This window comes from Oreochromis niloticus, unplaced genomic scaffold (genome assembly GCF_001858045.2).
Source record: "Oreochromis niloticus isolate F11D_XX unplaced genomic scaffold, O_niloticus_UMD_NMBU tig00008834_pilon, whole genome shotgun sequence".
NCBI lineage: Eukaryota > Metazoa > Chordata > Actinopteri > Cichliformes > Cichlidae > Oreochromis > Oreochromis niloticus.
The window spans coordinates 120,160-227,426 of NW_020329461.1; the positions used below are offsets into that span (position 1 = coordinate 120,160).

The following is a 107,267-nucleotide window of genomic DNA, read 5'->3' on the forward strand; positions in this document are numbered from 1 at the left end:
TCATGTTTTCCTGTTTATTTTGAAAGTCCAGTTTTCATGTCGTTGTGTTCTAGTTTACATTTCCTTTGCATCATTATATTCATCCTAGTCAGCTGTTTCCTCATGTGTCTTGTGTGTATTTGAGTCCTTTGTCTCTTACTATTCATTGTCAGGACGTCTGCCAATTTCCCTCATGTCATCTAGTCACAGCCACAGTGCCTGTCACAGTCATAGTTTTACCCTCTGTTATCATGGTCAGTCATAGGTTCGTCATAGTTTATCATAGTTATGCTTAGTGTTTCTTAGTTTTATGTTTTCAGCCGAAACAAAGGCTCGCCTTCTATTTGCAAACCAGCTCCTTGCCTCCGGTGTCTGCTTTTGGGTCCGCTCTTACCAACACACCGGCGCACCCCACAGTGACACTCGGTCTTTCTCACTCAGCAGTTACACTGGTCACCCAGACTAACACCACTCCACAAGTACACCAGTAGGAGGCACTAAACGACGACATACAGTGAGATTATCACTAACCATAACCTGAAAAGGATAAGCGGAAGCGAATGGATGGATGAAATACTCAATTCGTTGATAGAACTCTGGAGTGGACCATCACCTCACTACCTGGATATTGGACTACCTCACTGACCAACCTCAGTATGTGAGAACTCAGAACTGTGTGTCGAACAGGGTCATCTGCAGTACGGGGCCCCCACAGGAAATGGTTCTGGCTCTGTTCCTCTTCACCATCTACACTGCAGACTTCTCCCACAACTCCACCCAGTGCTTTCTGCAGAAGTTCTCTGATGACTCTGCAATAGTTAGCCGCATCACTGATGGGGACGACAAGGAGTACAGAGACCTGACCCATGACTTTGTGGACTGGTGCTAGTAGAACTACCTCCAGATCAACACTAGTAAAACCAAGGAGCTGGTGGTAAACTTCCGCAGGCACAAACATCCTCCACTGCAACGACTGAACATCCAAGGTATGGACATTGAGACTGTGGACTGCTACAGGTACCTTGGTGTTCATCTGAACAATAAGCTGGACTGGCCTCATAATTCAGACACCCTCTACAGAAGAGGGCAGAGCAGGCTGTACCTGCTGTGGAGACTCAGATCTGATCCACAGGGCCAGCGCTGTTCTAGGATGCTCTCTGGACCTAGTGGAGGCGGTGAGTGACAGAAAAAATGGTGGCTAAGCTGTCATTCCTGTTGGACAACATCTCCCACCCCATGCAGGAGACTGAGACAGCACTGAGCAGTTCCTTCAGTGGCAGACTGCGGCACACATGGTGTGGGATGAATAGATTTCACAGGTCTTTCCTCCCTACTGCTGTCAGACTCTTTCCTGACAACGTTGTATTTTACTCAATTGTATATAGTATTTGTATTGTATTTTATTCTATTGTATATAGTATTTTATTTTATTCTATTCTATTGTGTACAGTATGTTATTCTTATCCTATCCCAGTGTTTTTCTAATTTTTGCTATGTAACTTTGCACTGTCCACTTTCTGCTGTAACAAAACTAATTTCCCACATGTGGGGCTAATAAAGGTGATCTTATTTTTTATGAAAGTATGAAAAATATTAAGACATTATTTCTAAATCAACTCTCAATTATAGATATATAGCTATATATAGAAAACCTTCTACAGCTGAAACAAATGTAGACAATGTCAGGGGAGGAAGTAAAACTAAGACTATGACACAAGAGATTATAACTACCAAAAGAAAACAGGAAATGAATAACAACCATGAATGGAACCAAGGTGACTGGAATCCAAGATGGTGCCAGTGTTTGCGGCTTGCCAGCAGTTGTTACCTGTTTGTTTTTGCTAGCTTTGTTTACATCAGTTTTCTTCAAAAATGTCTCTATCCTTCTGGTTTATGATTTCCAATCACTACTAAATATCCAAGCGACTGTTGAGGAGCATTCCTGACTGGCCCCAGGATGTGTTAGAGACTGTACTACTGTTCCTCCGCCGCGATACACTCTGCCATCCCTCCAGGAAGATATGCCACAGAAGGTGAGGGAAATGGGGGAGTGTATTGGTAAAATTAAAACAAATGCATGGTCGCACCACCGACGGCTAATCCTCACGCTCTTCTGAACAAACTTGCCCTTGACATTAAGTTGTTCATCTCCTGGCGATTCCTGGAATCGGTTTACAAATGGATCATACCTGTGGCCCCGCATATCAGTGTCTAGCTTTCATGGCATCCTTCACCACATCTTCACAGAGGTGGAGTGGATGTGTTAGCTGTGTTAGCTAAATTGGGTCTGGTTAATGCTAGGTCACTAGCAAATAAGACCCTTATTTTGAAATAATATGACTATCCAAAGTTGGGACCAGGAAGCAGAGTTGCAGTCTTACACGCCTCTCTGCAGCTTCTCTCCTCCTCTTACCCCCCCAAAAAAACATCTCCATTGAGACCATGTCAGCTCCCAAACAGACAAAAAACAAACTAAAAACCAGCAATAAACAATTTAAACATAAAAAATCAAAAAGAAAGAACAATACAATATCCACAGCTGAACCAAAGAGTAAAACAGTGAAATGTGGATTCTCTCCTCCAAGTCTCTGTTAGTGCATGACTTAATAATTGATCAACAAATCGATTTACTCTGCCTTACAGAAACCTGGTTGCAGCAGGATGATTATGTTAGTTTAAATGAATCAACATCTCTGAGTCATTCTAACCACCAGAAATCTCAAAACACAGGCCGAGGGGGCGGCGTGGCAGCAATTTTTCACACCAGCCTATTAATTAACGAAAGACCAAGACAGACTTTTAATTCATTTGAAAGCCTGATGCTTAGCCTTGTCCACCCCAGCTGTAAAACTCAGAAACCAGTCTTACTTGTTATCATCTATCGTCCACCTGGGCCTTAGAGTTTCTTTCTGATTTCTCAGACTTTTTTTTTTTTAATATATATATTTATTGAGATTTTTTGATATAAGAAAAAAACAAACAAACAAAACAAACGAAAAAACAACAGACAACACAACAGCAAGGGCTAAAACACACAAATAAGACAAAAGTTTACACTGCAACAACGAAAATATTGCTTCAACACTGGCAATAAACAAAAATAAAACGCTAAGGTGGAAGGCTAAGTTATTGGTGATCGATCAAATAGGACTTTGTTTTAATACATGATCTAAAAATGGTTGCCACACATCAAAGAAATTACTAAGTTTGTCTGCTAATATATACCTAATTCTCTCCATATGTAGTAGAGCAGTCAGTTCTGTGAGCCACATTTTGAATTGAGGTACAATATCCGTCTTCCAAAGAGTCAAAATAATTTTTTTAGCAATTACCATTCCGAACAAAACTGTGGTTTGTGCAGCAGAGCTAAGGTGTAAAAGGGAAGAGGAAGATCCAAACAATGCAATTATTGGGTCCGGCTCTAATGTGCAATTATAGATATCAGAAAAACAGTTAAAAATATTCAACCAATAGTGATACAATTTGGGACAAGTCCAAAACAAATGAGTAAGAGAGCCTTCTCCAAGTTTACAACGATCGCATATCGAACTGATTGAATTAACTGATGCCTTGCATTTATAGAGCAAGAATGGATCATACACAGACTCCTCTCCCACACCTCATCTCCAATCAGCAAACCAAGCTCTTCCTCCCATGCCATCTTCAAAAAGTCAGATTTAGAATTTAAATACTCAGAAAAGGCTTTCACAAAACCAGAAACCAACTTTTTAGAATCCGGGGAACTCAGAAGAAGTGTAAAAATTGACCCCTCTTCCGGAAGAGATGGAAAATTAGCAATACTCTGACGGACATAGTTTCTTATCTGTAAATAATGAAAAAAATGTGACGCAGGGAGAGAGAACTTGTTCTGCAACTGAGTAAATGATGCAAACTGCCTGTCAATATATAAATCTTTGAGAGTAATAATACCTTTCTGTGTCCAGATATCAAAAGAGGCGTCTAAACATGAGGGTGGAAATGCATGATTACCGTATATTGGAGTATGGATTGAAGTGTCTGGTAGACCACAACCTTTTTTGATCTGACTAAAGATTTTAACACAGTTCGAAACTATAAAATTATTGACCTTGGTTCGCGAATTAGAGGATGAAAAAAGAAGAGCAGGGAGGGAACTATTCTCAACCCCACCACTCTCTATGACCACCCAAGGTGGGGTATCGGCAGACTTAATTTTTTTGTACCCTTCCTGCCAATAAGCAAGAGTTCTAGCATTTGCAGCCCAGTAATAAAACTGAAACACTGGCAAAGCAAATCCACCCTTAAGTTTAGACTTACATAGATGAACTTTTGATATCCTGTGAGTTTTAAAGCCCCAGACAAATGGTAATACTACTGAGTCGATCACTTTAAAAAATTGCTTATTCAGAAAAATAGGTAAGTTTAAAAAGAAGTATAAAAATTTAGGAAGGGAAACCATTTTAATTACGTTAATGCGACCTACCATGGAGATAGGGAGAGCCCTCCATTTCTCAACATCTATTTTCAATTTTTCTACTTGTTCAAGATAATTCAACTTAAAGATCAAATTAGGATCCTTAGGCAAAGTGACACCCAAGTATTTCAATCTGTCTGTGATTTTAAAAGGCAAAACTTTTAAAAAATCAACATCCAAATTTGTAGTTAAAGCCACAAACTCACTCTTCTGCCAATTAATTGTATAACCTGAAATTTCCCCAAATGACCTCACCACATCTAAGAGTACAGGAACAGATCGCTCAGGATTTGACAAAAACAAAACAACATCATCCGCATATAAGGAAATGTAGTGCTTGATATTCCCCAATCTGACAGGGTCAATAGAGGGCTCATTCCTAATGGCTATTGCAAGAGGTTCAATAGAAATTGCAAAGAGCAAAGGGCTCAAAGGACAGCCTTGTCGTGTCCCGCGGTGTAAAAAAAAAGGCGCAGATCTATCTTGGTTAGTAAGAATGGAAGAAGAGGGATGCCTATATATCATATCAACCCATGATATAAACTGTTCGCCTAAACCGAACTTCTCCAGTACCCGGAGCATATAGGCCCACTCGACCTGGTCAAACGCCTTTTCGGCATCTAAGCTCAGTACTGCGATCTTGGAAGGTCCCCAATGCCTATGATACATAATATTCATCAATCTTCGAACATTAAAGAAGGAAAACCTCTGAGGAATAAACCCAGTTTGATCCGGATGGATAATTGATCCAACATGTCCATTTAATCGGTTTGCCAAAATTTTAGTGAAAATTTTCATATCCAAATTCAACAAAGCAATAGGTCGATAAGAGGAACATTCTGTTTCATCCTTTCCTTCTTTCAATAACAAAGAAATATTAGCTTCATATAGCGTACGAGGAAATGCTTGAGTATGGAAAGAATGCTTAAACATTCTCAATAAAAGCGGGGCCACCTTTTCAGAGTATTTTTTATACAATTCAATGCCAAACCCATCTGGGCCTGGAGACTTTCCATTGGGGAATAACTTAATAGCTTTCGAAACTTCTTCAATAGTAATATCTGAGTTTAAAGCCTCTCGTGCAGCATCATTCATTTTCGGGAGATCCAACTTCCCTAACCAATCAGAAATATTGCCCCAAGATTTTGACATATAGAGCTCTTCATAATATTCTCTAAATCGCTCATTAATAGCTTTAGGGCTAATTAAAATTTCACCTGATCTTGATTTAATTTTATGTATAGCCCTACTGGCCTGTAGGCCTCTCAGCTGCCGAGAAAGAAGCTTATGGGGCTTATCTCCAAACTCAAAATGCTTCTGTCTGATCCTAAATAGCTGATCTGTTACTTGACTAGATAAAATTGTGTTGTACTCAAACTTCCTTTTAATGATATCTTGAAACAAAGAGGGACAAGAAGAAACCTTATGGTCCTGTTCTAACTGTGTTAATTCAGTTTCTATTTCGAACAGGCGTTTCCGTCGTTCTTTTTTTAACGAAGATTCAAATGAAATAATTTCTCCTCGCATTACCACTTTAAATGTTTCCCATAGAATCGAATCAGAAACGTCTTGTTTATCATTAGTTTCCAAGAATTCTGATATTTTAGTTGTCATAAATTGGCAAAAGGATGTCTCAGACAGGAGTGACGGGTGAAAACGCCAATTACCCTGTTGTTTCGTACCACAGAAGTCCAGGACTAAAGAGGTTGGAGAGTGATCCGAGATCAAAATATTATGATAAAATGAGCATACAACTTTAGACATCAATTTAGAGTCAAGCAAAAAATAATCTATTCTGGAGTACGATTTGTGCACTTGTGAAAAATAAGAGTAATCTCTACCAGTAGGGTTACACAGTCTCCAAACATCAACTAGGTTAGTAGAGCTCAACATATTATTCAGAACAGTCGAAGCGTTAAACAACTGGGAGCTTTGAGTGGATCTATCCAAGTGTTTATCAAGTACACAATTAAAATCGCCTCCTAAAATTACATGAGTATCAGCGAGACTAGATAATAAATTAAATATTTGTCGAAAGAAAGTTGGGCTATCAAAATTAGGACCATATAAATTCAATAAAGTAACGTGGGTTGCATGAATATGGCCCGTCACCAGGATAAATCGACCATTCGGATCACTAACCGTGGACTCATGTCTAAATGGAACTGTTCTACGGATCAATATAGCCACTCCACGAGCTTTACTAGAGAATGTCGACTGAAAAATCTGATTAGCCCAGGAGCACCTGAGCAACCTCTCTTTAGTCGGTTTCATATGGGTTTCCTGAAGATACACAACATCAGCAGCTAGCGATTTTAAGTGAGAAAAAACCTTAGCTCGTTTGTGCACATGTCCAAGTCCTCGCACATTCCAACTCACAAATCTAATGCCACCACTTAGCGATGATGAGTTAGGATTCACTCCAGAAATAATAAATAGCAGTGTACACATAAATTGCCCTTGTATAACATTAAGAAGTACAACATACCGACAACACAAAAAACATAACCCTCTTCCCCCTCAACCCACTTTCCCAAACAAAAAAGAAACCCCGCATACTCACAGAGGGTCCGCATGACCATCACGAAATAAACGGTCCAAGGTGACGAGCTTTCCAACCTCCCCTCACAAAAGGGAGAAAAAAAAAATATATATATATACCCTCAATGCCACCATAGTTGAGAGAAAAATGAAATAGTCACTTACATCCCAATGCAATGAGTTTCAAGTAAAATGTCAAAGATTGTAAATTAGTCACTGCCTTCCTGTATAGTTCCCAGAAAATCCTCAGCCTCGTGTAGCGTTGAAAACACTTTGACCATGGAACCATGCATTACTCGTAAACGCGCTGGATAGTAAAAGCTACACCGAGCTCCAGCATCCATTAGGCGTTTACGCACATCCTGGAAGACCTGCCGTTGTTTCACCACCTCCGTCGGGAAGTCAGGGAAGATGTGAATCGCTTTACCATTATAGTTCAAGGGAAACTGCTCCCGAGCAAGCTGTAGTATCTTCTCTCTCACTTGAACGTGATGAATCCGCGCTATAGTTACCCGGGGACGATCTCTTTCCCCGGGAGTACGGCCGCCCAAACGATGTGCTCGGTCAATGTCCAAAGGCTTGTCAAAATTGTCCGCGCCCAAAAGCTTCGGGAGAAATTTAGACAAAAATTCCACCATACGACCATTTTCAATTTTTTCGGGCAGACCAACAATTTTAATATTCTGCCGTCTGGACCGACCCTCCAGATCTAATACTTTTAGACGAAGCGCCTCGTTATCCGCTTGCAATTTTAAACATGTTTTCTCAACCAGAGAAAGACGATGGTCGTGATCAGAACTAGCGTTTTCAACCTCCTGTAGCCGACCGCAGATATTCGTCAAAGAAGCCTGTGCTGTAGCCAGAGACGCTTCAAGACCGTGAAACCTTTCAGTCATCGTGATGTTTATTTTCTGAATTTCAGAAAGGACCTTGGAAAAACTTTTTTCACCATTCTCCGCATCTTTAGCAGGCTCCGAGGTTAGCTCGGCTTCGTCGACTGGTTCAAAGGGAGGAGTGTCGGTCCCGTTCGGAGGCTTCTCCTGCTTTTTAGCTTTTTCAGCTTTTGATTTGGGCATCCTGTTTAAGTTAGGAAACAAGTGTTCTTCAGTGAGAACCAAAAATTGTGAGGGATAAGACAATAAAGTCCAAAATGTGAAGAGAGTGTGAGGAGCTCCACAGAAACACGTCTACTCCATTCGGTGCTCACTAGCGCCCCCCATTCCACTGTGTTCCATTTCTCAGACTTTTTATCTGATTTAGTGTTCAGCTCAGATAAAATAATTATTGTGGGTGATTTTAACATCCATGTAGATGCTAAAAATGACAGCCTCAACATCGCATTTAATGTGTTATTAGACTCAATTGGTTTCTCTCAAAATGTAAAAGAACCCACCCACCACTTTAATCACACTCTAGATCTTCTTTTAACATATGGCATAGAAACTGAACATTTAACAGTGTTTCCTGAAAACCCTCTCCTGTCTGATCATTTCCTGATGACATTTACAATAATTGATTACACAGCAGTGGAGAGTAGACTTTATCAAAGTAGATGTCTTTCTGAAAGCGCTGTAACTAAGTTTAAGAATATAATCCACCCACTGTTATCATCTTCAATGCCCTGTACCAACATAGAGCAGAGCAGCTATCTGAACGCTACTCCAACAGAGGTCGATTATCTTGTTAATAATTTTACCTCCTCACTACGTACGACTCTGGATACTGTAGCTCCTGTGAAAACTAAGGTCTCAAATCAGAAGTACCTGACTCCGTGGTATAATTTTCAAACACATAGCCTAAAGCAGATTACTCGTAAGCTGGAGAGGAAATGGCGTGTCACAAATTTAGAGGATCATCATTTAGCCTGGAGAAATAGTTTGCTGCTTTATAAGAAAGCCCTCCGCAAAGCCAGAACATCTTACTATTTGTCACTGACTGAAGAAAATAAGAACAACACTAGGTTTCTCTTCAGCACTGTAGCCAGGCTGACAAAAAGTCAGAGCTCTATTGAGCCAACCATCCCTTTAATGGACTAAGGAGCTTGGAAAGAAAAGCGTCTGGACTTCTTTGAGTTGCTTGAAGACGTTTCACCTCTCATCCGAGAAGCTTCTTCAGTTCTAAGGGTCAATTGGTGGGGAGTCCCAGATTTAAACCTAGTGGGAGTTTTCCCCTGAAGTGGGACAAAGGACCCCCTGATGATCACATGAGCCAAGGTGTGAAAGAGGGTGTGGGTCCTAATCAGCCGGGGTTTCGGGTGAGCTCATTGTGAAACCTGGCCCCACCCTATCATGTGATTTCCTGAGGTCAGATGGCCCAGGATGTGAATGGGCATTAAGGCATCTGGGAAGGGATCTCAAAAATGAGATCAATGAGCTCACCCGAAACCCTGGCTGATTAGGACCCACACCCGCTTTCACACCTTGGCTCATGTGATTAGGTTGAGGATCATCAGGGGGTCCTTTGTCCCCCTTCAAGGGGAAACTCCCACTAGGTTTAAATCTGGGACTCCCCACCAATAGTTGGGTTGCGGTCACGTGGTTCTGATGACGTGCGGAGGCAGCGCGATTTTTGAGTGGAGGGCGGAAGTAAACATGGAGGACACTGTGGAGAGTCAGGAGAGCAGCTATTGTGCAACTTTAGACCCCGTTTCTCGGGAGAGATATAAACAGATAGTTAAAAAATATATCGGACGTGATCCGTATTCTTTGAAAATGTCCGAATACACCACAGAAGTAAAGGATTTGCCTACTATCGAGGCTGTGGATATCACCAACTACTTGGTCCTCCAGACTTCTTACTACACTAGGCAGCAAATGAAAGCTTTCAAGAGTCTGGAGGCGTACAATTTTTTTGTCAGCGGGTGGGTCCACAACCTTGGAACAAAACGTCTCCGTGATGGATACAGTTTGGTGTTTGCAAGGGTGAGTGTTTGTTCTTATATTGCTTTATCTTAAACACGCTAACAGTTAGCGGTAGCGGCTTTAACGTCAACAAACATGCCACATCCTTAGGACTTCGTTAGAGTGACAGTTGTTTGTTTCAAGGTAAACCATTCCCAGAGGTCTAACGAGACACCTCTGAAGACTTGGGTAATTGCAAAGGAGGATGGAGAAGTGATTGCAGCTCATTGCAATTGTATGGCAGGGTTAGTAGCCTAATTAAGTAGGATGTTATTGCAATGAGAACACACACATACACACACACACACACACACACATATACGCATAGGGCACTGCTAGCATTTTGCAGGTGTACTTCAGTAGTAGTGGGGAGAGAGTGTTTTCTTTTAGCTAAGAATTCATCAGCTAAGAATTTGTGTGATTGCCTTAGATCCCTCATGACACTCAGATGCATTTTTCAGATAGAGGGTAGAACTATTCAGTCATGTCATCACCTAGATAATGATTTCTCTATAGGCTGTTGAGAAAGAGTTAATGAATAAACATGTTACTTCAAATAAAGTGCCATTGCACATTAGTATTAGTAAGCTATGCATCATCAAAATGTACTGTAAATATTGCATTTCATGTTAAAAAGATTATGTGCTCTATTTCCAGACTATCAGAATCATGCTCGCACGTTGGAGCTGTTCTTTTTGCAGTTGAAGCTGGGGTGAAAATGAGAGCGACATGCACATCAGAGCAGTGCAAGTGGCTGATGCCATCTCATGTTAAAAAGGTAAGCCAAAAAGCAAAATGAAGGATAAAGAATGTTATATTGGGACTTCATGTGACAGTAGGATAAAATATCTTCCCCTATACTGCTACCTTGTCGTGGTGGGGAAGCTTGAGTGCCTCAATGACCCTGTAGGCTATACCGGCGGGGGCTTCAAGCTCCTGGTAGATCTAATCAAGCCGGGCAGGTTGCAGGTGAGGGGTCAGACAAAAGGCAGTACTTTAATAAATGAAGAGTTCTATTCCAAAACGCTATAACAGCATTTAAAAGCCATTTCCTTTTTCATGACTAACATAACCATGACTGCAGAACCGTATACTGTATATCACACCCTTCTCATGCATGCCTCAACACCCTAGCACTTGTTTTCTGCGCACACACACACCTGACTGCAGCACTTTATATATTCACATTTCTCATGCATTCCTCAATACTCACAACTCCTCACACCACATTTTCATCAACATGGAACTGCTTACTTTCCACTCCTTTTATACCCAGCACATGGCACCTCCATCCCCACCCAACATACACACACACACACTTCACTGCCAACCAACCACTATACCCAGCCTAAAACACACATACTCACTCCACTGCCATCACTGTTCAATTTCGAATATTTTTGGAAACGAATATATAGCGATTTGGAAAAGAGCTTTTTAAATTTTAATGATCTTCTTTGGCTTAATTTTTCCAGATTCCTGCTTGCCCAGTAACTCTGATTGACTTCTCTTCAGCAAAGTCAAAAAAACGAAAGCTTGAGTGTTCCATTGATGGCTGCACAAGTACACAAAAGGTTGGGAAATCACTTCCATGCCCAAGAGTGCAGAGAGATTCAGAGACATACTGTAGGTTTTTTGAGAGTTTAAGCAAAAACTGTCCAAGGAGTGCAGCACTGATGTCTAGGGAACCTTACCACAAAGAATTTGTCCCCCAGTCTAGCATGCTTCCTAAAACTGTGCCTGAGTACAGAACACCAGAGACACTGCAGCTCCCCCCCAAAGACCTTGAAGAGCTATGCCTGGACTTCCAGCTTGAAGAGCTCACCCTGTCCCAAGTCCAGGCTGTAGAGAGGGCGACTCGAAGTCAGAGTGCAAGCAGTATTTGGTTTAGGCAAAGAGCTGGACGCGTAACTGCCTCTAAGCTGAAACAAGTTCTTAAGACCAACCCCCAGCAACCATCAAAGAGCTTGATCAAGGCCATATGCTATCCAGAGGCATATAGGTTCACCACAGCTGCTACAAGGTATTTAGGGTTTGATGTAGGGTAAGGCAGAGTTAAGATTTGGGGTATGAAACTGTCCATAACTGTAACTAAAAAAGTGTTATGAAGATGGAGGTTAGTTATAGGCTTATACGGCTAGGGTTATACAGGGTAAGAACTAAGTATAGTTTAGGGTAATGGCATATTGTATAATACATCACTTTACTGTTTTACACATCCAATACTAAGTAATAATTTCCTTTTCATGTTTGGCATGTGTACTGTTTATAGTTATGGATGCAAACATGAAGCACAAGCCAGAGGAGCATATGAGAAGCTTATGAGCCAGGAGCATGCAGGCTTCTCATGTATGGACAGCGGTCTCTGGCTGAACCCCAAGTGGCCATACATGGGGTCCTCCCCTGATGGGATAGTCACTTGTGACTGTCATGGAACTGGCATCTGCGAGATTAAGGTATTGACTCTGTTGTAGTCAAGGCCATAGGTGTGACATCTTTCCATAAGAATCAGTGAACTGAGTAAAAATGCAGGAAATACCTTTTCTAATTTCTAATCTATTGTTCAATTAAGATAAGATGAGGCTTTATTGTCTGTCTCAAATAGACATTTGTTTTGGGCAATGAGAGATTATGATAACACAGACCACACCCATCATCTTTGCTTCTTCACTGTTTCATCAGATAAATCTTGATTGTTGTTCTCATCACTGTGATTTTAGTGCCCACACTCTCAGAAAGATGCGGTCAACCTGCGCATGCGTGCTGGGGAGAAGGGCTTCTGCCTCATCAGTGACGGGGATAATGTCACACTGGACCCAACTCATGACTACTATTACCAAATTCAGGCACAGCTTCACATTGCAAATGCAGAGTACTGTGACTTTGTTGTGTGGAACCGCAATGACATATTTGTTGAAAGGATTTTGCCTGACCTTGAGTTTTGGGATGATGCGATTCCTAAAGTTGAGTGTTTTTTTAGAAACAGTATACTCCCAGAAATACTGGGACAGCAAGTTACAAACATACATGTGTAATGTGATAAAAGGACGACAACATAATGACATTTTGAATATTGTTATGACCTGATGGTAGTCATTATGAGTTCTGGCTATTGTATTTGCTCTGACGTAGCATTAGAGCACAAATTGTCATTTAATTTTATTGTACATTTAATTGTGTCATTTAAGTGTTGTGTAACACTACACAATGATTAAATGCTATTGAGGCAGCATAATAATACATTGGTGGTTTATTTACAAGATTAGACTTTTAAACAAATAAACAAAATAGACTGCAATCCATCTCACAGTATAATACTGTACAAACTGCCAGCACAATATGACAGTTGGAGAAAAATATTTCATTTGAAAACATTTACAGACTAATCAGGAGTCAGGACTTAGGTACTACTATTACTCTACCCTGTTCTACTTATCACCAGAGCCAAGCAGCAGATACTGGACACTACTCTTCCTCTCCACCCCCTTCTGTGAGCCGTGACAGTGACAAGACATTTAATTTTTTTTAACTGATTGATTACCACCCACCCCCCTTACTCCAGTGGGACAACAGACTCGGAGAGATTTGATAAGGCACAACAAATTACCCCAATCTTGTCGATCAATGCATGTGTCTCACCTGGCTTTGTGGACATGTTCTCTATTGGCATAGCCCTGCTCTGCAGAATGTGATATTTCCTCCTGACTAAACCTATGACTCGCTCAACATGGATACGCAAATTGGCTATTTTCCTTGTCTCTGCCACTTCATAGGCTGACAGCTGTTTTCTCCCTTTAGTGAATGCCGGTGTCTGTAGTGAAGCACAGTAAAACCCCACATTATCGCCAATATTGAACCCACGATCTGCAAGGACAATATCTCCAGGTAACAAGTTCTTTAGGAGGCCACTCTCTATTGTGATCTGCTTATCGCTAACTCTCCCTCCCCAGGCAGAAGATATGTAAGTGACGTAGCCTTGGGGGGCAACACCAATCAAAAATTTTACAGTGTGATGGTGCTTGTAGTTGGACCAAGTTTGAGCTTGTGCAAGAAGATTAGATGGTCTCTCAATAAAGACTTCAAAGCAATCAACAATCACAGCCACTTTACATCCAAATGCCTGTCTGAAACTCAGTGGCATCGTAGCTTGAAGAACATGTCGCTCTGGCCACTCAATTAGGAACTCTAACCTTTTATGAAGTATGTCAATTACTTTATGCCAAACTCTAGAAGCAGTGGACAGAGAAATATTGAACCTGAAAGCTAAATCTTTCAGGGGCAGATTTAGTCTCAGCCTCAGCAAAACTAGTATGAATTGTTCAAATTTGGACAACAAAGACATAGGTCCCGAGGTGATATAGGGCTCGCACAGTTCAAAAATCTGAATTAAAACTAAGAAGTTGGGGAGCCCTGTGTAGAACTTTGTCTTGTCTTCATTTTTTTCAAAAGCCTCCTGGCTGAACTGTGTGTCCAGAGCCTTGCTCCGAAGAGCAACCAGCTCTACTGTGTTCTGTCTCAAAACATCCTCCATCTTCTCGATGTCATCCATCGTCAGCTCTGTCTGGCATCCAGCAGCCGCACAGCCTGCAATATAACAGTGGGGGAGCATAATCAGCATAATAGAGGCAACCTCAATTTTTACTCATTTTCACTGTAGGAGTTTTTTAGTGGGCTATTAGAATCTGGTGTAATGTGTTTAATTCACTATGTTAATTTAATGTAATTATTTTTTTTAATCAACAAAAAAACATGTTGCGTCTAAACAAAAAATATATTTATATGTTTCTCACCACAGAAACCTTACATTACGGATATCTTTACTTATCTGTGAAAGGAGACTGTCTGGAATCTGGCAATATAAGAACCATAGCAGTGTACAAAAACCTGTGGTGTGTGCCTGACGGTAATAAGTGCCACTTTTTCTTTTTTTCTGAATAAAATGGTATGGATTTACTCTGTGATTAAAAAATCACAAACATGTAATATGTAACTTGGACCATAATCATTACAGATAATGGCATCTTTTTCTCTTTGACATGATTCTTGTTTGTTTTACATCTCAGCACAATATCTTACCTGGATAAGTGAATGTCTCATTCACACTGAAGTCTTCTGGTTGTGGATTCTCAGCTGGAAGCTGCAGTTCGGGGTTCTCCACTGTCACTAGGCTCAAATCCGGGCTCTCAGCCGTCTGTTGCATATCCAAAATCGCCTCTGCACATCGATGTTGTTCTGCCTTAAGCTTCATTCTTTTCTCTCGTTTGAGAACTGATTCCGATCTGGGTTTTCGTTCGTAGCCGAGATTGACCGTCGGAGCCCAGTCCTCCGACTCTTCGTCATCCAAAGCACTTGGGCAGCCTATAGTCCCAATCAAGTCAATATTAGACTACTAACTTAAAAGCACTAAGTAAACGAGAATTTAACGACAACCTAATGCTAATAAGTTCGTTTGCAAACATAACATTACCTCTGACGAAGTGGTCGCTGCAGACACGGGCATTGGCAGACTCTGCTCCTCCCGACTGTAAACGTAAATTTAAAATCCATTTTTTCCTACGTTTTTCGGTTAGAATTTTCCATTTTTCTCCTCTTCGTTGGGCTATTTTTGGTACCCTAAAATACCGTTTATCGGTTTCTCTGGTCGACCTACTGGAGCATCCGTAAACACAACAGGACATAGGCATTTTGCGTACTGTCTGTCTGTGATTTTGCGCTTATCTTTTTCACTTCCGACCGCCAGTCAAATTTCGCGCTTTACGTCGACGTCACGTCTACGTCAAATGAAACCTAGCTATTGACCCTTAGAACTGAAGAAGCTTCTCGGATGAGAGGTGAAACGTCTTCAAGCAACTCAAAGAAGTCCAGACGCTTTTCTTTCCAAGCTCCTTAGACCACAATGACCTGGATGACTAAGAACCTTCACAGACACATCCCTTTAATGTTAACTAGTAATGACTTCATGAACTTCTTCACAAATAAAATTTTTATCATTAGAGAAAAAATTACCAATAATCATCCCACAGATGTAATATTATCTACAGCTACTTTTAGTACCATTGATGTTAAGTTAGACTCTTTTTCTCCAATTGATCTTTCTGAGTTAACTTCAATAATTACTTCCTCCAAACCATCAACGTGTCTTTTAGACCCCATTCCTACAAAACTGCTCAAAGAAGTCCTGCCATTAATTAATTCTTCAATCTTAAATATGATCAACCTATCTCTAATAATCGGCTATGTACCACAGGCCTTCAAGGTGGCTGTAGTTAAACCTTTACTCAAAAAGCATCTCTAGACCCAGCTGTCTTAGCTAATTATAGGCCAATCTCCAACCTTCCTTTCATATCAAACATCCTTGAAAGAGTAGTTGTCAAACAGCTAACAGATCATCTGCAGAGGAATGGCTTATTTGAAGAGTTTCAGTCAGGTTTCAGAGCTCATCACAGCACAGAAACAGCTTTAGTGAAGGTTACAAATGATCTTCTTATGGCATCTGACAGTAGACTCATCTCTGTGCTTGTCCTGCTAGACCTTAGTGCTGCGTTCGATACTGTCGACCATAATATCCTATTAGAGCGATTCGAACATGCTGTAGATATTGCAGGTACTGCGTTGCAGTGGTTTGTATCATATCTATCTAATAGACTCCAATTTGTTCATGTAAATGGAGAGTCCTCTTCACACACTAATGTCAATTATGGAGTTCCACAGGGTTCGGTCCTAGGACCAATTCTGTTTACATTATACATGCTTCCCCTAGGCAGTATCATTAGATGATATAGCATACATTTTCACTGCTATGCAGATGACACCCAGCTCTACCTTTCCATGAAGCCAGGTAACACACACCAATTAGTTAAACTGCAGGAAGGTCTTAAAGACATAAAGACCTGGATGGCCGCTAACTTTCTGCTTCTTAATTCAGATAAAACTGAGGTTATTGTACTCGGCCCTGAAAATCTTAGAAATATGGTATCTAAGCAGATTCTTACTCTGGATGGCATTACCTTGGCCTCCAGTAACCTTGAGGAACCTTGGAGTCATTTTTGATCAGGATATGTCCTTCAGCGCACATATTAAACAAATATGTACGACTGCTTTCTTCCATATGCGCAACATCTCTAAAGTTAGAAATTTTCTGTCTTAGAGTGATGCTTAAAAATTAGTTCATGCATTTTTTACTTCCAATCTGGACTACTGTAATTCATTATTATCAGGATGTCCTAAAACTTGCTGAAAAGCATTCAGTTAATCCAAAATGCTGCTGCAAGAGTCCTGACAGGGACTAGAAAGAGAGAGCATATTTCTCCTGTTTTGGCTTCCTTTCTTTGGCTTCCTGTTAAATCCAGCATTGAATTCAAAATCCTGCTCCTTACATACAAGGTCTTAAATAATCAGGCCCCATCTTATCTTAATGCCCTTGTAGTACCATATCACCCTATTAGAGCACTTCGCTCTCGCTCTGCAGGCCTACTTGCTGTTCCTAGAGTATTTAAAAGTAGAATGGGAGGCAGAGCCTTCAGTTTTCAGGCCCCTCTTCTGTGGAACCAACTTCCAGTTTGGATTTGGGAGACAGACACTATCTCTACTTTCAAGATTAGGCTTAAAACTTTCCTTTTTGCTAAAGCATATAGTTAGGGCTGGACCAGGTGACCCTGAATCCTCCCTTAGTTATGCTGCAATAGACGTAGGCTGCCAGGGATTCGCATGATCCATTGAGTTTTTCCTTTCCAGTCAACTTTCTCACTCACTATGTGTTAATAGACCTCTCTGCATTGAATCATACCTGTTATTAATCTCTGTCTCTCTTCCACAGCATGTCTTTATCCTGTCTTCCTTCTCTCACCCCAACCGGTCGCCGCAGATGGCCGCCCCTCCCTGAGCCTGGTTCTGCCGGAGGTTTCTTCCTGTTAAAAGGGAGTTTTTCCTTCCCACTGTCGCCAAAGTGCTTGCTCATAGGGGGTCATATGATTGTTGGGGTTTTCTCTCTATCTACTGTACAATATAAAGCGCCTTGAGGCGACTTTTGTTGTGATTTGGCGCTATATAAATAAAATTGAATTGAATTGAATTGAATGCCTTCTTCAACACTTGTAGCTTGGATTTTCTTCTAGTGACAGAAATTTGGCTAAATTTGGGTGAGTTGAGCCCGCTTTTTGAACTTGTCCCTGTAACTATCTCAACTCACCTCGGACTACCGCCCAGGGTGGAGGGTTAGCCACTGTATATAAAAACTCTTTCAACTGTCAGCAGCTAACAGCTGATGTTTACGCCAGCTTTGAACTGCAGTTGTTTGAAATCCACCTGTCCACTCCGGTGCTGTGTGCGCTGGTGTACTGACCACCAAAATACAATACAGAATTTTATCCAACACTTTCTGAATTCTTGGCAGGAATTCTGCCAAGGTTTGACAGTGTTTTAATTGTAAGGTGTTGAGGTTTAAATTTATAATCTTAAATGCTTTTTGGATTTGGATTTAATAAAGGGATTTTAAGATCCATGTTTGCTGCTTAAATACTTTGCTGACCAATGACTTCTTAAATCTTATAGACTCTTGTTCAGTCAGTTAAAGGCCCGACACACAAATGTGGACATACCTTGGATCTTCTATTCTCTAGTGGCCTGACTCTCTGTGACACTGAAATCTGCAACATCAATTTCTGATCTGCAAAACCTGGATCCAGCAGTTTTATCCAAACACAGATCAATTTCTAAATTGCCTTTTCTTTCTAAAGTCCTGGAGAAAGTTGTCCTTCTTCAGCTCCAGACCTTTCTAGATAAAAATGACACTGGTGAAGTATTTCAGTCTGGTTTTAAAGCACACCACAGCACTGAAATTGCTCTTTTAAACGTTTTTAATGACCTTTTATCTTTTACTGACCTGGGAGATTCTGCCATTTTAATACTATTAGACCTCAGTACTGCCTTTGATACCGTAGATCATAGGATTCTTACCTCTCGGATCTGTCAGTCCTCTGAAGGGTTTGTAAGATTGTTTGGAGGATGTTAAGGCATGGATGGCTTAAAACTTCTTAACTTAAATGAACAGAAAAAAAAGAGGTCATTGTGTTTGGTCCCTGTGACCACTGTGACTGTGGGCCCTTGCAGCTCTATAAAAGAATTAATTGCGAGGAACCTAGGAGTGATTTTTGATAGTAATCTAACATTTGATAAACAGATTAATGCTGTAATCAAGACCAGCAAAAGTAAAGCCATTCATCTGTTTTAGAAACTTTGAGAGAGCTATGCATGCCTTCATTTTATCTCGCCTTGACTTTTGTAATAGTATTTACTCAGGTGACTGCCATCAGTCAGCTGACTGCAGCTGGTCCAAAATGCTGCAGCACGGGTACTAACTGGCACACGCAAGCAAGAACACATATGTCCCATTCTGGCATCCTTACTCTGGCTGATTCTTTTTCTTAACTTTTATCAAACATGAAGTCTAAACTACAAAAACACCAAACCTGGGACAGTGACATATTCAGTCTGTTAAAATGTCCAGCATGGACATATGAAGAATATGACACAGTTAAATGGAGCCCTGCTGATGCAGACGTTCTTCTGGTCTCACTTCGAGCACCTGGTGAAGCTAACATGCTAACACTAGCATCACTGGATATATCCCCACTCTTGTCACAGCAACATACAACTCTCATGGCTAGACTTTTCACTGTTTGGCTCCTGTTAGCTTGTGGAAATATAAAGTACCATATTCTTTTTATAATAAGCTCAATGTGCTTATAATGTGCAAATAAAGCCAGAAGCAGCTAGTACTGTTAGCATCAGCAACAAGCCCTGTCACATTTATACACTGTTAGAGCAATGGCTCCAATTTACAGCCTTTAAAATAATTATTAAAATGCTGTCTGTAAATGCAGTGTCATCAGTCCAGATGTTACCACATTACTCTATGATACTCAAATTAAACAGAACTGATAAGGGGAGATTAAAAGCAATGCTGTCAGTCCAGTCCTTGTATTACTGCCCTCTGCCAAGTTAATAAACACTGAATATGGTCTTATTGATTCTAAGTTCATTTGTTTTACTTACACATGTGCACACATTCATTCTAACCTGGAAATAGAAAACCATCAAGGAGCAATCTCTGGAGTTTTACTTTTACATGATGGTCGTCTTACATCTTATGTAATCTGGAGATTTATATCCAACAGCTGGAATTTATATGATTACATCCACAATTTGTTGAATCTTATCACTGAAGGCCCAGCATATTGCAGTGAATATAATTTAAGCATGTTAAATATCTACATAATCTAATTTCTTAGTGTTGAGAAAAGATGCATATTATCAGTGCTAAACCCCATAGCAAGCAGGTCTGGCCCGAATCTGGTATCAAGCCGGCACTGCTGGCTGACTTCTGGCGAGATAAGACGTATGTCATCCAGATATGGGCCAGGCCTGGCATAGATGGCACTGTATGTGATGGCATGCCACATCTGGCTCGATTGTGGTTTGGTTGATGTGGCCCAGGCTCATAGAAAACAGGCCTGGCCTGGATCTGGCATCAAGCTGGCACTTCTGACTGACTGGTGTCATGGCAGAGTGTATGTGAACCAGATATGCGCCATGTCTGGCAATAACGCCACTGTTTATGCGATGGCATGCCATATCTGGCCCGATTATGGTTTGGTTTATGTTGCCCAGGCCCATAGAAAACAGTCCTGGCCGGGATCCGGCATCAAGCCGTGACTTCTGACTGACTGGTGTCATGGCAGAGTGTATGTCAACCAGATGCGGGCCAGGTCTGGCAATGAGGCACTATTTATGTTCCTATTTTCCTATTTGAGTTAGAAGACCCAAATGCCATGTTGCAATACTATACTGCTATGGTACCCAACGTTTGAAATGCAGGTTCAGCAGGGTTGTGAGTCTACACTTTATCCAAAACCTAGTGAGGGTTTACTCATCTTTGCCAGCGGGTGTCTGTAGCTCAGGTGGTAGAGCAGGTCACCTATTGATTGGAAGGTTAGTGGTTTGATCCATGGCTTCTCCAGTCTGCATGTCGTGAGTGTGAATGTGTATGAATGTAGTTAGGAATCACTCAGTTAAGACAAAGTATGTGGTTGGGTGAATGTGGCATGTTGTATAGAGCACTTTGAGTACTCTGGGAGAGTTGAAAAATGCTATATAAGAATCAGACCATTCACTGTCCGAACAGGGTTTTGTCATGTTACTTTTGCACCATGATGCACATGTTGTTATTGCATGGTTTAATCAAGGTACACATTAGGCTGAGATCTGGGGGCAGAGCTGAAACTGTTCTGGGCCAGCACAGGGCCAGCAGTGTGTCTGCAACTGGCCCGTGGCGGCATACCACTTACAGATGGCCCACATACCACAAAGAATGACGGCCCTTTGGTGGCCCAGACCAGGTTTGCCAGAGGTAATCCACACATGGGCCAGCAAAGGACCACCAGTGTGTCTGCAACTGGCCTTGTGATGGCCCATGTGTGGGCCACCTTTGGCAAACCAGATCTGGGCCACCAAAGGGCCGTCATTCTTTGTGGTATGTGGGCCATCTGTAAGCACATTGTGTGGGCCAGGTCCGGACCATACCAATTTTGCTATGTGGGACACTTCACCACAGTATTGGAAATTTTCTATTTGATAGTTAACATTTTGATAAAGATGAACTCTTTAATACATTTGGTGCAGATTTTTGAATCAGGGGATCAGATTGGACATTTCATTGCAAATGTAAAAGAAAAAGTGAAGAAATATCACTACCAATAATTTACATTAAAACATTTCCATCAAGTTATTGTTTATGCAGGGACATAAATCAGGTTTTAAATGATCAATCAGTCATCAATCAATCCTGACCTGAGAGTTTCCATTTTACAGTGTGGACTCTTTACTCCAACAGACAGATGCTTCACTCCTGAATCCTGCAGGTCAGAGTTACTCAGGTCCAGCACCCTCAGACTAGAGACCTGGCAGCTGAGGACTGAGAACAGAGCTTCATAGCCTCTCTCTGACAACTTACAGTGACTGAATCTGAAAAATGAAAGATAGACATTAAATAAACACTGTTTGTTATGTGAGGATGAGGCAAGCAGGCAGGAGGTGGACCCAAATGCAGAACTCAAACACAAAAGATGAACTTAAGGCGGCAGCTTTATTGCTGGGAAAAATAGTCCGAAAATAACATAATCTCACAAAAACAAACTAAACTTAGAAAAAGGGAATCTAGAAACAAAAAACACTGGGAAATGAAAATTCAGCAAAGGAAACTAGAAACTAGGGGCAAACTGATGTAAGACCATCAAAGTAAAACAGGAAATAACACGAACATCAACCCAGGAACACAAGACACAACACAAGGATAACAAGGGAGGTACAGAGAAAAAAAAACGTAAAGGCTAGAAAACTCACAAAGCTGAAAAAGAATAACTAAGAAACATGAAATTCAGAAGCGAAAACTATGATAAAGAATCAAAACAAAGAACAAAACCTACTACGGAGTCACCTGACTCCAGATAGATTTAGTGATATGTAATTGATATGTAATCATGTTTTTTCAGGAATCCTTCATTCCGTTATATATATATATATATGTATATATATATATATATATATGTATATGTATAGATAGATAGATAGACATTTTTATTGGAAAATTCTGCCAATTGACAAAAAACACAGCATCGCTTAATCTCACCTCAGAGTATTCAGTTTACAGTGTGGAATCGTCAGTCCGGCAGAAAGAAGCTTAATTTCTGAATCCTGCAGGTTGTTGATACTCAGACCCAACTCTCTCAGACGAGCGGACTGGGAGCTGATAACTGAGGACAGAGCTTCACAGCCTCTCTCTGAAAGATAGGGCACACTCAGCCTAAGGCAAAAGAAACAAAAAAGATATTATTTAAGGTTGACTGATTAACCTGAAATTTGAAAACAATTACACTGCTAAGCAGAAACAAGTGAGGAGCTGGTGGATTTGCTGACACTGGTTTAGTACCTGCTGTCGCATACAGTGGCTTGCAAAAGTATTTGCTGTTCACAAATGCTGTCCATCTAATCTGACTGAGCTGGAGCTGTTTTGCAAAGAAGAATGGGCAAGGATTTCAGTCTCTAGATGTGCAAAGCTGGTAGAGACATGCCCTAAAAGACTGGCAGCTGTAATTGCAGCAAAAGGTGGTTCTACAAAGTATTGACTGAATAATTACGCACACCCCACTTTTCAGTTATTTATTTGTAAAAAATGTTTGGAATCATGTATGATTTTCGTTCCACTTCTCACGTGTACACTACTTTGTATTGGTCTTTCACATGGAATTCCAATAAAATTGATTCATGTTTGTGGCTGTAATGTGACAACCCACACAGCAAAATTGGTATGGCCCAGATCTGGCCCACACAATGTGCTTACACATGGCCCACATACCGCAAAGAATGACTGCCCTTTGGGGGCCCAGATCTGGTTTGCCAGAGGTGGCCCACACAAGGCCAGTTGCAGACACACTGGTGGTCCTGTGCATTCTTAGATAACATTTTTCAATTCTCCGAGATTACTCAAAGTGCTCTATACAACAAGCGACATTCACCCAACTACACACTTTCGTTTAACCGAGTGCTTCCTAACTACATTCATACACATTCACACTCATGGCATGCAGACTAGAGGAGCCAGGGATCGAACCACTAACCTTCCGACCAATAGGTGACCTGATCTACCACCTGAGCTACAGCCACCCACTGGCAAAGATGAGCAAACCCTCACTAGGTTTTGGATAAAGTGTAAACTCACAAACCTGTCAAACCTGCATTTGAAACGTTGGCTACCATAGCAGTATAGTATTGCAACATGGCATTTGGGTCTTCTAACTCAAATAGGAAAATAGGAACATAAATAGTGCATCATTGCCAGACCTGGCCCACATCTAGTTGACATACACTCTGCCATGACACCAGTCAGTCAGAAGTGCCAGCTTGACACCAGATCTGGACCAGGCCTGTTTCTATGAGACTAGGCCACATAAACCAAACCACAATTGAGACAGATGTGGCATGCCATCACATATACAGTGCCATCTATGCCAGGCCTGGCCCATATCTGGATGACATACGTCTTATCATGCCAGAAGTCAGCCAGCAGTGCCGGCTTGATACCAGATTCGGGCCAGACCAGCTTGCTATGTGGGAAAATGTGGAAAAGTTCAAGGGGGCCGAATACTTTTGCAAGCCACTGTACATACACGGCTGTTCATCAGTTTCCAGAAATAAATATCTGTGATTATTTTAATTAATTCTTACTGATCACAAGCTGAACCTTACAAATATTAATAATAATAAAAAAGAGAGACTCTAAATGGTTAAGATTACATTGATTAGAGGTTCTCAAAGTTGTTTTTTATTAATTTTTAAATAACTGCCCATCCCTGGTCTCTATTAACTCCAGTGGGTCTGAGCAGTACCAAAGGCAAAGAGCTGGACTTCTGCAACAGTGATGATGCAGGTGAGCTGAGCTGCAGTGATGAGTGAGGGTCTGACAGACTGCACTGCTGAGGTGAAGCAGAATAACAGATATACTTCCTTTAAAGGTGGACAGTGGAAGGTTAGGGGATGATGACTCCCCATTCTGTGACCAGGTGAAAAGCAAGTCTGTTTGCATTCAGCAATGAGAGGGAAGGCTGACTCAGATCCCGGGAGTGAGGGCTAGTTAGACTCCAGGACTGCAAAAGTCCTTTGATCTCAATAACCTCAAGATATGATCTAAAGATTGTGGGAGACTAAACCAGTACAGTTTCCATGGAAATTATTTCTGAAAAAGGAGATACAGAAATTAGCCAAGTCCTTACATCAGAATGCAAAGCAGTGAGATAAAATCTCAAGTGTCATGTCTCATTATCCAGGGTGTAATTGTTAGTGTTCTCTGGGTCCTTAATGGTCATTGCAAACTGTGTCAGTCTCTACTGTTTGTTTAAATGTACAAAGCAAAACAAGCAAATAAATCTGGAATCAGGAAACCAGAAGAAACCAGTGAAGAGCAGGTAGATTTAGCGACACTAGTTTAGTGCCTTCTGATACAGGCCTGTGAATAGTACAGTACTACAGTTACTACAGTACTGTTGGCCACTTTCTTAATTCTAATACATGTGATTACTGCAAATGTAGTTATAAATTATTTATCACATGCTGGACTTGGTGCAGACTCTTGTTTCATTTTCTGTATAAAACATGCTTTAAAGCGCCGCCCTCACTGAAGCGCAACTTTCTTTTGATTGGATAATTTTATAAAACATGCTGAAGGGCAGCAGCCAATCATCATGAGTTCCATCTCCTCTACCTTCTGGTTTAGAAATTCTAAAACTGTAAACTTCATAAAAACATGATTGGAAGTAAAATCTTCTCAGATGCATTTTTACTATTTAGATCCACAGCAGGACGTCTCTCCGTGCTGTGAGGAACACTGGATTTCAAACACTAGCTGTATAAACCTCTTCCTGTTTAAGGTGTGTATAAAGGGGATGAGCAGAAATGCAGACTTCATGGAGAATTTTTGCTTTTAGGAAATATCAAAGGTAAAGTAGAGATCCATCCAGTCCCTTCCACTTGGCCCACAGAGAGACAGACAACCACTTTCACTCACATCTGCATGCAGTTTAGATCACCAGTTACCCTAACTGCATGTCTTTGGAAGGTGGGAGTAAACTGTACAGTACCCAGAGAGAACCCACTGTAATTCTGTGAGAACATGAGTTATGGCAGCCTTACAGTTAGATATGGTTTCTGACAAGAAACAGGACCTGAGTGGCAATTTCAGTTATAAAGCCCAAGTTTTTCCCTCCATACTTGATGCAAACAGGACAGCCATGGCAGAGGTTTATATTTAAAAAAGGGAGAGTGTGCACTGAAAATGAGATACAAACCAGACCTTAAATTACAAACATCAGAAAAAGATGTTGGTGAATTATATGCTTTAGAAAAAAGGAACCAAACTCCTGGAGTTGGAGACAAGTGAACAACCTGAAGATAATAAACCTGTCAGAGGGGCTGAAAGATCAGAGCTCATGTTCTTATTGGCTGGGCTGGATTGTCCTTTGATAAAAGTTACAGACAAAAATGTCTCAGAAATGCTGACATGTCGTGCTGGAGTGAAACATCAAAAGTATCATATATTTAAGTGACTGATGATCATTTAAGTCACAATTTTTACTTTTTTAAAGGCTAGGTTCTTTGAACTGAGCATGCCTGATTTTGTTAAGTAGAATCATGATTTTAAGAATGAAGTGATGATCACATATTTCCTCACAGAGCTTTGTTGGAGGCTTTGACCACTGGCAGCATTCTCAGAAGAGCCTCCTCTGAAGCAGAGTATTTCTTAAGGTCAAACTCATCCAGATCTTCTTCTGATGACAGTAAGATGAAGACCAGAGCTGACCACTGAGCAGGAGACAGTTTATCTGTGGAGAGACTTCCTGATCTCAGGGACTGTTGGATCTGCTCCACTAGAGAACGATCATTCAGTTCATTCAGACAGTGGAACAGATTGATGCTTTTCTCTGCAGACAGATCCTCACTGAGCTTCTCTTTGATGTACTGGACCGTTTTCTTATTGGTCTGTGAGCTACTTCCTGTCTGTGTCAGCAGACCTCGTAGGAGAGTCTGATTGGTCTGCAGTGAAAGACCCAGGAGGAAGCGGAGTAACAAGTCCAGGTGTCCATCTGGACTCTGTAAGGTCTTGTTCAGAGCAGTCTCATAAAAGTCTGCCTCTGTAGGCTCTTTTGTTTCAGAGTTCTGTGAGTTTGTTTGTTGTTCTTCCAGCAGATTGAGTCCAGAGTTGATGAAGGTCAGATGGACATGAAGAGCAGCCAGAAACTCCTGAACACTGAGATGGATGAAGCAGAACACCTTGTCTTGGTACAGTCCTCTCTCCTCTTTAAAGATCTGTGTGAACACTCCTGAGTACACTGAGGCTGCTCTGATATCGATGCCACACTCTGTCAGGTCTGATTCATAGAAGATCAGGTTTCCTTTCTGCAGCTGATCAAAAGCCAGTTTTCCGAGAGACTCAATCATCTTCCTGCTGTCTGGACTCCAGTGTGGATCTGTCTCAGCTCCTCCATCATACTTGATCTTCTTCACTTTGGCCTGAACCACCAGGAAGTGGATGTACATCTCAGTCAGGGTCTTGGGCAGCTGTCCTCCCTCTCTGGTTCCCAGCACATCTTCCAGAACTGTAGCAGTGATCCAGCAGAAGACTGGGATGTGGCACATGATGTGGAGGCTTCGTGATGTCTTGATGTGGGAGATGATCCTGCTGGCCTGCTCCTCGTCTCTGAATCTCTTCCTGAAGTACTCCTCCTTCTGTGGGTCAGTGAACCCTCTGACCTCTGTCACCCTGACAACACAGTCAGGAGGGATCTGATTGGCTGCTGCAGGTCGTGTGGTTATCCAGAGGCGAGCAGAGGGAAGCAGTTTCCCCCTGATGAGGTTTATCAGCAGCACATCCACTGAGGTGGACTTTCTAGGGTCAGTTAGGATTGTAGTTTTGTGGAAGTCCAGAGGAAGTCGACACTCATCCAGACCATCAAAGATGAACACAACCTGGAAGTCTTCAAAGCTGCAGATTCCTGCTTTTTTGGTTTCAGTAAAGAAGTGATGAACAAGTTCCACCAAGCTGAACTTTTCCTCTTTCAGCACATTCAGCTCTCTGAAAGTGAATGGAAATATGAACTGGATGTCCTGGTTGGCTTTGTCTTCAGCCCAGTCCAGGGTGTATTTCTGTGTTAAGACTGTTTTCCCAATGCCAGCCACTCCCTTTGTCAGCACTGTTCTGATTGGTTCATCTCTTCCAGGTGAGGCTTTAAAGATGTCTTCTTGTCTGATGGTTGTTTCTGGTCTGTCTGGTTTCCTGGATGCTGTTTCAATCTGTCTGACCTCATGTTCATCATTGACCTCTGCAGTCCCTCCCTCTGTGATGTAGAGCTCTGTGTAGATCTGATTCAGAAGGGTTGGGTTTCCTGCTTTAGCAATCCCCTCAAACACACACTGGAACTTCTTCTTCAGTGCAGATTTAAGCCCAGGCTGACAATTTTTAAGAGTATCTGAATAAAAAATAGCAAATAGGCTAATTAGGCTGTTGCAGTTTATACAATGTCAACACATGTTTATTGGCATCTTGTTAACTTGTTTAAATGTCACCCAATATTTGGGTACTTTGATGTTGAATCAAACTGAGCCTTCTCCTTAAGCTTCTATGATTTCCATGAAATATTAGAAATATACAGCACAGTACCTGTAATACCTACAGCATGTTCTAATCGTTCTAATAGGATATTATGGTCGACAGTATCGAACGCAGCACTGAGGTCTAGCAGGACAAGCACAGAGATGAGTCCACTGTCAGAGGCCATAAGAAGATCATTTGTAACCTTCACTAAAGCTGTTTCTGTGCTGTGATGAGCTCTGAAACCTGACTGAAACTCTTCAAATAAGCCATTCCTCTGCAGATGATCTGTTAGCTGTTTGACAACTACTCTTTCAAGGATGTTTGATATGAAAGGAAGGTTGGAGATTGGCCTATAATTAGCTAAGACAGCTGGGTCTAGAGATGGCTTTTTAAGCAAAGGTTTAACTACAGCCACCTTGAAGGCCTGTGGTACATAGCCGATTATTAGAGATAGGTTGATCATATTTAAGATTGAAGAATTAATTAATGGCAGGACTTCTTTGTGCAGTTTTGTAGGAATGGGGTCTAAAAGACACGTTGATGGTTTGGATGAAGTAATTATTGAAGTTAACTCAGAAAGATCAATTGGAGAAAAAGAGTCTAAACGAATATCAATGGTACTAAAAGTAGCTGAAGATAAGATTACATCTGTGGGATTATTATTGGTAATTTTTTCTCTAATGATAAAAATTTTATTTGTGAAGAAGTTCATGAAGTCATTAATATTAAAGGGTTGGCTCAATAGAGCTCTGACTTTTTGTCAGCCTGGCTACAGTGTTGAAGATAAACCTAGCGTTGTTCTTATTTTCTTCAGTCAGTGGCAAATAGTAAGATGTTCTGGCTTTGCGGAGGGCTTTCTCATAAAGCAGCAAACTATTTCTCCAGGCTAAATGATGATCCTCTAAATTTGTGACACGCCATTTCCTCTCCAGCTTACGAGTTATCTGCTGTAGGCTACGTGTTTGAGAATTATACCACGGAGTCAGGTACTTCGGATTTGAGGCCATAGTTTTCACCGGAGCTACAGTATCCAGAGTCGTACATAGTGAGGAGGTAAAATTATTAACAAGATAATCGACCTCTGTTGGAGTAGTGTTCAGATAGCTGCTCTGCTCTATGAGCACTGAAGATGATAACAGTCAATTCAATTCAATTCAATTCAATTTTATTTATATAGCGCCAAATCACAACAAAAGCCGCCTCAAGGCGCTTCATAGGTACAGAGAAAAACCCCAAAATCATATGACCCCCTATGAGCAAGCACTTTGGCGAGAGTGGGAAGGAAAAACTCCCTTTTAACAGGAAGAAACCTCCGGCAGAACCAGGCTCAGGGAGGGGCGGGGCCATCTGCTGCGACCGGTTGGGGTGAAAGAAGGAAAACAGGATGAAAGACATGCTGTGGAAGAGAGACAGAGATTAATAACAGATATGATTCGATGCAGAGAGGTCTATTAGCACATAGTGAGTGAGAAAGGTGACTGGAAAGGAAAAACTCAATGGATCATGGGAATCCCCGGCAGCCTACGTCTATTGCAGCATAACTAAGGGAGGATTCAGGGTCACCTGGTCCAGCCCTAACTATATGCTTTAGCAAAAAGGAAAGTTTTAAGCCTAATCTTGAAAGTAGAGATAGTGTCTGTCTCCTGAATCCAAACTGGAAGCTGGTTCCACAGAAGAGGGGCCTGAAAACTGAAGGCTCTGCCTCCCATTCTACGTTTAAATACTCTAGGAACAACAAGTAGGCCTGCAGAGCGAGAGCGAAGTGCTCTAATAGGGTGATATGGTACTACAAGGTCATTAAGATAAGATGGGGCCTGATTATTTAAGACCTTGTATGTGAGGAGCAGGATTTTGAATTCAATTCTGGATTTAACAGGAAGCCAATGAAGGGAAGCCAAAACAGGAGAAATATGCTCTCTCTTTCTAGTCCCTGTCAGTACTCTTGCAGCAGCATTTTGGATTAACTGAAGGCTTTTCAGGGAGTTTTTAGGACATCCTGATAATAATGAATTACAGAGAGTGGATTATATTCTTAAATGTTGAGGCTGTCATTTTTAGCATCTACATGGATGTTAAAATCACCCACAATAATCATTTTATCTGAGCTGAGAACAAAATCAAATAAAAAGTCTGAGAAATCAGAGAGAAACTCAGTGTAAGGCCCAGGTGGACGATATATGATAACAAGTAAGACTGGTTTCTGAGTTTTACAGCTGGGGTGGACAAGGCTAAGCATCAGGCTTTCAAATGAATTAAAAGTCTGTCTTGGTCTTTTGATAATTAACAGGCTGGTGTGAAAAATTGCTGCCACACCGCCCCCTTGTGCTTCGAGGTTTCTGGTAGTTAGAATGACTCGGGGGTGTTGATTTATTTAAACTAACATAATCATCCGGCTGCAACCAGGTTTCTGTAAGGCAGAGTAAATCGATTTGTTGATCAATTATTAAGTCATGTACTAACAGAGACTTGGAGGAGAGAGACCCAATATTTAATAATCCACATTTCACTGTTTTACTCTTTCGTTCAGATGTGGATACTGTATTGTTCTTTCGTTGTGATTTTTCATGTTTAAGTTGCTTGTTGCTGGTTTTTAATTAGTTTTTTGTCTGTTTGGGAGCTGACACAGTCTCAATGGAGATGGGTTTTTGGGGGGGTAGCAGGAGGAGAGAAGCTGCAGAGAGGCATGTAAGACTGCAACTCTGCTTCCTGGTCCCAACTCCGGATAGTCATATTTTTGGGGTGTTTAATCAATTTGTCCATATTTCTAGAAATGAGAGCTGCTCCATCCAAAGTGGGATGGATGCCGTCTCTCCTAACAAGACCAGGTTTCCTCCAGAAGGTTTGCCAATTATCTATGAAGCCCACATCGTTTCTGGGACACCACTCAGACAGCCAGCAATTTAAGGAGAACATGCGGCTAAACATGTCACTCCTGGTCTGATTGGGGAGGGGACCAGAGAAAACTACAGAGTCCCACATTGTTTTGGCAAAAGCTACACACCGATTCAAAATTGATTTTAGTGACCACCAATTGGCGTAACCGGGTGTCATTACTGCCGACGTGAATTATGATTTTACTAAATTTACATTTACCCTTAGCCAGCAGTTTTAAATTTCCCTCAATGTCGCCTGCTCTGGCCCCTGGAAGACAATTGACTATGGTTGCCGGTGTCTCTAGCTTCAAGTGTCTGAGAACAGAATCACCAATTACCAGAGTTCGACCCCCGGTGGGTGTGTCGCCGAGTGGGGAAAAACAGTTAGACACATGAACAGGTTGGTGGTGTACCTGGAGCTTCTGTTTAAGACTATCCTTCCTCCTCACCATCACCCAGCCGCCCTCTTTCCCCAGCTGCTTGGGGTCTGCCAGGGAACAGGTACCGGGGCCTTCGCTATCTTCGGCTGCACCAGCAATTAGCACATCGTCATATACCAGCTAGCCCAACTTCAGTAACCCTATGTCACTACAGTTTAGTGTTCTGTCTTCATTTATGTCGGACGTGATAACAGAGTTGAACATTTGAATTTGTTTCCAAAATCCCTCATTCAGGACATGCTATGTTGTATTTAGATGGACGCTAGCGAGCTAACTTCCTGCTAACTTCTAACTCCATTAAATCTCAGATAATACAGATGAGAGACTTTAGACAGTTTTTCAACTCTCAGTGATGCCACAGTGATCGTTTGATTTATGGACCTGCAGCGGAGTTCGAGCCCAGACACGGCTAGTGACGTCAGACTTAAATACTGGATTGGATGCTGCCGGTCCAAACAATTTGAAGCATTGTTTTTAGTTTGACTCATATTTGTTGGATAACAAATGTTTTGAAGCTATACGAGCTGTATCTAGCAGTTTAACTGTTTAGTTAAACCCTTATTCATTAAATATAATGTTTATTTAGAAATTGTGTACAAAACAGTGATGTGCGGATCGATACTGAAATATTGATTCCTCCGATACCAGTCATTTATGTTCTAGAATCGATTCTCACATTAAAATATCGATATTTTAATCATTTAGGGTAAAATTGTAGTTCATACATTAACAGGAACACAGTGGAAAGAAACTATATCATTCGGATAGTCTACATTGGAAGGAACTACGGTTTATAAACGTGAGTGTGCACGGGGGCGTGCGCACTCACATTTATACAGCCGTATTTCAACAATGGCTGAGGGTAATTGGAGTCATGTGTGGACGTGTTTTACATCCACAAACAGCCGAGTCGTGGTTTGCGATACATGTGGCAAGAAAGTGAGGTGTTGTGGCAACACCACTAACCTTGTCAAACACCTTAAAAGCAAACCATATGAAAGAATATGACAAGCGTATATTGAGGCGAACTGAAGAGGAGAAGAGGGACAGGTGCTGCTAGGGCGAGACAAACGTCTCTCACGGAGTCCTTTAGTGCTGTGGCAGGCAAGGTGTTCAAATAGTGCACAACTTCAGTTTTTTTTTTTTATCTCTATATGATGAATTATGCATTATTAAGTGATAAGAACAAGTAATCTGATGTCCTGTAATTATTACAACGCTATAATTTGAGATATAATAAAAGATTAAAGTTTTTGTACAAAGTATCGGTATCAGATCTGTATCGTCGATACCACCCTGAATTTTACTTGGTATCGAATCGGAAAGGAAATCAGTGGTATCGCACATCACTAGTACACAAGAGTACCTTAATGTATTTAGCCCAACTGACTTTCATTTTGATATTATTCTTGTCATTTCTTATTGACCTTGTTTATTTGATGCAGGCCAGGTGACACCTTTTTGGTTTAAAAAGGATGGCGAGCCAACGAACTCCTAGAAGCAGGAATCGTTCTGCATTAAAGCTTCCACTTCCACTGGTCTGGTAAGAAGTTGTCAAAGACGATGCTCTGTCCCCCTTTCCACATTCATACACACCAATCCCCCGGTTAATGGGCAATAGCGCTTGGACATCTCTCATGAACACTCAGATAGCATTCATGGACTTTTTCCTTTTCAGTGTAGACCAGTGTTTTTGATATTGATGTGTGTTATTCATGGGGAACATTTTTTAAACTTTAAGATACAGGATTATTTGGTTATCTTTGTGCACCTTAATTGGGTTTTTGATTGAACAGTTGTGGCAGGAGTGATTATTTAAGTTTTCCCTTTTCTTCCCTTCTTAATTTTCTTTGGTTTTGCTTAAATACATTAGATTAGATTAGATTAGATTAGATTAGATAAAACTTTATTAATCCCTCGGGTGGGTTCCTCTGGGAAATTCGGTTTCCAATAGCACAGCACTAACAGAAGTTACAGAATGTGAGCAGAATACTATATATACACATATATAAATACAGAGACATATATAAACTAGAAAAAGTTGCATTTCCTGTGAAAATGCTGTGGGAATGCCTTGCAGTGGAATCGGAAAACAGCAGAAGAAGGAGACCAATCTGCTGAAAAGAGCTGAAGAAGCTGAAGTTTGTGGTGGAAACAGCCGAAGAATCTGGAATTTGTGCTGAAAAGAGGTGAAAAACTGAAAATTCTGCTGAGAAGAGGTTAAGAAGCTGAAATATGTGTTGAAAAGAGTTTAGAAAGTTAAAGTCTGTCTATAAATGACAGCCTCAACATCGCATTTAATCTGTTATTAGACTCAATTGGCTTCTCTCAAAATGTAAAAGAACCCACCCACCACTTTAATCACACTCTAGATCTTGTTTTAACATATGGCATAGAAACTGAACATTTAACAGTGTTTCCTGAAAACCCTCTGCTGTCTGATCATTTCCTGATAACATTTACATTTACAATAATTGATTACACAGCAGTGGAGAGTAGACTTTATCAAAGTAGATGTCTTTCTGAAAGTGCTGTAACTAAGTTTAAGAATATAATCCACCCACTGTTATCATCTTCAATGCCCTGTACCAACATAGAGCAGAGCAGCTATCTGAACGCTACTCCAACAGAGGTCGATTATCTTGTTAATAATTTTACCTCCTCACTACGTACGACTCTGGATACTGTACCTCCTGTGAAAACTAAGGCCTCAAATCAGAAGTCCCTGACTCCGTGGTATAATTCTCAAACACGTAGGCTAAAGCAGATAACTCGTAAGCTGGAGAGGAAATGGCGTGTCACAAATTTAGAGGATCATCATTTAGCCTGGAGAAATAGTTTGCTGGTATATAAGAAAGCCCTCCGCAAAGCCAGAACATCTTACTATTCATCATTGATTGAAGAAAATAAGAACAACCCCAGGTTTCTCTTCAGCACTGTAGCCAGGCTGACAAAAAGTCAGAGCTCTACTGAGCCAACAATCCCTTTAACGTTAACTAGTAATGACTTCATGAACTTCTTCACAAATAAAATTTTTATCATTAGAGAAAAAATTACCAATAATCATCCCACAGATGTAACATTATCTACAGCTACTTTTAGTACCATCAATGTTAAGTTAGACTCTTTTTCTCCAATTGATCTTTCTGAGTTAACTTCAATAATTAATTTCTCCAAACCATCAACGTGTCTTTTAGACCCCATTCCTACAAAACTGCTCAAAGAGGTCCTGCCATTAATTAATGCTTCAATCTTAAATATGATCAACCTATCTCTAATAATCGGCTATGTACCACAGGCCTTCAAGCTGGCTGTAGTTAAACCTTTACTCAAAAAGCCATCTCTAGACCCAGCTGTCTTAGCTAATTATAGGCCAATCTCCAACCTTCCTTTCATATCAAAAATCCTTGAAAGAGTAGTTGTCAAACAGCTAACAGATCATCTGCAGAGGAATGGCTTATTTGAAGAGTTTCAGTCAGGTTTCAGAGCTCATCACAGCACAGAAACAGCTTTAGTGAAGGTTACAAATGATCTTCTTATGGCCTCTGACAGTGGACTCATCTCTGTGCTTGTCCTGCTAGACCTCAGTGCTGCATTCGATACTGTTGACCATAATATCCTATTAGAGCGATTAGAACATGCTGTAGGTATTACAGGTACTGCACTGCAGTGGTTTGTATCATATCTATCTAATAGACTCCAATTTGTACATGTAAATGGAGAGTCCTCTTCAGACACTAAGGTCAATTATGGTGTTCCACAGGGTTCAGTGCTAGGACCAATTCTATTTACATTATACATGCTTCCCTTAGGCAGCATCATTAGAAGACATAGCATAAATTTTCACTGCTATGCAGATGACACGCAGCTCTATCTATCCATGAAGCCAGGTAACACAGACCAATTAGTTAAACTGCAGGAATGTCTTAAAGACATAAAGACCTGGATGGCCGCTAACTTTCTGCTTCTTAATTCAGATAAAACTGAGGTTATTGTACTCGGCCCTGAAAATCTTAGAAATATGGTATCTAAGCAGATTCTTACTCTGGATGGCATTACCTTGGCCTCCAGTAATGCTTTGAGAAACCTTGGAGTCATTTTTGACCAGGACATGTCCTTCAACGCACATATTAAACAAATATGTAAGACTGCTTTCTTCCATTTGCGCAACATCTCTAAAATTAGAAATATCCTGTCTCAGAGTGATGCTGAAAAACTAGTTCATGCATTTATTACTTCCAGGCTGGACTACTGTAATTCTTTATTATCAGGATGTCCTAAAAACTCGCTGAAAAGCCTTCAGCTAATCCAAAATGCTGCAGCAAGAGTACTGACAGGGACTAGAAAGAGAGAGCATATTTCTCCTGTTTTGGCTTCCCTTCATTGGCTTCCTGTTAAATCCAGAATTGAATTCAAAATCCTGCTCCTCACATACAAGGTCTTAAATAATCAGGCCCCATCTTATCTTAATGACCTTGTAGTACCATATCACCCTATTAGAGCACTTCGCTCTTGCACTGCAGGCCAGTTTTCAGGCCCCTCTTCTGTGGAACCAACTTCCAGTTTGGATTCGGGAGACAGACACTATCTCTACTTTCAAGATTAGGCTTAAAACTTTCCTTTTTGCTAAAGCATATAGTTAGGGCTGGACCAGGTGACCCTGAATCCTCCCTTAGTTATGCTGCAATAGACGTAGGCTGCCGGGGATTCCCATGATGCACTGAGTTTTTCCTTTCCAGTCACCTTTCTCACTCACTATGTGCTAATAGACCTCTCTGCATCGAATCATATCTGTTATTAATCTCTGTCTCTCTTCCACAGCATGTCTTTCATCCTGTTTTCCTTCTTTCACCCCAACCGGTCGCAGCAGATGGCCCCGCCCCTCCCTGAGCCTGGTTCTGCCGGAGGTTTCTTCCTGTTAAAAGGGAGTTTTTCCTTCCCACTGTCGCCAAAGTGCTTGCTCATAGGGGGTCATATGATTGTTGGGTTTTTCTCTGTATTTATTATTGTGCTATCTACTGTACAATATAAAGCGCCTTGAGGCGACTTTTGTTGTGATTTGGCGCTATATAAATAAAATTGAATTGAATTGAATTGAATTGAAAGTGTTCACTGAAATTTTTTTTGCCATAAGCGGGATTTGAACCCAGGTCTCCCGCTCTGAGAACAGCTGCTCATCTCACTGAGCTAAAACACAGTTCAGCCCGGAGAGCCAAATCAGCAAAGACACTAGGAATTTGGTCCCAGTCATCACAATGGGCCAAAAAAGGCATAAAAAGCCTAATATTTTAAAAAGTATAACAGTTATGAGCACCAAAGATATAGCAGGCATCAACTGAAGGAGAAAAAAAATTAGCTGACAAGAGCTGACAAAGTTGAACTTTCTGCAGAAAAGAGGTGAATAAACTAAAATTTGTCCTCGAAACAGGTGAAGAAGCAGAACTTTGTGCTGAAAAGAAGTGAAGACACTTAACCTTCTGGGTCAAATACTATGAGCAAAAATTCTACGATTTGGCACGAATAATATTCTTTGGCAGAATTACTATGTTTGAGCACAAATTCTATGATTTGGCTTAAATGCTATGATTTGGTAGGAATGCCATGTTTTAGCACAAATACTGTAATCTCGTTAAAATATTATGATTTGGCAGAAATACTATTAGCACAAATACTGTGGTTTAGCAGAAATACTATGTTTTAGGACAGATACTCAGATTTGGCTCAAACACTATTATTTAGCAGTAATACTCTAACATAGAGGAAATACTAAGATTTGTCACAAATGCTATTAGTACAAATACTATGATTTAGCACACATGTTATGATTTGGCTGAAATACTATGATTTAGCAGAAATACTATGATTTAGCAAAAATAATATGCTTTGGCACAAATTGTATGATTTGGCACAAATACTATGATTTGGTACAAATAGTGTGATTTACCAGAAATATTGTGACTTAGCAGAACCACTGTGATTTTCAAGAAATACTGTAATTTAGTAGAAATATTATGATTTAGCAGAAATACTATGATACCAGAAACCAGAAATGTGTTCTTGTATGTTTCTAGATCAGTCAACTGTATTTCTGCTATCTGTATTTACTATGGTTTACTAGAATTGAGTACAAGTACTATAAGATAGCAGAAATACAGTAATTTCAATCAAATACTATGAAATATTAGTAATACTATGATTTGGCAGAAATACTACGATTTGGTACAAATACTACAATTTAACATAAACAGTATAACATAGCAGAAATACTATGATTTAGCAGAAATAATAAAATTTGGCAAAAATACTATGTTTCAGCACAGATAATATGATTGACTGGTAAAACATCCTCAGGAGCTTCCTGCAGATGTTAAAAGACCTCAGCCTCCTGAGGAACTACAGTCGGCTTTGGGCTTTTTTATGCAGGTGCTCTGTGTTGCATGACCAGTCCAGTTTGTTGTCCACCCACAGCCCGAGGTACTTGTACTTGCTGACCACCTCCACCTCCTCTCCCTCTATCTGAACCGGCAGTGAACCTGCTCTGGACCTCCCAAAGTCCACAACCAGTTCCTTGGTCTTTGAGGTGTTGAGTTGCAGGGGGTTTGTGTGACTCCATGTGACAAAGTTCCTCACCAGACTTCTGTACTCCTCTTCCTGATCATCCCAGATACACCCCATGATGGCTGTGTCGTCTGCAAACTTCTGAATATGGCATAATTCAGAGTTGTAGCAGAAGTCAGAGGTGTACAGGGTGAAGAGAAGAGGGGACAGCACAGTTCCCTGTGGTGCTCCTGTGCTGCTGACCACAGTGTCAGACATGATGTCCTTCAGCCTGACATACTGTGGTCTGTCAGTGAGGTAGTCGGAGATCCAAGCGACCAGGCAGGGATCCACCTGCATCCTGTTCAGTTTTTCCTGAAGCATACAGGGCCGGATGGTATTAAAGGCACTGGAAAAGTCAAGAAACAGGATCCTGACCGTGCCTTTTCCCTTGTCCAGGTGTGAGTGGGCTCTATGTAGGAGGTACAGGATGGCATCCTCCACTATGACATCCGCCTTGAATGCGAACTATAGTGGGTCCTGGGGGGGGGAGATGTTCTGCTGTTGAGAGAGGGGTTGGAGGAGGGGGGTGTCATAGTGTCAGGAAGGGGGGGAGCGAGGGAGGTAGGAGAGTGGGGAGAGGGTCTGTAGTAAAGGTGAGGGTGGGGGGGTTGTGGGCTGGTCAAACCTGTTGAAGAAGTTGTTGAGTTCGTTTGCCTTCTCCACAGTCCCCCCCACTGTGCTGTTCTTGGTGTTGTGACCTGTGATGGTTTTCACAACATTACAGACCTCCCTCATATAGGGCTTTGGAGCGTGATGTCATGGGGGAGGGCGTGGAAAGGATTTTGGCCTGATCCTCCATTTTCGGGGTCAAAACAAAGCGCAAGCGAAAAAGGAGCGAAGGCACACACAACAGCCATGGTTCGTATTTGCTGTGTGGTCGGCTGCAATGTTCGATCGCACGACCAGCAAGAGAATAAGCTTGAAAATGGTTTATCTTTTCGGGGTCAAAGGAGTTTGCAAAGAAAAGCGTCTGGACTTCTTTAAGTTGCTTGAAGACGTTTCACCTCTCATCCGAGAAGCTTCTTCAGTTCTAAGGTCAAATGGCCGAGAGTCCCAGATTTAAACCCAGTGGGAGTATCCCCCCAAGGAGGGACAAAGGACCCCCTGGTGATCCTCTAATCACATGCGCCAAGGTGTGAAAGCGGGTGTGGGACCTAATCAGCCAGGGTTTCGGGTGAGCCCATTGTGAAACCTGGCCCCACCTTGTCATGTGAATTCCTGAGGTCAGATGGCCCAGGATGTGAGTGGGCGTTAAGGCGTCTGGGGAGGGAACTCAAAACTGGATTATAGATGGCAGACAGTTGGTGTCGTAAACCACCAGGGTTTACGACAGGTTTATCTTTTCATTCTTTCCCAACCTGGAAACAACATGAGGCAGCTCGTGAGTCGGATGTTACCAAAAGAAGGAGTCTAGCCTGGATAGCAGCTGTGAGACGAGCTGATATCCAGCTCTCTTCCATCTCCAAATGTCTGTTGGTGCTCCAGACATTTTCATTCCGGTAAGTTCTAAATATGTTCATATCACTCTTTATAGCCTATTAGTTTTATTTTCGATGCACTTTGAGGTCATAGCAAATTAGAACAAATATCCTACTGAGTGATTTTGCAGAACTACCTTCTATTTATAGAGTTGCTAATTATTTGGCATTATTGCAGCAAACCAGCCTATGAAATGGATGAAACACATCGTGACTGGGTTCCAGCGCTACACAAGGGACCTGCTTCAAACATACCACCATGCCAATCAGATTACTTCTTCCATGTGAGAGTGAAGAGGTGACCCTTCTGGATAAGATGGTGAAAGTTTGCTGCGTTTGGTGAACAGTGTGGTAGTAAAACCAGGGAAAATGAAACTTGCTCCTGTTAAATATTCTTAAGTCTTGTGCTGTATAAATAGTGGTATTTTTTCAAAAGACACAGTAAATTAAGTAGTGTTAGTGGTGGGTCATATCATGTAAACACTGTCATGATTTTGTGTAAACATTTTGTCATTTGTAAACTATAAATGACATGGATTCTACATTGTAACTGATGTGATGTTCTATAAAGTGGTTTTAATTAAAAAAAAAGAGAGGCAAAATTTAGTTTGTTTCTTTATTCAACTTTTGAACAGTGGTACTCAGTCAGTACGTATTCAGTAAATGCAAATTATTTACATGGCAGTGCACTACAGGCATAAATCTAGACCCCTACATAAAACATTATGGGTCATTCCCACAACCCACAGCTTTACTGTGTTCCAGCAAAGTATCCAATAGCGGTGAAAACTTCTCCACAGTAGCTGGTGGGATTTTTCATTTTTGAGGACGGCTCCTTTTACATTTCAATACGGATGGTCTGTTTATGTTTTGATCAAGAGCCTTTTCTTGGGCAGCTGAAGAGGAGAAGTCTATCTTATGGCCAACCTCCGGCTGTATCTTGGTCATATTACCCAGCAAAACCCAGTATGCAGGTTCATCTGTAACAGTCCTTGTGCCACGGATCCGCACTTTTGCTTCCACATTAAACAGAAGAGCAGCGACATGGGTGCAGGTCTCCGCGACTCCGGCCATACAGGTGCAGTGGGTGGCTTCAGCGTTCCCTGTGATGCTCACAATGACCTGTGGCTGCAATGCTGGTTCATTCAGTCTTTGAGAGTGCAGTACCTGAAACACACACAAAGTTCATTTAAAGACAAGAATTATGAGCCAAGGCCGTCATAAATGTGTTTTATCTACTTTATCATAAATGTAACAAAGTGTTTAGAAAGTTAGCACATACATGTAATTTTTCATTTTTTTATGTATCCATCTATAGAACGCTGCTCTCTCAGAAACCCGCCTGCAGAAAATGAACCTAAAGTATGTAATGCAAGGATGTAATCACTTTCAAGATGGAGAAAGCATAAAGTGACAATTATGAATCACTTAATATGATAAGGAGATTCTGCAGGTCATTAATCAATGTATAAAACTAAAATAAAATGTATTTTTAGTGACACAGGATACAAATATTGAAGCAAGATGTATAATTAGAATTATTTATAATAAATATGAATAAATTATTGCAATTTCTTTAACCATAAAGAATAACTAAATCCTTCAGGACAATGTCACATCAATGCACTGAACTCACTATGTTATCCCTCTAACAGCTTCCACATGTTCTCACTGTAATTTCCCCTCATGAATGAATTTATGCTGCACTAATTTGAATGTTCGGGGGAAAATCAAACGCATTTCACTCGCAGTACTCGAGCTGACTTACCTTTGTTTGAATGACGACTTGTACGCGCTGACTCCACAGACAAGATGCGAAAATATATCAGGCTACGTCAATAGCGGTTGGTCTTCAGGGTTTCTACTCCACGGCCATATTTCATACGGGTCCACATTTCCAATGCACGCTATTTTCTGCAAGTACCGCTGTTTCGCCTCTGGACACAATCGGTCTCTATACAGTCCATTCTCTTTTGAGCTGCTTTGAAGCATCTTTCTTGTAGTCGTCGTTCCAAGACTGTGTGTTTGTTTTGATTTGTAGACCCCGAAAATAGCGCCGCGCTCACACAATGCATTGCGGCGTGACATTAACTCCAAAGCCCTATTGTTCCTCTCCAACTTCTGCTCCACCTTCCTCCTGTAGGTGTCCTTTGCTTCCCTCAGGCAGCGTTTCACCGCCTGCTTTGCTGCTTTCATCTCCCCCTTCACTTTGCTCCGGAAGGCTGTTAAAGTGAATTGTTGAGTGTTGTCATTTTTATGCTTACCATCTCTACATTGTTTTAACTCTGTGATGGAAGGATTCTTTTGTCCCCCTCCCCAGCCTCTCAGGGTTCTAGGGGGGGGCTGTAGTGTTTTATTGCAGATACATCCCTGTGGAGGTCTGTTTGATATTTAGTAATCTTCCTGCCCTTTGTATGACTTCACTGTGGCTTCACACCCATTGGGTGTGGGGGAGACTACCCTCTTTATGACCAGGATGTTGTAGAAACAGTTGTGATCAGGAAGACACACACACATTCTCACATAACACACACACACACACACACATTCTTACCTGCATACACACACACACACATTCTCACATGCATACAGATGTTCACACATATACATACAATGCCTTGTCTTAGAACCATGTGGGCGTTGCTTTGCTGTGATGTGTTTTGTGTGAACTGTTTTCCCAATAAAAGGCAGCGAGAGGAGGCCGGATTAGGGGTCATTTCGTGGTAGGCACCGACGAGGCCTCCCTTGCAAGTAAATCGATCGATCGCTGACTGTCTTGTTTTCTTCATGATGAATAAGTCTCTAAACCAGCGGGGCTTGTGGAAACACAGACCCAACATTTATCTGGTCCTCCGAGCCAGAGCCTAACACATCGCATCACCGAGGAGAGGGAGATGACGCCGCCGCAGTCTGCTAGCAGCCAGCGTCTGGGACGCTTGACGAAAAGTCCTGGTACTTTACTTTGTCACCAGGCCAGAGAGTTTGCGTCTGAACTCCCCTCGGGATGGAAGGCGATTTGCGGGATCCAGAGATTCTTCCCATGAACGGAAACAACACGAACAGTGAGTACAGAAGGCCTTAGAGAGCGGCTACGTGCCCGTGCGTTAAAGCAGGTACGTGAGTGCGCAAGCTGTGCGTGTAGACGCAAGCTACCTGGCTTCTCCGCCATTTTTAAGGAGGTAGAGTGGTTTCCTCACCAAAATTTTAAAGAGGGTTAAGGACGGTTTCTCCACCGAAAGGAGGATAGAGCTCTAAAAAATAAAAAAGGTTGTTCTCCACAGTTAAGGGCGTTGAGTGTATGGTTTCTCCACCAATGGTAAGGAGGAAAGAGCTCGCCGCGGTAAGGGAGATTATAGGCCTAAAAAGAGTGAGAATGAGCGTATATGTGTGTGAGTGCCAGTAAGTGAGCGCAGCAACACAGAAGGAAACCTAAGCAGTGTTAATGGAATTCTGTGACCTGTTGTGTACATGTAGCCTGGGTTTTGGGGTAAGTCGCGTTGCCTGCCGCAAACTTAAAAGAAGTCTGACGAATGAAGTGAAATTGTGCTCTAAGCAGAAGTGAGTGTGAATGTGTCTGACGTCACGGTGTGTGTGAAAAAGTATCCAGCTGGGGCAGACATGATTCTGCAGGTCACCTGCCCAGTGGACAAAAAGAAATAAAATAGTTGTGTGGATGAAATATGAATGATAACATGAAGAGTGTTTGGTGTTTCTCAGCCTGAAACAACTGTAATGCCAACTTTCTGTTTTGGAGAAAAAGACAGTTAAAAAAAAACAGAGAGAGATGTGTGTGTTGTTTTAAGCAGTGATGAGAATAATGAAAATGTGATGAGAGAGGAACACAAAAACATGCAGAAAATGCATTAACCATACTAACCCTACATGCATATACTCATACAATGATACTCATGAAGACCAGACAGCATCTTAAGCATGAGATTCTGTTTGTCATCTTGTCCAAGTCACTAGTAAGATGAAAGTGATACATAGACTAGTGGACTGAATATTATAGGAGGACAGATGACTGCATCATAGAGGAGAAAACAGAATGCTGATGAGGGGTCTTAAATGAGTGAGCTGATTGTGAGTTTCTGGTGTGTGAAGGAGTTTTACCATGGCACACATTTGGTTACATGAGAAGAAACTTATTATGTGATGAGACAACAGGGTTATGCTGTATGTTGTGTGTGGCTGATTGGATGAATGTTTGAGATTAAACTGGCTGTTGATTTGTCTTTTGTTACTAAGTTGAGCCTGCCAATTAGGTTTGGCATGAAGAACACTTGTCGTGACTTAACAAGGCCTTTCTTTCGTTTGCAGATGTCGTGAGGTGCCATGACGAGAAGGAGTGACTGAGGGGATCATCCACAAGATGGGAGCTAAGGCTTCAGGAGGAGAGAGGCTTCAGGAGGATCAGAGATCACCTTCAGCACAGCAGACATCGCGCAGAGAGCTGTGCTACTGGGCTTCCAGGAGATCGTCATGAGGAGACTTTGCACAGCAAAATCTTAAATAAAATGAAGGAGTTTCGACGTTGACGTTGAGGAAGACAACTAAGGTGTACAACGTGGTCTGCCTTAAATCGTCCGCAGCGTTAGAACATGAGAACCTGAGGGATGAAGGGAGCGTGCCAAGCTCCAAAAGTGACAGCGCAGAGGAGGTCCAGCAATGGACTTGTGGTTCTGTGAACAGCACAAATGCCAGGTGACTGTGAAATAACTAACAGCACTTTTTCCACAAGTGAAGCCAGTAACTTCCTATCCTAAAAGATTAGCTCTAGTTGCTTGTGCTTTACCTCCATGTGTGAGATCAGTATGTGCAGCAACTTAAGCTGTACAATGTTTCAGGAAATAGTTTATTTCACCTTTTGACACTGTTAGTTCCACACGAGGTGGATGTCTACTACTGCAGACTAGAATTACATTTCTGTCACCTACAAGACACTTGTCTTTAATGTTACTCTTACTCTCACAATCACATATTACCATAAAATGGTGCACAATTCTGAATCCATCAACCTTTTGCCAACGAAAGAAGAGGGCACTTCTCATGAGTGTAGAGAGCACGTGGAAACGTAGTGTAAGCCAAGGGATGACTTAATAGATTTGCCACTCGTTGAGGGAAAGGTTTGGTTTGTTAAAGGTTTGAGTTTTAAAACAGCAGAGGGACAGACTAAAACAGGTTTTACTGTAGTAGATAGTGAGAAAGTCATCTGTGCAGGACAACTAGCATGTTTCATATCTGCTTGAGCAGCAGAGATAGTAGCTTTAACGGAAGCGTGTAAAGCTGCAGAGACACAATATACACTGATAGCCAATATGCATTTGCTACATTACATTTCTTTGCAGTGCAGTGGGTGAGACGAGGTGTGACAGCCTCTATAGGGAAACCTGTAGAACATGCCAAACTCCTGCAAAATCTGCTGGAGGCAGTGTTATTACCCAGTAGAATTGCCGTTTGTAAATGTGCAGCACACATGTGAGGGAAAGATCCAGTTGCATAAGGGAATGCTTTTGCAGATAAGATCACAAGAGAGGCAGCTTTAGGAGCACATGGTGTTCATATTTTAGCAGTGCAACATCAGCAGACGTTGCCTATTATGCGAGATGTATTAGCAGACATGCAGGCCCACTCACCTACTGCAGGAAAACAGTTATGGCTTACAGAAGGAGCGAGCTTGCAGGATGGTGTTTATTGTCTGTGCGATAAACCAATATTGCCTTAGAATTTGTATAAGACTGCTGCTATTTTGAGCCATGGGACATGCCATGTCGCAACAGGAGGGAGATGATGGCAGCAGTAGTGCAACATTTTTATACTCTAGGATTTAATACCTTTAAAAAAACTTTTTGCAAGTCATGTATGATATGTTGCAAGCATAATTCTCGGGGTAATTTGAGACCTAAGAGAGGGAAATTCCCCACACCCAATCACCCATTACAAGTTACTCACATGGACTATAGAACTGTTCAACTGTAATAACTATAAGTACTGTTTAGTGATAGTGTGCCCTTTTTCAAAGTGGGTAGAGATCGTCCCAACTAGGGAAGCAGATGCCATTTCGGTTGCCAAAGCAATATGTAAGAATATCATCCGGGAACATGGGATTCCAGAGACCATTTATAGTGATAATGGTCCACACTTTGTAAATGAAGTGATTGGATTAATGGCACAACATCTAAGGATAACACTAAAAACATCATTGTTCATATCACCCACAAAGTGCAGGGTTGGTAGAGAGAACTAGTGGAACAGTAAAGCTAAGACTTAGGAAAACAATGGAGGAGACAGGCAGGACTGTATAGAATTAGCTGAGATGTACATGAGGATTACTCCAACAGAGAATGGTCTGACTCGTTGAGATTATATATGTTAGAGCATTTAGAGTTCTAGTCTTCTGTAGTGATGATAGAAAAGCAGAAGAGAGAGCACATTAGCAGATTGGATGCTTAAAATGTTTAAAAATAAAGAAGTCTGGAGAACAAATGATCTGCCAGATGATTCTGTTTCTCCGCAGGAGAAGAGTCTGAAGTCTGGAGATTGGATGTTGATAAGGCCATGGAGAGGAAGTGCTGGTCCAGTCCACGGTGGGAAGGTCCCTATCGGGTGCTGCTGACGACGACCACAGCAGTGAAGATTGCTGAAAGGATTACTTGGATACATCAAGCGCTCTGCAAGAAGGTGACACACATCCAGGCCAGCTCGGAGTAAGTGGCAGGAAAACCGGGTACAAAGGGGGGGGGGAGCCTCCAGGGCCCCTCGTCTCAATCCGGTGAAGAAACCAACTGAGCCATAGGTACTCATCAGAATGGCTGGGAATGTGCTGTGCACCTTCTTGTGCCTGTGGACCCTGAGTGGGATGACAGGAGCGCACTGGGACAGAGCAAACTACACCCAGTACCCGCATGGGGTTTTCAACCAACTACTGGTGGCAGTTTATGAACACAACCGCTCACATAAAGAACGAGACCAATGGTTATGCTTGTGATGCCACTGGCTACACATTCTTCTGGACTGTGGCCATATAGCATCACTGAGAGTGAGATAGTTTGTTTGGTTGCCTTAGCAACACATCCAGGAGTAAACGTACTTGGAACACTGCCAACTTTTCAACTTCTGAACCTGACGGTTGATTCACCAGTAGCTGGGAAGCTGAACTGCTCTGGTAAGACAGGCCTGCTAGTCTGACTCCAAGTATCTGACTTGCTGCAGGACATTGAACAGCTAAACAAACTGGAAGCAGGCCAGTTACCTATGTATATGAAGGGCAATGGATTAGTCCAAGTTGGAGATTTACCATGGAATTTGTGCGACGTCACCTATTCTTTTGTCCTCTGCAAGAAGAATGTAAACAGAGAAGCCTTTTGTCTACATTTACATCATGAACACTTGAGGTTTTGAGCCAAGAAGATCAAAACAGCTTGATCCAATTTCCTTTACAAATCTTTTTCTGTGGTGACAACAGGACAGGAGAAGAGTTGTAAATGCAGATAATTCACCAGTTGACTCTAACCCCCACAGGATATGTGGGGGTTATATGTGATATATAGTGAGAAGATTTGGGGGGTTGATGGGAGTCATAAAGAGGAGTGTTGACCAGGCTACAGCTTTGAAGTTAGCTGAGAGCCACATGGACAAACAATAAAGTCAACTGATGTGGAAGAATGTCTATGTCTGTATACAGTTGGATTGTAGTGACATATGATTTTTGAAAATGTTGATTCTTCTTGTTTGACTGTTGACATTCAGTTGTTTACTTGCAGAAATGCATGATGAATTGCACGACAGGAGTAGATGCACCACAAGGCTGGAAAGTTTGGTTAATGTCTGGTCCTTGGTGGCATCTTCCTTTGAAAATATTAATTCCTGTTTTTGGACTGTTGACATTGATTTGCTTATGTATAGGATGCATTTTACGGTGTATAAGATCAATGCGAACTAAAATGATTTCTAATACATTTGTTAATTATGTACTTTTACAGCAATATGAAATGACTGAAATGAATGACCTGACAGAAGCCTGTGTATAAATGACGCCTGTGCTGAAAATCACTGACTGTCTTGTTTTCTTCATGATGAATAAGTCTCTAAACCAGCGGGGCTTGTGGAAACACAGACCCAAAAAAGGCCTTCTTCTTCATGTTGAGGACAGCTTTGACTTCCTGTGTTACCCACGGTTTGTTATTAGGATAACACTGTACCGTCACGGGCAACCGTGTCCACACAAAAGTTGAGGTAGTCTGTCAGACAGTGTGTCGCCCCCTCTATGTCCTCACCATGTGGGCTAAGAAGCACATCCTAGTCTGTGGTGTCATAGCAGTCTCTCAGAGCATCCTCCTTTTCTGGGGTCCATCTCCTAATGGAGCATGTTGTGACAGGCTGCCTTTGGATGAGGGGTGTGTATTGTGGCTGTAGGTAAACCAGGTTGTGGTCTGACTTCCCTAGTCGGGGGAGGGGGGTGGCTCTGTATGCATCTCTCACATTGGCATACAGCAGGTCAATTGCCCTGTTTGTCCTTGTGGGACAATTCACAAACTGGTGAAAAGCAGCCAGAGTAGAATCCAGTGTGGCATGATTAAAGTCTCCAGATACAATAGTGAAAGCCTCGGGGTGTTGTGTCTGCAGTCTTGTTGTAACTGTGTTAGCAGCTCCAGGTCCGGACGGCATACCAATACTTTAACGGAGACGTGTCCAGGGTTGCAGTATCTGTTGTTAACGTAGACAATGAGTCCCCCACCTCTGCTTTTTCCACTGGCCTGTGTGTCCCTATCGGCTTTCACGGATGTGAAACCGCATAGGTCTACGTTAGCCTGTGGCGTTAGCTCGGTTAGCCACGTCTCCGTGAAGATAAACAAACTGCACTCACAGTATAGTCGGTGGTTGTTCAGAGCACACAGTTCATCCATTTTATTCTGTAGTGAGTTCACGTTGCCCATTATCACTGTCGGGATTGATGGTTTGAATCGCCTCCGGTGATCCGCTTTCCTCGCTCCAGCCTTGCAGCCTCTGTAGCTCCTCTTAATCTCAGCCGGGATGTTGTGTCACATGCCGGTCTGTGCCTTTGTTCTTAGTGCCAGCAGCTCCGCTCTCGAATAGATGAAGGAGCTGGTTCCAGAAGTTTTAAAAAGTGCATTATACATCTCGTATCGCTATATCTAAGAGGTAGAAGTAGAGTAACTAGAGGAAGCTGAAATAAAGTTTGAAAGCCTAGTATAAAAAAAGTTAAAAGTTAAGAAAAGGTGCGGTGTTGAAAGAGCTACTTGGAAAGGCTGCCGTCACTCCAGGGCCATCTTAGTAGGAAAAAAAAAATACATGGTGCCTGCAAAAGCATTTAGTGTTGTATATGTACTAATTACTGACAACCAGTAATTAGTACATAAACCTTCTGATTAATAATATTTCACTTCATACCTAACGTGTAATAATTCATTAGCACTTCATCAGTGTTACAAGATCATCGCAGGAGTTACTTTCCTATGACTTAGTAGATCCTCTAATGAACATTTCATACATTTATGATGATCTTCAAAATTCCTCCATGGCTTTTTGGAAAATGTTCTTTTTATAAGCAGCACTTTAAGAAAATCAAAATGTATGTCATAGAATGAGATTATTGCCCCTCTTACATTTCAACAAACGTTGCTGATCAGAGGATAAACATATCTCAGACCAGAGACATGGATCTTTGGTACAAAGATGGCTGATCATTATCCTGCTGGCTTTGTTTCCTTTATTGATCACTATGTCGATGGTGCAGCGTGCCCTATCTGCTGTGACTGGGTTCCCCTCTAGTATCCTCCGTTTTTCCAAATCATTGAAGACCTGACTTGTTACAAGGTCCTCAAGGAGCTGTGTGAGGATTTCTGGTGACACCCTTGACACAAACTCTGTGCGCACGGTGGCAAGCTCTTCTGCTGCAGGAAAATGAAAGAGATATAAACATGCATCATACTCAAACCTTGGTCTTTAAATGAAATGTTCCAAAAGGATTAAGACATGCAAAAACACATGAGATGTACTTATGACAGTAAAATTGTCTTTTTAATCACAATAGGAGAACATACAGTTAGGTCCATAAATATTTGGACAGAAAGTTTCTTTTTGTGCGTATATGTGTGGACGTGTGTGTATATATATATGGCACATTAGTGTGTGTGTGTGTGTGTGTGTGTGTGTGTGTGCGTGCGGCACGTTAGCTCATGAGACACTGACTTTGTCTCGGGCATCAAATAGTCCACACATATACATGCTATACATGCTACAGGCGCGCTATTTGAGAGCTTTTACAAAAAGAAGAGACTCTACCTCGTGCTCATACTTCTTATCAGACAAACCACTGATCTCCTACCTGCTGCTGAAGGTTCTTTGATTGGCGGTTCTTCTACAGGTTCTTTCATCATCCTTCTATAGTAACACGAGAAGATGATTTTAATCAGAAGAAACAGAATGAATAAAGTCAGTGTCTCTCACCATATCAGTACATTTATTTCAAGGTTTAACTGTGTCAGCCACAAATAACTGATCTGTATGGAATACATGAATGACCTGAATGTAGTGATAACCTCATAATAATAAGCTGATTTAGGCTGATGTTTTCAACTTCTCAGGTAATATTTAGGCCAAAGGGAAAAACATTTATTCCGTTACAAAAACAAACAAACAAAAATGAAAAGTCATCATCGGTCATCATGCCCGGTATGCCTGATGGCCATTCCAGCTGTGCGGTCAGCTGGTGGGTAACGGGCATCTCCGAAAACGTTAGAGTACTTTTGCGAATATGTGATGTCTTGATAAATTGAGCCAATATTTAAAGATTACACAGCAACAATCTAGCCTGAAAATATGTTTAAACTTCAGCTTGCGACCCAGAAAGAGATATATATTTCGAACTCTACCACTCTGCGTTCCACCGCCACTGCCTCATTTAAGTTGTGGACCAAATGCGTTCTGGGATATTTGCCTGGGCTTAGCTACAGTAGCTAGCAAGCTGATTGGTTATTTTAGAATAGAATAGCCTTTATTGTCATTGTACAGGGTACAACGAAATTGGAGTGCCACTCCCTTGGTGCAAAATGCAATAATAAATATAAATGTAAAATATAAAAGGTACAATAAAACAAACGTAAGTACTCAACAAAAGTAAAGTATGATATTTACAGGATAGCAGCATTAATATAATGACAGTATGACAGTATGAATAGCAGCATAATATAATGACAGTGACAGTATGGTATGACTAAGCAGGTTCAAATGTTTTTGTACTTATTTACAACGGTGATAGCTCTGGGAAAGAAGCTATCCCTGAATCTGTTTGTCCTGGTTTTATGTGACCTGTATCGTCGGCCTGACGGTAATAGTTCAAACAGTTGATTGCTGGGGTGAGAATGGTCCTTGATGATATTGCCAGCTCTGCTGAGGTACCGGGAGTTTGCAATGACCTCCAGGCTGGGCAGAGAGCAGCCAGTGATCTTCTGGGCTGTGTTGATGACCCTCTGCAGTACTTTCCTGTCTGCAGCTGAGCACCCTGCATACCATGTTGTTATGCCGTACGTTAGGATGCTCTCTATGGTGGCTCTGTAGAATGTCACCAGCAGCCTCATAATTATGCAAATTCTCATGACCATTGATCAACAACCACTGACCGAAACCCACTGATCAAAGAACATTGATCAACGGCCATGAGTACCATTCACAGAGAGTTGGGGAATGGCTGCAATCACAGCATTGTAAGATGGCGAAAGATGTACCCTTAGGCCCCCTCCTCGATTCAGAGATGGTCTTTCCCTTTTCACGTAAATGGCCTCCTTGACTCCGCGCTCAAACCAGCGTTCCTCCCTGTCCAGGATGTGTACATCCTCATCGTTGAAAGAGTGTCCACTGGCCTGTAGGTGTAAATAAACTGCAGAGTCCTGGCCTGATGAGGTTGCTCTTCTGTGTTGTGCCATCCGCTTCGCTAGAGGTTGTTTGGTTTCCCCGATGTATAAATCCTGGCAATCCTCCTGGCACTTAACAGCGTACACTATGTTACTCTGTTTGTGTCGGGGGACCCGATCCTTGGGGTGGACCAGTTTTTGGCACAGCGTGTTTTGGGGTTTAAAAGCCACAGAGACCCGGTGTTTAGAAAAAATGCGTCTCAACTGTTCCGATACTCCTGACACATATGGGATTACTACAGGTTTTCGCCTGGGCAGCGGTTGTCCTTCTCTTCTGGATCGGCTGGAGCTTTCTTTAGGTGCCTTCCCAGCTTTGACAAAAGTCCAGCTGGGATAACCACATTTACTCAGGGCCTTCTTGATGTGCTGTTCTTCTGCCTCCCTGGTCGCTGTGTCAGTGGGGATGGTGTTCGCTCTGTGTTGTAGCGTCCTGATGACACCCAGTTTGTGCTCCAGTGGATGATGAGAGTCAAACCTTAGATACTGATCCGTATGCGTAGGTTTACGGTACACGTCAGCTTTTAGATGTCCCCCATTACTGATGGAAATCTCACAGTCTAAGAAGGCTAACCTGCCACTTTTCATATCCTCCCTGGTGAATTTGATGTGTTGGTCCACCGAGTTAATGTGATCCGTGAATTGTAGTACGTCCTGAGATTTGATTTTCACCCAGGTGTCATCCACATATCTGAACCAATGGCTTGGTGGTGTTCCAGGGTAGGATAGCAACGCCCTCTTTTCCACTTCTTCCATGTACAAATTGGCCACGATGGGTGAAACTGGGGAGCCCATGGCACACCCATGTTTCTGCCTGTAGAACTGACCCTTGTATGTGAAGTAGGTGGAATGAAGACACAGTTCCAAAAGCAAACACACTTGGTCGATGCTGAGAGTGGTCCTGTTGCTGAGTCCGACTCATCCCCGCTTGAGATGAGTCCAATTTTGGTCTTCATGGTCAGAATTTTTGCATCCAAGTCTGTGATTGTACACCGTTATAAGTGTGCCACAAAACCAACCAGAGTAGGGCTGGGCGATATGGCCCAAAATTCATATCTCGATATTCTTTAGCTGGATGGCAATATACGATATATATCTCGATATTTTTTTAAAGACATAAAGTAAGAATAAAAAGATAGTTCTTAGTCAAAGCTGTGTCCCATTTTGTTTTTGTGCATAACAAAAAGCTCACAATTGTGTCCACAATTGTGGACAGAGAGGACAGATGGCTTGAAAGAGTAGTAAAAGAAGCCATTTATGTCCACTGTGAGCAACCGTTTTTGAACAGAGGCGGTGGTCTATGACACTGTCTGCCATCTATAATCCAGACAGAGATCTGTCTGTGAACGTTCTCAGTCATCCAGGTCATCGTCGTCTAAGGAGCTTGGAAAGAAAAGCTTATAAGTTTATCTGATTGCTAAAGGGACAATTATTGTTATATCAGTGATCAGTGTCTAAAGTTTCACACAGATTCATTTAAACTGTTTATCACAGTAACAAATGTTTCAGTGCAGAGTTACTGACTGATAATCAGTGTGGATTCAATCAATCAATAATCTACAATCATGTGGATTTGTCTTCAAACACAAGAGTGATAAAAGTTTGTTCTGAAATAAGAGCTGAACATCAGGTCCAAACATCACAGAAACAAACAGTCAAACTGTTAAAGGAGAAAACAAAGCAAAACTTACAATTTCTTCAAACACACCAACAACAAGTTCCACTCCATACCTGGAGACTAAATGTCACAAACGGGGGCTCTAAAGCAGTCGCGCCAGAATGTCATGCTAAAAAGAAAGATTCTTTAAAATACAAGGGGGAGCAAGTGAGTCAGATGCCACGGGCACAGAGATGAAGCAGGTCTGATCAGAAACAGTTTATTACTAGGCCAGGGAGCACAAATAAAAACACCCTTAAAATGTACGTAATAAAATGTTGTCAATCTACTAAAACTAAATAAAACAATTCTAAAACCCGTAAAACTACCATTTTCTACATTCACTAAAAACCCCCTGCTATAATTATGCCACATGTTCATTATGGGTCCATCAGCAGGCCAGGAATTCCTTCTTTAGAGTTCACGCCAGCCTCGTCTTCGGCAGACAAGGAAGAGCCTCCCATCTTCTTGTCCTTCCACGGGCGCATCACATCCCAGCCCAGCTTGCGTTCTGCACCCGACCACCACCACAGCTCCCCTTGCGCCAGTGTCCTGTAAAAAACAAATAGGGGCCAGAACAATGGTCCCAGAAGCAGCCCTGGCTCATGGCCATGGCGACCCTCTCCCAATCCAGCTGCACCCAGTAAACAACAGTAGAGACCCTACTCACAAATGCAGGCCGAGGTAAACCTCTGCTGCCAATCACACGCGTTGTCTCCTACTGTTGCTCTTCCATGAGGTCAGGACTGGGTCGCCGTGTCACGCTGGCCATCTCGCATTCACCTTCCAGTCTGGGGCCTCTCTCCTTCAGTGCTCAGCTAGCCTGCTTTTGAAAGGTCTTTACACTGCTGATAGGCCACCTCTGGACACACCCATGCCTCAGCAGGTGGTCCCTATCAGCTAATTTGTCCCATGTGTAGCCAGTCCACAGTGGATTAAAACAATGTCATGTAAAACACTAAAAACCATGCAATAGAAATATCAATAAACAAACATGCAATATCACTATCACAATAAAATCATGCAAATAAAATCAACACTAAGTACCAACACACAGTCTGATCCAAAACAAAATATAAAAACACAATTTTCCACTGTGTGACATAAACACGGACACACAGGTGAGCTGCTTCCTGGAAGAAGGCGTGACTCCATGTGAAGACTTTAGCTATGTTCACACTGCAGGCGAAATTCGACTTTTTTGACCCTATGCCACCCATGTCCGATCATGGTACGACAATTTGAACAGCACAAATCCGATATTTTCAAATCTGACCTAGGTCACTTTCATATGTGGTACTGAATCTGATACATATCTGATGTGTTAGAAGCGACTGCTGTTTGAATAGTCATGTCGCATTAAATCCATCTTTTACGTCACTGACACAAGACAGATGCCAATTATTAGTGCCGGAGAAGACAAACGAGAAAGCATGGCGGTGGAGACTGGACATTGTTAAAGCACAGGCTCTCTTTTTTTCTCAGTGTCCTTCTTTCTCTAATTAATTTGTCAAAATTCTGTTGGTTACGACTGGACTGAAATTATTAGACTGCTCTGTAGCCGCCATTTTTACTTCCGTAAACAGAGCGCATTGTGTGTGATGTCTTCTGCGGGCCGCTTTAAGGGCCGTGAACCGTTCACACTAGAGTGCATTTTTGTGTGAATTTGATTTTGATGTTGTTTGAACATCTTGTGTGGAGTGTGTTAGAGACTTGTGTGTTACAATATGTTTGTCATTGTGCAAGACGATTAGATCTTTAGCATGAATGCTGAACCTGGGTTTTCTACACAGACACACATGGGCGACCATGGTTCAGGGGATTGGGAAGCTCATCTTGTAACTGGATCCCCAGCTCTGTCTGTCTTGGTCGTTGTGTCTTTGGGCAAGACACTTCACCTACCACCTACTGGTGATGGCCAGATAATAATAATAATAACAATATAAGATAATAATAACAATAATGATAATAATAATAATAATAATGATGGATTGCATTTATATAGCGCTTTTCGGGGCCCTCAAATCGCTTTACAATTCCACTATTCATTCACTCTCACATTCATACGCTGGTGGAGGCAGCTACAGTTGTAGCCACAGCTGCCCTGGGGCAGACTGACAGAAGCGAGGCTGCCATATCGCGCCATCGGCCCCTCTGGCCATCACCAGTTGGCGGTAGGTGAAAGAAGGCTAAGGTTGGAGTTGGCTGGGATTAGGTGAGGAGCTCCGGCTCCAGGACCCTGGTCCAGCTGCTTCCCTTGCAAGTCAAAAACCAATCAATCTCTGTTTGTCTTATTCTGTTCATGGTGATAAGTTTCTGAACCAGCGAGGCCTGCGACTGCAGACCAAACAACAAGCACAGCTTTAATACTGCTGATAAAATGAGTGAGCTGTCTGAGCTATGAAATCCTGGTTTTTCATGGCATAGAAGATTAGAGATGACTGGCCACCACAGTCTGGCTCCGAACTCATCACACAAAGAAACTCTGTGAACTCACTTTGAACACAATGGAAACCAACAGGAAGAGAGGAGACAGAGTTTTGTCTCATTTCTATTTCATCATCACAGTTTGGGTTAAAATAAACATTTCCGCAACATTAACAAGACCTTATAAGGTGAACTGTATCTCCAACAGCTTTTCTTTGGTTGTCCTGGTGACAGTCATGTGTTCAGGGACAGAGACACACAAAGCAGTAAGTGCTTTAGCTCTGCTCTTTGATGATTTATACACTACACCCATTTACTCCCATCAGTACAAACTTTAAGTCCAAACCATTTCTACAGCAGCTGCACCAACATAAAGCTGACAGATAGACCAAGAGTGCCTCATGATATCATCAGCATTATTAGTGTTGACTGTATTAATAGACCATAATTCACTCAAAGCTCTTCACAGAATCAAATTAATCTAAAGGTATCAGATATCATAGAGCTCAAAAGAAATGAGTCCTGAGCATTAAAGTCAGCATCAGCTCTCTGCTCCATCTTATATCTCATATTCATAAGAACCAGATGTGTTTTAATGATGTTTGGTCTTTTCAGCCAAGGAAACGTTCTTCATGGAAGTTTAAACTAAAAAAAACCTGGTAACTGCATGCAGCACAGTTTCAGTTTGCGGCACAGCTGATCTTTGTGACGCACCAACAGTAACAACATGTAATTTAACAGAGCTGTAAAAAGACTAACAGTACGGAAGCGTAGAGCTGTTCTAACAAGATACTTTTCATGTTTGTACAATATACTATCATATTTGTACAATATACTTTTCACGTTTGAACAACATAATATCGCGTTTTTACAATATACATAATTATCACGTTCGTACAATATAAATATTATATTGTACGAACGTGATCATATATTGCACAAACGTTTTAAAAAAAGATACCATTAAAATAACATTTTTTATTGTAAGAACGTAAAACGTGTTGCGTTCAGAAATCCAAATCCATGGTAGGCGTGGAGAGCTCACGCTCTTCAGAACTGGCACTTAACTTTCACTGATAGCCCTGAGATTTCTTCGGAAACGCGGTGTACCTGAGGACTGTCTCTTACGAATGCTACAAGAACGCGTAAGTGCTCTCTTGAGGGGGAAATTTGTAAAACTCGCTTTTTACAAAGTTACAGGGTCTAAAAATGTGACATATTGCTAAGTTAGCAACCACAGCGGTTTTAGCTTCTCTCAATTTGACTGCGTAAGGACGTAACGGTAGGCTGCATTGGTGTGGATCTATATGGAATCGAGAATGTAAAACAAATTAACCCGCTGTATAAAACTGTGTCGTTGTTATGACCACAGTTATTAAATGTTACTAATTAACCCGTTAGCTATATGCAGATTCCAGGTTTCTTAAATATATCACTATATTATTTGATGCACAATGTTTCCTTGTTTATCTAAAAACAAATGAATTACACTGTGTTTAATTAATCTTTGGCTTCAATTTAAAACACCAAAGACTTCAACCCTGTGCATTGTGCAACTGAAAGTTACGTGAATACTAATTTACTTTTTCGAATGTGGGTGTTGTATTTACTGCAACATTTCTATTAACCCTTTAAAGCCGGTCGGAGCGGGCACGCTCCGTTTTGCGTAACTATTTTTAAATCCCTGTAGAACCGGAACCGCGTAAGCTAGTGCAATAATTTTTTTTGCATATGAAACCGGAGGAGTTGTACTTACATCTTATGCCATCAGCTTGTCCTAGGTCACAGTTTCCTTCCACATATAGCTTTGCAAAAATTGCATGAAAAGCGTCAGCTTCAGTCATGACATATTAGACTATCAAGAAGAGGCTCTGTAGTTGATGAAGATGTCACAGTTGGAGAACTCTACTCAGCACTTAAAATGGGAATGTTGAGATTTTACTTGTGCACAAGAAGATTTACTATTCTGGAGGAGATGATCAGCCAGTTCAAAGATCCAGCACTCCTCATACACCCTCTAAAATACACCTACATTGATGAAAAAGGAGCTGATGCAGACGGTGTATCAAGAGATGTGTATGCTGCATTTTGGTCAGAGTTTGTGGACAACACAGCTGAAGGAGAGGAGTTCAAAGAGCCATCACTGTCTCCTAAATGGCAGGAAGAAGAGTGGAAATCCATGGGTAGAATTTTACTGAAGGGATTTCAAGACCATGGATATTTCCCTTGTCGCCTTGCTCCTGTTTTCACAGTGGCACTCCTCTTCGGTGAGAATCGAGTATCAGATAATCTGCTGTTTGAAAGTCTTCTCTTTTACCTAAGTCAATCAGATAGGGATCTGATAACAAGGGCTCTAAATGAAGATCTTTCAGATGAAGACAGGGATGAAGCGCTGGATCTCATGGATCGCCTGGATGTATCAGTGCTTCCAACCAAAGAGAACTTAAAAGGCCTTCTTCTGAAAGTCGCACTCAAACAATTAATCCAAAAACCAGCATATGCCGCAGAGAAAATGCTGTTAGTTGCAAGCCACTTCCTAAAAGAAGCTTTTCAAAGCCCACAAGATGTCCTACTGTCAGGATGTGCTGTGTGGCAGCAGGAATTGGACCCAAAATGCAGGACTCAGAGGCAAAACGTGAACTCAAAAACTCTGCTTTAATGCAGGCTTGGGAGGAATACAGAACAACATCAAACTAAACTGGGAAATCTAAGGATGTGAACTTGCAAGGAAACACACAGCATGCAAGGGGAACTGACGTTAACGACACTACAAGAAGAACTGACAGGGACTAAAATACGCCGTTACAGTTACTAACAAGAAAATGCGGTCCGTTACTATTTTTCAACAAACAGACGGTCAAAGCTGTTTTCAGCTTACCGCATCTTTTATCAGCTGCAGGAAGTAGCTCTAAGTAATCTGGACGCTACAGCTTTAAGCAGCTGCGCGCGCTCCTGCGGACGGTAATCACGATCACTGTCTAGCACAACACCTGGAGCTAAGGGGGCAAAACAATCGCATGAGTGCTGCTGTTTGACTGAGGAAGAATAAAGTAGTCGTGGTAAGCCAATCACATGACCACTTAAAGACAAAGCAACAAGGTGATATATACCAGTTTATAAATTGTGTCGATAGGCCACGTAAAACCAGAGTCATGATAAACGATATATACGCGGCGTTTTTTCCTCAATAGTTTCATGTTTACTGTCTAAGGACAGCACAGCGAGACCTCTCTGCTTATGAGAGAAAAAAAAAAAAAAAAGGGAAGTTTTAGGAGTGACGGCGAGAGAGAGAGGCAGCAGAAAAAGAGAGAGAGCGACTTTTGAGATGTGAGAGATTTGTGACGTTTAGCGTGTTTGGAGTGTGTAGTTAATGTGTTGTCTTGTGTAGTTAGTAGAGATGGACCGATCCGATATTACGTATCGGTCCGATACTGACCTAAATTACTGGATCAGATATCGGCGAGAAATAAAAAATGTAATCCGATCCATTAAATATCAAAAAAGCACCTCACAAATCTTACAACACGGCGTAACTCGGCTCATAACTGTAGCACGTCGGAGCAGTATGCATCACGTGATAGAGCGGCTGTGTGTATTTGTAGCCTCGCTACCAAACCAGCATTTCATCTCCGAGGAAGTTATCCCAGAGAGAAGTAAAGCAAGTGTGTAAGTTCATCTCTAAATGTTTGTAAAGCATTCCCACGTTAAGCTTAACAACCGATATATGGAGCGACTGCCCCTACCTCCCTCCCTTCCTGCTGCTACTTCAATCGTGAAACTGATTAATAATCAGCTGATCAGCTTTTCTGTCGCGAGTCCGTCTCTCTTCTTTGTTTTTGGCCCACTTTGCACCAGAAAGAGGAAACCAGTGGCTGAACAACAGCAGCACGTTTAAGCTTGATAAGCTGTTGTTAGAATTTATTTAATATTACTTTCTACACCAGGATCCTTTTCTACGTAGCTGACGGCTGATAACTGTGCAGGGGCGGAACTAGCAAAGTTTAGCCAGGGGGGCCGATAGGGCATTAACAGGGAAAAGGGAGCACAAAGAAATACTTTTCTTTCTTATTCTCATTTAAAATGTCTAGCTTTTAATAAATAATTACCTGAATCTTACACCCAAAGTTTTAATCTGATGTAAAATGTATAGAAGTCCATTACTGTATATAGTAACTGTTAAGTCTAATATACCCTAGTAAGCTATACTACTCTTTCCTTTGGGAAGATACCATCTGTGCGGTCTGCAATTCTGTTGAAGAAAGATGTTGAATCTATTTAATTATTCTTGAAAAATAATTTATTTCTGTGCATTTTTTTTCACCCTGCATCAAATTAAAGTTGATTACATCGATTAAGCATCATGAGGTGGAGGGTGGTTCCCTATTTTTGTTTGCTGGGAGTTTGCAACCCTATTAGTTAGGTTGCTTAATATTTCTGCTAAGTACTCTTTAAAATACCAGAATAGGAAGGATGGATTAGGTTTAAGTTTATTAGATTGATCAGTGTTGCTGAACTATGAAATATTTTGGGTGCAGTGTTTTTTTTACATACAGGTATAACAGAATAGCTTTAGTGTTGTTGTTTGTTTAAACTTGAGTATGAACTTATACAAAATGCAGCAAGATATTAAAAACAGTTTTATTGATTAAAAAAACACTATATCGGATTCATATCAGTATCGGCAGATATCCAAATTTATGATATCGGTATCGGTATCGGACATAAAAAAGTGGTATCGTGCCATCTCTAGTAGTTAGTGTGTAGTGTTGTGGATAGTTTTGTGGCAACAAAAAAAAAAAAAAAGGAGAGTTTTGTGTTGTGTGACAGAACAATGAGGCGACTGCTGTTTCCAGGTAGAATAAGGAGTGATACACCTGCTGCTGTCAGACCTGCAGGTATCAGGCTGTGATGTTCTCCTTTATAGTGGACAGAAATTATGTTTTTGGAGTGGCACAAATAATTTGTGTGGCATTTTATTGAATGCAGAACAGCTGATTGTGCTGTAAATAGTTTGAAATGGTTATGTAAAAAAATCAAGGTAAAAGGTAAATGGATGGAAATAACTTTGTTATTTGTTTGCAAACTTTGTTTGCAAAACTTGTGCATAGGATTTTAAAATGGACAATTTATATTTGCATTTAAAGTTATGAAATATGATTCATTAACACTAGATTTACTATCCTGCGCAAATTTGCGTAACTTCCCTAAACCCAATACCCCCTAGAATTACTGGCTTTTTTATTTTCTGGTGCATGTCCCGAGGTGTTAAGCACCCCTGCTGAGATTTTCACAGGTCGTCAGCTTGTTTCTCCTACAGCTTTTGTTGTGCAAACCACCCATTGTCCTTGAGGCCTGGCACATTTGCATTTGCTCACTCAGAGTTGCTCAGATCCAAGGCAGGCCAAACCTCTGTGTTACAACTTTCAGAAATGCCTGATAGAAATGCTTCAACTTACTCATGAGATTTTGACCACATTTTTTGCGGAAGTCACAACTATATTGAATGCACGACCGTTGTTGCCAGCTGCAAGAAATGCTGTTCCCTACCAAGGTTCGTTTCAAAGTTTGAAAGACTTTGAAATAAAACAGACTTGTGTACCCATATATTGTGAATGTCTGTCTTTTGTATGTAGGTTGTAACACAGAGGTTTGGCCTGCCTTGGATCTAAGTAAACAAATGCCAATGTTGCACAAACACACACACACACACACACACACACACACACACACACACAGCAAATCTGCATTTATTTGTCCCACAAGTGGAAAATCTGCATTGTCATTGCAAAAAAGTGGACAGAGCTCAGTATAGAAAGTGCACTATACAAACAATCTGGAAACATAAATATGGACACGTGTATTCAAAAATATTGGTGTATGTATACACACACACACACACACACACATATCTATCTATCTACGTGTGTGTGTGTGTATGTATATATATATATATACATACACACACATACACATATATATATATATATATATATATATATGATATAGATGTGTCTGTGTGTATAACTAGACTTTATGGTTTAAGTTCATGAACTTATGGCATTCATTTCAATCCTGTTTGTAAGAGCAATCATGTGTCCTGTTGGTGCCATTGTGGATTGCTGGTCAGAAAGTTTTCTGGTGCCACTAATCAAAGAGACAATGCCCCGAGATAGATTCATTTCAATTATGCAACATCTTCGATTTGATGACAGGGACACGCGGGCAGAACGGGTGAAAACAGACAAATTTGCAGCGATCTCCGACATCTGGACACGCTTCAACGAGAACTGTGCTAAGAGTTTCACTCCAGGGGAACACATGACCATAGATGAACAGCTGTTCCCTACCAAGGTTCGTTGTCCATTCACCCAGTATATTGCAACCAAGCCAGACAAATTTGGGATCAAGTTCTGGATGGCCACGGATTTGGACACCAAATATGTCTGCAGTGCATCTCCTTACTTGGGAAAGGACCCCAGTCGTCAGAAGGGAGAGAGGCTGGCAGAGAACATGGTCATGAAACTGATGGAGCCGTTTTTGGATGATGGGAGAAATGTCACAACGGACAATTTCTTTACTTCACTGTCACTGTCGCACAGACTGCTGCAGCGCAAAACAACATTACTGGGCACGGTGAATAAAGTCCGGCGTGAACTTCCTCAACTTGCAAAAGATACTGCAAAGCGAGAGGTATTCTCCACTTCAGTGCTTTTACAGTGTGGTGTAGACGTGTTGGACCAAATGGCACGGATGTATTCTGTAAGATCAGCAACACGCAGGTGGCCAGTAGCGGTTTTCTACAATATGCTGGACCTGGCGCCAGTGAATGCCTACATTTTGTACAAGGCATGTACAGGGTGGACAGGCAAAAGAAGATTGTTTCTGCGTCTTCTAGCTCAGCAACTTCGTTGCCGATTCATGCAGCACAAGGAAATCTTAGCACAGAGGCAGGCTGCTGCAGCTGCTGTGCCAGGGACTGTAAAGACAACACAGTGCCAGGTGCAAGAGAGCTGCAACAGGAATCGCAGCAGATTTACCTGTGCAACATGTAATGAAATTCACCTGTGCCAAATGCAGGGATGATGGACACTGGGTCTGCAAACCCTGTAAAGTTTGAAACGCTTTGAAATAAAACAGACTTGTGTACCCATATATTGTGAATGTCTGTCTTTTGTATGTAGGTTGTAACACAGAGGTTTGGCCTGCCTTGGATCTGCGTAAACAAATGCCAATGTTGCGCACACACACACACACACACACACACACAGCAAATCTGCATGTATTTGTCCCACAAGTGGAAAATCTGCATTGTCATTGCAAAAAAGTGGACAGAGCAAGGTATAGAAAGTGCACTATACAAACATTTTATATATATACATATATACATATTATATATATATATATATATATATATATATATACATACATAGTTATACACACACATACATAGTTATACACACAGACACATCTATATCATATATACACACACACACACATATATATATATATGTATGTATATATATATATATATGTGTGTGTGTGTGTATATATGATATAGATGTGTCTGTGTGTATAACTAGACTTTATGCATATTATATAAGGTGTGGCTATATAAATATATAAATATATGTACAACTCTGTGTATATATGTTTATGGACAGGCATGCAGGCAGGTAAGGAAGGAAAGCAGCCTTGCAGGGAAGGAAAAACTTGAATCTCTCATGGTTAGGGGTTGGGGGAGGGTGTGTTTGCACAACAAAAGCAGGAGAACAATGGAGCTGACGACCTGTGAAAATCTCAGCGGGGTGCCAAGAGGTGTTAAGGTCGGGGGGAATTTACGCAAATCTGCGCAGGCCAGTAAATCTAGTAGTAGGGACTTGCACCAGGGAAAAAAGGCTCAGTAATTCTAGTGTTAAACATGTTTGTGGTTATTACAGTAAAAAATATCACTTTTTCTAATCAGATTTTATGTTTTTTGTCTGATTTTAGATCAATTGTGTTAATACAGTATGTCAAAATGAAAACATAACTGTAAATTCAGACACATGAGGTTGTGCTGAAAAGGATGATACCAAACAAGGCAAAGTAAATATTTTTAAAGGTGAAATGTGGAGGGAGGGGTTAAACATTTTTTAAAGTAACGCAATAGTTACTTTTCAAGTAATTAATTATATTTTAGAATATTGTAATTCAGTTACTAACTCAGTTACGTTTTTGAAGAAGTAACTAGTAACTATAATTAATTACTTTTTCTAAGTAACTTGCCCAACACTGTTCAGTACAGACATGAAGCCCAACTGTCATGTTTTACAGTCATGTGGTCTCAGCCTCAGATACTCCAGTAATCAAAGTGCTGTGATAAAAAAATTAATGACCAAAAAAACATTTTTTCTCCTTCATTTCTGTCAAACAATGCTGTATGAAACGTTTCTCGCGGTTAGTATCATTGTTGCTAGGCAACCTGAGCAGCGCGATGAAGGCTAGACCGTCCTATTTCACAAGCCTCTCACTTCCTCACTTCTCGTACTTATAGTACGCACCGTGTACTGCGAGTACTGCGCGTACTCCAAGCGTGCGGTCTCTTAATTGGGACACAGCCTATAAATACACAAACACGAACGTAGTTCAGAGTGGCGGACACACTCGGCCTCGTTGGTCCAGCTGTGAGTCCGTTACCGTGAACTATGGAGCGGCAGATTTGTGCTGGAACTAAGCTGCACACAGCTGATGTTAGCCAGGAAAACATTACACACTGACTTTAATACAAACACACAGTTTGTTGTGTGAAGAAATCAAACATGAGCTGAACAAACAGTAAAGTTCTTAAAGACAAACTGTTAAAGGAGGAAACAAAGCAAACTTACAGTTTCTTCACACACACCAACAACAAGCTCCACTCCACGAAGTTCAGCAAAGAGGAACTTTGAGCAGAAAGGAAATAGTGATCTGTCGAAACGAAATGGCTCTTAGAGCCGGATCTTTGACGTGAACGACACGAGCCGGCTCCTTATCGCGAGCCGTGGGGTTTGTTTTTTTTTTTGTTTGTTTTTCTCCTTTCTCTCACCCTCTCTCTCGCAATTTTTTTCCCCGCTTCACTCCGCATGCAAGCCTTGTGCTTTACCCTGGGCAGAGGGGGGAGGGGCGGTAGTTACACTCGCAGTAGCACAGGAACAGAGCGGGAGGGAGAGAGAAAGAGAGCCAGGGACAACAACGTCACATTAGAAAGGTATAGTAATCATCCACAATGATTTTCAGTTGCGGATGATAAAGGATTCAGAAACTTTATTCATGCAGCCCCATATGACAAAGAATATGCATCTTCTTTTTGTTTTCATATTTTAATTTATATTTAATTGTGTTGTGGTTTGCAGTGTTTTGTGTTGTTTCACTTTAAATTTGTTTAAAAGGAAAAAGCTGAAAATTTAAATAGTTAAAAGCTGAACTGTGAATAGTTGGTTTTTGTATTATATGACTTTATTTATTGCATTTTATGTGGAGTGAATAAATAAAAGTATATTTATGGTGGCCCCTAGACACAAAGCAAGTACAAACTCTAAAACATGTAAAAACTCCAAAACACTTAAAAACCCCGAAGCACATACAAACCCCGAAGCACGTACAACAAACGGGGACACTAAAGCAGTTGTGACAGAATGTCATGCTAAAAAGAAAGATTCTTTAAAATACAAGGGGGAGCAAGCGAGTCAGATGCCACGGGCACAGAGATGAAGCAGGTCTGATCAGAAACAGTTTATTACTAGGCCAGGGAGCACAAATAAAAACACCCTTAAAATGTACGTAATAAAATGTTGTCAATCTACTAAAACTAAATAAAACAATTCTAAAACCCGTAAAACTACCATTTTCTACATTCACTAAAAACCCCCTGCTATATTGAAAGGTCTTTACACTGCTGATAGGCCACCTCTGGACACACCCATGCCTCAGCAGGTGGTCCCTATCAGCTAATTTGTCCCATGTGTAGCCAGTCCACAGTGGATTAAAACACTAAAAACCATGCAATAGAAACAGAATAAAACCATGCAAATAAAACGACACTCATAAATAAACACTAAAAATCAGAATGAAAACAATATACAAGATAAGTACAAATTTCCACTGTGTGACACACGTACAAACTCCAAAACACGTAAAAACTCAGAAGCACGTAAAAACTCCAAAACACGTACAAAACACAACAGAAGTGCTCCAGGATGCTAGGGGCAGTGTTGAGCTTTTGTTTTGTTAGTGGCTACACAAGCCAGGAAGTACCAACGACCGGATTTGGTGTGTGGTAGTAGCAGGTAAATGAACATTTTTATTCATTTACCTGCAATTATCTTCATTACCTTCAATTATTTGAATATATATGAGTGCTTGTGTATAAATACACAAATAATACACATATGCTTTCAATTGTGTAATTTAAGTGATCTAGGTAGCTCTGTTTAGGAAGTTCAGTTCATGCTAGAAATGTGCTTCGGAGTTTGTAGGTGTTCTGTCTCTAGGGGCCACCGCATATATTTATATATAAATAAAACCACTTTTTTTAACATTAGTAATTCCTTTTGTGCATAATTTTATATTATTGTTAATAATAAATTAATTAAAGCAACAAAACAACCTGAAGAGCCGGTTCGGAGCCGAAAGAGCCGGCTCTTTTTAGTGAGGCGAGCCGAAAGAGCCGGTTCTCTAAAAAGAGCCGGAAATCCCATCACTAATGCTCACATCAATGCACATACATTTTAATGTTCTGTTTTTAGAGTTTAACTAGAGTGTTTAATGTGGGTTCATAGATCAAAACATTTTAAGCTCCTTAAGTGTTTAAAGGTTGTATCAAAAGTTCATTCAAGTTACAATATTGTGGTCAAAAGTTCTCTTTTGTCTTTTATACTATACAACTACATAGGCTCATGGTTTTAGGACATGGATCTGTCATGGAAGAAATCTATGACCACTTTTAATCAACATTTTAAAAATAAACATGATCACATATTTACTTACAGAGCTTTGTTGGAGGCTTTGACCACTGGCAGCAGTCTCAGAAGAGCCTCCTCTGAAGCAGAGTATTTCTTCAGGTCAAACACATCCAGATCTTTTTCTGATGACAGTAAGATGAAGACCAGAGCTGACCACTGAGCAGGAGACAGTTTATCTGTGGAGAGACGTCCTGATCTCAGGGACTGTTGGATCTCTTCCACTAGAGAACGATCATTCAGTTCATTCAGACAGTGGAACAGATTGATGCTTTTCTCTGCAGACAGATTCTCACTGAGCTTCTTCTTGATGTACTGGACTGTTTCCTGATTGGTCTGTGAGCTACTTCCTGTCTGTGTCAGCAGACCTCGTAGGAGAGTCTGATTGGTCTGCAGTGAAAGACCCAGGAGGAAGCGAAGTAACAAGTCCAGGTGTCCATTTGGACTCTGTAAGGCCTTGTTCACAGCACTCTAGTGGAGAAACTGTAGGTTTGGTTTGCTAATTAATTTAGACCACCAGGAGGTAGTTTGTTGTTGTTCCATCAGATTGAGTCCAGAGTTGATGAAGGTCAGATGGACATGAAGAGCAGCCAGAAACTCCTGAACACTCAGATGGATGAAGCAGAACACCTTATCCTGGTACAGTCCTCTCTCCTCTTTAAAGATCTGTGTGAACACTCCTGAGTACACTACTCTGTTCTCTAACACAGAAAACACACTTTAACATCAGCAGCACATTTTGGATTCTTGTGTGTGTGATGCTGATGTCTGTGTGAACAAACTGTGAACAGTTATTTCAGTTAAATCTGATTGTAGCTCTCAGATCCTGATAAAATCTAACAGTAATGATCTGGTTCTAGATCTCAGAGCTGAGCCGAACATGTTTCTGGTCCTGGGATTTAACACAGCAAAGCTAAACAGTCACAACCTGCAGAGTTCACACACTCGTGTGTGAAGATGAGGAATCACATGCAGAAGGACTGAGAACATAAAGGGATCAAATAGAGCTTATTGGGGTAAACCCAAGAAGGTCAAACACGAGCAGCTCTCTCCTCTGTGTCACATCATATTCATGAGACAAAAAAGCTTTTTATGATGCTTAAGTGAAGGAAAGCTCTAAAGTTTTTTTTAACATCACAGCTCGATGTCTGATTTATAATATAAAAATTTTGACTGAATCATCTTTAAATGTTCTGATTTATTAACGGACTGTTTTAAATTTAATACAGTAATTTTTGTTCAGTCTGACAAATGTAAAACCATCTTTGTTTCAGTGTGAACGGTCTGCTGGAGCAGAGCCAACAGGTTGTGATATTTTTAACAGACCTGCTGAACTGAAGCTAAACATCCACAGACAGGAGAGTTGTTATACATTTATTTTTTCTAATTAGCTTTTATTTGTGTTTCTTTTTCACTTTGTGTTTTTAATTCATTTTGTTTCCAGAGTGAGTTTGCTTCCTTCAGTTTAGATTTTTTTAATTATTATTATGTATTTATGATCTATGTATGAGGCTGCACTCTTTTAGATTAATGCAGATTTTATAATAAAAACTCAACTCTTTGTAGTTTTTTGTGTGCAATTTTTATCTATCCATAAGCTTCCGCTTATCCTTTTCAGGGTCGCGGGGGACACTGGAGCTCAGCTGTCATAGGGCGAGAGATGTGGTACACCCTGGACAGGTCGCCAGGTGACAGGTAACGTACGGTTACGGTGTAACCTTGGTTCTCTTAGTGAGAGACTATCTCTCCACACCGTTACATATTCCATATGTACGGGGAACGACCCTTCTTGGTCGTGGTGTGTGGATATTTCTTTAAGACACTCCAGCACACCCAGTTACGCCCCACAGCTTACGTATAAAACAGCTGTGCGGATGTGATACCAAGTAGCATCCTGCTGGTCGCATAGGCCCACAACATGTGGGCAATGCCAGACAGAGAGTCGGCGCTACAGGCTGGAGAACTCTCACTCGCCACAGCAAGGTCCGACTGGTGTGTAAGCCGGCGAAGTGGGCAACACACCAGGGGATCACAGCCAGCAGCCTCAGGTCAAGCCAGGGATGTGACCTGCCGAAGCTGCCCCGAACCGTTGACAGACAGGGAAGGGGGGGGCTGGCAGCCTAGGCTGCGTAAGTGGAGGGCTGAGCAAGGTGACGACCCGAAGGTCCACCCCCAGCACCGTCACCACGCGCTTGTCCGCAGACAGAGGAGCCTCAAGAGTGAACTCGCAACGAGACACTCGAGGTCAGACACAAAGTCCCAGCTACTGGGCGTCCCCGTGCTGGCCGTGTAAGTCCATGACACACAGGCAAGCACCAACAGGAAGCCAACATTGCAGGCATCACTCAATGGCCGAAATGTCAGACACAGCAAGGTCTGACAACCGCAGCCCGCGGCATGCGGTTGGAGCGACGGAATGCCACGAGCCCGTGCGTATGCTTCCCAAGGATCTCCAGCTGGAGCCTTTGGCGCCCAGGGCCCGAACCTGGAATCCCAGGAGCAGAGAGAGGAGAGGGAGCGGGGGGGGGGGGTCTGCGGAGACTTAACTCGAAGGTCTGCCACAGGCCGAAGAACTGTCAACCACTGGCTGAGCCATTAGATGTAGCGAGGTCTGATTGGCGTAAGAACTGGCTAGGCGCGGGCAATAGTCCAGGAGACACAGCCTGCAGCAGTGCTGGCCACTAGGCCCAACTCAAAGGACGTCAGGAGGGAGGAGGGCGGCTGGAGGACAGCTGAGCCTAGACTCCGAGTCCTCCCCGCCTCAACTGAACGCCAAGCGTCATACACATCAACCTCCTCACAATCAAACCTCCACCAGCCCAGGCCTCAAGGAGGCGGGGCCATGGGAGGTAATGCCGTGGGAGGGCCCCAGAACCAGGCAACCCAGACAGCACTTGTCCCAAAATTTCATCTTGAAAATTGATGAAACTGTCATAAATTGCAGGGAAAAGGTAAAAAACTTGGGCGTGTGGTTCGACATGGTGCTCTCCTTCGAGTCTCATGTAAAAGAGATAACAAAGACCGCCTTTTATCATTTGAGGAACATAGCCAGAATCAGACAAGTTTTGTCAAGTGACACTGCAGAGGTTCTTGTCCATGCATTTGTGTCTTCCCGTATTGATTACTGCAATGATCTTCTTTCTGGCATACCAAAGAAAAGTTTTAGAGGCCTACAGATGGTGCAAAATGCAGCTGCTCACATTTTAACAAGAACTGGGAAATTTGAGCACATTACCCCTGTTCTGAGATCTCTGCATTGGCTACCTTGTCAGGGCCGAGCAGATTTTAAGGTCCTGCTGCTCACCTACAAGGCTTTAAACGGATTGGCACCTACATACCTCTCCGACCTTTTACACCTTTATGTTCCATCTCGTGCTCTCTGATCTCAGGACTCTGGCCTTCTAAAGGTTCCTAGAGCCAGAAAAAAGACAATTGGAGAGCGTGCTTTTTCTTTTCGTGCCCCGTTTCTGTGGAACAACCTCCCTCAAGATATTCGGCAGGCATGCTCTGTGGAGGTTTTTAAAACTAAAGAGAAAAAAAACAAAACAATAAAAAACACTCTCTAACTGGCGATATTGTCAGGAGAAAGATGCGAAAAAACAGATGCCTCGCTAGACGAGGATAAAATGAGAGAAGAAACGAGAGGGGAGTCAAAAGAGCCGTTATCTGCTCAGACCCTACTGTGACAGTTCTACCAATCGCGAGGAACAGTCCGTGAATATTATGTCAGCATTCCGTCCAAACAACGCCGTCGATCAGAGCGCCAGGGCCAGCTCGCCAGAAGTTTCTTTCTTTACGATTTTAAATTATATATCAACAGAGATGTCAATAATTTGATTACGTTCTTTTAGATTTCTACATCAATGATTTCATGCAAGTGGACTACGGTGCGTTTAAATAAGTATATATCATTTTTTAAATAAGTTTAGATAGAGTTTCATTAAAAAACAATTCTGTTACTTACAGACGCTATCGATAGCACGGTGAGGAGGACCATAAATCCGGCCGTTTTCCGAGGCAATTTAGAGGCCATCCTCCCCGCAGAACCTCCGCTGCCGATCAGCGAAAGACCGCGGCGACAAGACGACGTTATTTTCGTCTCCGCACACCGAGAGAATTGCGGAGAAAAACGTTTTAAAACCGAAGGTAAACAATATGTTGTATTATCCGCCATTTTGTTGAATAACAGGATGTGACGGAGTAATCTGAGCACGCTATACCGCCCCTCCCTCCCCGGAGCGGATTTTTAAAACTTTTTGCTTTATTTCATGACAGCGGTAATTGAGAATATACAGACCCCGCCGCAGCGAAAAGAAGAACAAGAAGACGACGTTATCTTCGTCACCTTCATACCAGGAGAACTGCAGGAAAATACCTTTTAAATCCGAAGGTAAACAATATTTCTACAAAATAACGTATTCGAAAAGCCGAGCATGCTATACCCGTCAAAAATCGAGGTGAACCCGGCCAAAAGACAGGTATCAAAATTGTGTCTCAACAGTTTCTGGGGAAAGTTTGCTCAGAGAACCAACCTGACTTAGACCACTCTGGTCAGAAAACCCAGTCAGTTTTTTAACTACGTCTTTTCTGGCCAGTACGAATTTAAACACGTCTCTTTTTTAAAGGCCAAAAAACAGGACGTGGCGCTAATTCAGTGGAGCTATAACGAGCGTTGCGTGATACCTCCCGGCGCGACCAATAACGTTTTCATCGCGGCTTTCACCACAGCTTACGTCCGCCTAAAACTCTACGAGTATTTAGAAAAATTGCAGCGCAACGTTCTGTACACCGACACCGACTCTCTGATCTACGTAGTGAAAGAGGGGGAGGAACCTTTAGAGGTGGGCAATTATCTCGGGGATCTCACTGACGAATTAGACGGGGACACCATCCAGGAATTTGTCTCCGCAGGTCCAAAGAGCTACGCCTACCGGACCAGAAACAAGAAGAAACTTGTGGTAAAAATGAAACGTATAATGCAGACGAGAGAATGTTGCGAGCGGGTCAATTTTGACAGTATGAGCGAGCTGGTGGAAAGTTACCTTTCTGGTATGAAGGAGGCGGAGATCGAGACCCCTCAGCACGGCATTCAGAGGGATAAGAGAGGGTTTGTGCTGAAAAACAGAACATTTCAGAAAAAGTTTTGCGTGGTCTACGACAAGAGGCGCCTCTTTCCAGATGGCACAACTCTGCCTTTTGGGTACTAGTGTGTTTTTTTTGTTTGTTTGTTTTTTTAGTTTGTTTGTTTTTTAATTATCTTCGTTTTCTTCTAAAATGGAGGAAATTGATTTTGATCACAGACTGAAAGTGCCTTTTTCCTGTCTCGTTGTGGGGCCTAGCGGGTGTGGGAAAACTCATTTTGTAAAGTGTGTTTTGGAAAACTGTGAACGCTCCATGAATACTGTGCCCGCGAATATTGGCCAGAGGAGCCGATGGCGCGATATGGCAGCCTCGCTTCTGTCAGTCTGCCCCAGGGCAGCTGTGGCTACAACCGTAGCTTGCCTCCACCAGTGTGTGAATGTGAGCATGAATGAATAATGTCATTGTAAAGCGCTTTGGGTGCCTTGAAAAGCGCTATATAAATCCAATGCATTATTATTATTATTATTATTATTATTATTATTATATTGTGTGGATTTATACTTCTTTTCAACCCATGTACGAGGAACTGTCAAAGACCAATAAAAACATTAAATTTGTCGAGGGTTTGCCTGATTCTTTCGAAGATTTCCAAGACGCTCTGGTGGTGCTGGATGACGTCATCTTTCAGGCCTCGGATCACCCGGAAGTGGTTAAAATTTTCACTCAATACCGCCACCATAAAAACATCTCCGTCATGATGCTGACCCAGAACGTTTTCCATCAGGGCAAATACAGCCGCACCATCAGCTTAAACTCCAATTATATGGTGCTGTTTAAAAACCCCAGAGACAAGCTACAGATTGAGATTTTGGCCCGTCAAATTTTCCCTTCGCAAAAAACATTTTTCTCAGACAGTTTCAAAGACGCCACGGAGGATCCCCACGGGTATTTAATCCTCGATCTCACTCCCTCCTGCCCAGAACGTTATAGAGTGCGCGCCGGTCTGCTTCCGGGACAGCACCCCGTCATCTACCTGCCCAAATCCAAGTAGCAGCTCGCCATGTCTCAGCGTATAAAAAGGAACGCCATCTTACTACAGGCTCTGTACCACGCGTCGCCGCAGAAACGCAAAGACATTCTCGCTCACAGCTCCCCGGATTTCCTCCAGGCGCTGTGCAAGATAGCTTTAAATCTTTTAAAGGGGAATATACCTCTTTCCGCTTCTCAATACCAAAAACTGAAACGCCAGAAAAAGATCATCAGACTGCTGGCCGACAAAAAAACGAGCTTAAACCGTAAACATCAAGTTTTAAAGAAACAGACGGGAGGGTTTCTATTCCCTCTCCTGTCCGCCGCCGTGCCTATTCTGGGAAACCTGCTGGGAGGAATATTTCAGAAACGCTGTGATGTTTAAAAAAATGATTCTCGTTCCCTCTCACGAGATGAAACAACTGACCCGACCCGCCGAGCCCACGGTCAGAGAAGCCACCAAAGACGATTTGGAAGAAAGGATGAAAGCTATACTGGAGGATCCGCGGCTAAATTTGTACGAAAAAGTCAAAAGATACGAGTCTCTGCTGCGGAGATATCTCACGCTCTATAAACAGGGTCCGGACGAGGAGAGTCGGGTGACTTTCCACCTACTGCCCGAGGAGCCGCAGCAGCAGCAGCAGCAGGTGCATCAGCAGCAGGTGCATCTGCAGCAGCAGGTGCATCCGCACCAACAGAAGCAGCCCGGGGAAGAGGATGAAATTGTGGAAGAAGTATTAAAATCCCTACCCCCTCGAGACCGCAAAAACGCCCGCTACATCATGCAGAAATTAGCGGAGGGGGGAGGAGGATGGACAAAGAGGGGGGAATTTGTTTACAAGGGGAATGCGGTGCGGGGTTCTCACATGATCGATCTATTTAAAAACCTCTCCCTCTCTTTTAAAAGTAAAAACCAAACACGTCCGAAAGGATGGACGGCGTTTTTAACTACTCTGGTCGAATCAAACATCCCCTCATCCTCCATACATAACCGTAGAGCTCGCGACCAGTACGCGCGTCTTAAATCTGAGGAGGAGGAGGAGGGAGGACTGACACCTGCGCAAAGGGGGAGAAAACCCGCTCGGTTCAAAAAGATGCTTTCCCCGACCTGGACCTCTATATTAAACCGTGTTTTGTTGTTGTTGTTGTTATGTTTTTTCACAAATGAAATAAAAAACGCTGCAAACAAATTGATCATTGTTTACGATTCTTTATTTGATACACGCATTTTTAAACTTTTGTAAGGAGCACGCCCCGTGATGACCTCTGCGAGATCGAGCGGGACAGCGCCCTTTCAAAAAGTCAGACACCATGCCATCATTTTTAAACACATCGTTATAGTACAGAGAAAGTATTTTGTCGGCAGATAACCCCTGAGCCTTGTGACATAGATAAAAAATGCAATGTTGCCCGCAAACGACAGACAGAGGGTGCTGAAGCTGACGATCATGATAGAGTATTTTGTCAGAGCGGTCTTCCAGAAACTCTGAGATGACCGAGGGATAGTGAAGAAAGTCGGGAGGGAATCCGTAAGAGTCAAAAAAAGTGGAGGAGCCGTCCTTTTCCAGAGTCAGAGCCAGCCAGTGTTCTCCCCTCAAGTGAGATGGGTGAGTGTTTACTATAAAGTAGGCGGGTGCTTTAAAGTCGCATCTCAAAAAGGCCAGCTGGTCCGAGGCCCAAACCCCGCAGAAAACGTCTCCCAAAGCGTGATGCAGAATGTGCTCCAGTTGAAGATTATCCATGTATTTTTTTTAATAATAATCCACCAGCACCTGCCTTTTAGAGTCAATCTCCAAAATGGAGTCGTAGCAGGCGTACACGATGAGCGTGGTGGTCTGAGGCAGAGGAACTCTGAATCTCATTTCCAGCCTCAAATTTCCGTTGGAGACTGGAGACAGGGCGTCCGCGTCCTCGCTGGGCTCCAGATTAAAGGCAAACAGGGCATACCCCTCGTTAAATTCCCGGCGGTCGATGCTCAGAGGCAAATCTTTGAGGTGTCTCCCAGTGGCGGAAAACATGTGGTAAAACTCTCTGACCGAATTTCCGCGGTGAAACTGGGGCTGGAAAGCTTTGGCGGGCACCTGCCTGCCATCCTAACACAGCGCCAGATACTCCACGTCGTTGTGTCTAAAGTTGAAAGGCGACAGGTCCCTTCTCCCGGTGAAGGCGTCATGATGAACCATCCCCAGGACCACGTATTTTGGCATGGCTCCCAGAAAGAGATTCTCTTGGTTGCAGATCCTGGAATTTTCAGGGATGGAGTAGGTTTTCACAGAAACGCGCGAAAGAGGATAGAGGGTGTTTCCTTTCATCAGGGCCGCGGCGTGGCCCAGCCTGATGGCCGGGGAAACCGTGACCTTTTTGACGAATAGAGAGGCCGCGGTTATTTTCAGGGTAAACTGTGAATCCCGAGTCCCCATCAGGGAAAAGGCGTCGCTGTTGCGTATCAATTTAATTCTCAAATCCACAGAGTTCAGCAGGAGCCTCTCACAGAAGAAAATGTCGGCGTGAAGAGGACCCAGCAGGTCCACTTCTCGCGACTCTGCCGTGAAAGCGGCTCTCTGCTGTATCCCTTTGTTCGGCCCGTTGTTTATAACTATAGAGTCCATGGCTCCCGCCGTGTCTTTGTAAAACAGGCCGGCGCTGAATTGACTCTTTAGAGTGTCTTCTGAAAAGTTGAGCAGCGTCTCGATCATGGCCCTGTAAGGGTGGGTGGCGCTGGACTGTGAAATCAGACGATCCCCCAGAATAACGTCGCACTGACCGAAAATTGTATTGAGGGGGTAATTGATGAGCGCTACGCCGGCATCGGGTGGGATGTCGGTCCCGTCTCTCTCCGTAATCTTTACCCTCAGATGGAGCATGGTGTCACCATGCCTTTTCCCCGTCTCCTGGGATGAAAAATTCAATGGGTGAGTTGTCATTCAGCGCAGAGAGGGGCTGGCATTCTTGATATTTTTTATCCTCTATGGATAGCTGGGTCATGGGAGCCGAAAATAGATCCAGTTCGGCCAGGGTGCATTCGGCAGATTTCTTGTGTAAGAGAGACATTTTTTTAATTTATTTTTTTTTCTTTCTCAAAAATATGCGTTATTAAAATATGTCCGAGCTCCGTTGAGGGATCCTTCTCTTCCCGCCGACGGTCTTGACTGATTTGGTTTTTACTCCGAGGCTTTTATTTTTAACCGGCTCGCCCGGAGGGCGTTTCCTCTTCCTGCGGGACAGCACCATCATGCCTCCCGCCCCCTCCTGGCGGGGCTCGGTCAGCTTCCCCATCACTCTTTTCACCGCGTCTGTAGCGATGTTGGTGGCGGCTGTTTTCAGATGAGGTTTGGCTACGGCGAACCCCGTTTTGAAGAGAGGAGATACGAAACGAAACAGCCTGGAGAAGATGGACCCTATCCCTCTGCCGTACATCACGGGGGCTCCGTAAAACCCCGGAAGGGATCCGCCCACCTGCCCTTCATAATAGGGCTTTGGAGTTGACGTCACGCCGCGGAGCGCGGCGCCATTTTCGGGGTCTACGAATCAAAAGAGACACAGTGTTGGAACGACAACGACAAGAATCACGCTTAAAAGCAGCTCCAAAGAAAACGGACGGTATAGAGACCGATTGCGTCCAGAGGCGAAGCAGCGGTACTTGCAGAAAATTGCGTGCATTGGAAATGTGGACCCGTATGAAACACTGCCGTGGAGTAGAAACCCTGAAGAGCAACCGCTATAGCCTGACATATTTTCGTACTTTATCTGTGGAGTCAGCGCGTACAAGTTGTCATTCAAACAAAGGTAAGTCAGCTCAAGTACTGCGTGTGAAATGCGTTTGATTTCCCTGCAAACATTCAGATTAGTGCAGCATAAATTCATTCATGAGGGGGAAATTACAGTGAGAACATGTGGAGGCTGTTAGAGGGATAACATAGTGAGTTCAGTGCACTGATGTGACATTCTCCTGAAGGACTTAGTTATTCTTTATGGTTAAAGAAATTGCACTGATTTATTCATATTTATTATAAATAATTCTAATTATAGATCTTGCTTCAATATTTGTGTCTTGTGTCACTAAAAATACATTTTATTTTAATTTTATACATTGATTAATGACCTGCAGAATCTCCTTATCATATTAAGTGATTCATAATTGTCACTTTATGCTTTCTCCATCTCTAAAGTGATTACATCCTTGCATTACATACTTTAGGTTCATTTTCTGCAGGCAGGTTTCTGACAGAGAACAGGCAGATTTATAACATGCAGCGTTCTATAGATGGACACATAAGGAAATGAAAAATTACATGTATGTGCTAACTTTCTAAAGACTTTGTTACATTTATGATAAAGTAGATAAAACACATTTATGTCGGCCTTGGCTCATAGTTCTTGTCTTTAATTGAACTTTGTCTGTGTGTGTTTCAGGTGCTGCACTCTCAAAGACTGAATGAACAGCATTGCAGCCATGGGTCACTGTGAGCATCACAGGGAAGGTTGAAGCCGCCCACTGCACCTGTATGGCCGGAGTCGTGGAGACCTGCACCCATGTCGCTGCTCTTCTGTTTAATCTAGAAGCAACAGTGTTGATCCGTGGCACAAGGACTGTTACAGATGAACCTCCATACTGGGTTTTGCTGGGTAATGTGACCAACATACAGCCAGAGGTTGGCCATAAGATAGACTTCTCCTCTTCAGCTGCCCCAAAAAAGGCTCTTGATCAAAACATAAACAGACCATCCGTATTGAAAGGTAAAAGGAGCCGTGCTCAAAAAAGAAAAATCCCACCTGCTACTGTGGAGGAGTTGTCACTGCTATAATGCCATAATGTTTTGTCTAGGGGTCTAGATTTATGCCTGAAGTGCACTGCCATGTAAATAATTTGCATTTACTGAATATGTACTGACTGAGTACCACTGTTCAAAAATTTAATAAAGAAACAAACTAATTTTTGCCTCTTTTTTATTATTAAAACCACTTTATAGAACATCACATCAGTTACAGTGTAGAATCCATGTCATTTATAGTTTATAAAAGACAAAATGTTTACATAAAATCATGAGTGTTTACATGATATCACACACTACTAACATTATTTACTGTATCTTTTGAAAAAAAAAACCCACTATTTATACAGCAAAAGACTTAAGAATATTTAACAGGAGCAAGTTTCATTTTCCCTGGTTTTACTACAACACTGTTCAACAAACGCAGCAAACCTTCACCATCTTATCCAGAAGGGTCACCTCTTCACCCTCACATGGAAGAAGTAATCTGATTGGCATGGTGGTATGTTTGAAGCAGGTCCGTTATGTAGCGTTGGAACCCAGTCAGGATTTGTTTCATCCATTTCATAGGCTGGTTTGCTGCAATAATGCCAAATAATTAGCAACTCTATAAATAGAAGGTAGTTCTGCAAAATCACTCAGTAGGATGTTTGTACTAATTTGCTATGACCTCAAAGCGCATCGAAAATAAAACTAATAGGCTATAAAGAGTGATATGAACATATTTAGAACTTACCGGAATGAAAATGTCTGGAGCACCAACAGATATCTGGAGATGGAAGAGAACTGGATATCAGCTCGTCTCACAGCTGCTATCCAGGCTAGACGCCTTCGTTTGGTAACATCGATACACGAGCTGCCTCATGTTGCTTCCAGGTTGGGAAAGAATGAAAAGATAAACCCTTTTCAAGCTTATTCTCTTGCCGGTCGTGCGATCGAACATTGCAGCCGACCACACAGCAAATACGAACCATGGCTGTTGTGTGTGCCTTCGCTCCCTTTTCACTTGCTAGACCCCGAAAATGGCGGATCGGGCCAAAATCCTTTCCACGCCCACCCCTGTGACATCACGCTCCAAAGCCCTATAGCGCACAAAACGGTGGGGGTCCTGAGGGAGGCGCACCGCCATTCTCAAGCGGGTTTAAAGTGCAGCTTGACTATCGTTTTCCCGTAAACAAAATCCACGAACCTGTTGCGGTCCGTTTTAATTTCGATGCGAATGGTTTTAATGTATTTTTTAGATACGCGCAGGTAATGCACCGTGTTGTACCTGATGCTCACCACGTCTCCGTAATCGCCTTTCACGTTCACTACGCTCAGCAGCGGGGAGTAGCTGTTGCCGACCGGTTGATACTGAACGATGTCGGTGTAGAGAAACAGGTTATATACTCCCGCGTTCATATCGCACGGATAGGGGGTAGAGCGCTTCGACACAGTCCACCACTCGTTCGCTCTCAATCCCAACATGTAAGCCAGAGGAGGGAAGGCCTTGATTTTATGGCTCCCGTTGCCTTTCACATCCAGACGTTTGGTGATGTTGTTGAAAGAGACCTCGAACGAGGGGTCGTACTTTTGGATCGCCGGCACCAGGTGCTCCAATAGATCTTTAATGCGGCCGTAATGACCTCCCCTGCCAAATTTTAAAATCACCAGGGGCTGATCTTCCTCCTCCTCTCCCGTCGTTCGCATCAGCTCCAAGTAGGAGGCGTCCAGGGGTAGGTTGTACCAAGTGCGCGGGTAAATAAATTCGCAAAGACCCACGGTCCATTCTCTGGTCAGCTCTATGGGTTTGGCCAGGTCCACAGTGTAGCATCCGCTTGTATTATCTTTAAATAATTCCTTGCTGGCGTTGGAGGGCAGGGTCACGTAAAACCCTTCGGACTCCATGAGGAGCGTGAAAATTAAAAAATGAGCCGAATGATCCGGGGGGGCTCTTTTTTATACGCCGACCACTTCCGAGGCTTTCACCCAGCTGTTGAATTTCTCCGGCCAGTTTTTCCACTTGACAAAAACCTGCTTTTCGCCTCTGACTGTGCGCCGCTTTAAAATCTTCTCCACATGAAACGCTTTGTCCTCGGTCATTTTCACTTTCTGCAGCTCGGCCTCATAAAACGACCCTTCGATGGGCTCCCCGTCATAATCTTCCAGCTTGTACACGGGGGGTGAGCGCCGAATGGCCCGGGTCACAGTAAAGGTTTTGTCCGTGAAACTCTGCTCGTATTTTTTATCAAATACTCCTCTCACTTTGGATATTCTCACCAGATCCCCCCTCTTAAATTTCATGTTTATTTTCGGACGGGTGGGGGTCGTTCCGTACAAGTTGCGAAACACTTGATCCACGTTCTCGGGGCACACCTCGGCAGGCGTCATTTTAATGCCGGTGTGATAACTGCGGTTACACCCTTCTAACAGATCGGGTAACACCTCCAGATAGCGTCTGGTATTGTGGGCAGTGAAATACCTCCACATTCGCGTTTTTAGCGTGCGGTTAAACCTCTCCACCACCGAGGCCTTTAGGTCGCTGGCGGTGGCAAAATGGGTGATGCCGTGATTTTTCATCAGAGCCTGAAAACTCTTGTTGAAAAACTCTTTTCCCGCATCGGTTTGTACATTTTCGGGTATTTGACTCTTTCTCAACACAGACTCGAAAGCTTCAGTCACTTCTAACCCCGTCTTCTTTTTAAGGGCGCGCGCATAAGCCTTTTTTGAAAATACGTCTATGACGGTCAATAAATAATTAAATCCGTCGTTGTATTCAGACAGGTGTCTCATGTCGCACAGGTCGGCCTGAAGCTGCTTCAGCGGTTTGGTCACAAACACTGTTTCTCTTAAATCTTACTCGCGCCGGTTTGTGCAGAGTATAAGCGTCCTGCTCGGATAAAAAATCTTGCACCTTGCGAACATCCACTTTTTTACCCGTCTCCTCTTCCACACCCCGCCTGAGCCTATCTACTCCTCCGAAACTACCGGGGTGAAGGGGGTCGTAATACACTTTTTTCATCGCTCTTTTCTCAGCCATCCCGTCTTGTGATATAAAGCCGTCTGCATTATCGCGTCGCAGGAGTCGGCTTTTATTATTTTTTATTTTATTCAATAACCGGGAATCTGTTTAAACATACTTTTATATTCAAAAACCAGAGATGAAGGCTTTTTAAAAATATTTTTATTTTTATTCAAAACCAGAGGGTTTAACATGCAAAACAGAAATACATTTTTATTTTTCAAAACCCTGAGATAAAACACGCTTAAAGAATCAAACGGGATACATTTTATTCAAAACCAGAGATAAATGCTTTAACATGCAAAACAGGAATACATTTTTTAATTCAAAAAAACCTGAGATCAAACATGCTTTTGAAAAAGGTTACAAGAAAGAAAAACAGGATACATGTTTTTAAAAGTGTGCTAAATGCAGGATGATCAGCGTTTTTTTCAAAACCCTGATACATGTTTTTAAAAAAGCAGCGTACATGTTTAAAAAATACATGATTAAAAAAACGAGGTAGGATTTTAAGAAACACAATACATGTTTTTTTTGTTTTTTTTAAAAAAAAAAGCAACACACATGATTAAAAACGAGGTAGGTTTTTTAAGAAAGACGATACGTGTTTAAAAAACGAGGTTAAATATAGGATACATGCTTTAAGAAACCAAAAAAAGTAATCAGTCCCCTCTGTAGCACTCTGTGACCAATCTTAACTTGATGCGCGAATCATGAACGAATCGTTCAATACTCGAGAATCACTTTACTGACTCGTGAATCATGATTCACAAGCACAACTGACTCACTGACTCGCTGTTAGCAAACTAATTTCATTAGTAGAAATATATCTAGCTTATAATTCAAATTGTGAAGAAAAACACAACATCCAGTATCTTAACAAAAACATTTCTGCTCTGAACTGGAAGAAAAAACCCTGAGTAGAAGCTCACATCAAGACAATAGCTCCTCGGTTCACAGTAGCATCGCTCTGCTAACATGCTAACAGCACATTTGAGCTACTCACCCCCTCCCTTCCTGCGCTGAATCGTAGGGGAAGCAAATCACTCATGACTCACTAACCCCCTCCCTCCTGTGCTGAATCATAGAGCGAGCGAATCACTCATGACTCACTAACCCCCTCCCTCCTGTGCTGAATCATAGAGCGAGCGAATCACTCATGACTCGCTCACCCCCTCCCTCCTGTGCTGAATCATAGAGCGAGCGAATCACTCATGACTCGCTAACCCCCTCCCTCCTGTGCTGAATCACAGAGCGAGCGAATCACTCATGACTCGCTCACCCCCTCCCTCCTGGCTCGCAGCTACTTATTCTTCTTCTTGGTTGGCAACCAATGTTAAGGCGCACTACCGCCCCCTGGCTCACAGCTCAGTGGACATTTAGATGAGAAAATATATATTTGACACGTAAGGATAATACTAATAAAATAAAAATAAACAAAAGAAATGTTCCCTTTAGAAATTCTTTTGCTCTTTTTTGCTATATAAAATAGTTGTTTTCTTTAAGAATCACTCATCTTAGTAGTAGGATTTACATTAAAAGAGAAACAAATTAAGTTTGAGTGAAAATGTACATTTTTTTGCACTCTCTGGTCAACTGACTCAGTGACTCAAATGACTCAAAAAACCCGATTCACTTTGGTGAGTGACTCATTAAAACTCGATTCAGTAAAAAGAATCAAATTTACCATCACTAATCTTAACTGCCCGATTCTGACCACATCCTGTCCCACCAGATTGTCGTAAGCCTCGGTGATTGCGTCAAAAACTCTCCTCACCGACTTCAGTTCATGGAGCAGAGTCTCCGCCACCGTGCTGACTTTGACGTCATCCGTCTTGATGTTGCGGGCAATCAGCAGACGTTGAATGGAAGGGATGAAACGAGGGGAGAGGAGTTTCTTTCTGATGGTGTAATAATTGTCTGAGTAAAAATCATCCTCCAAGATTTGCAGACACTCGTGTTGTCTCTGGCTGGGATGATCGATCTTACAGCCGTTGCATTCTTCGGTGCGGAAAAAAAAAGTCAAATATACTAATGCGCACGGCGCCGTGACACTTAATGATCTGTTATTGTACATTTGTCACATGTGTGTATTTGTTGTTGTATTGTTGCTGCCATGATGCATCACATGGGACCATCACACTACCACCACCATATGTGACTGTTGCTATGAGGCTCCTTTTCATTGATGCTGTGTTAGTTTCAGATGTAACAGGACTCAAAGCTGTCAGAAAGCTTTTGTCTCATCAGTCCACAGAGTCTTTCCCAAACGGGATCATCAACATGTTGTTGGACAGTGTGAGACCATCCTTTGTGTTCTTCTTGGTCTGCAGTGGTTTTCTCCTTGGACTCCTCCATGGATTCTCTTTCTTATTGTTCAATGATGACCTTAAATAAGGCCTGCAGGTCTTTCATGTTGTTCTGGGCTCTTTGTGAGCTCCTGGATGTCGATGTGCTCTTGGAGTCATGTTGGTGGCCACTGGCTCCTGGGAAGGTTCCCACTGTTCCCCACTTTCAGCATTTGTGTCTAATGGCTCTCACCGTGGTTCAACAGAGTCCCAAAGCCTTAGAAATGGCTTTGAACCCTGTCCAGACTGACAGCTGTGACTCTGTCAGCTGATTGTGTAGATGGTGGCATTATGTGTTGCTGTTTGACATCTTTCAGCCTGCTCACTTTCTCACACGGGTTCTGTCGAAGTTGATGAGTCTGTTGATCCAACAGGTCTTCTAGTAATCAGGCTGAGTGTGTTTGTCAAACTGAACTCAGCTTTAGAAACAAATGTGCTTCATCACAGTTCATTCATGATTGAAGCAGAGGGGCAGTTATTTTTGCACACAGCTCAGGTAGGTTGGGATCACCTTTGTGCCTTAATCAATGACATCATCATTTATTTACTTGTGTTATCTTTGTCTAACATGAACATTTGTGTGATAAGAACAGTAAGAAATGACTGAGTGAAAAGACTTTTTCACACCACTGTGTGTTGCCCCTGGGAGAGTTCACTTATCTGCAATGAGAGGTGTGATCAACACGAGTGCACGAGTGTCACATGACTCACAGCTGTGCATGCAGTGGCAAAAGGCTGAGTGTGTGCCATCAGTCTGTACTCAGTCCTCACTCTGAGCCTCACATCTTCCTGCTGCTTCATGAGAGCAGAACTGAACTTCCTGGCTGTGGGAGAGACGAGGAGGATCCTGGTGCAAGAAGCACAAATGGATGCAGATTTGTCGAAATTGTATAGGTGTTAAAAGGCCTAAAATCTGTGCAGTTGTAATTATAAGACGTCTGTGTACTATAAAATAAGAGATTTTTGTGTGAAAGGAGTTTCTGAGTCAACAGTGCACTGCCTGTTGACTTCTATTTTTAGACGGTGACGTTTCACCTCTCATCCGAGAAGCTTCTGAACTGAAGAAGCTTCTCGGATGAGAGGTGAAACATCTTCAAGCAACTTAAAGAAGTCCAGGCGCTTTTCTTTGCAAACGCCTTTGACTGTAATAGTGTGAATTTCATGAGTTGTTAGTAAGACTGTGGTTGCTATAGCTGCTGCTTTTTCAGCTTTGTCAGCAAAATTGTTTCCCTTTGTAACTTCAGAGTCATCCTTCTGATGTGCTGCACGTTTGCAAATTGCTAAATGTTGCGGCAGTTGTACTGTTTTTAACAGTTGCTTCAGTAAATCTGCATGCTGAACTGGGTTTCCAGAGGAGGTAACCATTCCTCTGGTATCCCATATTTTTGCAAAGTGGTGAACTGCTGCAAATACATACTGGCTGTCTGTGTGGATGTTAATGTCCTGTCCTTCATGTATTTCACATGCTCTGATTACTGCAATCAGTTCTGCACTCTGAGCTGAATGTGTGTGTGGCAAGGCTCTTGCTTCCACTATAGTGTCTGTTGTGGTTACTGCATAACCTACACAGTTACGCCCTAGTGCATCTTTTGATGCTGAACCGTCAACAAAGATATCAGTGAAACCTTCTTGTGGTGTACTGTAAATGTCAGCACGTGGTTTAGTTTCCTCTTCTAATTTTTCTACGCAGCAATGTGCTTTTCCCTCTGTGGGTGTTGGCAACAATGTGCTATGATTTAAAGGTCCACTTCTTACTATGTTAATGTGGGATTGTGAAAGCAGTATGCCAACATAGGAGAGTTGCCTAGCATGTGTTAAGAAAGGCAAATGTGCTTGTAGCAGTATAGAAGTTACTAGATGTGGTACTCTAACAGTCAGAGTGTGTCCTAAAACTATGTCAGCAGATTTTTGCACCGCCTCTGCAGCTGCTGCATATGCTTGTACACAGGTGGGCATTCCTGAGGCCACTGAATCGAGTTTGCTCGAATAGAAAGCTAGTGGCCTTTGTTTTTCTCCAAATGATTGTGTCAATACTGCTTTCATGTGTCCCTGTGTTCCGTCTACGTTTAAGTAGAATGGTTTGTCATAATCTGGTAATGCAAGCACAACATTAGTTTGGAGCATGATTTTTAGTTTAGTAAATGCTCTTTCTGCCTCTGGTGTCCACTGTATTTTATCTTTTATGTTACTTCAGGTCTCCATAATTGGAGTTTATTCAGAGATACTTTGTGGCCTTGCTCAGCCAAGTGACGTAACACAGCCATAGTATTTTGTTTACACCCTTCCTCTGTGTGGCCAGTCACTAAAATGTCATCTATGTAAAGTAGAAACTGTCCTCCTCCTGACAGGAGGCAGGACATCATTGATTTCTTTACAGCTTCAGCATAGAGAGTGGGGCTGTTTTGAAATCCCTGAAGTAACCTAGTATAGGTGTATCTCTGTCCCTCAAATGTGAAGCCAAACAGGTATTGTGAGTTAGGATGTAAAGGCACTGAGAATAAGGCGTTTGATAAATCTATCACTGAGAACCATTGTTCTTTTGGGGTGACTTGATTCAGTATAGTGTGAGGATTTGCTACTACTGGTGGTATCATTTCAGTGATTTCATTTATTGCTCGCAGATCATGTAACAAGCGATACTGTCCAGTATTAGCTTTCTTTACTGGGAAGATTGGAGTATTGCATGTAGCAGAATTAGTTTTTATTAAAATTCCTGCTTTTTCCATATCTTTTATCACTGGCTTAATCCCTTCCATCGCTTCCTTAGATAAAGGATATTGTGGTTTAATGGGCCTGTGGGATGAAACAGTCTGTACTGTTACTGAGTCTGCGTTTTTTATTAATCCCACATCAGTTGGTCCATTCGACCACAATGTTGATGGTAGGTTTTTAAGTGCTGGTTCCTCCTCCAGCGAGAAAATTTCTCATTCTTGTGTGCTGTCGTGCAGATGAGTGTTGAGTGTAGTTCTTATCACCCAGCCAAGTGTGTATCTCATGCACCCTGTTCTTTTACCCTGTGCCCAACCCTCTTCCTCTGTAGGTGTATATTTATCATTTTCTACCTTTTGCAGGATGTTACCTAATTGGTACCACTGAGTACCTGCTGTTTTTGCAACAGACACATAGGGTTTTGTGATCCTGTTTAGTTTTTTTACTGGGTCTGGTTGGATCACTGAGCATACTGCATTTCCGCTTTTTGTGACATATAAATGTTGCAAAGTCAGATATGGGTTTTTTAGGCTGTGCACTATCGAGAGGAGAAATATTTTGCTGCTATTATTTGCTGCTACTTTTATAATCATCATTACCATTTCATGATTGAGGGTGATGTTGCTTTCGCAGATGCATTCAGATGTTCAAATATATTGGTATTATATTAGCCTTTATTACAGGTCCAAGAAGAATCACTTTAAACGGTTGAGTTGAATCTATAATTGTAAATGTTTTTAATGCTTCTATGATCTCAGTGTTTCTGTGTAGAGGGCAGAGACAGGAAAATACACTCTGTGCCAAAATGAGACAGGAAACGTGTCTGCAGAGCATGCAGAAGTGAAACTGAAAGCAAAGAGAGCATTTAAGGGTGACATACTCATACAGACACAAATAGTGAGAGGTCAGGACACGTACGCAGTACACAGCATGCACGCGCCCCCGCACGTGTACGCACACACACATACACACCATAGTAGATCTATTTTGGTAAGGCAGAAGTGAAGATGTATTTTTGCTGCAAATGCAGAATTGTGCCGACGTACTTAGAGGAAGTGCAACAGATGTCCTAGGAGATAAGCGACAGCGAAGACGAGCTGAGGGGAAGCACCGACCCGAAGACAATGTTCTTTAAAACTATGTTAAAGGTTGTTGACAGAACATTTGTGGTTTTGAGTTGACGTATGCTTTGTTTAAATCTGCCTAGCAACAGAAAAGGGGGCTGTACTATCTTAACCCCATAAAACTGTTGTCTGAATATGGTAAAGACAGTTCAACACTGATTGGGTTGTTGAACTCACACGTGTTCATTAAAATGCCGTCTAAATTGCACCCGCCTGGATCTGTGGTTATTTATGGATTCCTTCTCTCAACATTGAACCCTAACATTTGGGGGCTCGTCCGGTGAGAGAGATGGAGGAACTTTGAGAGATCCGGGGTCCGTGGTAATTGGACGGGCAGACGGTAATCAGTGGTGAAAGTGAGCAGGCATTCCCCGGGGCATTTAAAGGTAAGACACTGCCTGTTGAAATATATTTCCAAAAGGTGTCACATTGGGCATGTCAAATTAAAAGCCTGGTCACTGTAATTACTGGTGAATGTCTGTTTTTTAATTTTGGTGAAGTTTTCATGAAGTTTACCGGTTGAAGTAATGATAATGAAGTATAAGTGACAGTACTGAGTAATGAGAATAAGTAAGTAATAAGTGAACTTAGAGTGATAGGGAATTTGGTCAATCTGTGGGTTAGAGTCCCATTGGTCATACAATCCTGAAGAAGTTTCTCGGAGGTGACGCTCCCTGCTGGACAGAGAAATTTATCCTTCACCTAGCGATGACTAGGGATAGTTACGGGCAACATCCGAAGAGGACTGGGGAATCTCTAAAACTGTTGAGGGTTGTCCTTAATCTTAATCCTGGTTTGGATGTAGATTGTTGGTTCAAATTACTCTAAATTTTTCAAGAACGGCAGCTGGGCTGCTAAGAAGCGCATAGCCCGGACGTTGCGATCCCTCCTCGATGTGGACGCGCATTGTTGACCTATCGGCGAATAGGATTAGCTCGGTTTGGCTTGACCGTGGGGTACAGGGCATCCTGAGATAAGCTAGTGGTTGGACCACTTTACCGTTTGGAACGGTATCTGCGCTTTTTTGGCCAGTAGAAACCCGGTTTCGGGCGTGAAACCTTAACTTAAAATTTCGAGAAAGCCTTGGCTGTGAGATGCCAAAAATAGAGCTTCAGGCAAAGTTTGGGTTGGTTAACGCTTTTAAATTCAGTTAGGGCACTAGCAATCGGGCCACCGTCGGGGACGGGATAATGGCTAAATTGGTCGCAAAAAACTCAGGGAGTTTTCCGCTGGGCGGTTATTATTAAATTTGTCGAAATTTGTAGGAGTTGAAAAGGCCAAAAAAAAAAAAAAAAAAAAAAATCTGTGCAGTTGTAATTAATAAGACGTCTGTGTATATAAAATATGAGCTCTATGAGTAAGATCAGTCTCTGTGTCAGCAATGCACTACCGGATGTGCACTGATGGTGTGTGTAAATGCAAATGAGCAGCGGTGATGCGCAGAGAGGGTGGTTTCAGTTTCGAGAGTATTGAGCTTTTTGCTAAATGCCTGTATATAAGAGGTTGGTTTTGCTTATTATGAGAGTATGAATACAGTTTGAATATATTAGTGTGGATGTATAGAAAATGACTAGAAAATGACTGAATTTTGATAGATGTATATTTCGTGAGCCATAAATGTTGGTGTGTTTTATTTTTCAGTTATGTGTGTGTGGGGAGAAGCTGTGAGGACGATGAGAGGTTTCAGTTTTCTTTTTCTTTTTTCTTTTGACTTGCTCTTTCTGATCATGGAAGGCATGTCCAAAATACTCGTATGAAAGCGTATTTCGAGTGATTTTAACCGTGTGAATGCTGTCAGTATTTGATTTGAGTGACTCTGCATGATTTGTCTGAGTGAGTGGAAAATGGAAGTTTGAGAGAGAAAAGGCAGTGTGTGTGAGACGACTCATGGCGTCTGAAAGAGGTTAGAACCTTTAAAAGTGTGTATGAAATAAAGGAGTGGGAAATATATTTCTTTTGTGATGTAAAATAGGATGTTTAAAGTTTGCAAGTGCTTTTAATTCAAGAAACGCATGAGTGAGGTTATGAGAAATTGAGTTTATTTTTTCTGATGGAAAACATATAAGTGTATACGCTACAAACTGATCTAAAGAAGGGTGAAGGGTGATGTGTGTGGAGAAGTGTTAGTTGTTCTGATGTGTGAAAGAGCTCTATTTAAATGTGTGTGAGTGAAATGAAGGTGTATTGTTTTTTAGATCAAGATTTAGTAGAATTAAAGAGGGTTTTTAGACTATAAATACAAAGAGAGACAGACTCTGCAGAGAACAGGAAATAGTGAACAGGAACTCTGCATGCCCATAAAAGGAACTGAGTGTGTACAGAAAGAACACAGAGAGACAGATGAGTTAACTCTAGGCACATGAAGCAAATGAAGCCTTTAAGAAAAAATGAATATAATACTAATTGTATGCTTTAGTGTGTCAATACAGGTGGACGTCTCTCAACTTTGGAACCTTGAGTGCAGCACCAGAACAATAGATTAACAGAATTGGGAGAATAAGCCAGTCTTTGGCTCGAAATTGTGCGGCTTGATCTCTCACTTTGTCCCTGAAACTGAGAAGAAACTCAAAGGACAGTCAAGGACAGTCAATCTCCTGATGAAGACCGACAGAACATCGTGGACTTGAAGAATTAACTGAAGCTAAAAGCAGTGCAAGCGAAAGCAGTAACACTGACGACCACTGATGAGTCCAGCAGTGTGAAAGATGCAACATGCATGCTGGTGAAGAACAGGGTGATGTGTCTGCTTGAAGGCACTGACTCTCATATTTGCCATGAATGGAGAAGAAAACAGAGCAAATGAAAATAAGACTGAAGGCACTGAATGTGATATTTTGCCATGCTGGGACTTAACCTAAAAGAAAGACTGTAAAGAAACAGAGAAGAAGACAACAGCTGAGTTGAGACTGTGTTTGCTGAAACTTTGAAGCCCGAACAGGACACTGTGAATGAAAAGGGACCAGTGAGAGATGAAGCTGGACGAGTTTGACTGCGAGAATATAGGATATAATTGGATTGGAAATTGAAGCCTGAACTCATGAATTGTATAGGGATGTCCACCACAGCATAACAAAGAGGTAAACATTAGAAAAGGTAAGAATAATGAAAGAAAATAATTGTCATTACCTTAATGAATAGAAAACACATACAAATTGTTACATGTGAGATTATTTTTGAAATGAATCAGAAGTGAGATAGTTTGAATCTAAACCTCAGTGAAAAATGCCTGAAGTAAAACTGATTATAATTTAAGATGCAATGAAGAAACAGCTTACACGTAGAGTACATCAACATGAATACATAGAAATGCAACGAAGAACTCAATGAATTAATTAAATGAAGAAGCAGCTAACACTCAATTAACATAAAATGCAAGGAAGAACACGCTTACATGCATGGCATAATTGGTGTTTCTGATCAGAGATAGAGAAATGGGTTATTTAAGCACTTGTGATAATAATGAAAATGTCTTAGTTTTGTTATTTTCAGGAGTAAAGCAGATTTGGACCAGTTCTCCAGACGCACCAGTCGGAAGAAAGTTAGAGGTTAACATCTATGGATAAGTTAAGGCAAGTTTCTGGTTGAATTGTTCACAGAATGATGTGTCCAGGAACCTGAAAAGCAAGCCCTAGCTCCTGGCTGAAGACCAGGAGGGTGGTAATTTACGGTGGGAAATCAAAAATGTGGGTTAGTAACTCGGGGAAAAAGAAAACTGACTGTTTAACTGGAGAATTGGGAAGTGTCTGGGAGACTGTGAAGCCATAGATGCAAAATAACACATACCCATACACACACAAACAGAAAATGCATTAACCTTATAAAGACAAGCTCCTGAAGCTTAATGCATAGAGACATTGATTAAAACCTGGCTAAGAACATGAGCATATGCAATGAAGATCTGCTTGCTGCTTGTATGAGTGAGAGAATGGTGTGAATGTTTAATAAAATAGATGGAAAAAACAAAAGAAAAGTGTTTATAAGAGTGACTCAGGAGTGCTCTTGCACTGATTGATCAAAGTAAGTGATTAGTATAGAAAGAAAATGAAAATAATTCAATAATGTGATAAGGTTTAAACATGTATTTCTTTTGTCAAGTTGGCTGTTGAGCTGTGAGTCTATGCAAATTAGCTGGAGCAGAGACACTTCCTGTGTGCGTGTGTGTCGGAGGCTTTCAGTTTAAGAGAGAGCGGTGGCTGTTGAAGATTATTTGGCGAAATATATACTGGTAAAGTATCAGGATATTTGATTACGGTGGTCAGGTCTGTTCAGAGGTGCAGATTTGGACAGGAAATTTATAATTTAGTGAGGGTAAGTTGTTGAAATCGGTTTAGATCATATGCTGAATGAACACATGGAAAAGTGAGGAAGGGTGACATTGTGCAAACGGTTTTTGATCTTTTGATAAGGTTTTCAGTGCGTTGAATGGGTGAAATTTAAGATGGTTTAAGATTTTTTGGGGCTGTTGTTTTTCATTTTAATAGAGGGAGTTTTGATAAACATGGACATGTCTAAAAGGGCCCATAGTTTTTGGAACAGTGCACTTAAGAAAAAACCTGTCAGGTGATTTTGTTTTGTACTTTGATGAGCTAACAATCAGCTCTTTTTTCTCATTTTTGCTCTAAGCAGGCCTGGAAGAGAGTGAACTGACGGCGCGGACAAATTACCAAGTAAGGATTGCAGCGAGTCAATCCAGTCAAAAGTATAGAGAACTATTTTCCTAAAAAGGAAAACGAAATAAAACAAATGATTGAGCTCATTTTGCTGATGTGGAGCATCTGATGACGTGCGCGGAAGGCTGCAGATCAGCAAAAAATATCATGTGTGAATGCATGAGTGAATGTGAGTGACTGGACTAAGGTGGGAATGAATAAATGTGGACAGATTTATCATGTGAGGAAAAGAAAGGGGATGCTTTGTTTTGCTTTTGCCATAAGCAGGACAAGTGGGAGACTTAAATCTGGGGATGCTGATTTTGGGTTGCTGATGTATGTTTGGAGAAAATTATTTACTGGGGTTAGATTATGGTATTACATTATATTGTTGGGAGAATGCAAAATGCTAAAAGGGAAACATTGTTTGATGAGATTCAAGTTACCATTAACCGAGGTAACTCATGATTAATAACTGTTCGGTTTAAGTTTATTTTGTCATGACACAGACTGGATCATAGAGGGAGAGTATGAAATGTAAAGTACAGGTTTTGTTTCTAGGAAGTTCCAAGGATCCAGAGTTCGATGGAGCAACGAGTTTGAGAAGATTTGACATGATGATTAAATTGATTTTGTTCCTGAAACACAGGTTTTCAGGGCTGGAGCAAAATACCGGAGAGGAGGATGGCTGAAGTGTTCTGAGAAATGATATGATATGACTAACCTTTTTTCCTTTTAATTGGTTAAGCTTGGGTGGAGCATTTTGAGTTTTTTGCCACATGAGATGTGTCAAAAAAGAGAGGGGTTTAAGATTTAATTTGTCTAATTTGAAATGGGTTTTAGTATGATTTTATAATGATATGGTAAAACTGAGGCAGAGATTGTTAATTCTAAAGAAAGGAGTAAAATGAACTGAATTCTGTTTAGAAGATAAATTGCTGGTGTTAATAAGAAGTTGTACACCAAACTTAGAGGGAAATTGTGGGAATAAAGGATATGCTTTGGGGAAAATAGTGAACATTTTATGAGAAGAAAATGTGGGATCTCTTTTTGATTTTTAAAATAAGTTGTTATAATGTAGGCTTTAGAAACAGATAGTAAATAGATTTATTTCTAGGGTAGAGGAGAGCTTTTTATGAGGATGTTAAAAGTCTCGCTGACTCAAATGAATAATATTGGAGATTATATATGTAGAAATGATTTTTTCATACACATTGCATTTTTGTGCCTTTAACGGAGTTGTGGCTCAGAGAGTCGTCTCTTGAGGGTCACAAACTTTTGGTTAACGTTATGATTAGCCAATCTACTGTGAGAATGACCTGAGTTATTGAAGGATTGCACACGCTTACAGACATATAGAGCTCATTAAGACACATGACAGTATTGATTCCAGGCAAAAGGCCTGAAATCCATTTAGCATTTAACTGAATAGGAGTTTCGCTTGTAACTAAATTGGGTGACATGTAAAATATGGAGATAACACATGCAGCTCCAAATGGGTCCTCTTATATAAAATGCAGGTACAGAATAACAAATGCTTGTTGAAGTAACCAAGTTGTTGTTTAAAACAGAAGCAAAGGGAGAAAGCTTATATAGTTTGGTTAAGCCTGATAAAGTATAAATTAGAATGTATCATTACATTAAGAGCAGCAAAAATGAAATAAAATGGTATACCAAAACAGGTTAAACACAGGAAATGTGAGTTTTTAAAATACAGTTAGAGTTCAGCTTTTAATAGGGGACTTTAGATGAGAGGTAGGCCCTTGCAGCAGTGACAGTTTTGTGCATAGGATGTTGGTGATCAGATAAGGAACCAACAGGAAGCCTGCAGAGACGTGCAAGCAGTGCTTTGAGAGTTTTACAAAGGCTGAGTAATGTTACGAATACGAAGACGAAATTAGGTTTATGTTTTGAGTAATATGAGGTTGAATCAGGTTTGAATAAAGAGAGCACTTGAGGAACAGAGTAAGTTAGAGCCGTAGTAGGGAGAAAGTGTTTTCTATCCTTTACAGGAGGAGATTTCCACGAGAGAGGGACCAAGGAAGAACCTAACTTTACCCATGGAGTGTTCTTAGGGGGAGCTGGTATTTCTAGAGAGGGTCAGAGTAATGTTATAAGTGGGTGGTGACCCTTTTTAAGGGTCACCAAGAGAGGGAGTATCGAGAGGAGAAATATTTTGCTGCTATTATTTGCTGCTACTTTTATAATCATCATTACCATTTCATGATTGAGGGTGATGTTGCTTTCGCAGATGCATTCAGATGTTCAAATATATTGGTATTATATTAGCCTTTATTACAGGTCCAAGAAGAATCACTTTAAACGGTTGAGTTGAATCTGTAATTGTAAATGTTTTTAATGCTTCTATGATCTCAGTGTTTCTGTGTAGAGGGCAGAGACAGGAAAATACACTCTGTGCCAAAATGAGACAGGAAACGTGTCTGCAGAGCATGCAGAAGTGAAACTGAAAGCAAAGAGAGCATTTAAGGGTGACATACTCATACAGACACAAATAGTGAGAGGTCAGGACACGTACGCAGTACACAGCATGCACGCGCCCCCGCACGTGTACGCACACACACATACACACCATAGTAGATCTATTTTGGTAAGGCAGAAGTGAAGATGTATTTTTGCTGCAAATGCAGAATTGTGCCGACGTACTTAGAGGAAGTGCAACAGATGTCCTAGGAGATAAGCGACAGCGAAGACGAGCTGAGGGGAAGCACCGACCCGAAGACAATGTTCTTTAAAACTATGTTAAAGGTTGTTGACAGAACATTTGTGGTTTTGAGTTGACGTATGCTTTGTTTAAATCTGCCTAGCAACAGAAAAGGGGGCTGTACTATCTTAACCCCATAAAACTGTTGTCTGAATATGGTAAAGACAGTTCAACACTGATTGGGTTGTTGAACTCACACATGTGTTCATTAAAATGCCGTCTAAATTGCACCCGCCTGGATCTGTGGTTATTTATGGATTCCTTCTCTCAACATTGAACCCTAACAGCACCTGTTTATCATACAGAGGGTCTGGGCCTGGGGTTTATTTATAGCGCAGAGTGTTGTGATACTCAGTTGGCTTAATTTTTTCGGCACTTGAGGGGAGATGTTTTTCAGCTGCTTCTTTGAGCTGTGTAAGCGGTGGCAAATCTAATGACCAGTAGTAGTTTGGCTCTACTTTTCCTTCCCTCTGATAGGGGTCTTCCTCTGCTAACATTATTTCTGCTGTCATGCCTGTTTCTGTGGGGACAACTCCTTGTCAGTGGCATTGTTAGTGGTTGGGTTTTTACATGCCCTGATGCTGTTTTCACCATTATTACTTCTCTAGAAAAGGTTGTGCGTGGGGGCTCTGCCTTAAGTACTGTTTTACAAGCTCCTGTGTCACACAACACTTGCAGCTTTTTGCCATTTACATAGACCGTACGTGTTGGCTTTCCGTCCAGAAACCTTACTAGCTGATGAACGTTGTAGATGTAAGGCAGTGACTGGAATAAGTCACAAGGTGTCACTGTTGAGCTGCATATACATTGGAGATTTTAGCAATTTTGGCCATTTGTCCTCTGCAGGACACCGTAGTTCAGATTTCTCGTTCGCGCGGGCGCCACCTTGGTTCAGTGTTTACTGTGATTTGCAAAGGTAAGCACTGTCAGTGGTGTACTGCAATGGTTTTGTTTAAAAATAAGTGTTCCACTGTGTCAAATGGCGATTTGCTAAGTATATATTGTGTTTATTGAGATGTTCATGTACTGTCTGATGAGAGTACGACGAGTTTGTGTGCATGTTTCATTCTGTAATATCTGCCGCGATTTCGGGTTACATTTCCGCTAGTTAGCAGAGCACTCATTCGGGCAAAGTAATACAAGATGAAGCATTAGCTTTTCAGCAACAGTTTGCTGGTAATCCTTTTATGTTAGTTTTGTGTCATACTCATTCCTGAGACCGAGGAGTTTTGTAAAGAGATGATTATTTTTGTGTAATGTGTTTTTTTTTACATATTTGTTGTTGGCTTTCACTATGTGTTGATAATCACGCAGTGTTTACTGTGATTTGCAAAGGGCCAGCAGCAGAGTTGGAGTGGTGTTTGCCCCAGCATCTGAATAAACGGCGCGGTCCGAGCCACAAATTGAACGCCTGTGTCCGACTGGTCTCTCTATTGTGCACCCCAATCCAACACAAAATTACACAACGCAGAGTCCGGGGAGTAGGGAGGCCCCTGCACTGGTTGGGTTACATATACCTCAGCTTCATCCTGTTCTAAATTGTTTTCTGCCTCTGTCCTTGTGGTGGTTGATGTTTGTGTAGTGCCAGCTACTGTTGTTGAAGCTAGTCATTCTGTGTCTGGTGCCTTTTGCGTCTTGCAATGGCGTGCAAAGTGACCTTCTTTTCCACACTTCCAGCATGCAGTACTAGAGTAACCATCTGTGGTGTGTGCGTGTCTGTGTCTCCCTCTACCTCTTGCTCCTCCTGTATGCATGCCTCTCCCTCTCCTTTGGCCTCTGAAACCTCCCCTATAGCCTTCACTCCCACTAAAAGCTGTAAAAGCAGTGTCAGTGTCTAGGTCAAAAACTGAGGCCTTCTCTTTGTTTTTCACTACTGTCTGTGCATGATTAGCATATTGAAGCGCCTCATCTACTGCGCCTGTATCTTGTGTTACCCAATATATTTCTACATGAGACCTAATGTGTGGTAGCAATCCTTTAATAAAAGCACATATGACCCCTATGAGCAAGCACTTTGGCGACAGTGGGAAGGAAAAACTCCCTTTTAACAGGAAGAAACCTCCGGCAGAACCAGGCTCAGGGAGGGGCGGCCATCTGCTGCGACCGGTTGGGGTGAGAGAAGGAAGACAGGATAAAGACATGCTGTGGAAGAGAGACAGAGATTAATAACAGATATGATTCAATGCAGAGAGGTCTATTAACACATAGTGAGTGAGAAAGGTGACTGGAAAGAAAAACCTCAATGCATCATGGGAATCCCCGGCAGCCTACGTCTATTGCAGCATAACTAAGGGAGGATTCAGGGTCACCTGGTCCAGCCCTAACTATATGCTTTAGCAAAAAGGAAAGTTTTAAGCCTAATCTTGAAAGTAGAGATAGTGTCTGTCTCCTGAATCCAAACTGGAAGCTGGTTCCACAGAAGAGGGGCCTGAAAACTGAAGGCTCTCCCTCCCATTCTACTTTTAAATACTCTAGGAACAGCAAGTAAGCCTGCAGTGCGAGAGCGAAGTGCTCTAATAGGGTGATATGGTACTACAAGGGCATTAAGATAAGATGGGGCCTGATTATTTAAGACCTTGTATGTGAGGAGCAGGATTTTGAATTCTGGATTTAACAGGGAGCCAATGAAGGGAAGCCAAAACAGGAGAAATATGCTCTCTCTTTCTAGTCCCTGTCAGTACTCTTGCAGCAGCATTTTGGATTAACTGAAGGCTTTTCAGGGAGTTTTTAGGACATCCTGATAACAATGAATTACAATAGTCCAGCCTGGAAGTAATGAATGCATGAACTAGTTTTTCAGCATCACTCTGAGACAGGATGTTTCTAATTTTAGAAATGTTGCACAAATGGAAGAAAGCAGTCTTACATATTTGTTTAATACGAGCATTGAAGGACATGTCCTGGTCAAAAATGACTCCAAGGTTCCTCACAGTGTTACTGGAGGCCAAGGTAATGCCATCCAGAGTAAGAATCTGCTTAGATGCCATATTTCTAAGATTTTCAGGGCCGAGTACAATAACCTCAGTTTTATCTGAATTAAGAAGCAGAAAGTTAGCGGCCACACCATAATTGACCTTAGTGTGTGGAGAGGACTCTCCATTTACATGTACAAATTGGACTCTATTAGATAGATATGATACAAACCACTGCAGCGCAGTACCTGTAATACCTACAGCATGTTCTAATCGCTCTAATAGGATATTATGGTCAACAGTATTGAACGCTGCACTGAGGTCTAGCAGGACAAGCACAGAGATGAGTCCACTGTCAGAGGCCATAAGAAGATCATTTGTAACCTTCACTAAAGCTGTTTCTGTGCTGTGATGAGCTCTGAAACCTGACTGAAACTCTTCAAATAAGCCATTCCTCTGCAGATGATCTGTTAGCTGTTTGACAACTACTCTTTCAAGGATGTTTGATATGAAAGGAAGGTTGGAGATTGGCCTATAATTAGCTAAGACAGCTGGGTCTAGAGATGGCTTTTTGAGTAAAGGTTTAACTACAGCCACCTTGAAGGCCTGTGGTACATAGCCGATTATTAGAGATAGGTTGATCATATTTAAGATCGAAGAATTAATTAATGGCAGGACTTCTCTGAGCAGTTTTGTAGGAATGGGGTCTAAAAGACACGTTGATGGTTTGGAGGAAGTAATTATTGAAGTTAACTCAGAAAGATCAATTTGAGAAAAAGAGTCTAACTTAACATCAGTGGTACTAAGAGTAGCTGTAGATAATGTTACATCTGTGGGATGTGAAGATATGCGTAGCCTATTTGAGAGTTTTGAAATGTGTTAGAATGTAGAATTATTGTAGAGACACTGACACTGCCCTGGATGTAATAAAGGCCTGAGTGTGTCATAAACTTAGGAGTAGATTTCTAGGAGACCCTCCCCCAGGTTTATGTTGAGTGGAAATTCCTCAGGGCATGCCTGGGTGGGAGTCTCAAAGTTTGTAACTAAATAACTTTGGTTTGGAAGGGAGATGGACTTTTATGACCCTCAGGAAGGCACGTACATAGAAATATATGCACATAGTGCTTAAACTGTTACACTCACACATCCACACGCACACTCACTCACGTGCACTCACATAGACACACGGATACGCGCACACACAGGCACTCACGTGCTCGTGCATACACACAGACACAGAGTTTGCAGCATACCATGGGGGGTTTTATGATGGGGTCGCTCCTACAAAACTGTGTTTCACAGACAAAGGAGTGAAGATTTTGCAGAGGGACACTGGCCTGGCAAGTCTTCCCTTCTAGAAGAATGCATGCTTAAATGAGGATGAATGAAGATGAATAAAAGTTTTGTGAAAATAACTACTGAGTCCGGTGCATCTCTGGAGGCCCGAGGAATAAAAAGAACCGGGGTGAAACTGATTTCCCAACAGTTGATTATTGGTAATTTTTTCTCTAATGATTAAAATTTTATTTGTGAAGAAGTTCATGAAGTCATTACTAGTTAACGTTAAAGGGATTGTTGGCTCAGTAGAGCTCTGACTGTTTGTCAGCCTGGCTACAGTGCTGAAGAGAAACCTGGGGTTGTTTTTATTTTCTTCAATCAGTGACGAATAGTAAGATGTTCTGGCTTTGCGGAGGGCTTTCTTATAAAGCAGCAAACTATTTCTCCAGGCTAAATGATGATCCTCTAAATTTGTGACACGCCATTTCCTCTCCAGCTTACGAGTTATCTGCTTTAGGCTACGTGTTTGAGAATTATACCACGGAGTCAGGTACTTTGGATTTGAGACCTTAGTTTTCACAGGAGCTACAGTATCCAGAGTCGTACGTAGTGAGGAGGTCAAATTATTAACAAGATGATCGACCTCTGTTGGAGTAGTGTTCAGGTAGCTGCTCTGCTCTATGTTGGTACAGGGCATTGAAGATGATAACAGTGGGTGGATTATATTCTTAAACTTAGTTACAGCGTTTTCAGAAAAACATCTACTTTGATAAAGAGCTCAGTGTGGGGGGAGTTATTTTTTTCTCCTTATCTTTCCTCATGTGGTGCATTTTCCATTGTTATACCTCTCTGACCTGTCTTCCCCATGTGATGTTTTGTGTAATGTATGTATGGTCGAAGGGTAAGATGGCGCCGCCATTGCGTGCAGGGCATTGAAGATGATAACAGTGGGTGGATTATATTCTTAAACTTAGTTACAGTGCTTTCAGAAATTCATGTGACTTTTCTGTGTCACTCTGTTTAACTTGCCCTTTTTTACCATAGTTGGCCCTTGGCGCTAGTTGTTGGAACAGAGTCACAGATAACAGTTCTGATATTTCTGATCCGGCTACGAAGGACCAAAATAAATGTCAAGAGATTTATTCTAAAGACACTTCTTCAGCTGAGAGTCTGAGAGTAGAAACACACACACTGTAGTATTTTACTTGCATGGAAGGGCAGCCAGCCACAGAGCACTCGCACAAGAGTGAGGGCTCAGGGACTCGCACTCTGCCACTGCCCTGGTCTTTATTTATATACAAAGGTAATACAATAAAGAATACGTCTGTTCGTAGACAGAGGAATGTTGGTGCGTATGTATGTGTATGTGTGTGTATTGTGAGAATCTGAAGGAAGCGTCCCCTCTTCTTGTTAGGGAGTGAAGATAAGAGTGTTCAGCTCTCCTCTTCCTGGTAGGGAGTGAAACTGCTTGTTCAGCTCTTATTATCGCTGTGGGAAGAAACTTATAAAAGAGAACAGAACAAGTCTTGTAGTGAACAACAGTCTAAGTCATCAAAAGGTCAACATGCAGTATTCTATCATATGCAAACTTATATCATTAAAAGCTTATACTGACTACTAAGTACAATTCTCCATTGACAATTTCATTCTGTTAACTTTCTCCCCAACTTCACTTTCTTTCTTCTTCATCTTTTCTGTCCCCGCCCCCCATTAAAGTTCAGATAAAACATGACTGGTGGATCACTATAGCGAATGCCATAATGCTCCACTTGTGAAAGCAAATTTTTTTGGCAATTTTTGGCCATTTAGACAACATTTCTGATTGCTACACTGTCGGACAGGAGAGGAAGAAAAAAAAGAGCAATCGACACTAATGAGTGCTTGGAATAATTTCTCTTTTATCACTATATGAGCTCAGCTTGCACCACATCTTCCACATCACCTGGAGAGGTGCCTCTTGCTTAATTCTTTCGCCTTTTCTTGAATTAAGGCTGTAAGGTTAAAATAAGGTATGAGTAAGGTATGATATTAAGTTGTTCTAACAATGGTTTATGGTTTTAACGAATTGCAGTTGAATTCATCGAATTCCTTAGAATGAAAGGTTGCAAACAAAAATAAATGGTCATTTGAGACTAGCAAGAGCAAGCAGTATAGTCAGTATCTCTTCCCTCCCCATTACAATGCCCCTGTCAAATGTGTGAGAATATTAGTAGAGTAATTATCACATAATTCTCTCTGTTGTGAGAGACAGGGCCTAAGTAAGTTTACCTAAATTTTAAGTCAGACCACTGTTACGTTTTCTACAAGACACAAATGTCGATTAAAAAGACACTTTAAAAGTTGCAGAGACTACAGTACAAGTCATTCTCAAAATAGCAGCATTTCTTTCTACTTATAATGTTGCTTTAAATGCAAATTCAGTGATAATTTCATTGTATAATATTTGTTATCATCGCAGGACATTACTAAGAGATTTCAGTTGGTGGGGTAAAGCACTCAGGAGCAACATAACCCTCCTAGTGCTGCAGAATACCTCCTGCAGTAATGCTGAGAACAAGTTTATGCTGTCTGTCTCGTTGTACAGAAACATACAATTAAATCAATCTCTAGTCCCCCTGACGTTCATAGTATGTTTATAGTATGTATAGTAACTTTTGCAGGGGTTTGACTAACAGAATGATGCACCTTCTGTCTGTTAAGGATAAGAAGCACTGTGTAAGCTAGAACTTTGAAATGTTTTTAACACCACAACATGTAAAAGAGGAACTTCAGCAGAACACACACACACACACACACTATATTCTTATTTCTGATGTATGTTATAAATATTTTCTAAACTGTACCTTTTCTTTCTTTGTCCATTCAATTTCAGCCCTACTGAAAATGGTGCAACAATAACCACAATCAGGAAGCCTGTAGGCCCTCACACAACCAACCAATCACAATCAACACAAAATAGGGCACCATGTTTTTGAAAAAAACATCAGAGCACCTTGAAAGCAAAAAATAACTTCAACCTGTCTACAGCTGTAGTCAGAGGTTTACATACACTCATGTTCTTGTTCCAGGGTGGAATGATCGTACAGCGTACACCTTTAATAATTCTAAAAAGCAAGAACTAGGATTTTCTTTAATCCACACAGAATCAAAAGTGTACATACAGGCTCAATTTATGAATGCATTCAAATATTTTAATAAGGTTCTACATTGTATTTTAACTCAATATGGACAAGAATATTCATAATAATAGTCAACTTGCTCATTTACCTTTAGAAAACTGTATAGCTGACAAATTACAAAATAGCCAAATATGGATCCGAACTGGTGAAGTAATGTAACTAAGACAATAATCATGTTTGTGTTTAAACTGATATGGTTCCTAAATGTCAGCCTTTTACAGGATTAGGAACCAAATGCAGACTTCAAGATAGTCTAAGAAAAAGCAAGTCTGATACAAAGTCTGAAAAAATAGGTCAGTCTACAGTCAAAGGCAGATAAATCCAAAGCGGGCAGAGAACACACGCAGCTTTGACAGACATCACAACAAACAACATGGGAAGGACAGCAGGGTGTTCAGGTACCCGACCTCAGCACAGAAAATCACTCAAAATAACGTCACAGAACTAAAGCCATCACAGAAATCAACTGACTTTGAAACATTAAGAAACTTATGAAAAGTGTTTCTCATTTCATGTGTGAAAACTGTAACATTTCCACTCAGGATGAACTGGATGAAAAAAGTCTTTCTGCTCTCATTACTTTTTTAAATACTTTACACCAAAACCAATGACAATGACATTCTGCTACAGCAAATTGCGACACTGAGCGCTTTGCAGTTTACCGCTCCATAGACAGGAAACCATTTCTGTGGCTTTGTGCAGCGGCTTTGAACAGACCAAACTGCTCAGCAAACTGCACTGTTGTAAAAAAAAAACCTGTGTTGCTCATGATTTCAAACCATATTGTTCTGTGCTTAAACAAATTTCAGTTGGAAATCTAAAAGTCAAGTGGAAAGAATCCAATTAATTTTTTCTAGACTTTGCCCAGCTGCTTGCTTAGTTGTGCAATAAAGACATGCGGAACAGTAGTCATGTTATAAAAGGGCTTTATGTTAAATAGGTTAAAAATGCATGTGTAGAAGGCAAATTTTTGTCATATTTGTATATTGTGCTGTGAATTTTCCTGAGACTTTTGTTCTCTTACTCATTAAAAGAGAGGATTTGATCAGCTGACTAGCTTTCAAACTGCTCTGAAAGCTAGTCAGCTGATCAAATAAGACTGAAAGTGTGGGTTGTACCACTTCCCTTTACATAGGGAAACTCAGAAAAATTCTACAATGTTTTAAGTGTGTAAAAAGAAATGTTGAATATTTAAAGTACAAAGCTTATGTAGATGTAGTTCTTTTGTTTAACAAATTTCCACATTTCCACTCAAAAAAACCTGACCAACTGACTTGTGGTAAGGGTCTGACTGACATTATGGACCAGCACATGCAAGAGTAAATGCACTGGAGCTGGGGTATAGGGCTGAAAATGGATCAGTACATGAAACATTTATTTCAGATAACTATGAATTTATGGGTTTGCACATCAGCTGGTTAGATAGCTCAGAAAGTATAAGCTGAGTAAAGAAGATTACTTTAACATTCACAATTTTAATTTTTTTATGTTCTGTTTGCATATGTGATATGCAACATTGTGACTTATCAAAGTAATAATACAATTAAAGAACGTATGACTAAACTAATCTACTCTTGGCTCATGAAACTTAATTTAATCTTTCTATTATATTTCCTACCAAAGGCGTAATGTTACATGGACCAATAAGGCAATGGCCCAGAGTATTTACTTAGCTCTGCAGGAATTTACTCAATCATTTTGCATGCCACTAATTTAAAGAGTGAAGAGTTACTGAAAATGTTTGATGGTGGAGGGGCAAGCTGGAAAATATGTTACTTGTACTTTCTTACTTTGCCCTTTGTTATTTGTGGATAATGTCCATGAACAATTTTCAATTTATCTGTCTTAAAGATGGGGTCATAGGTGCAGCACCATCATAAATTATGTTTAGCAAGCCAGCTCACAAAAACTATTGATCAGAAGTGGAAAATGGGAAGCAGGTTGAGTACACTGCCAGGACATTCGATTTGAGCAATTGTGCAGCAGCTGTGAGGCCCTGTGGTTAATGAGGTTCTCTCTTTTGTTCCATGCGTGCATCACAGTTGTACATTGCAGATCCAGGAAGTGTTGATGTTACATACAAAGCATTGTGCAGAAAATGTAACAGAGCAGGCGATGACCCCTTTTTATCTCTATACTGGAAAGGATGTTCAGCATAGCCAGGATATCTTTCTGTTATCTGAATTCAGTTATAGAACACTGGCAGTTAGGATAAGTTAACGCAGGTTTTCTCCTGCATGTTCACATCAAGGCACATGGCCAGTCATGATTATAACATATGACAATAAAAAAGTGATCAACTGAAAAAAAAGAGAGATTTTGAATGTTTCCCTGTCCTTTTATGTGCAATGTCTTTGCTTATATCGGTGGACTGTAGTCAATGAAAGGGTAGTTTATGAAAGGGTTCCATATAAAATAAAGAATTAACCTGTTTTGCAAATATCTTTATCCTCTTATTATTACTCTTTTGTTGCACTAATTAATCACATCATTTTTGTCCACTTAAAATGTCTTTTTAGAACTCTGAGGTTATTTTTGTTGCAATTTCTGATGCCCCCTTGGCCAAATATACTTTTACTGTCAGTGACACTTTTTTTTACTAACCAACTTTTACTAAATTTAATTCCAAAAAAGTTAGACCTATTTGCCTCGTACAGTTGTGATAAGTGCTAATATGAATGCTCCTTTATGTGGAATTAGATGGAAATGGTTTCAGAAAGAGTGTGTAACTGACACGAGTGGATAGCTCAAAGCTGTGAGCGCAGTGTGGAATCTTTAGCTCTTGAACCAGTCCTCACTAAGGCCACACATATTTATGTTTCTTAAAAACACTGGTATTTGGCGAGACAGTACTAATATAACCAAAACTTGGAACTGTATTTGAGACGGGCTTTCCCAGTTCTCAAGAATGAAAACTTTCATTAATTTAACAAAATGATTTTCTGTGTTGTATTTAGAGTATCACCTATTCATGTTTTTTGTTGTACAAATTCTCATGTTTATTCAATCCATTTAAATAATTTTGTGATTAAGAATGTCTTGTTGAAAAGCAGTCCACACAGTTTATTTTGCATTATTGTAGCACTCATTATTGTGAAATATAACTTTGTACTCTTTTTTGTTTGTTATTAGTGTGTATTCAACTAGGCAACCTTACAAGACAGGTTGATTAAAAAACACAGACACACACACAGACACACACACACACACACACACAAATTGTATATTTTAACTAGCCAATACTAAGACATTGTTTGACACATCGGTCGGTAAAAAAAAAAGAAAAAAAGTGAAAGACAAAGTTCCTGGCTTTTATCTAGTTTTTGAGATATCTGTTGCCTCAGATTTCAGTGTGTGAAGAAACTGCTTGCAGTGGGTCAATGGACCATTTAGCAAGAAATGTTAAATGCTTATTTGAGACCGAACGACCCACTTTCAACCACTTTTTTTCAGTTTCTATTTTTTCTCATTTTTATTAAAGTTACCTGTTTCTCAGCGTGTTCAATAATATAGTCTGTGTTCTAGTTTTGAAGTGTGGGGTGTTTTCTGTGGAGATGGCATGAAAGGTTGCTTGGGACCATGGCACTGTTTCAGAGTTTTTCCCCACACACCAAAAATAAGGTTGGTGCAGTCGGATCTCCAGTGAAAGTAAATCCAAACTGAAAGCTGACGTTCGCTGTATTGCCTTCAGCTTGCCATTTTAGCTTTCTTTTGACCACCACTTGTACGAGGCTCTTCTGGATTAGAGTTTTGTCCAGGGGACATTTGGAGTTTGCAATTTACTTTTCATTTCATTACTTCATCAGGTGAGGGCCTCCAGCTCGCACTGGAGCGGTTCGCAGCCGAGTGTGAAGCAGCGGGAATGAGGATCAGCACCTCCAAATCTGAGGCCATGGTTCTCAGCCGGAAAAGGGTGGAGTGCCCACTCCGGGTCGGGGATGAGTTCCTGCCCCAAGTGGAGGAGTTCAAGTATCTCGGGGTCTTGTTCGTGAGTGATGGGAGAAGGGAGCCGGAGATCGACAGATGGATTGGTGCTGCGGCTGCAGTGATGCGGACGCTGCACCGGTCCGTCGTGGTGAAGAGGGAGCTGAGTGTAAAAGCGAAGCTCTCAATTTACCGGTCGATCTACGTCCCTACCCTCACCTATGGCCACGAGCTGTGGGTAGTGACCGAAAGAACGAGATCGCGGATACAAGCGGCAGAAATGAGCTTCCTCCGAAGGGTGGCTGGCCTCCCCCTTAGAGATAGGGTGAGAAGTTTGGCCATCCGGGAGGGGCTCAGAGTAGAGCCGCTGCTCCTCCACATCGAAAGGAGCCAGTTGAGGTGGTTCGGCATCTGACAAGGATGCCTCCTGGGTGAGGTGTTCCGGGCATGTCCCACCGGGAGGAGGCCCCGGGGCAGACCCAGGACACGCTGGAGAGATTATATCTCTCGGCTGGCCTGGGAACGCCTTGGTGTTCCCCTGGATAAGCTGGAGGAGGTGGCTGGGGAGAGGGATGTCTGGGCTTCTCTGCTTAGGCTGCTGCCCCCGCGACCCGGCCTCGGATAAAGCGGATGAAGATGGATGGAGATGGATGGAATTTACTTTTCAAATATTTATCCATCTTTGTTGTGGGTCCAGTAATGCTGTGGGTTCCTCACAGTGTTACTGGAGGCCAAGGTAATGCCATCCAGAGCAAGAATCTAGTTAGATACCATATTTCTAAGATTTTCAGGGCCGAGTACAATAACCTCAGTTTTATCTGAATTAAGAAGCTGAATTAAGAAGCAGAAAGTTAGCGGCCATCCAGGTCTTTAAGACATTCCTGCAGTTTAACTAATTGGTGTGTGTTACCTGGCTTCATGGATAGATAGAGCTGCGTGTCATCTGCATAGCAGTGAAAATGTATGCTATGTCTTCTAATGATGCTGCCTAGGGGAAGCATGTATAATGTAAATAGAATTGGTCCTAGCACTGAACCCTGTGGAACACCATAATTGACCTTAGTGTGTGAAGAGGACTCTCCATTTACATGTACAAATTGGAGTCTATTAGATAGATATGATACAAACCACTGCAGTGCAGTACCTGTAATACCTACAGCATGTTCTAATCGCTCTAATAGGATATTATGGTCAACAGTATTGAACGCTGCACTGAGGTCTAGCAGGACAAGCACAGAGATGAGTCCACTGTCAGAGGCCATAAGAAGATCATTTGTAACCTTCACTAAAGCTGTTTCTGTGCTGTGATGAGCTCTGAAACCTGACTGAAACTCTTCAAATAAGCCATTCCTCTGCAGATGATCTGTTAGCTGTTTGACAACTACTCTTTCAAGGATGTTTGATATGAAAGGAAGGTTGGAGATTGGCCTATAATTAGCTAAGACAGCTGGGTCTAGAGATGGCTTTTTAAGTAAAGGTTTAACTACAGCCACCTTGAAGGCCTGTGGTACATAGCCGATTATTAGAGATAGGTTGATCATATTTAAGATCGAAGAATTAATTAATGGCAGGACTTCTCTGAGCAGTTTTGTAGGAATGGGGTCTAAAAGACACGTTGATGGTTTGGAGGAAGTAATTATTGAAGTTAACTCAGAAAGATCAATTTGAGAAAAAGAGTCTAACTTAACATCAGTGGTACTAAGAGTAGCTGTAGATAATGTTACATCTGTGGGATGTGAAGATATGCGTAGCCTATTTGAGAGTTTTGAAATGTGTTAGAATGTAGAATTATTGTAGAGACACTGACACTGCCCTGGATGTAATAAAGGCCTGAGTGTGTCATAAACTTAGGAGTAGATTTCTAGGAGACCCTCCCCCAGGTTTATGTTGAGTGGAAATTCCTCAGGGCATGCCTGGGTGGGAGTCTCAAAGTTTGTAACTAAATAACTTTGGTTTGGAAGGGAGATGGACTTTTATGACCCTCAGGAAGGCACGTACATAGAAATATATGCACATAGTGCTTAAACTGTTACACTCACACATCCACACGCACACTCACTCACGTGCACTCACATAGACACACGG

At 41.7% G+C, this 107,267-nt stretch overlaps 3 protein-coding genes across 6 annotated transcripts; 1 reads left to right on the forward strand and 2 right to left on the reverse strand.

The window, feature by feature from the left end:
• Positions 1-9,486: 9,486 nt before the first annotated feature.
• LOC109201557 (uncharacterized) lies at positions 9,487-15,667 on the reverse strand. Of its 2 annotated transcripts, none has more exons than XM_019357311.2 (3): positions 15,341-15,667; positions 14,950-15,231; positions 9,487-9,574 (listed from the first exon to the last, which is right to left on the reverse strand). In XM_019357311.2, exons 1-3 carry the CDS (start codon positions 15,555-15,557, stop codon positions 9,504-9,506), a joined length of 570 nt encoding a protein of 189 aa, XP_019212856.1. In that variant the 5' UTR covers positions 15,558-15,667; the 3' UTR covers positions 9,487-9,503. The 2 variants fall into 2 exon arrangements, with proteins under 2 accessions (XP_019212856.1, XP_019212855.1); XM_019357310.2 differs by lacking the exon at positions 9,487-9,574 and adding an exon at positions 13,260-14,457.
• LOC102082786 (uncharacterized) lies at positions 9,570-13,127 on the forward strand. Of its 3 annotated transcripts, none has more exons than XR_003218828.1 (5): positions 9,570-10,118; positions 10,531-10,651; positions 11,349-11,447; positions 12,146-12,329; positions 12,594-13,123. XR_003218828.1 is itself a non-coding variant. In XM_019357321.2 (5 exons), exons 1-5 carry the CDS (start codon positions 10,111-10,113, stop codon positions 12,906-12,908), a joined length of 1,176 nt encoding a protein of 391 aa, XP_019212866.1. In that variant the 5' UTR covers positions 9,570-10,110; the 3' UTR covers positions 12,909-13,127. The 3 variants fall into 3 exon arrangements, 2 of the variants coding, with proteins under 2 accessions (XP_019212866.1, XP_019212865.1); XM_019357321.2 differs by having other exon boundaries at positions 11,349-11,896; positions 12,594-13,127; XM_019357320.2 differs by having other exon boundaries at positions 9,570-9,894; positions 11,349-11,896; positions 12,594-13,126.
• A 10,481-nt stretch (positions 15,668-26,148) lies between the features above and the next one.
• LOC109201556 (protein NLRC3-like) lies at positions 26,149-64,419 on the reverse strand. The gene is made up of 4 exons (XM_025905146.1): positions 64,342-64,419; positions 49,812-49,867; positions 49,090-49,377; positions 26,149-27,947 (listed from the first exon to the last, which is right to left on the reverse strand). The coding sequence occupies exons 2-4, from the start codon at positions 49,861-49,863 to the stop codon at positions 26,149-26,151; spliced, it is 2,139 nt and encodes a 712-aa protein (XP_025760931.1). The 5' UTR covers positions 49,864-49,867; positions 64,342-64,419.
• Between the last annotated feature and the right edge of the window lie 42,848 nt (positions 64,420-107,267).

What these genes read in the sequence shown, in the direction of transcription:
- LOC109201556 (XM_025905146.1), bottom strand. Translation starts at nt 49,863, where the DNA reads ATGATGAAAGAACCTGTAGAAGAACCGCCAATCAAAGAACCTTCAGCA. An exon ending in CAAAGAACCTTCAGCAGCAG is followed by an intron (nt 49,378 to 49,811) that starts GTAGGAGATCAG and finishes ATTTTCCTGCAG; the next exon opens with CAGAAGAGCTTGCCACCGTG. An exon ending in TCAGCAACGTTTGTTGAAAT is followed by an intron (nt 27,948 to 49,089) that starts GTAAGAGGGGCA and finishes TTTTTTATTCAG; the next exon opens with ATACTCTTAAAAATTGTCAG.
- LOC102082786 (XM_019357320.2), top strand. Translation starts at nt 9,869, where the DNA reads ATGGATACAGTTTGGTGTTTGCAAGG. An exon ending in ACAGTTTGGTGTTTGCAAGG is followed by an intron (nt 9,895 to 10,530) that starts GTGAGTGTTTGT and finishes CTCTATTTCCAG; the next exon opens with ACTATCAGAATCATGCTCGC. An exon ending in CTGGCATCTGCGAGATTAAG is followed by an intron (nt 12,330 to 12,593) that starts GTATTGACTCTG and finishes CTGTGATTTTAG; the next exon opens with TGCCCACACTCTCAGAAAGA.
- LOC109201557 (XM_019357310.2), bottom strand. Translation starts at nt 15,557, where the DNA reads ATGCCTATGTCCTGTTGTGTTTACGGATGCTCCAGTAGGTCGACCAGA. An exon ending in CAGCGACCACTTCGTCAGAG is followed by an intron (nt 15,232 to 15,340) that starts GTAATGTTATGT and finishes TTGGGACTATAG; the next exon opens with GCTGCCCAAGTGCTTTGGAT. An exon ending in TGAGACATTCACTTATCCAG is followed by an intron (nt 14,458 to 14,949) that starts GTAAGATATTGT and finishes GTTATATTGCAG; the next exon opens with GCTGTGCGGCTGCTGGATGC.